This window comes from Oreochromis niloticus, linkage group LG5, assembly GCF_001858045.2.
Source record: "Oreochromis niloticus isolate F11D_XX linkage group LG5, O_niloticus_UMD_NMBU, whole genome shotgun sequence".
In the NCBI taxonomy this organism is placed as follows: Eukaryota; Metazoa; Chordata; class Actinopteri; order Cichliformes; family Cichlidae; genus Oreochromis; species Oreochromis niloticus.
This window is the reverse complement of record NC_031970.2, coordinates 28,859,366-29,002,980: the sequence shown is the minus strand read 5'-3', so window position 1 is coordinate 29,002,980 and position 143,615 is coordinate 28,859,366. Positions and strand designations below refer to the sequence as shown.

Genomic DNA, 143,615 nt, shown 5'->3' with positions numbered 1-143,615 from the left:
TAGTCTAAAATATTTTTAAAATTCTTGAATGGGTTTGCCACAGAACTATGAAGACATGCCTAGGGTCCACAGACAATGTAGCTTAAAGAATAATCATTAGCTGAACTTTGTAGGTTTTTGAAAATCTAGTTTTATGATTAAAATGTCTGCCTCAGTTGTGCTTTAGTAGTGTCAATTATCAAATGTTAGCATAGCATGCTAATACCCCTAATTGAAACTATGGTTATTCTCTGTTATTGATATGGACAGCTGGACACCCAATAGCCAACTTGGTGTTTTTGTTTTACTTCTTTGATGTCTGGTTGACGTCCAGCATGCAATGCGTAGTTGGTGCGCTGTGAAGTAAAATTTTCCACGATCAGTCTGCGTGGTCCCAGAAAACAGAGAGACACACAGACGTATGCTCTCACTGCCTGATGATGAAGTTTACATCACTTGAACTTGAGCCGACTGTAGCTGACCTGCGGCATGATATGGAAATATAATCAAGCCTTAAGATAGTGATTGTCCTAAACAGCAGACGTGCAAAACAATTTTTATGTGACTATAATGTTAGCAAATCACGACCTATCTCAAAGCATTGTGATGGACTGTTATTTTTTTTTTTGCTCTACGTTTATAACTCCACATATGCTTAGCAGGCTGCATTGCAAAATGACTTTAAATATACTGTACTTACAGATGTATCTCAGACTGCACATCAGTCTTATTTTGATAATGTTTCATCAGCATTTTTAGAAAAAATTTACAACCAGATTTCATGGGTTTCATCTATTTAGTGAGTTACTATAATTGGCACTACTTTATGTTAACACCAGATGTATCGGGGTCATTTATCTACCCATTAATCTACCAATTTATCTAATCACCATCTAGCCATACTGCCAGCTACCTCCCCTCTTTTCTTTATGACTGATGACTTCTGCTCAGCACCAACAAATCATAATGAGCCCATCTGACAACCTTTATGGTGCGTTTTAGCCTGAGAGCAAAGGCACAATGGGAAGTCTCAATGGAAAAGCGAGTTCAACACCAATTACTTCCTTTATTGTTTAGGAGAGAGAATCTTGATGGTAGAAGAAATGAAGGAGAGGAAAAGTAGAGTCAAAGATCTTGTGAATATTTAATGCATAATGCTGTGGTAACCACATCCTCACCATTGTTCAGTGCGATTGTCTGTGTGCATGCATTGTAGCATGTGAGGTCTGACATTATGCCGCCTGCTGCTTTTAAAAGGCTTTCCTGATCATTCCTTTGTTCCTTGTTTTTTTGTTTTTTTTCCCCTCTGGTCCCTCCCTTGCTTGCTGTTTTAGTGTGGCGTCCTCAGAGAGAGGTTGATATATGACATCTGTTTGATGAAAATTGGACTGCGAACATCCCATGTGGCAGATGGAAATGCATCTCCAGTATTTCTCGATGCGTTGTGCATATGGGTTGAAAAATGAGACTTTAGAGAAGGAACGAAGAGGATTTCTGAAATGACTCCCTCAACCATCGACAATCCCAGACAGAGTAAGAAAGAGAGGATGGAGAAGGTCGGGGAAATATGAAAACGGCAAATGAAGCAGAATTCATTGAGGAAAAGCAGGAAAAGTAAGGCTATAAAACAGAGGAAAACCAACACCAGGCCTCGTTAAACAGGCTGTTACCATGAAGCTTATTGTCCTGTTTCCATCTGCGTTTAAGACCGTCTTTACTTTGAATGCATTTCCTGTCTAAATGTACATCCACTCATAAAGTACAGGAATTAGGCACTTCAACAGCTTTGTGTTAAATCCATTAATGAGGAGGGATTTCCTTTGTCACTGTGAAGTTGTTGACCCTTCTTACTCAGTCTTCTTACTAAGTGTCAGAATAGAGGATGTTCACTGATGGGACAAGTAGCTTAGCTTCCTCACACAGACGCTGATATGACACATGGTTGACTGGAACTGCATCAGCCGCATAATTCAAGGAAAACGTGCTTCAGTTACTGCTTGGGGAATTTGACATTGTGCTTCTCACCTCCCCCCCCCAAAGGATTTCATTTTATTACAACACATTACATCCTGTTAGTTACAAAAACAGTGTCAGCTCTAAAACAATTTTTCTTGCACTAGAGCGAAATGATGAATTCAACAAGCAAGAAACACAAGAAGTCACATGATCATGCAAGCTGAAGTGATTAGCATCTTATTTTATTATTCATGATCTATAACTCAATACAGTAGAGATATTAAAATAGCCTGAGCAATAGCATGACTGTCTTGACGGGCTTTATTATAATCCAACCAAGAGGTTTTTTGAGATAATTCAGCATTGAAGTGTTGTTCACCTGAAAAGTATTCATTCCTAAAAGGAAAAAAATTGGAAATGTGACACACACTTGCATTTAGAAAAGCTTCAAATTAATCTTTGTTCTGACAAATGACTTGGAGGCAGACTTTAAGTGGGAATGTTGAGGTTTTTGTCTGCTTTGCTACAATTAGGGAGTGATCGGCCATTTGCTCTGCTGTCTCATTTTCCATTTCATTTCCCTGTCTTAAACCCCCACCTTGCAGCACTCATCCTTAAACTGTGACTACATTATGCATGGACCAGAAAGTGTATCCTAGTAGATATGAAATATGCATGAGCTTTTGTGCAATGATGCCCCTCCCCATCCCTTGATTTATCCCCCAAAAGGAAGGAATCATTTTGTGTTGTCTGATTCATTTAGGGGCTAGGATCATTGAATTCTTGTGGGGAGGGGGCGAGAGGTGTCTGGTTATTTGTGGTATTTTCTTCAAATGGCGATAGAAATGAAAAGGATGATGGTGGTGATAGGGACAGAGACAGGAGTACAGGATGAAAGCGCAGAAAGAAAATGGATATGGACTTAAAGGTCAGACTTGAGGCTGAAAGAAGGAACAAGGAAACGGACGAGTGAAGTAGGAAAGAGAGACAAAAGCAAGTGTGACACATCAACAGAAGATCAACAGAAGGAGTCTTCTGGGGACTGTCAATAGAAGCAATATCAACTGATTGATTGTGTCACTGTGTCACACAGAGCTGGTCCCTAGAGACTGTGTGTGTGTGTACGTCCTTGTGCGTATGTGCGTGGGGGGGCTCAGGGCCTCAGCTGTTGTCGGAGCAGAGGGCCACGCGCCTCTTTTGGAAGCACTCCAGAAGTCCCATATTGTGAAGCCACAGTCACCACAAAGGGAGCGCCTCCATCTTGTGGAAATGTTTTTGCTCCTCCACCCTGTTCTCAATTTATGATTGCATTTGTTTGGGTGCAGGAGAGAGAGAGAGCACGGCGATGGCTTTTTAATGATACTGGAGAGCAAGGCACATGTTGTGTGTATGGTGAGAGGTTTAACTTTGCAGTGTTATGCTTGGAACTGGTTATTGAGAGGTTTCCACCCAATATTTTCCCCCTCTGAGGTCTAAAGTGAGAGAGGGCTCATTTTTAGGATTTGCATGGCATGCGGCTTTCGGCCACAGTTGTGGCTGTGGTGATAAACAAAGGCATCATCTCTCCCACACAGAACCACAGCTGTGCAGATGAACACGCTGTACACAGATGACACAAGCACAACTGTCTTGTAGAGAATTTTGGAAAGATCTGTTTTAAAATTTGTGGTTCGGTTGAAAGTTTGGTGCCTACATCACTCTGACATTATCCAGTAAGTGGTGACTACTTGTGTGCGCATCACCATGACAAATGGAAACACAAACACAATGATTATACAGCATACATCCTTAATGACTTTAAAAAAAAGAATTGGGTGCACAAGCTTAAATTTATTTTGGCCTTTCTCTGATCCACACATGGTAAAAAGTATACATACAGTCTTAAGTATATACAGAGATTCACTCTTTTAATACGTTGTTCCATAAGGTTCTATAATATGAACAATGAGGCCAAGGCCTATTAACTTATTGTTAGTGATCATGATTGACTACAGCTGGTAGTTTCTTTTTGCAGCGTTAAAATGAGAGCACTCATTGTTTCGATCAGTCTGATCGTCACTGTGTTCCTCTGACTTTCCTTTTGCTCTAAAAAGACGAATTTTAGGTTCATATGCTGTAAAGTTCTATTTGATCCATTTCTAAACAATTACATATTCCAAGATCATAACTTAAAACAATGATACACGAGTACAAGTTATTTCGATGTTTCTCCCAATTTCTCAAAGACTCAAACTGTCGCCCTCAGATGAGAGAAAACTGTTTTAAGATATTCAGAAAAAAACAGTAGCCACCAGGACTCATGTCTGCCATGAAGTGCTGGAACACCAGCATGGTTGTCCACAATGAAGTGAGTTTTACATCGCTATGGATTAGGGTATCGTATAGGGTGTTGGCCAAGGCAGAAGCCCCTGCTTAAAAATGGACATCTTAAAGCTCGACTAAAATTTGCAGCTTCCCACATAGCCGAGCAAATTGCCTTTGGAGAAAAGCTTTATGGTCGGACAACAGTGACAAGAGGTATGATTGGAGGAGTGAAGGTAAGGCTTTTTAACCTAAGAATAGTGTATGGACTGTCAAGCATGGTGGTGGTAGCATCATGCTGCGGCTGTTCTGCCCCAGAGCTGTGGCTGGGGTTGTTTTGCTGCCATTGTGGATGGAATAATGATGGAGGACTACCTACAAATTCTCCAATTGGATGTTCCTACAGGAGAGTGGTCCCAAATACACAAAACTGGTTTTGGAATTGATAAAGCAGGCTTAAGCTTTTGGAATGCTTTTCTAAATTTCCAGTCTCAACCGTATAAAAAATTTATGGGCTCAGTTCAAAGGAAACTAACCAGTTTAGATGAACTCTACTAAATCTGCCAAAAAGAGTCAAATAGCCAGAATAATGCCAAAAAACTTGTTGATGACTACCAAAAGCATCCACTCACCTCTAGTTCATCTTGCTAAAGGACATTTAACAAAATTGTTCCTGAACATCCCAATATACATATACATACTAGAGATGGCACGATACCACTTTTTTATGTCCGATACCGATACCGATATTATAAATTTGGATATCTGCCGATACCGATATTAATCCGATATAATGTGTTTTTTAATCAATAAAACTGTTTTTTTAATATCTTGCTGCATTTTGTATAAGTTCATACTCAAGTTTAAATAAACAACAACACTAAAGCTATTCTGTTATACCTGTATGTAAAAAATACACTGCACCCAAAATATTTCATAGTTCAGCAATACTGATCAATCTAATAAACTTAAACCTGCTCCATCCTCCCTATTCTGGTATTTTAAAGAGTACTTAGCAGAAATATTAAGCAACCTAACTAATAGGGTTGCAAACTCCCAGCAAAAAAAAGGGAACCACCCCCCACCCTCCACCTCATGATGCTTAATTGACATAATCAACTTTAATTTGATGCAGTGTGAAAAAAAAAATACACAGAAATAAATTATTTTTCAAGAATAATTAAATAGATTCAACGTCTTTCTTCTACAGAATTGCAGACTGCACAGAGGGTATCTTCCCAAAGGAAAAAGTACTGTAGCTTACTAGGGTATATTAGACTTAACAGTTACTATATACAGTAATGGACTTCTATACATTTTACATCAGATTAAAACTTTGGGTGTAAGATTCAGATAATTATTTATTAAAAGCTAGACATTTTAAATGAGAATAAGAAAGAAAAGTATGTCTTTGTGCCCCCTTTTCCCTGTTAATGCCCTATCGGCCCCCCTGGCTAAACTTTGCTAGATCCGCCCCTGCACAGTTACCAGCCGTCAGCTGCGTAGAAAACGATCCTGGTCTAGAAAGTAATATTAAATCAATTCTAACAACAGCTTATCAAGCTTAAAGGTGCTGCTGTTGTTCAGCTGCTGTTTTCCTCCTTGTGGTGCAAAGTGGGCCAAAAACAAAGAAGAGAGACGGACTCGCGACAGAAAAGCCGATCAGCTGATCATTAAGGAGTTTCATGAAGTAGGGGCAGGAGAGAGAGGGAGAGAGAGGCAGTCGCTCCATATATCGGTTGTTAAGCTTAACGCAGGTACGCTTTACAAACATTCAGAGATGAACTTACACACTTGCTTTACTTCTCTCTGGGATAACTTCCTCGGAGATGAAATGCTGGTTTGCTAGTGAGGCTACAAATACACACAGCAGCTCTATCAGGTGATGCATACTGCTGCAACGTGCTACGGTTATTAGCCGAGTTACGCCGTGTCGCAAGTTTCGTGAGGTGCTTTTTTGATATTTAATGGATCGGATTACATTTTTTATTTCTCGCCGATATCCGATCCAGTAATTTACGTCAGTATCAGACCGATACCGATACCTAATATCGGATCGGTCCATCTCTAATACATACCCTTCCATATGTGTATATATATGATCCTTAAGTATATTTTTGTGGATTAGAACTATGTATTAATACATTAAATATGTATTCTGCTTAATCATTCCACCCAGAAAAAAGAACCAAAGACATTCTTAAAAGTCTAAAATTACTTTGACATTTATGTTCATGATGAATGAACTTTTGTATGTAAAATTTGTAGTTAGGGTAAGTTTGAAGGAAATTTTTCACAGTTAGTTTAATTTCCTCAGGACCTCCTTTGAGTTCCCCTGCTGTGCATGGCGGATGCTATCATAACCCTTACTGGAAACTGATTCACCAAACAAATCATTAAACATTTAACAGATGATACTTTCTGTAACTGGCTTCACCTCCTCAGTCCACTTCAGTATATTTAATCTGTTTGGAAATATTCTCTCAGAAGACTCATCTGCTTGGTCACGCAACTTGAAAAGATCCAAAGTTGAAAGTCCTGTTACACTTCTAAAAAACTTAATACAAAACAAGCTATTAACAATGAAATCAACCCTTTATTGAGCTGTCTTATATGTCCTTTCTTGTACATTCATGGGAAATATTTGCATAATGAGATGTATTAAATAAATATTTTTGGGAAAGGGTTGTTTTTTTTTTTTTTTTAAGTTTGGAGGCTGCATTTGATAGTTAGTATGAGACAAAATATGTTGTTTCAAGCAAACATCGGAAAAATGGCGTTTGAAACATCTGGAAGATCATTTAAATAAATCTGAAATAATGGTCAATGTATGAACCTCTGCTGCACACTGCAGTTCACTAATTATATATATATATATGTTTATTAATTAGATCGGTTGCAATAGAAGCTGAAACAGGATCAAATTCTGCTAGAAGCATAGCATGCATCCTGAGAGTTACACATCTTTAAATAAAAGTCATTTCTCTGCTCATCACTGCAGTGATGCTTTTGCTTTGGACTGTCCAAAATTTTCAGTTACAGAGCAGTTTCCTTGTGTGCTGGAAAATGTGCTGTACCAGAGGAATGACCCGCAGAAGTGGCAAAGAACTCAGATTGGTCGTATTTTAAGAGCGTAGCGCAACTGGCATTTAGCTACATCACTTCCGTCATTTCCCTTTAAATGAGGGAAATAACTGGGAAACGTTCTTTTGCATCCCCATACATTTCTTAAATTGCTACATAAAACCAATTAAAACTTGAATGTGTGTTAATAAATCTCTTTGTTTAACTTCTGAAAATTATTTCATACAGTTCAATGTAGCTAGCCTTTGGCACTGCACTGACAGCTGATTTTTGCTTTTTTGGGGTAATGTGCTGTTTCCTGTTGGTTTGACTGACAGCTCTATCAAATACTATGAACATGCTATTACCTCGTGTGTACCCGACTTCAAATTGACTGATTGACTGAATAGTTAATATTCAGTCAACTAACTGAGGAGACTACAGAAGTCCATTTTAGTGAATTTGCTGTGAATAAATATCTGTGCGTCTGCTATTCCCAAGAGATGTCTGATATCCATTGATGGAATAAGATGAACAAATTAAAAGATGAAAAGAAAGAGAAGACGACACGGAGGAAACGAGGCCCCCTGTGAACTTAATGTCTTGATCTCCTTGAGCTCATTCCCATAAGAATGTGTTTCAGAGTGCATGTGCGTCGTAAGCAGGAATTTTCATGGGCTTTACTTGTGCAAGTAAAACAGCTGGATGTCGTGAAATCCAAGCATCAGTCTAAGTAGCAGGATTGGCTCTCAAGAGCTCAGCGAGGACATTGTTAATTCCTAGAAGACTCTGGTTGCACGAGGTGATGGCTGCTGACTTATTACCGCAGAATAAGACGGAATCTCTCGCCGGTGCTTCTCTCTTTCCTTTCTTACTCCCTTCCTTCCCTTTTATTTCCTCGCTTTTCCATTCCTCTCTCCTCCTCATGTTCCCGGTCCACGTGAAGAACAAACAGATCGGAAACAGCTGTGAAAATTATTCTGTCTAATAAGGGCCAATCTTGGCTTCTCGGTTAGCCTCAGAGTTAAAGAATGGGGGGGGGAAAGCACCCTGCCTCGAAAATCCCCTCAAAGTTTGCGGTGATGCTTTGACTTTGCTCCCTGTATTTGTGTGTGTGTGTGTGTGTGTGTGTGTGTGTGTGTGTGTGTGTCTTTCTTTCTCTGCAGGGTTACCCATATGCAATGGATACCAAACATTCTGCCAAAAGGCTGACTGCCAGGCCAGAAAGAAGAAAAGAAAGGGTGCTAACTCCTCTTTCTCATCCCCCTCTCTCTCTCCCTCTCTCTCTCCCTCTCTCTCTCCATTTCACTCTCCATTTCACTCTCTTGACTGCTCTCCCAGCAGCACAGTCCATTTATTTTCTTCTCTCCTCATCACTCAAGTTTGTATTCTCCTTAAAACAAAGGCACAGCTATTTCGGTCATTATCATCTTCTCTCTCTGTACGGGCCCACTCCATCTTTTCCATCCATATTGTTTTTGCCTAATTGTCAGTTAGTGGTCTTTGGTCTCACCACTCCCCTCATCACCAGGCACACTGTGTGAGAGGGAGAAACAGCCAAGCTAAAGAGCGGAATGAGCTGACAACTAGACATCATGAGATGAGTTCATTGCTGAGCTGTGTGGACATACCAGGTCACAAGGCAAATTCCAGGGCTTTTTGTGGCTGCACGCGATAAGCGTGGCCTTGAAAAGTGTCTGGATCACAGCTCACACTCTCTAAGGCTTCACTCATTTCATTGTGCAAACTTTCTAAGTTGAAACGTGACACTTTGTATCAGGAAATCTTCTTGCACCTGAGCGTTTCACGAGATGGCTGAGATTCTGTTCTTATCGTTCACGGTCATTTTAATGCTGATCAATCTGATTTTAGCATGAAAACTACTTGACTGTTGAAATTGGTACACTGCATTAAACTAGTGGAGTTGTTGTGAACCTTTTTGGAGTTTCCAAGGATTTTGCATTATTAACTAAAAATATGTGTATGTTTGTAAACGTCTGTGCTAACAGCAGCCCCAAGAGCTACTTGGAGTCAAATGATCAAATTAAGGAGATGAGGTCAAAGAGAAACTTGTATTGGTGGTCCTCCCTATAAATAAAGTTTTACTGTCTTCTCAGATTTAAATGATTTGGGAAGGAAATGAAAGCCCTGTTCCATGAAATTCCTAAATAAGGCATGTTATTAAAATATTGATATAATAAAATGGTTCTATTCTATAGAATGATTCAAATTTATTCTAAAGGAATAATCTAAAGTGTCCACTTACTTTTCCAATCTGATTACTCTGTTTTTGCAGACACTGTTTGATCAGTCAGATTGTATGTTTTTCTATCATTGCAAGCTAGATGAAGGGGTCTTGATCAAACTGATTCAGAAAGCTGAGCGCGCCAACTGATTGTATTATACTTTCTTTTAGTTTTACTTTTTTTCTTCCTCTGCATTTTTTCTGAGCAGCATTCAAGTTTTCAGAGAAATTTGTTTCTGGAGTCTACAATTAGGGCTCAAGAAAACAGTTAGCATGTTGCGTCTACATAGGTTCTCTGTGGGTACTCCAGCTTCCTCCCATACTCCAGAGATATGGTTAGGATTTAGGTTAGTTAATGACTCTAAATTCTCTCTTTTAACCCGGCAACATATTGGTAACATGTCCAGGGTGTACCTGGCCTGCCAACCCATGGCAGCTGGGATAGGCGATGGATGGATGGAGTCTGGAATTACTTTGTTCTATTAGCAGATGTGCCTTACACATTTATCTTGTGTGCAAGGCATCTGTCTGTATCTCAGACATCAAAAATAAAAGAAGAAAACTCTCATTTACAGCACCGTAGAATTACTGTATATACTATACATCCTTACATAAGATTAAGAATCAGTTGTTTTTGGATTTTTGTTTTGTTTTATTTCCTTGTAAAACTAATATTTCTACATTTTTTTTTTTTACTTTCTGATATCCTCCTTTTTAAAAAAAATATGTTGTATAGATGAGTACTGTTTCAGATATAGATCTTTTTAAATTGATAAAACAAAAAATCTGTTATAGCAATAACTTACTGTGTATTGAGAGAACGCTGGAATATGAATAACTGCAAATCACACATGTAATTGATTTGTACATAATGGGCATTTAGTACAGCTCTCTGCTACAATGCTGCAGGCTTTCTTCTTAAAACAATCAACTTTTATTTTGCAGTGTTTTTGGCCACCTCAGCTTTGCTCTCTTCATGTCTCTGGCCCTCATTTCCCTGTCTCTGTGGGACTGTGGGGTTGATTGATAACTTCATTTGTTCCTCAAGGGAAGAGGGGGATGAGTACATGACTTATCCTCACTGTGTGTCGATGGAGGGAAGAGGAGATTTTTTTTTTTTCCCTTTCCCTCTCTACATTTTCCTGGACTCACCTCAGGCTCTCTTCACCCACAGCTTCTTTTCAACCATGACAAATGGTCTAATTTTTCAAAAGCATTAGGTTGGTCGTTAGGAAAGTGAGGTGTGAGGGCTTTCTTTTGTCTCAGCAGAGCTCTTGCAGTGTAGTCAGGGGATGCCCTTTTCCTGCTTGTTGCTGCTATTTTCTTCTGCACAAATGGGACCAATTGTGCCTGGCACAGCAGGCTGATTCTCGGAATATTTTGAGCATGATGGGAGGCTTTTGTACCAGATTTGAGTGATGTGGACTGCGGCAGATCAGTTTCCATAGTAGCCAGAAAGAAAACATAAGATGTGGTGATTTGTTGCCTATTACTGCTTTAATCTATGCGGATGTTGTCAGAAATTGTGTGTTTTTAAAGCTGGTGACCATAATCTTGTTATCATAATTGTTCCTGTATGACCGTCTTTTTTGGGGGGTTGTCATGTTTAATCCGTGTTTCTGTCTGCGTTTGATGTGTAAATGTAAGGAGAAAACCTGTGCATGTACTCAGGACATAGAACAAGTCTTTGTTGTCAGGTGCGGACAGGAGCCTCCTCTCTTGGCTGCGGTCCTGCTTGTTCTCCTGAAATCCCTCAAGATTTACAGCTGTGAATCTAGCTGTTCCACACTCCTGAGAACAGTAGGTGCACAGTGTGAGCGCCACTGAAGAAGTGATGACATCCTGCCCACATCACAGTTGCTGAGTGTGCCAGAAACCTCAAGCTCACACCGGTGCAGAGAGATCCTGCTTTCCTGTGCTCACTCTCACTGCACCGTTTCTCTTCCTGTATTTATTTGACATATGACTGGCAGGGAGGAATGGGGGTTACCTCCCTTCAGAGTCAGCCATTTTGGGCTTTGGTTGGTTTAGGAATCGGCATCCAGAGACCCATTACAAGGACGCAGTCAGCTTGGGCTGATTTAAGTTATCCGTTGCTCACTGAATGAACATTAGTGCAACTTTGACAGAAGAGGGCTTTTTTTGAAAGTGCTCTAGCAGATGTTTCCATAGACTGCTGCCCCTGTGGATATAGAGGAGGCAGAGCAGACTGATTAACTGCTGAACAGGGACTACTACATTAATACTCTACTTACTATAAACTTAAAGATCAGTCCTTGTACAGCTGCGGCCAGCTAATTGGCATTAAAATTTAATACAGTTGAACACTGCTGCTCATTCATGCTGCATCCTTAAAGTGTAATATCCACGTCTTCAGGGTCGAAATATTAAGCTGCTGTGTGGAAAAGACAGAACACACAGGCTTCATACATTCATGTGCTGCCACATAAATTAGGAACATTTTCCAGTTAGCTGGAGTCAAATTTGTCGCCTGTTAGTTCAAGAAGACCAATCTTTCATCGAATTCATACAATAATCCCATAAATAATCCCATAAACCCAATGCTGGCATAAAAAAGCGCTCTTAACTAAAGGAATGCTTTCACATTTGTCACTGCTATTGCCCAAAAAATACTCCAACATAAAAATGAGGTAAAGGGGAAATCTGACAGTTGTATACTTTAGTTTAAACTGTTTATAATTTGTTAACGCCGGTGCTTTAGAGGTACTGGGAGGTGTGGTACGATGCATTGAAACAGAGCTCAGCTAGACATTTCTACGTGTTCTAGTCTAAGCCAACTTTCTCCTGTCGTTACTAAATATTTACCTTATGGTGCAGTCATACCTTCCAGGGCCGGGCGGCGGGAGCCCGGTGATTGCAGAGAATTTTCTGTCTTTTGTCTGAGACAGATTGCAAGTAGTTGCGGTGACCCCTTTTGATCACAAGTCGATGTGTACAGGTTGTCTGGTGGGACACAATCTATCTCAGAGCAGTTGGGGTCATACTCAGACTGTCTGCAATCACGCTCAGACAGATTGGCGAAGATTTGCAAATAACTGTCGCTACTTTGCAAATGCAGACAGATTACCAGCAGGTTGCAATCAGTCTGAGTCGGTCTGCACCGATGAGTGCAACTTGTCTATGACACATCTCTTTGCAGCCGGGCACTCAAGTGTGAAAGTGACACTGTTGAGTTACTGGTCAGCCTAAGTTCCTGCCCTCACCTGTGACCACAAGCTCCGGGTGGTGACAGAGTGAGATTGCAAGCAGTGGAAATGAGTTTCCTCTGAAGGGTGAGGAGCTTGGTCATTTGGGAGAGGCTCGGAGTAGAGCAGCTACTCTTCCACATGCTAGTTTAGCCAATTGATGTTGTTGAGGCATCTGACTAGGATGCCACCTGGGAGCTTCTTAGGTGAGGTCTTCCAGTGTTCCAGGCATGAGCAGGCCCTGGGGTAAATCCAGGACATACTGGAGAGATTACACCTCTCAGCTGACTTGGGAGCACATTGGTGTGCCACTGGAGGAGATAGAGAGAGGGAGGTCTGAGCTGCTTAGACTGCTGGCCCTCATGACCCAGACCAAGATAAGTAGCAGATGATGGATGGATGGATGGATGGCCTTTTTTATTTTCAAACCATATGTGGTGAAAAGTCATAGACATTAAGGGATGAAATCAAAACAGCTGCAGAACTCCATGTCAAGCATTAAATAAAAATGGTTGATTACTTATTATTTGTATTTTTCTTCTGGAATGTGACGTGTTCTTCTATGAAAATAAGAACTACCAATAACATGTTAACTCTTACCCACACGTTATGTCACTTTGCTCATCCACCAACTCTCAACTCACTTTAATCTTCTCTTGTACTTTCTAACTCTCTGAAAAATAACAGAATGTGCATACTCCAACCAGGAATGTTGCTGTTGTTTTCACCAAAGTTTTGGTCTAAAGTTTGTTGAAATCCTGCTTGGTCTTCTAAATCCTCATGCATCAACTCTACGTCCCATTATCGCGTGATGTCTGCAAAAGAAAACTGCCAGAGCATTTATGGGTTAAGTGCAAGTGGGGAATGAGCTTAGGAAAAACGCTGACTGCTGCTGTCAGGCCGTGGGTGGGGTTAATGTTGTGGACTGTTTGCCCTCTCAGCAACCAGCTTGGTGGTCAGCCCTGATTGCATCCGTCTGTTGAAAAACTCTGTCGTTCTGTCACTTCCTCTTTTGCTTTACTCACACACATACTGCCCTCACCCTGCTGACCATCTGCAAGCTCATCTCCTCATCACCCCAGCTCAAGGCAATCGTTTCCCCTCTCTCTCTCGCTCTCTCTCGCTCTCTCTCTCTCTCTCTCTCTCTCTCTCGCTCTCTCTCTCCCTCTCTCTCCCCCACACACTCACTGATCACAGAGCAATGAAAACAGATTTTTTCAATTAAGAAGTGCCGCTGAAAGTGTTTGCTTCAGGCTGCTGCACTGCTGCGGCTCTCTTTGCCCCCTCCTGAGATTGTCTGTCGGTTAGTGTGTTTCTTCCCCCCTTCCACCTCATTCCCAGCACAGCCAGGGGGGAGGGCAGGAAGCGGTGAGTAACTTTTAAACATTGTCATCCTTTTTCCTTGAGCTGATTTGCGGAGACGAGTTGTCTTTGGCATGGTGTCAAGATTTTTCCCCTGGGTGGTGTAAATTGGGCATTTTTGACACCCCCCTTTTTTCTGAATTGCTAACTCCCTTGGTGATTGATTAGTTTTCTTAAGGCTTGTCTTAACAATATAGATTTGAAGGAATGTTTTAATTTTGGGAGTGTGTGCGCATACCATAACTATCTGGCCAGTCTGTGATGTGCTTGTTTAGTTTTACATCTGCACGTGTCTGTGCTTCCAAAAGCATGCGTAACGTTAAGTGACTCTGCCAGCAAGTTGGTGTGCATTTGCATCTCTGTGATGTACGTTCTCTCTTTTTTTAGCAGTAAATTATCACAGAGTAATGACGACTGAGTTAAAAACGTCACTTCGGTCTTGTCTTTTCCGTTCCCTCGAGTGCTGCTTTGTTGGGCTGCCAGTGAAGCTGTCAGAAGTGGGTTGCTTCATCTTTAAACAAGGGGGAAAAAACATGTGTGTCAGGGGAGAAAGAATAAAAATGGTTAAAGGTGGTGGGATGGATTGAATTAGAGGAGTAGAGGAATCAAAAGTGAACAACAGAATGGAGAAGAAGGAAAGGCAGTTGAGAATCAGCACCTTGTCATCTCAGCTGTTGTGATTTAGATTGGCTGACAGCACACAAAGCTCCCAGCATCTCACAGCTGTGCGACATGCCTCCCCTGTTTTATTTTTAACCTGGACACCTAAATTAGACTCCTAGGTCCAAGCAGCATCCACACCATTGTCTCCAAAGCCTGTATGTATGTGTGTGTGTGGCTCCTTGTCTTTAGATATGCATGTGCCAGGGTGGGTATGCAGGCTCTGTGTTTGACTGCGTCAGTAGATGCCTATATATGTCAGTGCTATGATATTCTACCACACAATGCTGAGCACTCCTCTGGGCTGTGCTCTGACTCAAATCGAGTCAGATGTGACAAGTTTAAGAACAGTTTACATGTGCAAGATCCGGGGTTGGCTCACCAGCCTTTATTGACCGTGTGAGTGTGTCCGTAAATTGCCAAAGTGCATTCCACACAGACGTGCTGCCAGCTCTGCTGATGGCACCCTCGTGTGAGAGGCTGGTAAAAGACTAACATGGAGGGGGAGTGAAGGGGGAGAGAAGAGGGGCTTGGATAAAAAGCAACTTCCTGTGCTCCAGGGAGCCGACAGTATCTTCACCTGGCCTGTGAGCAACGGTCCACAGAGACTACACCTATTTAAATAAAAGTAAATATCTCGCTGGGGGAACATTTGTATGTTTGTATGTTTTGAGCAAAATCATATCATCAGGAGAATTAAAATGGATTTATTGACAGTTCCTCTCGTGTCATCCTATTACCACTTGTTTCCGGACCTCAAGACAAAAACATCCCTCACTACAAGGTTTCTCTGCAGTGGAAGACTAGAATCTGCTTAACTCACTAAACTGGAAGGAAGAATAATGTAAGGGGTCAGGGAGGATCGGAGGAGCATGCAAAACAGGGGGATAAAGGGATTAAATTCTGAAAGCAGATCTTTAGATGCTCCTCAGGCGGTGAGTGTGGCAATTGATTTGATGAGTGAGCGGTCCCCACACCCACAACCCCCATCCTTCCTCCTGCTGCTGGTCCTGCTGCCTGCATTTGTGCACCATGAACCAATCAATATCAGGGAGTTGGCTCGCAGTGGTGTATCAACTTAGAGTTGCATTGATCTTACTTGCATTGATCTTACTCCTAATTATGTTTTATAGTCTGAATGCATAAACACATCTATACACTCTAAATGTAATAGCACTAGAGAAAACATCATTTTTACTAATCACAACATCAGATTTACAAATGATGGAATTTTGGTTGCATTATTTTGAAGGCCCACCTTTTTAACACTTCGGATTTTAGCTGTGAAATTTCACCTCCCACATCATTCCTCACATGTCGGTCTTCTCCTGGCAATGTAGCACCGTCACAGCCGTGAAACGAGATGCATGTTAATAAATAAGATTAAGAATCCGCAGCCATGTTCGCGTTGTCAAAATAACAATGATACTGTGTAGCAGGTATGTTTGCCATGTTCAGTACATGGAAAGTGTAGCTGTCATAGTTCATCCTCACAGGAAGATGACTGTGAGTTCCAACACATCACAAAATCCTGTAGGATTCATCCTCTAGGCGCTGTGAATATCTGTGCTGATCTAACTAGTAGCTGTGTGACTTCGTGGCAAGTGAAAGATCAAAATTCTGAAATGCAGATGTCAATACAGGAAGAGTGAGGCTGCCAGAACTCATATTTTTCATCTTTTTCGTCTTCTGCATGACTCTTTTTGTACAAACATTCACTATAATTCGTGCAAAAATGAAATGATAAACATTCCCATCCTGGGAACCCTGCTGCCAGCGCAGCACAAATGTGATTGTACTTGTCAGGCTCTATGCGCCTCAAACAGCTGGACGAGGAATATAATGTAATAGCAGATGAAAAGGCACGAGATACAAGTCGACTTTGTACGGACAAGAAACAGAGTTTCCTCATGTGCAGTACTTTGTCTCCACCCCCACCCACCATCATCTTCCACATCTTCTTGTCTGTTCTGTCTGAATCGTGTGACAGCACTGACGCTGTACTTTATCTCCATCCAGTACTGGACGACATCAGACACATAGGAGACATAGCCAGATGCTCGCTCTCAGTTTGGCTCAATTAGAGCTGGTATGATGGAAGTTGAATGAAACGGCAGAGAAATCGGGTAACTGGGTCATGTCACATTTACCACTCCTTGCGGGGGGATGAAGGGAAGAGAGCAAATGGGGTCATTTTAATTTAAAAATATATCTGCAGCAGCCTAATTAAACAACTGATTGCAATTAGAATTCTCTGTGTACTTAGACTTTTTATCACACTGGCCTGGTCTTGGATGTGTTTGAATATGCACACGCATATGTGTACACAAAGCTCTGGAGACAAAGAGCGCGTCCAGAACAGGCTTGCTGCCACTATGCTCTGCCAAGCTCAGCCACTGATAAGGTTGACCACAGGGAGATGTCTGCACTCAGGACCCGTCAATCAAAACACAAGAGTCTGCTTCCACCCCTACTTCACAAGAGTGCGATAGGAGAGATTAGGGGGAGGAGTGTTGTGAGTGAGAGAGATGGAGAGGCAAGGAGACAGATATAGAGTCTCATGGGCATAAATGGATTGAGGTAGTCAACTAAGGTAGGAGGGGGAAAACACGACACAATCCATGAAAAGTGAGCAGACAGTGATAGTGTGTGTGTGCCTGTATTCTCTGTGCAGTGGAATCTGACCCGCTTGTCATGTGGCAGCCAAACCACCTATCTTTAATAATGCTCCATACTTTCACCCACTGCTTTTTTTGTAAAAAAATTTACTGCCTAAAGCCTTGATTAGGTTACAGAGGATAAGTCAGTTACCATAAAAATCTCATGGAAATCAAGTCATTGTCATGCTGAGACCTGGATGGAACAATAGAGCTTTGTTGAAGGCTCGCGGCAGAAGACATTTTTGGTAAACACAGCCCAGACTAAAAAATGTGTTAAAAAAAAATAGAGGCCTTATAGCAGCAGTGTTTTGCAGCATAAGGGGTTGCTATGAGGTGCAAGATAACTTGGGTGAGGACTGGAGGCACACAGCATACTCTAGTTGAACTTTATCTCTCAGAAAATTTCTGCTGACAAGGGAGGAAATTTGTTTTTGCTTATTTTTGGAGTTCTTTGCGTCACACTTTATTAATTTCTGTCCTCGATAAGACACATAAAGGGAGAAATATGTTCACACTTGACTCTCTTTACCCTTTTTTGGCTCCTTCCTTTGCTCTCCTATGTAGACTCGTCAGTGATCAAAGATGCTCCAGATGTTTGTTTTTTACGCATCATCGTTCACCATCTCTTGGCATGGTTTGAAAGTGGCTGAGGACCTCTTCCAGTTCTGTTGAGTGTTCATTAAAAGGGAAGTGATGGATTGGGCTTTTGTGGGATGTGCATTAGCTTTAGATCTCCTGCAAGATTTAATAGGGGAAAGTGACACATACACAGCTCAGTTGCAGTAGTAAGGGCAAGATCGTTTGATTTTTTTTTTTTTAATTCTTGTTGACTCTCTGTATTCTTATCATATAAGGAATACAGTGCCCTGTAACAACACAACACGACACAACACACCACCTCTGTCTGTGGAAGAAGTTTCATGGTGGAAAATTTGGCAGTGGAAATTCTTTGTTTTTGATCCATCTGCTCCATGTGCCACACTAAACAGAGCTATTTCTGGTTTCACAGCAGGCTGAGGAAGTGCTGGCTCTCTCATAGTTCATTAAAGTTTTGATGGAAAATAATAATGAACTGAATTACAGCTCCTTATTACAGCTGTGTTCATAGCAGTTTTTCTGTTTTTCCCAATGCATTCAGTTTCACTATTTACTGTAAACAATTCCCACCTGGGAAGTTTGAGGACGGCTTCTCCGTATTGACCTCAACCAGCAGGCTCATGGTGATGTATTACGTTTCTACTGTCATATGTCTTCTGTTTGGGTCACCCTTAACTAGTCCCAAACATGGGGGTGTACTCTGAAACTTATGGCCACTGGTAGGCAAAAACAAATATGCCTATATGAAATTGAGAGTTGAATAAAAGGTATTTCTGCCCAATTCCAAATCTAATAAAGGCATTGGGTCGGCTAAAGAGCTTAGATTTTTGTCATGTCAAAGATTTTTTTTACACCATATGTCTAAGTTGTTAGAAAATCATTAGCTATGTTAGCAAGCTAACAAATAGGCCTATATGTTAGCAAGCTAACATAGCTACACTAGCTTGCTAACATAGTTCATCAGCTCATTAGCTGTAAAAATGCTTTAGCTTAACATATATGTTAGGGGTGTAACAATTCACCATTTCATTTCATTTCACATGTGATATTGTAAATGTTTCTACTGGGTTCAGTCCTAATGAAAATGTAATTTAATCTTATACAGCAGCAACTTGTCAATCACAACTTAGCCCCATGCTAAAGAATACCCTGTTTTGTCCTTATCTTTGATGCTAAAGCTGGACTACAATTTAAAAAATGAACATCATGTTGTATTCAGAGACTTCAAACCAATGACTGAGACCATAAACTCCTCAGGAAAGTGTTTATTGAGGTCACCAATCAAGAGAGCCAAGAGTCTTGTCATAGATTTTTGTACAACCAGACTTCTCTTATGCATTCTTTGGAGTTGCTCCATTTGAGCGAATGCAGGTTTAAACCATTTACACACTGCGTTTACTTTTCAGACCCAGAAGCTATGTACATCTTTTTATAGACAGGATGTTATATGGTCAGGATCCCACAGTTTTTCCATTCCTCCTGCTGATACTTCATGTCTTATTGCACTGTTATCCACTTGCCCTATAAAAGGCTGAGTTTTACACTTTATAAAATCTTACTCCTGGATTCTTTACCCTGTTGGTAATCCATCTTGCTGAACTGCCGCTTTTGGACAGTTATCAGGGTTTTTTTTAATGTTTTTTATTTATTTATTTTTTGTTGGCAGACAGAACTGACAAGGAAGCACTTTCACGCTATGCAAAGTCAGTGGAGAGTCATGAATTGTTTTCCCCTCTGGTGTGGGCAGCACTTATATGTGCTCTGTCTCTTTAGAGAGTGGAAAACACTGTTGAGGAGTCTACTGTAGGCTATATAAGTGTCAGTATGATCAGTGTGGCAAGAGTGAGTTGGGTAAGGGTACATCTGTTAATCTTTCAACTAAGCGTCATTATTTTGGCTATTTGGTTCAAAATGATTTTTTTGGTGTGATATGCCTCATTAAAATACATCTTCATGACTCAAAGTCAACTAAAAGATGACTAACAGTGAAATCAAATGTTAAAACGCAGTGGAACGATTTACAGTCATAATGTGAGCATGTAAGTTGGCATTGCTGGTTAGCTGCTGTGTTGCCTGGGAACTTTTCTCCCATCTCTATGGCAACATGCACAGAAATCAGAGTTTTCTCCACTCTCCTTTTATCCTTGTCTATTTTAATGCCAAGTTGCCATAAATACAGGACTTAGAGGAGCACTTCTGGTAATACACCCAGTTTGTGGGCCAACAAATGCTTTAATTAGGCTGAATGCCAACCATATGGGATAGCAGGTAGGCGCCCCACTCTTATAGTCTAAACACACCCACACACAAAAAATGCAATGCATACTGACATTATTGGGGTTAGGAAAAGTTGTGTGAGAGCCAATCAGTAGATTCTGTGCTGTATGTGTATTTTTATGTTTTTTTTGGCGGGGGGGGGCATGGAAAAAATTAAAAGCCTAACTACTGCCTACACTAACCAGTAGCTTAACTCTTTGGATACTATGGCTGTTTGCTTTGTTTCTACAAGCTGAAAAAGGAGATTGATACCTATGGCATTCTTGTTGGCACTGAGCTCCATAGTCTATTGGCACTCAGCACTCACTAGAAAAAATGGAACCTCTCTCTCTCTCTCTCTCTCTCTTCCAAATTTAACAATATAAAATAAAATCTGCCAACAACCACCTCTTAGCCTTCCTAGTTTGTGCATACCTTGTTTATTAAATCAGTGTATAAAGATAAATGTATGAATACTAGTGCAGGGTAGGAAAATATCTAGTAGCTGGTTGACAAATTGTAGCTAATCCATCTGTTCAGCAGTTCTGTGCAGAATCCCTGTGACTGTAATGACATGATTGGGAGGTTTCTTTACTCAATTATTTGTCCCCAGTACAATTTTAAAGCACTTAAATTTGGCGTTAGCCAAAAAAGGGTAGGAACCTAAGGCTGAATAGTTAGCAAAATGATAGACTTGCTGTCGTGCATGTGTTTTGCATGCATAAAATGGACTGGCCTGTAATCAGACACGTGTGAGGCTAACCAGCCAGTCACTGGGCTTGGCCAAAAATGCTGGAAATCGTCTGATTTCAGTCCCTGGCTGATTGATCGGTGCATCTCTAGTTTTAGGGCTGCTCATTAATCATAATTTTGCCAGTTGTCAGAACTAGATTCAGATGTTATCTACAACAATTAATATACTCGCGAACTTTTGAAACTTTTTCAGGACTGCAAACACAGTACACATGTAGATAACTGAAGCACGTCTAAATACTTTATTTTTGATGTATTGTAACCCTGTTGGCTTTCATTATACAGTGGCTGTCAGTATAAGAGTCCCTCAATTCCCACAACACTGATCTACGTCACATACAGGTTACTTACAAGTCCACATTCTTTAGCAGGAAAGGCTCAGCCGGTAACACTCACTCAACCTCAGATTTCAGCTTCTCTCAGCAGTTAACCACAAGCAGAGCACATGTTGCTCCATGGATAACTGAAGGCTTGATTTGAATAATCGGAGCCAAATTAAAAATCTGACTGTTGCTTCAGAGTGCTGACTTTTAGAGAGAAGTCTTATTGTGTTTGTTTGCGTAGGTTTCCTAATAATTGATTGATGGGTTTGTTCAGTATCGGTGAAAAAATCGTTTTGCATTTTCCGCGGTAACATAACAACAACCCGTCAACCTTATACCTTATATAGCAGTGGCACAGAAACGTCCTGTTGTCTGGATTGTAGACCACATTCATATGTGCTGCTTTTTGTTTATTTCTTATTTAATTTATTTTTTGAGAGCGACAGTTGTTTGATTCCCTGTGCTTTCAGTCCATATGGTAAGCAAGGCTAATAGGCTCCCAATGCTCTGTGCTTGAGGCACAGAGCATCGCATCAATCTTCCTCCTTCTTCTTGGAAAAAAAGAAGCAAATTGTGTTTTTTGCAAGGCGCCAGACTGTTTACTTATACACCCAGCATTATACATCAGTGGTTCTCCAGATATTTCTACTGTCAAACTGTGATCACTGAGAGAAGGTGAACATGTAGTAGCTTCTACACTTGGCTAATTCAGCAGACAACGACGCAGAGTCGTTATAGGAGGAGGAGTAAGAAGAATGAAAAATGACCTGAGCTGAGGGGGAAAAAGGAGAAAAATCCAGAAAGGCAGTTAATGAATGCGTGGGAGGATGGTTTAAGACAGAGGGACACAGAGGATTAGAGAGAGTTAATTAAAAACTTGTAAGAGGCTATTGAGTGAAGGCTAAACAAAGGTAAGTAAAGCGAGAGAGGGGAAACACTGGAGCGAAGCAACAATAAGAGAAAGTAGTGCCAGGCCAGGGGAAAGAAGACGGAGAAGCACAGAGGGAGTGTGTGCTAAGAGAGGGAGGTGAGGTGAGAGACGTATAGGAGATGCTGAATGAGGGACCTGTACAGCTGTAAGTAGAGAGGTGAGGTTAGAGGGAGGCAGGAGGAGAAGGAGGGGAACTGAGAGCATTGCCAAGCTGTCCCAGGGGTGATGAATGAGGCCATAATGAAGTATCTGTGCTCCTCTGCCTCTGCTGCTGGCTGGAGAATACCGCAGCCTTGGCACGGCCAAGGGGCCCGCTCAATCATGCCAGGAGAACACACACACACACACACACACACACACACACACACACACACACACACACACACACACACACACAGAGCTAAGTGCAAAGTACATGCACATATACACACTGAAATGTATGACAGATGATCTCTCCACCCGTAATGTCTCCATCACAGACATTTTTACCTCCGCTCCGTTTCTGTCTCTCCACCCAGATCCAGGGAGCCGGGAGTGTGGGTTTTGTAAAACAGCCCATTGTTCGGTATGACAGGAAGGTAATGCACAAGGCACTGCGGTTCTCCACAGAAACACATGCACACAGCGAGCAATTGAAGTCAAGAAGATTGGTAAATTCCTCCTCTGCAGTAAACAAGTCCTGCTGTCCTGCGGTTACCAGTGCTGTCACCAGTACACAATGATATGTCAGTCTGCTATTTAGTCATTGTCTTCTCTGCATACTGAAGATGCATTGTTTGTGCAGCATTGACAAACGGTCTATGCCACTTGTACACGTGTCTACACGCAAAAAGGTTGAGCAGACTTCTACAATGGGCATCAGCGGGGGGAAGCTGCCTCGTGACAAAGACTGATTGAAGCCACTGCACAGTTTTATTGTATGTGTGTTAAAACTGACCAGAACAGTCAAGACAGCACAATCCAACAAACAGCAGAGCTTGACTTATTCTCTGAAGTGCAGGCGTCACCTCATGTCCCTTTCTATTTATTGTTGTGTTGCCTGGCAGTGATGTGACAAATGAAAGCATAACCAGAAATTAAACAGATTGTTGATTTAAAAAAAAAAAATGATATTCAGGGTGCTTTGACTTGCAGTGTGTTTCACCTGCAAAGATCTAGATGTAGGCTAATGTCAACAAAGCTCTGGTGTCCCTTTCTACCAGCATCTGCATGTGGTTACCTGTCTTCTTGATTGTGCAACGCCCCTATTAGAGGTAGGCAGTTGAAACCACTCATTCACCCGTCAAATAGCAGAAGTCATCTGGCATTCTTTGTCATGTAAAGGAATTTTTCCCTCCCAAAAATAATTTTTTTTTTTTTTTTTTTGTGGATGTGTGCACTATTTGCATTCTTACTTGTTTATGGATTCATGCACTATGAATTTTTCCCTGCAGTGTAAAATGGATTTCTGCTCCTCCTCCACTGTCAGCGTTCCAGAGGGGAAGCTTTGAATTAGGAGGAAACAGCACTGGATGTACAGTATAGCCTGAACTTTGCTGACAAACTGCTTTTTTTTTTTTTTCTTTTTTTCACTGATCCTTCCCAGAAGACCAGAAATGGGAGAGAGAGAAGGAGAGCTGTAAGGGAAAGTAGGACAGGGACGATAGGATGGATCTCTCATACTCTCTCTTTCCTTTGTCCATGGCTGTCCACAGCATCTCTTCTCTGTGCCCATGCTCACATTTTAAAATAAACTTTCCAGTGCCTGTTTCTACAGTAACAGAAGTCATTTATTATGTCTGACAGATGTCCTACCAAATGAGAATCCCACCCCAGAGTCTTGATGTTGCACGTGTATAGTTATAGTCTTCTATCTGGTGCTGTGCAGGTAGGATAGACTTTTTTCTGCCAAGCTGCTTTTGGCTATTGCTTTATTCACAAGGGGTCACCACAGTGGGTAGCTCTGCATGCCTTCCTGATGCAGCCCCCCAAAGTGATTTGTGTCTCCTCCTGAGGTTGAACCGGGGATATTTTTTTTTTCTTATTATGCAAATGTGTAAATCATTATACTTTGGCATGCTAGCTCTAGCTAAAAACAATTTATAGTACGAGGGACATCGGGGTGAACCAAAAGAGGGAAGTTGTGGTTTGTAAAACGTTGAGGGGATTTAAGAGTCAGGTGATAATTCTAGATGCATCACTGTAAGTGACTGCATTCAGATTGCACATAGGTCTGGTATCACACTGGTATTGCAGTAAAAAAAAAAATATTTGTTATAATTTCTTTAGGGTGATCCCCTTGGTTGTGACTTTAAGTAGGGCAGTAGAGTTTACAGTAGCTCTGTCCACACACTGCAGCTCAGCTGGTTTGAACTCCACTGTGGCCAGTTTATCTACAGGAGCTTTCCTCCTGCTTATTATAACAAAAACTGTAAGTAAACCATGTGCGCTCTCTCTCTCTCTCTCTCTCACTCACACACTCACACACACACACACACACACACACACACACACACACACACACACACACACACACACACACACACACACACGAATCCTAAAACTCCATGGCTCGTTTGTGTGTGTTCCCTCACGCTTTCATTTTTTCGGTTATATAGATAAACACACACAGTTAGAACTGGAGCGTGTCCTGGCTTATCATGTTCAGGGTGGTGGAGGTCACTGGAGTGCTGTGTGTGTGTACTTTGGCTCAGTTTCATACAGACATGTAGTCTGTAGATTGGTCTTGTTCCAAACAAGTCATCCTTCCAGTGAAGCAGCCCACATACAGTGCTCCGTAACATGTTCCTCAGTCACTGAGTTGCTCTTTTCTCTGCTTCATATCTTATCTTTGGGGCATTGTGCTTTACTTCTGTTAGCCTTACCTTCTTTGTTAATATCTTGTATGAAATTTAGCCACTAATGGTTTAGACATGAATTCCTAACAATCTGTGATCCATGTCTCCACTGCTGTGTTTTGCCTAATCTTTACAGAGAGGAATGCCGCATTGAAAACAGGCATTCACCTAGCCATAGCATGGACTGCTGAGTTGTCGCAATGAACTGCTAAGGTTTTTGCCACGTCTCTTATTCAGTCAGAGTTTGTATGTAGACTTGTGTTTGATTTGTGAAGGAGAAGAATGGAGTGAGAGATAAACATCAGCTGTGATCAAATACAAAGGAATGCGGAGCGGAGGAATGGGCCGAAAAGCAGGGAATGATCTAGTTTAGCTCATGGAAGATGAGGAAACCAAAAGATGCATGCGTGGGTGCAACTATTGAAAGATGTGCATTTTTCTTCTGAAAAAACTTTTTAATTGATTTATTGCCTCTGCAACAGCATGTGTGACTCAAAATTGTTTTAACGCCATTGTAGCCCAACCCTTACTTATCGAATGCTCCATTTATGGTTATGGAGAGACGCGGGAAGAACAGCTGTGCGTTTTGGCCTGCTATAGGATTTAGGCAGCAGGTCAGTGTTGTTTAACAGTTTAGCCTAACAGGTTAATGCAACATTATCATAGACTTTCTTTCCTTTTTGGTTGCTATAACCTGACAGGAATTCCCCGTCTGGCTCCCAAATGGCAAAATCTGAGTAATCAGTTGAAACCTGCTTGATAATCAGTGAATGCTACTGAAATGGTGGTTCTAGAGGAAAGACTGTTCCCATAAGTGTAGGCGTGTATGTAACCAGGCCAGAGACGGGCCTGGCCTTATCACCAGCCCTCCACTCCTGGCCAGACCTTAATTTGCACATAACTGCTTAGCGCAGAGCCGGCTGGGCCCAGGGAAGTTACACGCACCCCCAATCACAATCAAGCAATAAACATGTGAATGCATATTCTGTACGAAAACCCAATGAGTGCGTGTGTGTGTCGGTGGTGGTTTATATATTGCGTAAATGAATCTGCGTGTGAAATCTTTGTTAGTTTTGCAAAAACTGTCTCAGTGTTCAGCTATCACAGTATAAACTGAACTAGCTCACACTTTCCAAAGTGTGAGCTAAACCCAACATCCAAACCCAACATTCTGAAGTTCATAGTCCCAAAAGTGAATTCATTTCTGGGTTTTCTAAAGGTTTCTTTGTTGGTTTAACAGAGCTGTTTTGAGCTATTCTTTCCCAGTAGAATCTCCTCCCACTTCCCCTTGCAGACTATTGATGTTTCATGCAATCATAAAGGGATTACTTTTAAAAGATAATAAGGAGTATTATGTGTTTTTAACTGCCCCATAAAGCCGAACAACGCAGTAAAATTCAGTTCTCTAGGAATTTTTCACTCAATAGATTGACCAAAAGCTTGAGCTCAATATGACACCTCAGATTCTCGTAATGTGTTTGTGTGGGGTTTTTTTGTTTTTGTTTTTTTCTCAGATCCAACAGGTACAATTTGCACTAAAAATGTTCCTGAATTAATCAGAATTAGCTCTCTATTCATTCATAAAAACCCCGCTAATGGTCACGTAGGCTGGCTTCAGCAGTATCGCTTGTCTAAACCGCTTCTAGCACCAACCATGCCAACAAAGCATGCCATGACATCAGTCGACTCTCGTGAGAGCAAAGTCGGCTCACGTTACATTCTTTAGTTGCGTAAACCATTCATCCATTTCACCGTTCATTGAAAACATGGTTAAGCTAAATGAACGCTCTCTTTTCAGCAAGTTCATGCACAGCACTGTTTATAATGGCACTTCCACAGTATACGTGAATCACCTCCCTCTGGACTGGCAGCCTGGCCTATCACTGACCTATAACTCACACAGTTAGGTTGTGAGACAATTATTACGTCTCGGATGGCAGATTTCACTCTCTGGAAAACCCAGACCACCCCTGAATGTTCCCACAGTCTCCTACAAGGCCCTGACCGCAGATAAGACACCCCCAGCCCCCCAGTACTTTGAAAGACTGTTATCTTAATGCACCCACTACTGTGTAACAAAACCAGCTGATTTTTAAAATAAAGTTCAAAGTGTTACTTCTCTTTCTGTTTCCTCTTCCTGTTTCTGTATGCAGTTTCACACACTGGCAAAGTTTTATAGCTGTTCCTCTCTTACTTAAACACAAACACCCACACGTGCAGGCGACAGTCATGGTCTGTAACCCCCATCCTCCTGCCAGAAGTCAAAAATGGCCCCACCCTTTACTTCGAATCTGTGCTAGTCGCTGGAAAGCTTTTAGTTTCGTCTCCTCTAGTGACCAGCCCTCTGCCCATCTATCCAGCCAACCAGGAGTTGCTGCTGGAAGTTTTATAGTGTCTGTCTGCCTCTCGTAAATCGGCACATGAAGTCAGGAGATTTGGGGGCTGGGTGGGTCCTTTTGATCTTGGACAATGACCTCTAACTTGGTGGTTTCTGACATCCCCCTTCCTCTACATGTCTACACACCAGACTTCAACAACATCCTACTACAGCAGAAAGAGACATTTCCTGGATGATGCGCTCTGAGCTGGCCTTTTTTCCTTTTCTTGTTTTTTTTTTGTTTTTTTTTTTCTTGTTTTTTAAAGACCGTCGATTTGTTGGGGGATGAGAACATTATGGAGGAAAAAAAAAAAGATACTTCATGGCCCAAACTGTTGTAATGAGAACAGCCCACAGCTCCCCTGCGCAGCGCTGCATGTGGCTGTCGACCCCCATCAACAAGCATGTGAAGATAATTAGGAACAGATTCACACTATTAATTAATCTGGATAGTACAGTTAGATGGATTTTGGTCCACAAAGTTCCTCCACACGTTAATGAAGACATGCACGAGGACATCCTCCTATTAGTGGTGAATTTGTCATTTATCTGTCCTAAGTTAATGAGGGAACATCGCAGATGTCCACGCAACACGAGGAAAACGTGACACACTGTAAGACTCCCCCAGAACACGCGTTTTCATGTTTGGCCTCAAGTCGTTATATTGGAAGTTCATGTGTCTGATCAGAGCTGCTGGAGTTTGCTCCATTGATCCAGCTTCACTTCCTCCTTCTCCGAAGCATGGCGTGTCTGTGTGTAAGTGAGAGCGTGTGTGCGAGTGCACGCATGTGCTCTGGTTCTTGCATGATGGAAAACGCTGAGATGGAACCACGTTGATGTGAATCTGCGCTTCCCAGTTGTATCTTATAATTTATTCGACTGCACTCGCTATCTTTGTCTCCTCCCTTCTGAATTCTTACGAATTCACTCGCAATCACGTTGAGGCCATTACTCTCATTTGTACCTGCAGGCACAAACATGCCCTTTGGCTGGCGTATATCTTCCCCCTCTAAGACTCTTATTTAACCCAAATCTGTCACATTCCACACTAAACAAAGGTGCAATTACCTGGAGCTCCTTTTGATCATGCACCCCTGCACTTCAGAATAAAAATAAATAAATACAGAACTGATACCCAGCCATGACAAAAACTCTTTCACTGCTACCAGTTGAGGATTAGCCCTTCGGTTTTTGCAAACATTTTTCATCCTTCTTTGTTGACTTCACCAAGGGACACGCAATAGCTCCTCCCATCCTCTGCTTATATCCTCTGATGCCACATTTAACATCTGCCTGTATGTGACACATTAGCCGCCACCTGCTTCCCAGCTTAATTGTTCACAGTATCTGCAGTCCAGTTCTGGTAGCTGGTAGCTATCTTGTCATTCTAAAAATACCCTCCCCTTCTTTTTAAAGCCGTAATCCTGGCCTTTAGTCTGCTGCTTTGTACAGTTTGTTTCCACAATGTCTTTTTCAGATCATCTCTGCTTAGGCGAGCCGTGGTGCGTTAGTACAGTTCAGCACAGAGATGGTATGTGCTGATTAGTGGCCAAATGAGCTGCAGCAAAGCACCATTATACTGTAAAGTGCTGACTGCTCAAACAAACGTTATACTCGCATTTGCACTTTAATCATATTCTTTCTTTGTGGTCCTGCGCTGTTTCGCAGCTGCAGTTCCCCTGACACCAGCATCCACAACTAAAGCTGTGGCCCAGCATCATAATGTAAGCTCATTCTGAGTGAATTATGCCCACATTTTCTCGTGACTGTATGACAAGCATGTGCAAGCATGCATCTGTATGTGGAAATCCAATTCAGTAAAAACCAAAACATGCATACTGTGTCAGTTGTTTTTGTTGAGTATATCCAGTAATTTATGGATGGATGGATAGATGGCTGCTTTATTTATCACACAAAATTGGGGAAAATGTTTGCAAATTTCTGGTGACAGTTCTAAACTGCAGTCGTCAGCTGATAAAGAATATATATTGAATAGCTTATTGTCTACTTCTAAAGAAGCAAGAAACTTGTATTGGATAAGTAGGTTTACTGGTCATATTATGTGTGCACTGGAAAAGAGACATAAGTAAAATACTAAAAAAGGGCACCAAAAGATTGAAGGTTGGCAAAGTGAAGCTATTGCTCGCTGGTGTCTTTCATTGCGAGAAATGTGTGATATCAGTTTGTGGTTGGGGTTGGGAAAGGCTCAAGGACGGGATCGGTAAAATCTTACCTAGATGAAACGCAAAAGGGTTTCTGTTATTTAGCGTTTGTTCTGCATCAGTGCCTGCCTGTTCCTTTTTACTCTACTTCAGCCAAGCCCACATGAATGCCAGTCCTTCCAAAAAGAAGAGCGAGATAAGTGGGTACCTTTAATCTGACATGTGAAGGAGAACCTTATATTTATTCATGGCGGAGCACAACTGCTTCAAATTTACATTTAGTTCCAATCTCTGTGTGATGCGTGGAAGGGTAAGGAACACACACACACACACACACACACACACACACACACACACACACACACACACACACACACACACACACACACGTTGTGATATGTACACACCCAATCCCTGGTTGTGTCCCTGACCTCTGAGGTTTGGCTGAATAGCAGACCATGGTAAAGCTCTGAGTGCCGGCAGACCAGATGTGGCTGTCTAACCTCACAGACCTAACAAGCGGCTGCTTGGCCAGTAGCCGTACAACCGCTCAGCTGCTTAGCATTCTGCCTAGAAAGCCACCGGTCACGGTAGCAAGCCACCAGTAGGGTGCTGGCTTTAAAGAGATGAGGTTTTCCCTAATGTCAGGGAGCTGTGCACACCATCTTAAAGCTTCACGTTAACTAGGTTTATTAAAGCCATATCCTTATGTCTTTGTTGGTTTGTGTGCTGCCTGTTAGGATTTAATGTGGCTTTGGGTCAGTGGTAGAATCAGGCAGTTTTGGATTCATGCTGTTGTTGCTCATTGCTAACAGCACCGAATTCAAATGTACTCAGTAATGTTTTGTGAAGAAATTGTGGCTTTTTCCTGCAGAGATGCATAATGAATCACCAGTGCCGATTCACTGCAAACTAGCATAACGAATTTGATCCCTCTGCAGAGTTTTTCATTTTCATTGTTTTTCTTTTTTATCTAGCGTATAACTGTAACAGTAAGCTCATGGCATTCTAGACCCCCACCCCACCCCCCACCCCGATTACTCATGCACCACCACAAATGGAAAGTTTTAAATATAAATGAATGCATAAATGCAACGTTTTTGGTTTTTCTGGGGGGGTTTGGGCTGCTGGTTGTGTCCTCCACTTCCAGCCTAACCATCGCCTGATGGCAGCTTTCAGTTTTAACAGGCTAAAAGCACAGTCCAACCATCTCTGCAAAGAATTCAATTCATTGTCCTTCTCCTGTGTCGTAGGCTTCAGTCAGCTCACTGTCAAGTTGTCCAGAAATCCTCAAGTTGATGATCAGAGCTTTCAGGGTGACACAGGAACACTAAAGTTTGCCCAGCATGCCCACAGTGAGGGTGATAAATTTCACCCCTCTGCTCTAAAATACTCATTTACAGCAGTGAAGAAAGCCCAGTGGTAAAACAGCTACGCTGACTTTGTGGCATTGTTTCTCTTTAGGGGACCGATTTAAATTATTTCAGCTTAAAGTCTGTACTTTTCTCCACACCCCTCAATCACTTTTTGTCAGCTCCCTTCAGGAAAAAAAAAACTTTTCTTACAATGCTGAAGTCGCAAAAGACAAAACCATGAACAACGGGAATAAAATCCCATCAACAGATTACAGACTTGAGCGTGGCTTGATTTCCAGAAATATGTAATACATTGCACATGGGCACCAAATGTGTCCCAGATGTGATGGGGTTCATGTGTTGTTCACGCTGTTCTGTCTGCACCCCGAGATCTGTGCTGTGTCATCAGAAAACTCTGCTCTCACTCATATCGGCTTCCCACCACGGGAGACATTTTCACGAGCTATTGTTTATGACTACACATGTGTCTATTCATTTTCCAATTAAGATCCGGGGAGGCTTGTGATTATTCTCAGTAAATCCAGCTGACTCATCCCATGTATTGATCGAATATTGTTTGAGAAAGCGACTGTCTGGCTCCCCGCTGTGTCTGTTCAAACGCTCACCTTCTTAAATTTTTATTCGTAATCAATAAAGTTCACAATAGTTAAACGGCACGCTGATCTCTCAGTAAGATCAGGGGATCAGATGGACAAGCAGCTAAATGCAAAACAGCTCATGAGCTTTTCTCAATGTTTCTGTGTCAAGAGGTTGACCCTCGAGGCTGGAAACCTACCTTCTGCCATCTCGAGCCCACACAAAGCCAAGTAAATTTATATTTACATCTGTATCTCCACATTTTGATCTCTCTTACATTTTTAAAAAAGCATCTGAATATGAAGAAGCGGCAGCTGGACAAGCTGCTAAACACTAAATCAGCTTAGAAAGACTGACAATAAATGAGTATAAACACAGCAGACAGCTTATAGTAAGCTGTTTCAGTTATAGACACTAATATTCAGTAAAGCAGACACGATATAGACGACATTCATACCACACCAAATGTATTGGAGCTTCCTGATATATTTCTTTTTCCACTCTGTGAAGATGATATATTTTATCCAGTGGGTATTAAGAGTAGATGCTGAGCAAATAAAAGGGGTGGCAATGTGAAGATTTCGTCAATGAAACCACATCTTGCAAAAGGTGAATGTTTGTTACTTTTATTGTAATGATCTCCACCCAGACTTTGTCTGGTTTATCTCCCCTTGATTCTCCTCCCAAAGGTTCTTTAAAGCTTCACATCTCTCTACACATAACATTCATTTTAAATTAGTTAAGTGAAATTAAGTATTTCAAAAATCCAAATGTAAAAAACCCCCAAAACGTTATGATCCTTTTGCGTTTGTGTGGCTGACTTGCTTTTCTGGCAAGTCTTATGCATTTTGTGCCTTACCTGCTTTTGATGGTTTAATATGGACACAGGTATTTGCTGAAGCAAGCAGAAACACCTGATATACGGACATGTTTTTTGTTTTAAAACCACGTAAAAAAAAATGTAGCCAACTTACGGTAAATGCAGACTGAAGCCAGCAGATTTTTGATAGAGCAAAAGATGCCTGCATGTTGTGGTGCTCAGATTTAATTGGGGTCTGTGAGGTAATCTTCCGTAAACACAGCAAACAGAATACATTAGTCATGCCACAAAATGATGGTAATTTAAATGTAGGTGGGAACAGATAGACATGTGCAACTAAATGGGACTGCAGGAGGTTCTGCCCAATTATTGGTGTTGCTGCAATAGCTTGTATCGTGACCAGTGGTCAACAGTTCTCCCTGACACTCTGTTCTAATGCTTGCATACAATCCGCGTTAACAAACCAAATCTATAGGTTAATTCCAGAGTATTCGTAAATGTATTGGCATGAGGTTTGGCTGCAGATGGATGGGCTTGGTGTTACCATGTGCTCCCCCTCCCCGCTGTGTGCCTTCTCCTCCTCATTGTGTTTCCCTCTCAAGCTTTGTCTCACAAGCCTCCTGCCTTTCCCTTTTATGTTTCCCCCTCTCGCTCGGTCTATCACCCATTGATGTTGGTTTTATGATCTCTTTTTATGATCTCTCTCTCTCCCTCTGTGTCTCTCACTCTGAGAGCCTCTTGGTGTGTTGCTGGGATGGAAGAGCAGACTGAATGTGATTCATTCTGACGCCAGAATCAGTCTTGTGGCTGGCACAGTCTTGGCATGCAGATACACACACATCGTGACACATGCGCTTGCACACACACACATATATATATACACAGCAGCCTTTCTTGTCCGGAGTTTATTCTACTGGCTGGTATGCTGCCCCAGATACCAGACAGAAGCCAGAACAGGCACCGAACACACTTGAGCTGCAGCGCTGTGATGTGATTAGACATGGCGGATATCGACTGTGCCTTTTTACAGATTAGTATGTCACTCTCTGTTACACTACCAGTGACTGAAGGCTTCGCTTGATTTTTGTGGAAAGCGGTAGCTTGTAAAGACTGATACAATTGTTTGCATGGTTGTGAGTATGGGAGTGTAAAGAAATGTCGCACATGTGTTTTTTGGCACACACACACACAGTGTGTGACTGTGTCTTTGTGTGTTTCTCTCCAGTCAAAGGTATTTATGTGCAACCATTGCCAGCAACACATGTTGAGCCCATCAACAGACTCAAAAACCCCCACAAAGGATAATATACAGTGATAACCTGTTCATTGTGTCATGAAGAAGATTTGATATTTTTAACTTTGAGGAAGTGATTTAAGAGCCACTCTACTGGTCATTCCTAAGCCTGTATGAAAACCAGCAGATGTAATGCTGATGAGCACTGATTTGTCATTCCTTTAACTCAAACCAGGCTTTGGCTGTTTTTCTTCCTGTCCTCTCGTGCTCTCTCACTGTTTAGAGGTTCTTCTCTCTCACACACACACACACACACACACACACACACACACACACACACACACACACACACACACACACACACACACACACACACACAGAGGGAGCTTTATTGTCATTTCGGTATGTTCATGGTTGTAGCTTAGAGCCAAACACACGAATGATACTGAAAGGCAACAGATTGCCTCATTAAGGACCCATTACACATGGCCAGCTCTCTTTGCTCTTTGTTTGTGTTCTTATTTCACACATATATAAGTTGCCTATCTTTAGTGTGTCCTTGTCTTCATGTCTGAATACTTGAAGCCTTATATAGTCCTCTTCCTCCTCTCAGTCAGTCAGCACTTTTTAAACACTGACTTCATTGACTGCTCTTCTTATCCTTTGCTGCTGCCTGGGACAGTTCTAACTAATCACACACTAACATTACTGTTTCCTAGTGTGTGTGTGTGTGTGTGTGTGTGTGTGTGTGTGTGTGCATGTGTGTCTAAAATCACCTTAGTCTGAATGGAAATCGCTATACATGCATACAATTGTTCATGTGTGAATGTCTGTGTTAGTGTGCGAGCATCTGAACATGCCCGAACCAAGCTGTGATGTCAGATGCAGGTCAGCAGAAAGACATTATTATTAATATTATTGTGTCTGGAGCTCCACAGTGGGTGTAAGAGGTCTGTTTTCGGCTTCCCTGTGGCTGACCACAGCGGCCCCAGTCGGGCTACACAGAGGCCCGTCTGTGGCCTGCAGGACCAGGAGCCCGTGGGGTGAATAAATACGCTGTGAAACGCGTGTTAAGAAAGGTGTGAAAGAAATCCGAAGGCGAGACGCTGCGTTTTGTGTGAAACCGCTCCCTCCTCTTTGCCACTGCCGTGCACATGCTCCCTCTCTCACACACTTAAACACACACAGACATACGCTTGCACTTTTCCTTTCACACACACCTTGCAGGGAGGTTCACAGTTTAAATAAACAGCGGCTCAAGCAGCGGGGCCGCGTCTGGCGTAAACGGCAGCAGACCGGGATGATTTTTCTCTTGGGGTAATGCTCTCTTTCACATATTCTTAATGGTGCTTTAAATGGGTAACGAAGGGGAGCAGCTGTAAGAGGGGAGTGAACTAGGTGACGAGAAAGCTACAAGTGGGCAGAGACTCCAACCTTTTATGAGTAAAAATAATTACTCAGACTCGGCATTCAGAAGACGCCTGCAGTACATTTTAAAATGTAGTAGAAGGTCTGCATTTACTCAGAGATGCGCTCAATTGGAAGGTTTGACCTCCGCTTGATAAAAGTTCTTTAATGGGATTTGTCTGTCTGTGTGCGTGTGTGCTGTTTGCTGTGACTCATCCCTCCTGAGCCTTCTCCTGCAGCCTTGTCTGTCCTTTCGTGTATGTGTTTGTTGCCTACAATCTCAGCGCTCAGCAGCAATCGGTCAATAACACTTCAAATTCACCGTTTTCATTGACCCCTGTGATGAAACACACAGCGAGTCTGTCACGTCCTGGAAATGGCAATTTCTCCTCCAATCCATAACGTCCACAGGCCTTTGGGACCATGTGGGGATAGGGCTGCGGCGGCTGTATTGACTGAGTGGTGTGTTGTGTATGTGATTGAAATCTACTATTCATCCATTCCCGTAAGGTAAACATGGTAACGGGATGAACTGAGGGAGATTAAATGACCCAAATATGACTTTGGTCACTCACTACAGGCTTTCAGTGTCTGATCTTCTTTTTGATTCAGATGTTTATTATTTAATATACCAAACAAGCTCATACAGACATAATCTAATCTCCTAGTCTTGTCATTTTGTCATTTTCGCCAATAGATTTTGAATAAATTTCTATGTTTCTTTGAGCTGGGCCATTATTCCACCTTCCCAGCTTAAGTATGTTTGGCAAAGACTTTGTGCCTTCACATTTCATCTCAAACAGAAGACCTCACACAGACGGAAATATAAAAGTATTTCATTTCAAATGCCCCCCCAAAAAACTTTTTTCAATAAGTTACTTATAGTTGACAAGGTCCTCTATCACTGTTCTCAGTCTGATAATAATAATAATAATGCATTGGATTTATATAGCGCTTTTCAAGGCACCCAAAGCGCTTTACAATGACATTATTCATTCACGCTCACATTCACACACTGGTGGAGGCAAGCTACGGTTGTAGCCACAGCTGCCCTGGGGCAGGCTGACAGAAGCGAGGCTGCCATATCGCGCCATCGGCCCCTCTGGCCAACACCAGTAGGCGGTGGGGTAAAGTGTCTTGCCCAAGGACACAACGACCAGGACAGAGAGGCCGGGGATCGAACCGGCGACCTTCCGGTTACAGGTGCCCTTCCCAACCCCCTGAGCCACGGTCGCCCCATGGCGAAGCTGGAAATAACAGACAAATTATAAATGGATTTGAAAAGTTTTCAGTGACTTTTTAACAACATGCACTGCTTGTAGTTCCATATTTACCCCATACCTTTTAAAGCCCCATAAATATAGTCTTCCCATCCGTTTTACTGATTCATCTAACAGCCTCTAAATGTATTGTTTGGGTATGTCTGCGTTTCATAGATCCGTGTGTGTGTGTATGTGAAACAAAGTCGTCCTTCAAGCTTCAGTTGCCAATTAAATGCTTTGCGTGGAAAGACTAAAGAGGCTTGAACAATGCCGAACAGTGCTACTCCTCCCACCACAATTATGTTGCATCTTAAAGTCGGAGACAGTATAAATGCAGCAAACCCAACCTTAAGGTGTATTCCCACATGACTATCATGACCCATGCTGAAGCATCTTTGTTGCCGTTAATTATTTTTACCCCAAACTTTACACAGAAACAGAGTCTGGTTTCCTGATGGGAACACGCAGACACAGTTTGTAATAGAGTTAGAAGAATACTCTTCTTTCCAGCCAGATGAGTTGTGAGGAAAACAAATTGCAAACTAAACTCGTGGCACAGTTTTGCATAAGCTCAGCGTCCGGTTTTGTGTACATTTTCCAAGTGTACTTCAGAATGGATTGAATACCCTCGGGCTGAGCTCCGTTTGATAGACTTATCCTGTCTGTCACTATTCTACCCACAAGTCCTCCAAAGCCAAATATTTGAGCTCTTCATAACTGAGTGTTGGATTTATTTAACAAAAAGTCTGAGCTTAAACCATGACAGGAGAAAGTGCAGTGGAAACTCCCTTTTTGGCATAGAATATGTCTGAATCACAAAGGCATTTTACAGTCTCCTCTTTCTCCACCTCCTTGTTCATGATTGTGACCTCATACTTAACATATTTCTATTAATTTTAGTTAGTTTTATTTATTTTAATCACATGTCTCTAGAGATTTGCAGCTTTGTTGTGTGGAGTGTGTGGGCTGATCAGTACTGACACCTACGCTTCTCATGAACATGATGACAAGGTGGCGAGCTGGAACATCAGTGGAGACTGAATGAGAGTGCTGAGTCAGAGAAACTGCTGCGGGGTTGTGGATGTGGGCCTACTGGAGGTGGGTGGTTCATTCATGGAGTCGCAGGTTCATCATCTGTCAGAGTTGTGGCTTTATGTGCTGCTGAGAGAGAAATGAGACCTTTATGCATTATTTTGCAACACTGTGGTATTCAACGCAGACGGGAAGACTGAGCAGACATGTCCTCTCACAAATCCTTCTATATTTCGCCTCATATCAAAATGTATTTATATTGCCTCTCCTCAGCCATTTGTCATATCCCACTGCATCCACTACAGTATTTTTTGTTTTTACTGCCTACTACTCTTTTCCTCCACTGCGTTTTTTCATACCACAGCGTGACCTAATTATGTTTTGAATCAAACTCCACATGTGGATTATGAGTGAGAAATGCTCAATGACAAACTGTCGTCACTGGGCACAGCTAACTGGAAACTGAGCCACATCGTCCTGGAGAAGGTTGCCTAGAGTGGAGATTGATGGATAGATGAGGTGGAGGGTTTGGTAGTTGTTTTCTTTTTTTTTTTTTTTCTTCTGTGCTGAAGTGCTTTTGAGTAAGTGGGGCAGGAATAGCAAAAATAGTTTCCAGTCCCCTTGAAAAGTAACTCTCTAAGGTCATCTCCTTGCCCTGGGCCTTTACGCATGAAGCTGAGTGTCCATATTCAGTCTTTTCCCTCCCTCCTGTCTTTTTTCTTTCTTTCAGTCTCTCTCCGTTTTCCTTCTGCGGCTTAATGGCTTACACAGGCCTCTGTATCAGTAAGGCTTCTGCAGCAGGAGTAGAGTTTGTGTGCTAACGAACCCTCGAGCTAATTAGAATTTCAGCCAAGCTGGCTGCTCTCCTCATTTCCTAGCCATTTCCCTCCCTTCGGACAAATACAATTTCACCCCTCAACTCGTGCAGAATTAATCCAGTTAATGTTCAACACGGGATGAATAATGGCCACTTATCTGCTGGGAACAAGGGTACAGAGGAGCTGCTGGGCCCAGTGCTGTGTGTCACTAAATCTGCTTTCTAGGCAGAGCAGTTGGGCCAAAGTACTGATAGCCCCTGGAAAAAGGGAGGTCGATGTGCTCTAACTGAATATCAGCCCACCGAACCTTTTATACTCACTGGCCTCTCTTTCCTCTTCTTTTCTAACAGAGTCCAAGTGTTCCCATGAATCATTACACCCCTAATGTAGCGTAGGGGGATGTAAGCAAACAAAAATAAAGATTGAAAGCGGTCCTCAGCTTACCAGGATTATCTGGATTGCTTGACAACAATTTCCACATCGTCTCCAAAGTGCCATGCACTCGCCAGGGATACTTCATTTGTTAATATGTATCCAAGTGCAAGAATTAAAAATTAACTCCAGTCTGCTCCTGGTTTTCTTTTAGAATGGGTTACACTTGAAAGTCACTGGTTCAAGGAGAGTGTCACCAGTCACACCACATCTAAACTGTTTATAGCTGATTCGAACAGTTACACAGGGAGGCGGAGTTAAAATCCTGCTGTTGCAAAATGTGATATTTGACAGTCTGCAGTAAAAAAGAGACTTTACAGTTGCGTAATATGAATCTTGATATAAATGTCCACTGAAGCGTCCACTCCTGTGGAGGAGAGGGAGCTACTCTGGTTTGATAAAGAAGTCTATGGCGACACAAGCTTTGGCTTCCTGGATCTGTGGCCTCAGTATATGCTTTTCTAGTCAGTTCATTGTCTCAGTCACTCATTTCAGTTCCTATTGAATAGAACATAATGTTTAGGGTGGGCCTACCTTGTGATTGGTAAGTCCAGACCATGTGACCACGTTGTGTCTCTCAGTTTTTCAGTTAGATCTACGCCTCGTTCATCAGAGGGTTCGCAGCAGAGCGTGGCTAACCAGTGGGTGACAGCTCAGTGTCTTTGTCCATCTTTTATATACAGTGTATAGATAACAGCAGTGTTCCTTAAATTAACCAGTTTGTCGTGTGACTGCCGGCCTTTTCATCATCTCATTGAAACTGTTTTTTTCAAACTACCTGACTGGAGATCTAGCAGCCTTTTGGTGTTATAAAGCTGATTCTAATATTGAGCTAACTGTAGCAGATAAGATTGTTATTGATCCCCCTCTTGGGAAATTTACTTGTCAACTCAATAGAATAAATATAGCGACAGAACAAGTAAGAAAGATAATTTAAAATATATACATTTTTTAAACTGTAGCAATACAGATTATTATAAACAGATTATTTTCAGAAAGAAATGTAATATATATACTTTATAAACTTTAAAATAACTTTAGCTTTATTCAGGTTATGACCTGGTCTTAATGAGAGGGGAAACACATTTAGTAATTCAGACTGGGTCTGCAAGCTGCATGCTTGTGTTTATGCATTTGTTATAAAGATACAGACAGTAAAGAAGTAAAGTTAAAAAAACAATACAGAGTACATGTGATTGACAGTATAATAGTGCAGTTCACTTTTGTGTTACACGTGCACTTGACATATTCTGTAGTCTAGACAGTATGGAACTGCACAATGGCGTCCACACAGGGAACCAAAGGGACCCCTGCGAATTAAGGCCGTTAACGAGAATTACTTCACGTGGACCCTTGTGACCACTCACAGACCGTGAATGGGCTTTTACATTAGTTGGTGACTTACTTAAGAAACCTTCTGCAGCGGTGGGAAGTGAGGCTATATGGGAAGTTGGTTCTCTACCTCCCTCCCAGCATGTCAGAGCTATCAGCTGTTGGGTTGAGTCCCAGCTGCCTCGTGTGTTGACTCTATGGTGATAGCCATCAGCATTTGCCACATGAAAGGAGAGGAGACTAGTGTTCCTAAAAAAGCAGAGGAGAAGTAAAGATGCAGAGGCCATGTTGGGATCTTGGCTATGTTTCAAATCTAGATAAAGACACTGATTTATCAGGAGTGCCTTTTGACCATATCAGACATTATATAAATCAGTTCCTTCCTTCTGGTAAGAGCTGACTAATGTTCTTGTAGGATAAGATCCTTTGAGCCAGTATAACTTTCTTACATATTTCAGATATGCACCCAGCCCAGGGGTTAATGTATTTACAATTTTGCTCATCCTGTGCTTTGATAAAGACAAAAAAACACAATATGCATACTTAGGAAGGAAGGGAGTAAACCCGTTTGGCTCACTGTCTAAAATTACCAAGCAAAGGCTCTCTGTGCATGCCAACAGCCTATGCAGGCAATGCTATCTGTGGTATGTCCCTTGAGCTGGCCCCTACACTTTTATTCAGTCCTCTTGTGGCATTTGAAACAGCTCACTGCAGGTCTGGGAGCAGTTTATTAGGAAAAAGGGAATGACTGATCGAGGAAAGCGTCTGGGCCCGAGCCAGCTGACCCGTAACCTGATTGTTACGAGTACAGGACACAGTCGTTTAGGGCTTATAAAATCTTGTGGCGTGCTTGTGAGTACAGCCTGAGCTGTTACTAGTATTCTTAGATTTCTAAAGGAGTTATACACGCGATGTTGCAAGACTCACCCTCCACATGTGAAAGGATCAGCAACAATGTCTGCGCAGGCTTTTATAAACCTTTTTTTCCCTCATCTCTCATTTACCAGGTTTGTGTGTGTGAGAGAGGGCGAGTGCCATCGTGGCAAATGTTCTTGTCCAGATGCCTACTGTAACAGAAAGTATAACACAGGATGTTTTGAGAACTTTTGCAAAAGTTTGTCATAGACTGTATATAAAAGATGAATGTAGGCATCATAACATCACCCACTCATTTTGACAAGACTGGTTGAGTGCTAACTGTAGATAACTTGGTCAGCAAGCTCCATTTTTTTTGTGTGTGGGTTCAAAACACAGAACGATACCTGCTTGGATTATTCATGCCTAATTAGAGAGCTGTTGGCTACAGCAGGAGACATATTAGCGGAGAACTTTAGCATATGTGTGCGTACTGACTGAGGTCACTGTCTCAGTCCACAGCACTATGAACACACAGACACAAAGAATTATCCACTGTATTTTGGTGAGTTAGATCTTCTTTTTTTAAGTAAAAGGAACAAAATGGTTCTCATGTGACATGAAACTGTTTAAGATCTCCAGATTCATTTTTCATACAGTGAATTTTCATTGCTCTCTAAGTCTTTTGTCCTTTTGTTTCAGCTAACGTCTGTTTCTCATGTTAAAGAGAGCTTATCTGCCTCTCTCTCTCTGGATGAGGGCTCATGTCCTTGCATGACCAAGTCAGCGTCCTGCTGCTGTTTCTCTCTCCTGCCTCCCTTTCTGTCTCTCTTTTTGCCCCCAGCAACTGAGTCAGGCAAGTGGTTTGATTCACATGCAAATCCTGCCAGACCACCAGTCATTCATGCTGCTAATTACACTAGTGTAGGGATGCTGACTTACTGACATCACACTGGGATATTAGCATGCAGGACAGAGGAGAAAAGTGTGTGTGTGTGCACTTGTTTGACCGACAAGAGAGGGCCCAGAATAATACAGGAAGTTAACAAATCTGCCTTCAAATAAAAAAAAAATTGACATTGTGCTGTAATTTGAAACAAAATTTGAAAATAAAATGCTAAAAGTAATGGCGTTTACAGGAAGAACAAATATATTTGCTACTCAATATCTGAACAAAATAGTAATTTTGTATACTCATTACTCATTCATCACGGTATGAATTGACAGAGGGGAAAAAACTAAAGTAGATGCCCCCATTCTCTATCGGTGGGTTTTATAATTACATGCAAACTTTTTTTTTATTTATGTTATTATAAATAAGAACTTAAAGTCCATTGAAAAGGTTTGGTGGCCTTCTTTTCACAGAATCATTTGCACTGCAACGGACTTTAATTTGGTTTCAAAAAGAGAAGAAACAGTGTTTCAGTAAATAAAACTGAATATGCGTAAATAAATGCTATAAACACAAACGAGGAAGAAAATAATAGATCAACCAGTGAACCAAACTTTTGACGCCATGCTTCTATTTTGAAAGGGTAAACCGGAATCGAGCTATTAATCTAAGCGCACTTGACAAACGGGGGAGGATTAAAGCGCTGCTGCTGTGTGGCTCTGTCAGCAGAAAGCAGAGCCCTTGGAGCGCTCTGGGCTTTTACGCACTGAAAGTCCGCGCCGATCTTCTCTGAGACTCGGCAGCAGTGTTTAACGTTACTGCCAAAGGAGAGCTCTGTTATTCTCGTTGAGCGAGAAAATCTTTTTTTTTTTTTTCCCTCTGGTGGAATTTGCGCACTTACTTGGACATACTGCAAAGAGGAATCCGCTTTTACGCACTTCAGGCTGGCTCATCGTTGGGGCTTTTCCTCGTTTGCAGAGCCCCCCCAGAGTATATTTGCGAAGAGGAGAGGGTTGACAAAAGGCTTTTAAACGGCCGGGATAAATGTAGCAGGGGGGTGCGGATCACGCAGCGGGCGAGAGTGGCGTGTTTTCGTGGCGAAGCTGTTGGAGTTGGAGTTGTGTGACAAATTCTGCAATGAGGAACGCGTATTTTAAAACCCGCAACACCAAAGCCTCCGAGGTCACGGTAATGGCTTCTCTCGGTTGCAGTTTGTAAGAAGGTAAGGGGCACATTATTGATAGTGTTTGTGTTATTTTTTTGGTAGCTCTTGTGTAAAAGCGCAAACGGAGACGGGGACTTTAAAGGCTCAATTGATTGGGGAATGCGCCACCAGTCTGTTCATGAACTTTTAGTCCTGTCTGGCTTAATTCTCTGTAAGATTTGAATTTATGCGTAAAATAATCGCAGGACTGTTAAAGCACACTGCCTTTTTTTTTTCTTTAAATGTATAAACAAGTTGAACCCGCTACAAGATTTTTCTAGGGTGTTGCACTCTTCTGTTTCACAAGTGGGTGTTTTTTCGATTGCAAATAACACTTGAACGCAGATTGCTGAACTTTCTCTCTGTGGACGTGTTCTCCCTGGTTTATATCCCCCACCCCACCTCCTGTAGCGCACTGGTCAGACCAGTAATGTGTGCTGTGGACCGTGTAGCTGTGTGACATATGGATTGTATTTTGAACTGACAAAACAGACAATAGTCTGCCCGAGCAAAGGTCTGCAAATTAGTATTTTCTTCTCGACAGTTTGCATTAGAGAAGGATCTGTATTTTTCTTTGTCTGATTATATTTATGTCGTTTTTTTCTCCTGAAGTTTGCTGCTGACTATACGTCTTTGTGGCTTTGCATTACACAACTCGATGCAGATTAATTGATCTGTTAGATAGTTTACCTATTACTTACTTTTAGCAGTGAAAAGCGCCACTGGATTAGCACATGAATGGGCGATAATGAATAATGTGGAATAATGTGTGGCAGCTGGCTGCAGGATCGCTGTGCTCCTCGGGTCCGAGAGCAGACTGACAGGAACCTAAACGCCTGTCCAACATCATTTCTGACATACGCAACTGTCTTTTGGGGGTGTGGGGATTCGGATGCTCATTGGTTCCTGCCTTTTTCTCACTGACGCTTTGAAAGAAAAGTCAGCGTGATATAAAAGCAATATTGTACTTTCTCTGAAAGTGTATCAAGGCTATTTAATGTGTGTTGGGAACTGAAAGAGAATGACTAACGACCTGTCACCAGAGTGCTTCCAAAACAACATCTGTATTGATGCAAGTTTGACCCTTCCATGACCTCCCATCCCATCGAAAGTATTGTCAATTTATGGAATAAGTCAACTCACAGTGACTGAGTAATGTGAGCCTATCTCATGTATAGTAAAAAAGTGTCCCAGTGTGATGTTATGCAAACACAGTCTCCTTTTATCCCTCCGTTTCATATTGGACCGATTTAGGTCCAATATCATGGCCTACATTTCCCATAATACAACTGTAAAAATATCCAAGATCCCTTGAGTTATGTTTTTAAACTTTGGGCCATTATAGACTTTGACAGCTGGTTTTGCAGGCGCTCTTGCTGCTTGTGATGATTAAAAGTGACCTTGCTGTGTTAACTTGTCAACTTTCTTCTAAAAAACCACCTCACACTGTCAAAATTCAGTGCCAACATAATAGTTTTTGGGGTTTTTTTGTTGAACATGCTGTAAAATAATGCTGCCCATTAGTGCAGACCAGGGCCTAGTTCAAGAGAGCAGGCTAATCTATAAGTGGCCATGACAGGTGGGTGCGGGCCTAATCTTGGCCATCAGCAGCACGTTGCAGCAGGTTCTTGCTAATTGGCCACACATGGAAAATGCCTTTATCAAGCCTGGGTTACGTCAGAGACACCTCGGTCGTGTTTGCCTGTGATTAACTTCTAATAGCTCTGAAGTCGAAAATGTAGCCCATAGGTACGACTTTGTATGCTTGTGTAGCTTGTATAGCTATAATTTGTGAAAGCAGGGCTGTTTCTCAAAGCGCCTTTAAAATTTATCTTCAAATATTACTGCCGGAAAGCTTGTATTTGCTAAACAAAAGGCTGTTAAAGAGAAAACACTCTTATCTTCTTCCGCTTCTTCTTCCAAAGAAAACAAAGGCAGAAGCAGAGGGGGGGGCACTTGGCGTGTCCTTGCGCCCAGCTGTCCCCTCCTCTCCGCTCTCCCTTCTTGTCATGCAACCTCTGCTTTTTGTGTAGAGCTTGCATTTAAAGATGAGATTTTAATCTGACCTTCTGATACCATGGAAAAGCTGCAGTGGTTTCGGGAGATGCTTGGCAAGAATGAAAATGATGACTTCTGCTCAAAAGTCGCACTTCTGTGAATTGCTCTTTATCAGATGGGGTTTTTTTAGTACCTACCTTACCTTCCTAAAACTTAATCATCCTTAAATCAGCACTAGAGCCTAACCCCACATTTCAGGCTTTCTAAAATCAATAAAATAAATAAATTCATTGAGCCCACTTTTGTTTTGTCTTCAGATATTCAACTTAATCTTACAGCCTGTTTCATTAAACTGGGAGACTGTGCTTGCTAAAGAGCTTGCTGCACTGATTGACAACAGTTAAAACAACTGTATGCAATTGTAGAGCAGCCCAGTAGACCCTAGTTACATATTAAAATTACCCGTTACCTGGGATACGGTGCTCATCTTGCAGCGGTGGATGATGATTATAATTAACTTGAAATATGAACCATTGTCCACTGACATCATTGCGAACCACAAACATACCCCACCCACCCCATGGGCTTGATAAAACCCTCACTCCGACTGACCAATGATATATCAGCTCTCCCAAGGGACAAAACAAAAGAAGCCCAGTCACATTTGAAAAAATAACAAGCCTCTTTACTTCCTTCCCTATATCTCAGTCATTTATGAGGCGTCAGTGATGCACTTGACTTGTTTTACAAGAGTTTCTAAATCTGATCTAATTGAAATCATGTAGCTTACACGGGGCAGCTCGGGGATTACGTTTCAGTTGAGGGGAAATCCCAGGCATGTCCATGGAGAATGTAAATCACGAGGAAAGAAGGGGAAACGGGCCCTCGAGGTCTACAGTCTCTCTGCTTTTTCTGATTTGAGAAAATCAGGATGTGTTTGGGGTGAATCACTGGAGGAAGGTCTCTCTGACCCACATCTGTACAGATGTGGGTCTCCTCCTTCTGAGTGGACACATGAAAGGTGTGGTGTGATGAGGCTTTCTTTCAGATTTCATCCTTCTTAGCCCAAGGACAAAATACCTGCCTTTAAGTGTTCGTATGTGCTTTATCTCCATGTGTGGTGTGTCCACCTTGCGCTTTGAATCACCATTTTCATTGTGATTGTGTATGTTCTCATAGATTCATGAGATTCTGTTCCCATCCAGCAAATCATCTTTAAATCAGTAATAACTGTGAAAGTGCTGGGCTGTAATGAGGCAAGCTGCTTTGCCGCCGGCTATGGCATCATCCTCTTGGGACTGGGATTTGCTAAGCACCCTTCTCCCAGTCTGCCTGCTTGACAGCTCATTGATGACTTCATCTACATCTGTTCTGTTTATCATGGTCATCAATATTCATGACAGGGATATTTGCCCACTTCAGGCATTTTCTTAATATTTATGTAGCGAGTGTGTGAAGTCTGTGGCTGCCCTTGCACAATGACAACAGAAGTTTAGAGGTCCTTCTTTAGCTGGAGCTCAAAGCATTAGCTTTTTAGGCTTCTGCCTGTCGCTAAATAATCTCTCATCCATCTTCAGTTATGTATATATACATATATTACAGGCATGTGGCTAGTTGTGGCATGCCAGTAAGACGTTTTGCTCAAACTAAATAAAGTGAGCTCCATGTGTTTCATTGTCTATCTCATCACTCAAATCAGTCACTGCTAAGTCAAATAGGATTTTGAGCTTTGTTAACTAAGGCTAAACCCTTGGACAAGAAGTGCTTTTTTCAGGGAGAGACAAGATGAAGCATTATAGCCGTTTGGCTCAGAGCACTTTACGTTAACAGGCAGTTGACACAAAAGCTGGGACAGCGCCAACTGTTACTGTGACTGAGTGTTAGCTTCGCAGCCCTGCACCCATCCATGAGCTCAACAGACTCGAGAGTCCACAGCTACACTACAGAGGGAAGTTAAGAAAGGCTTACGGACATATCCAATGGCAGTGTTTGAAAATAGGATTGACTCGGCACATGTACCTAGGCTGAAATTCCAATCAGACCTAATTGCTTAGTAGTCATTATAGTGGGAAGAGGTTCAACAAGTACCGTAAGGGTTAAAAATAAAGTCTGCAACAAATATCGAGCAGTTACACGCTGAATACATCGCACTGCAAGAACTAATTCACAACAAGCCAGATATTGCAGACTACTTTGCATTCATTTGTTCGGACAGACTGACACCTTGGATGGCTGAGGATGTGTTACAGTGTCCTGACTGTCCCTAAGCTCCTCCACAGGGCTGTCTCTCAGACAGGCCAGCATCCCTCTGAGAAGGTAATGGGATTGTCTCACCGGTTTGGCCGCCTGAGCGGCAGCAAGGGTTAGTGGGATGTGACCTCGTTGCCCACCCAGTTTCCATTTGCAGGGTTTAGAGCTGTCAAGGACACGGCGATCTGTATGGTTGCACTGTCTCTATGCTTTGCATCAGAATGCAGACCTGGCAGTGTTGGGCTGCATTTTCATTTTGGCCCATGCACTCAAGTATTGAATCCATATATTGCGATCTTTTTCTGAGTAGCACAGTTACAAGCTGAAGTGTCTGCAAAAATACAGCTTTACCGTGATGAACAGCAATGATGTTATGTGCTTTTAAATCAAGAAGACAGGTGAGCAGTCAAACCCAGAATCATACTTTATAAGCTTAATTTCAATCCTATAATCATAAATGAGCTGTATTTGGTGTTGAAACTAAAATCAGGCAGTGGTACTGTGATTGGTGATGCATTATTGTATGGAAATAAGTATGGATGAAGGAGTGATATTCTAACTTGGGTTAGGGAAAAGATAGGGAAGAGCCGCTCAAATGATTGTAGACCCCCAGTGCCTTAATGTGGCCTTACTCTCGCATCTAAGTTTTCTGTGTGAATTCTCACACTGATTGCTTTCCTTGTTATAGATGGGTGGATCCCTTTGGCTAATGGGAGTGGGGCACTGTCCTCGCATAGCATCTGCAAGTGGTTCTCGCTAACCTTGTACATAGCAAAGTGCCTGTGTATTGTGTTTGCGTAGTGCTGTTTTCCATCACTGTCAATGGCTGTATTCGGCCTATTTCCAAGGCATGCTTGACATTAGATCTTCACACCGCAGACGAGTGATGAGCATTGCATTTGTGGCACCCTCTTTTACTGCGAAACCCACAGTGGGAATCTTTGACATTTCAACTGAGATGAATAAGAGTGCCTGTGGGGGGAAAAAAGTTGTTTCACAGACTTCGAGTTTGTGTTTCTTGGGCTAATTTTGAAAGAAAAGAATTTTTTTTATGGTTTATTTTGGATTATTAATGATGGATGCTAGAGGCTCACACCATGTGACCTCTTGTTCTTCTTTATATATCACTCTATCAAACGCAGAACTTGTTTAATAATGATCAGGGATATCATGAGGTTTAGACGCACAGCACAGCCCAAACTATGAACCAGACTTTAAAGCCACCATTTAGAAGATTGTTTTATTTCTAGACCATTAAATCTGTCCTTAATTTGCACATGTAAGCACACATGCGACATTGAACTGACAGATGGGTTTGGTTTTTTTTTTGTTTGTCACTGGCAGGAAGATCTGTGTACACTGTAAGTGTCGTCGCGAGGAGCATGCAGTGACAGCCATGCCCGTAGAGATGGAGAAGACGGTCACCAAACTGATGTACGACTTCCAGAGGAACTCGACCTCGGATGATGACTCAGGCTGTGCCTTGGAGGAGTACGCCTGGGTTCCACCGGGTCTCAAACCTGAACAGGTATGTTTAGTCTTATTCTGCTTTGGAGCACATGGTCTTCCAGCATTTCAGTCTTGTTAGTGATGCCATCTTATCACTCCTCTTGTCATTTTTTTTGTAAAATATGTGTAATTGTGTGTACCGGTCCAATCCTTTCATCTATTTTCATCTATTTTCATCTATTTTCTATCATGTGAAGCTGAAGTTTTTGTAGAAAATTAATTGTTGAGCATTTGAATCCACAGCTTTTTCGTTTCAATGAACTGCCTTTCCTCCAGTGTAGAGAATAGAACACAGAGGCTAATTAAAGCTTGAACGTGAATGAAATGACGAAAGACGTGGGATCACATTACAGCGCCCTTTCAAAAGCTCCGATTTCACCATACGTACACTGTAGTGCCAGTTGAGCAGTGTAAGTTTATACAGTGAATTAGGATAAGGCTTGGTGTTGTAAAACATGATCATGGGTTAAAGCTTAGTGTTTCAGAGATATGCACAGGCAGGTGTTAGTTCAAATATATAACACACTTTTAGTACAATAATCAGAAATCTAATACAAATTCCAACTATTCATTTAGACCCGCATGTCGCCATGTGTCGGCATACATGTTATGCTGACTGAACCTTCTCCCAGCTAATGGATAACAAGGATTATGTGCTTCCAGCAGTTAAATTAATCTCCAATTCCTTCTCCCTGCAAACATGTTTACAGTAGGTTTCATTGCCCTCACAACCACAAAGCTAAGCCTGCGTTAATACATAAGCACATAAAGTGGACCCGTGCAGAAAATCCTCTATTACAATACTTCACTTAACTGCAGGTGCGCACAAGTGGGAGGGTTTCCAGTTTTATGGGACAATAGCAACGTTTATTGAAGCCGGTTTCATTTTGTTGATGAGCTGAGCTGGTCAGTACATTGTTGGCACACCCCCCACTGTTTCGACCTCAAAGGACTGAGATCAGCTATTATTCATCCCTCTCCAGGGTCATGCTTACAACTCCGTAGTCACTTAGGTTCTAATTTGGTGAAAATATAACCTCGGGAACATTCAGGATGTAAAGAGGACTGAGCTGATTAATATGGCAAGACCAGAATGCTAAACAGCCTAGAGAAAAGATTCAGGATTATTGTTTTTTGTTTTTTTATTACTTAATATTACTTGATTGACTTGATAATCAGAATTGAAAGAATATTAGACTGTTAAACTGAATCACTTCTAACTTTAACCTAACAGCAGGCAGCACATGAAATGTGCCAGAAGCTGTAGCAGTTTCTATCTTCCAACCCTGACATGACAAATCATTCAAGCTGTGGAGACCTGGTGTGTGACTTTTTTTCAGGAGAGTGGACATAAAGCTAAAACTTCAGGTTAAAAACTGCAGATCAAGAGTCTTCCTGCTTTGAACCGCTGAACTGTATCCGTCTCCTGTTCAGTCACAAGTGATGTACTGCTATTCTGTAATGAGACATTTCTAAGCAGGACTGTGGTCAGTCAGGTGTGTCTGAGGGATAACTCAGCACTTAGGTTTGGATTGTTTCTGTCAACAAAACAGTGCTGTCAGCTCTACTTTCCACTATCAGGGTGCTGAAATGCAGAGACGGCAAAAGAATCTTTAGCAACAAATGGAGCCATTATTCAGTGCGTTTGACATGTTATTGGGCCATTTTCCTCCCTCGCTAGTCGCTTCGCTCTCTCCTCTTCATCGTTTAAAATAGGATTATTGGATGTTGCCAAGTTACCGTTTGTCAAGGGCAAGAATGATAACTAGCAGCGGTCTGTAAGAGATAAGTGTTTTCTTCATGTGTAAGAGCTGCAGTCTAATATGGAAACTCTAAGAATCAATTCCATGTGTCTGTATAGAAATTCAATTTGAGGTTTTTCATGCAAACTTGTATCTCTGTCAGGTTCTAACATGGGCCGAGAGCCTTGAAGTAGATGAATTAAACAGAAAAGCGCCAGGTAGAAAAAGAAGCGAGGGCAGTTTGACCTTTTCCAAAATAGACCAGAGGGCAATTGGACTCATTCCGATCTGAGATCAAGAACAATAAAACCATCAGCCTCTGACTTGATTGCAGCCAGCAGCCGTGAAGGACGGGTAAATGATGGGTCAGTGGATGTAAAAGCTAGTTGGGTATTTGACAGAAAATGTGTAAAAATCCATAGTCCCTGGAGGATGAAGAGGCCTAATGACTTGAATTACCTTCTTTGCTATACCTTTTGTTGCGCCACAGCGAGATTGATATTTGCTGAATCTGACATCGATAGATGGCTGCGATTCTAAAAATGTAATTTAGTGCCACCCTGCTGTCCAAATTCTATTACTTCATGGATCATGATCAGATATCTTTAAAGCTAGCAATATTCTTATAAAAATCACTTCTGCTTTGTGTTTAGGTGTCATATGTTAGCAGTGTTTGGCACAGTTTTGCGCCATGGGCATTCACACATCTCAGCAAAGACGTGAGAACAGGAGGGAAATGAATGAAAACGGCTGTTAAATCCTCTCTCTTCACAGTAAAAACACCCTTTTTTTTCCCCCCACAATGTTTGACTATAGCTACCAGTATTTTCTCAGCTATATAATATCTGTGTCTACTAACCGCTGCAAAGTGGCTTGTTGTGAGAATGTCAGAACTGGTGCCTGGTGGTGTCTTTTTCCCCTGCCTGCCCGGCCATTAACAGCAATAGAAACCAGCTGTGTGAAGCAATCTCTCTTGTCACTCATCTGCAAAGTCCTACCATTTGCTTCAGCCTTAAAAAAACACTCCCTTCAGTACAGTTTGAAATTCTGCCCTGTCTTTACTTCCGTCTGTTTTCGATTACAGTTATTATCGCAAGCTGCTTCTTCTGGCTCGCTCTGGAATATTTGTGTGTGTCGTGCATATGCATGCGTGTACGTGTGTGTGTATCTTTCTTTAGATCTTTTCCTCAGGGCAGTGTGCCTTTCACCTCCAGATTGTAACCCTGCTGTTCTTGGAAGCATGTTTTGTAATTTATCATTAACAGTGGGTGTGTGCGTGCATCACGAGTTTGTCTTTTTTGTTTGTCAGTGCTGTGTGATATATCGGCACTTGACCACAGTCGGTCGTTTCGGGACTATCCAGAGATTCCACCCCACCCTCAATGCCCGTCCTAAATTGTGCTCCTGAGCACAGATCTCATGTCCATTGCCAACGCCAGTGGAGAGCCAACAAAAGCAGAGCAGAAGGAATTGGGTTACGTTTACAGCAAAGAGTCTCCTGCTATAAATTCATCCCAGTAACAAATACGCTTGTACAAGTGGCTACTTCAAGGAAATGAAGATCGTCTTTGATGCTGGATGTGATGCCGCACCTTTAAAGAGAGTTTTCGAAAGCCGCACAGTTTTGATTTGGGTGTTTACACACTGATGCACGTCTGCATTATTCAGGTTAATCTGTTTTTGTGTGGCAGACTGTGTTATTGCCAAGGACAAGGCTAGTCGGTAAATCCATTCAGCTGACCTGTAGGCCATCAAGAGAGGCGTGATCTTGTCAGCAAGCATCGATCACACATGCTGTCTCTCTCAAAGTCCTTGGTGCGCATTTTGCCCGTTTTTGCGTCTTTCCGTTCACAAAGATATCTTCCTCTACACTCACATCTTTTTAACTTTTTCCCTCTCACGTCTCCTCCTCCACCTCTCACCCTTTCTCTCTTTGTCATATATCCTCAAACCTCTCTTTAAAAACCCTGTGGCTTTCTTCATTTGCCCTCCTCTCCAGTCACATTCATATATAACTGCCTGACCTCAGTTATACCCCAGCCCCCCCTCATTACAGTGTAATAAAAAGAGTGTAATAAATAGCACAGAAATGACACTCATTGTCTGCTGTGGTGATGTAAAGAACGTCCAAGTAATTTGAAATGTCCAGATTAGCATTAATCTGCTGCCACACGCTTGCATTGCTGGGGGCATACGTGTTGAACACTATTTCGTTTTCGTGTATGTGTGTGTGTGTGTGTGTGTGTGTGTGTGTGTGTGTCTGTCTCTGTGCGTAAATGTGACAGGTCAGTAATGCATTCCCTTGTCAGTGTGCAGAGATGGAGAGGTGGGGTTCCATTAAGTCTCTACTGGTGGGCCATAAATCAAAGTGTGTGTGTGTGTGTGTGTGTGTGTGTGTGTGTGTGTGTGTGTGTGTGTGTGTGTGTGTGTGTGTGTGTGTGTGTGTGTGTGTGTGTGTGTGTGTGTAAGAGACAAAGAGAGAGAGAGTGAGTGTGTGAGACTCCCAGTGGCAGATCTTGATACTTTGGTCCTTGCACCGTTGTACCTTTTTAGCCCTGAAATGATAAAATCAAAAACAATATCAAATAAAGGCTGACATTTCTCAGTTTTTGTAGATGGTGCAACAACAAAAGAAAGAAGTCACTTACTGCAGAATATTTGAGCACTTACCTGGTAATGAAAACAGCCCCTCAGTCCAAATGTTCTCTGTCTCTTGCTCAGGTTCATCAGTACTACAGCTCCCTGCCTGAGGACAAGGTGCCCTACGTGAACAGCCCAGGGGAGAAATACAGGATCAAACAGCTACTCAATCAGCTCCCGCCCCACGACAATGAGGTGAGCCCAAACAGATGCCCTCCCCCACCACCATCCATCCATCCCTCCCTCCATCCCCTCCATCCATCCATCCATCACCTCCTTCAGGGCAATACAGAGATAAGAGGGGGAGCGGGGAGAAGACAGACGCTTTAAAAATGTAGTCTGTCTCCCTAATGGGTGAGATAGGGAAGTGTTTATCGCTGCCTATTAAAGTTGGTTACATTAATAAATTATTACCACAGTTCGTTTGAAGAGATTAAAAGACGGGATCCCCAAGAAGGTCGGCTCTGTTTGCCACTTTAGTTTAGGCTAACAGTCAGCCTGAGCTGTTATTTCTTTTCACTTTATTAGGTGGGACTTCACAGAACCATTTTGTGGTCAGCTAGTGGGTGGGTTCTTAATTCCACCTACTAATCTGATTGGTCAGTTGTTTCGTCAGCTGCAATCTGAGAGCCAGTTATTCATTTGGTGACGTGGTTCCTGGTTAATCCTGGTTCACAGTTTGCACCACAGCAAATGCAGAACACAATACTTCTTAGCAATGACACAAACATGATGACAATTTATTCAACTCTGCGATCAGTTATTTACCACATGAAGTCACTGATCTGGCAAACATTATACAGTTATTGAAACCTTAAAAAAAACCTATTTCTATTCACTTTAATTAGTATTCATTCATCCATCCATCCATTTTCTGTCACCGCTCCAGTTCATGTTCTCGTGGTTTCATGGTCATGTGATCTTCATCTAGGTGCGCTACTGTAACAGTCTGGATGATGAGGAGAAGCGAGAGCTGAGGCTCTTCAGTAACCAGCGGAAGCGCGAAAACCTGGGTCGGGGCAACGTCCGCCCACTCCCCGTGACGATGATGGGGGCGATCTGCGAACAGGTAGCTGAAAGAAATGCCAAAAGCATAATATATACATTGCCCTCCGTGTTATTTATTTATTGATTTTTTTTTTTTTATAAATGTCATTTCTATGTGGAGAGAGAAGTGACAGAAGTGAGTCATGTGACAGACGTATGGAACGACCTGCTGGCATGTCAGCGGGGTTTAATGTTGGGGTATATTAGGGCTGCTACAAACGATTATTTTGATAGTCGACTAGTCACCGATTATTTTTGCGATTAGTCGACTAATCAGATCATGCATCCATTGGACGTAAAACGTACAGCTTATTGCACCAGCATGCATCTGCTCTTAAATAACTATCATTAGCTTACAGCTTTAAGTGTTTAAGGTATGTGCTAACTAAAAATAAAGACAAGATGATAGTTTATTAAATTTTAATGAAATCTGCAGATTGTTTCGGTGGAGTTTAATAAACGCAGCCGTCTGCTCCTTGCTATCTAAAATATAACAGGACACCGAAGTATGTTCTCAAGCATCTCACACTTCTGATAATCAGTTGTTTGCTTGACGTTTATTCAGCTGTGTAAAACTATAACTTTAAACTCAGCCAAACCGATTTACCCAGGAACAAATAAAATACTAAAAAAAGCCAAACAATAACATTTTTCAGTTATCTAAGTGACTTATACATCATGTTTAACCTGAGTAGTGAAAGACGGCGGTGGGTTTGAAAACGATTTGCCCGGAGTCTGGTGTTCTCACCGGCTCTAGTGAGCCGTCAACCCCAGCTAGCTATCGAGCTGGTGCGTAACAGACGTCTCCGAAAACGTCTGAGCGCTTTTGAAAATATGCGGTGTCTTGATAAACTGAGCAGATATTTGAAGTTTACACAGCTACATTCTCGCCTGAAAAACTTGTTAGACGTTTATTTTGTGACCCAGAAAGAATAATAAGAGTAATATTAAAACTAACTAGCTGCTGCCATTGCTGGAAACTGAGCAGAGCCGCGCTGGGCCGCTATGAATTCTGGGACACAGCTTCTTCTTCTTTTGCCTTTAACGGCAGCTGGCATCCTTGTACATGTAGTGCTGCCATCTTCTGTTTCAGTCCGTTATTACACTCTCAAATCCTACTACTTATTCCTGCGTCTTTTGTGATCTTACAAAGCTTCAAACGACGCGTCGACTATTAAATTAGTCGTCGACGATTTTGATAGTCGACGTAATCGTGACTAGTCGACTAATCGTGGCAGCCCTAGCGTATATAAACGAGGGAGATGCGGTTAAATTACTATTGTGACCTTGTCGCACTTCAAACTCTTACAGTGATGTATGTGGGTATGGTGCCCCCGCTTTATTTTATTTTTTTTTATGCCTCACCAACAATAAAAATTCAGAAATACAGCTGAGTTCATTATACTTGAGTTAGACTGCTCTAAATTCTCTAGATGCTTAGTGTTTGACTCTTGTGGTATGGAAGTATGGAGCTGAATGGAATGCAATAAACGTACACACTTCATGCATCCACTGGCCGTTTGTCATTTTATTTACAACAAGCTCAAACAAGGTGGAGATACTCAGTGCTGTGCTGGTGCCCCGGGTGTACAGCTGCTTTATAGCTCGTGTTTCTTATCCAGTTAGCAGACACACACACACACACACACACACACACACACACACACACACACACACGAGGGAGTGGATTGTTGGGAGAGTTTGTATTGATTGAATTCTCCCCCCTCTCTTTGGTTTCTTGCAGCTCTAGGCTTTGTGCCAGTTAGATAACCTGATTGCAACTCTACCTCCGTCTCCACCTTCCCACCCCTCTAAATCTGCTTTGCCTGCCTGACCTTTCCTCCCGTCTTACTGGTGCTGCTGCTCGTTTATCTTCCCGCCTTCTCTGATTGTACACCTCCATGCCTCTCTCACACTTTTTTTTTAATCTTCCCTACATATCTCTCCGTTAATAAATCTATCGTTTGTCCCACCAGTGTCCTCCACCAGCCCCTCAACTTCCTCTTTATCGCTCTGGTTTCCCCCCTCCTGAACACACCTTTGTGCTCGCAGCCTTTTTGACTTGCATATTTGTGTTACAGACAGAGATTTACTGATCCGGTATGTTCGATTGGTATCAGCACTAACCTGACCTTATTAGAGATCCCATGGAAGGTGGACTTTAAGTTCATGGAAATCTCTTTATTTGTTGCATCTTCTGTAGCGCTGATGTGACTGTTTAATCCGTGAAACATTTTCAGTTAACAGAATGTTTTCTGGTGTCTTTTGTGAGGCTAAACTAAATCTCCTCGTCTTTTCCGGCCATTGATTAGACAGAACAACCAATTTACAGCTATTAACTTCGGCTTTAGGATATGTATTACTTGAGTGTAACTTTTTGTAGACCAATCTATCAATTGTATTATCAATTAAGTAGCGGATGATATTAAGTGATGATGACAATGGTTGGAATTGCGGCCATTATCCTCTGATGCTCCAGTAAGTTTGAGTAAAAGTCCAATAAATGGAATTCATCCCATATTTAAAACAATTTTACAGTTTCTCACTTCCTGTTGGATTAGATTGTAATTCCATCCCTCTAAATGAAGCAAATTGGATTAGACAGTCTTATGTCCGGTTTCCAATGAACCGTTTTAACAGGAATTACTTTACATTAAGCAATCAGTGATGCCATACCACAAATCAGGATGCTGGCCTGTCTGTTCATTAAAAAAAAAGCTCTGCAGGCACAGACTTTCAGCATTCCCTATGCTTTGAAAAACTAATTTGAGCCGTGTGACTTCTTGCTGGCTCTTGACACATGAGTCTCACGGGATGGTTTTTTTTTCACATGCAAAGATTTTACATTATTACATCAAAGAAGGGTTCCACTCAATTCTGTACTTTGAGGTTTAGACACTTTTTAAATAAGAAACCAAACGGTGCTCACATTGGATTCATATAAGAGAAAGCTAGTAAATTGTGACAAATAAACCCAGCGATCATTTAAAGTTGTTTCATTTCTTTTTGCGTTTAGTGTGGCGGCCAGATAAACGGTGGAGACATCGCTGTGTTCGCATCCCGGGCAGGTCACGGTGTGTGTTGGCACCCTGCGTGCTTCGTGTGCAGCATGTGCAACGAGCTGTTGGTGGACCTCATTTATTTCTACCAGGATGGAAAGATCTACTGCGGTCGGCACCACGCCGAGAGGCTGAAGCCACGCTGCACTGCCTGCGATGAGGTAAACGCACATCACACGCATATACACAAGGCTACACGTGGATGGTCATGTCTTAATAGGTACACGTCACCCACTTGGACAAGTTGTGCCTGTAACTGTGCCAGTAGGGCTATTTATAGTGTTTACACACATGCACTCTTCACTTACACATGCCTATATACACACCAAATTGCTGTCATACGATGCTTACGAGCTCACAGCGCACTCTGTCACAGTTTAATGTCTGCTGAGGTTTATCCAGTCTAAAGGGGTTGACTTTCAATATCCTGATCTCCCAGCCCATTAACGCCGACTCTTACTCTGCAAATGGGGACAAGGACTCTTTTGGTACTTAAATGCACCCCAGCGGTTTAACAGCAGCGTAATTAAAAGCAAATGCACCATGTAGATTTCAGTTCCTCACACACATTAGCCTCCTACACGAGCTGGCGACAAAGAATGATCTAAGAGCGCCAAGCTGCAGAGGAAAAAATGGTATGGAGTGGGAGTGCAAGCAGTCTTTGTCCTGTCACTCAGCACGCAGTAATAACCCAACCGAGGTTTTAACCCTATGGACTTCCAATAAACGATACTCTTTCTTATGTCTTTGTTCTTAGATCATCTTTGCAGATGAGTGCACCGAGGCAGAGGGCCGTCACTGGCATATGAAGCACTTTTGCTGTTTTGAGTGCGAGACTGTGCTGGGGGGTCAGCGTTACATCATGAAGGAGGGACGGCCCTACTGCTGTTCCTGCTTCGAGTCCCTGTATGCAGAGTACTGCGATTCCTGCGGGGAACATATTGGTATGCTGCCTCACTCCCCATCATCCATCACTTCCATCCATTGTTTCCATCACTGTTCATATGGACTGCATTAATGACTAGTAGCTCATGCAAAGAATTGGTTGTTGAAAGGTTATTAAAGTTCCAAATACATAATTTATATATAAGAGGATTCAGATGCAAGTTTGCACAGAGAAGAAAAGAGTTACAGTAGCATGGATATGGACTTTTCAGCATTTTCTCATGGAATAAAGTTCAGAATATTTGTGGCAAGGGTGCAAAACTGAGGGCCACAGATTTACCTTTACAAAGCACAGAAATGTATACAATATACATCATGCAGTGTGGAACTCAACATAGGGCAAAGGGATGACTATCAAGTGACTTTTCAAATTGTGGGCCAGTTTTTGGTTGTGTGGTTTTTTTTTTTTTGGTTTTTTTTTTAAACAAAGTTTATAAAGGCATAAAGTGTCAGACAAGTGTAGAGACAACCCCAGCGAGAGAAGAAAATGGGGGATTTTTCAGCTGGAAACATTCCTATAAGCAATTTTTCTTTCTCCGAGTTCGTGCTCATGTGCATGCATGCGTAACTGCATACGTACGTGTGTGTTTCCCAGGACAGGATGCCCAGGTGTGATTTTTGGCACATATTTCTCTACAGATTTGCGCTGTAATTATTAGTCAGACAGGATACAGAAAAGTATTTGGCCTCAAAAATAAAACTGATTATAAATGAAAACCACCAGAAAGCACTCTCAATCCAGATGGCAGTCATTAGCAAATAGCTGGTTTTCTTTTCCCCTGCAACAACTGGAAACATTCTCAAAATGCTATGTGTTTATACAATGCTGGGCGAGCGTCATAATGAGTTTACCCTGAAACACAGCAAAGTTGCCGCCTCTAGCTCCATTTTCCATTTTCTTACTGAATAAGCTACTTGCAGTATGCTGCAATTTTACACAACACAGCTTGTTTAAATTACATTTTTAAATGTTATGCCCTTTGATGACATGAATACGTGAGTATGAGTATCTGTCATTTATGTGTTTATCTTTCCTGCAGGTATTGATCAAGGCCAGATGACGTATGACGGGCAGCACTGGCATGCTACAGAAGGCTGCTTCTGCTGTGCACGCTGTAAACGCTCTCTGTTGGGTCGGCCTTTCCTGCCCAAGCAAGGCCAGATCTTCTGCTCCCGCTCCTGCAGTCTAGGGGAAGAGCCTAATGGCTCCGACTCCTCTGATTCAGCCTTTCAAAGTGCTCGCTCCACTAGAGAGTCCAGACGCAGCTCTAAAACTACAAAGAATGGAGGGGGAGGTGGGGTGCAGACTGAAAGATGTTCAGGGGAAGTGGACCCATTGTCTTTACAAATGGATCTTCTGAGTCTGTCCAGCCAAACACCCAGTTTGACTCGTGAGCCGCCTTCCTGGCAGAACCAGGAGCAAGCAGGCGATGGTTACACTTATGAATCCCAATCTGATCCAACTGCTAATCCCACACCTCTCCAGCTTCTTAGCCAGTGCAATGTCAGAAGTGTCTATAACCCCACCTGCTCTGGACAGAATAATCAACAGCAGGATTACAGGATCAAGGAGAATGGAGGTTTAAAGCGACCGCCTATTTCAGCCATGAAAGGCCACTCTCTGAATGAGACATGGTTCCAACAGCAAGCTCCAGAAGAGTACTATCCACCCAAACTGAGGACCCAAAAGAGCTTCACTGAGGTGTCCCACTGCACTCAAAAACACAATGGCTTCTCCTCAGACAAGCGTTCGATTAGTTTGCACGGTTTTCAGAGGGACAGAGATGCGGGGCCTTCAGCAACTACCCAACAAACAGCAAGGAGCAGGAACCCAATAAATGCACTTAACTTGACAGAGCAACTGACCCCGTTAGAGCAGACCCCAAGAGGATCCATGGAGTCTCTGGCTCTCTCCAATGCTACAGGTTGGTGTGGTAGTAGTACTCACTAGATCTTGGTTTGACTTAGTTTCTGTTTGGTGTGTTTGCATGTTGTTGCATATTAAGATGTTTCCTCAAGCTAAAGTGACAGTGAGTAAAAGGCAGTTATCACTCCAAATTCTACTCTGTTTCCTTACAGGCAACTCAGATGCCGGGGGAAAGCGACAGGAGCACCTTTCACGTTTCTCTATGCCAGACCTGAGCAAAGACTCTGGAATGAATGTGTCTGAGAAAAGTCATGTGGACACCCTCAACAACTCAGGGCAGTTTCGCAGCTCTGAGTCCATTCACAGTCTCACCGCTGGTCAGTCCTATATGGAAATGAACCCTCACAGGCCCACTCAATACCAGATGCAGTACTGTGACCCTTCTGGCATGGGTATGGGCATGGGTATGGGCATTACTCGTTTACCACCTGGCTTCACCTTTCAGGAGGAAGATGGGATTAGTTTGGTGAGCAACGCCAACGCTTCACGCTTGCCTCCCATTAGTGAGCGCAGGGTGGGTGGAGGTGGTGGTGGTGGAGGAAGGGGAGCCAGTATCCGGATAGATGCTCCAGAAGAGACTCCACAGAGGCGTAGGCACCACCATCACCGCTCTCGGAGATCCCGTCGTTCTCGTTCAGAAAACGCTCTCCACTTGGTGGCAGAGCAAAGACAAAGACCTCAAGAAAGACCACAGCTACATGTCCGAGAGGATTATGACTGTTTCCCGCCACCAAGGAATGCAAGGGACCAGTTTGGTGGAAGAGGAGGAGGGGGAAGATACCAGCCCCAACTCTTCAGGCAGTGCCCCAGGACCACTTCAGACCTGAGTCTACAAAACCCTGGGGCCAACAGACGCACTGGCTTGAATCAGTACTCCTGGGATGATTATGATGACGATGACTGGTGCTCCACTTGCTCATCATCCTCAGAATCAGAGGATGAAGGTTACTTCTTGGGTGAACCGATACCCAGGCCCATCCAGCTGCGCTACCTCAGCAACCAGGAGCTGGTCCACAAGTATAACAACGCAGGAATGGGAGGACCCAACCGCAGTGGGCAGTTACACACCCGCAAACGCAGAAAAAGCAAGAACTGCATTATCTCTTAATATCTTGACATTTGCTCATTATATAACTTTTTAGCCCTTTTCAGACATGCATTCCTTACCTTTAATCTAGCAACATCTGAACATGTTACTTCAGCAGTGCCAGTCTTACAAGGCACTGGATAAGTTTGAAAGTATGCCGTAACATTAATGGATTGGCTTGGACAATAGTAGGATTATGCGTGTCTGCTCTGACTTGTTAAGCTCACTAACGGACATGATTATTTTGGAAGTTAAAAAGCCAGTAACTGGCAAATGAGACACCAGTTCTCAGTAGGTGTCTCATGGTCTCACTCTGCTCAAGGAAGCCACAAACCCTGTCCTTTTTGAAAAAACGTAAACACAATAAACTGACCTTTTCCCCCCCACACACCGGACGAAGTTTTAATGTCCTGCATTTTCCACATTTAAACACCAGTGCTGGTCAGTGCAGACCTCATGGACCAGTGACTTCATGTATATATAATCTTAACATACCGTACTGAAGATAGACTGTGAAGGATGACTTTAACCTGTTCAGAAAACATTAATAAAAAGCAATGTAAACAAGTTAGTTTGCTTCCAGCTGTTTATAGAAGTCTTTCTTCTGAGCATATTACATACCTGCAGTAAGTTAGCAGCAAGATTTTTGTGGCACTTAGTTTATTGTAATTTAAAAACCATCTTTAACGTGGAGACAGGGATGATGACACTGTAGACTTTAGACAAATGACCTGTCGTAGTTTTTAGGCTACAGTTTATAAAGTGTCTAATCTGTTTACAAAAATGTGTGGATGTGGATGTATTCCCATGACTACAAATAGACCTGGCAGAAATATATATATTTATGAAATGAGAGCTGAATACAGCCAGAACGTTTTAAAGATTTTAGTACGTATATATGACATGAGGACAGTCTCCTTCCTTCAGTGCTTTCTGAGTGAAGCCATGAGAACATTTATGTAAAATGGACCTACATCTGAATGACAGAACCCTCTGACTTAAACAAATTCGTGAAGCTAGCAATGCTACATATATCCCGTGTCTGAAAAGGGCTGTTGTTCACCTTGTGTACACTAAAATTCTCCATCTGGAACAAAAACAAAATCACCTACTCCAACTATTCAGTGTTATTTATCATTGATTATGATGTAATTGAAAGTCAGTGATGAGTTACAGTCAGTTAACTGTAAAAAAACAAGTGTTTGCATGTTTTTTTTCCCCTTTTTTTAATGTTTCACAATAACTCCTGAGTATAAAGGCGAACAGTTACATGTGCAGTTTTGTCAAGTCCCAATGTTTATCAAAAGCTGAGGTGCAATTTTTTTTTTTAACTTAATTTCCACGCAGCCAACGAGTGTACATTATCAGATTGGTTTAGTTTTGCTTTTTCATGCAATGTGATTTAGATATAGGATATAATGTACTATTGAATTCAGTTTAATAGTATGTAAATAAGTGAAATTATTAATTCTTTTAAGTTAATGAAGTCAGTGTACATATGGTTGTAAATGAAGCCTCACATATTTTTATATTTGTATAGATGGAGTCATTTATGTATTAAATATCTATAATGTAGAGCTAGAAAAATGACCAAAACAACGTTATGCATGTGTTATTTGGCTGACCTGGTCCTGCATTTGGAATAAAAGAGTACTTCACTGAGTTTCACTGAGTGACCTGTATTTCTCTCCAGAGATCGGGCAAGGGTGCAAAAGAGTTACTTTGTCCATCTGTTTAATAAATAAATGAATGACAGTGGGCTGTAGAAGCCGGTTAGAGTCATCCTTAAATGAATTGTTCGACGGTGTATGCACTCATATTCAAACACACAGAGGTCCATTGTCCTGGAAACAGATGCCACTGCATTTCTGGCTTATTGCATCAGCTTGCACAAGTTGGAAACTGCTGACAAAGGTCTAGGGATTTAGTTATTGAAACCTGGTGATGCTACAAATATTCTTTGTTACCCATGCTAATGGGGTGGCTGAGATTTTGTTGTTCCTGAAATTGGCCAAATTAAAAGCTGGTTTTCATGATGCCTAAGATTTTGGCCAATTACGTGACACTGACATTTAATTACATTTCTGTGAGGGTGAGCTGCATATTCAGTCTAAACCAGACACACTTGTGTCTTATTTGGAATACTTACGACATCTGCGTCTCATTCAGGGGCAAATATGGCCCAAATGTCACAATGCACCTGACATCTGGCCCATATTATGTGAACCTGTGGCCACGTTGAGGCAGCCAGACTCGCCCCGAGTCGGAGCCCAAAAGAAAGCTGGACATGTGGGCCATCTCTAGGACCAATCATTCCCTGGTGTCTTGTTAACATCAGAACATACTGAAATAGTTTAACATGGTAAACTTTGAATAATGTTTTATTAGCTACAAGGACATGAAGGACAGCAGTGCATGTGCACAAGTTGAAAGCAAACACAACTTTAGAAGCCAAGGTACGGCACTACAAGATAGCCAACAGGAGCTGGTGTACCAATGTAGCAAGTCTGCTAGCACCATCAAAGGCACTTGTTGAAATGGGCTAATTTAGCTCAAGATCAAAAACTTGGCTAGTGAGCGATCACTAACGCAGCCGAATATCAAACAACTGTAACAACGCGAGACATGGTTCACTGGCTAATATTTTACCAATCCAAAGGCAAGGCCAACTCGACATCCATCGTACATCCTGTGTAAAGCTCTCTTACCAACTGAAAGCCAGTCCACAATATACTCTTTACACCTCCATGCTTTGTATCATTCCCTTTGCCTTCTTCTTTCTGTGTCTCCTCATTTTTGCCATGATGTCTATAGTAAGAATACTAAGTTAAATTCTTCTTATAGCTAGCTGAAGACCCAGAGATTGTGGGCTTAGTTAGGTGGTGATTCTGACTTTGCTGTAGGTGTGAATGGTTTTCTGTCTCCATGTGTCTCTAACCAATCGGCCTAGGATCACCCTGCCTCTTGGCCTATGGCAACTGGAATAAGCCCCCTTCGACTCTGAATTGGATAAATGGAAGAAGATGGATGGACTTTACTTTGCTTTGCTTTTGTTTTTGTACTTTGTTAAGGTAACTAGTGCCATACCTCATGAATTACCAAGCAGCGGAACACAATGTGCTACATGAAATAAGCAATTTGGAGTACATATCAGATGATGTATATTTGCCTGCTATTGACCACTGCGGGGGGGGCGCTTCCAATTACACACACACACACACACACACACACACACACACCCATACCCAAACTGTGGCCACCTCCAGAGAAATGGTACTAAGGAGGAAAACTTGCTGACTCAAGCCAAGTAAGATTCTTCAGCCATGCTTGAAAACCCTGTTCGTTAGATTTCCTGGCAACATCTTTATGGATGCTCTGACAGTTTTTATGTCATCTCAAGCCCACTTAAATGCAAAACAAATCTGCAATGTCAAAAGTATTTTATTTTTTGAATACTCTGACTAAAGTTTTAAAATAGTGATAGAAACAGAGACATGCACAGGAGGGTTATTTGTAAAGTAGAACAGGTGGTATTGGAAAGTGTTAAGCAAAGTCATACTGTAAATTGGATTGATAATGTCCATGTGGTCTGGGGATTACTGTCGCTAGCCCCATAATCCCCCCCCCCCACACACACACACACACTTGGAACAAGGTGTGCAAATGCCAGTCTCCTGACTTGGAGCCATTGAAGCTCTAATGTTGTTGGCATAATGGTCACATTAGTATGTTTGCCTCACCTGAACTCAGCCACTAAGGTGTGTAGCCCAGCTTTCATGTTTACTTGGGGATGTGCAGATAACTCATAGACGGGAAGGAATGGACCTGATTTACTCTGTCATTATACCGCAAAGCCAGCTGCAAAAACATGAGTCACATTATGTCTGACTGCTGCTGATGGCCTGGCCAGTAAATGTGGACTTTGCTGCTTTAAGCTTTCATGTTGCAGACTGTATATCACTGGGGTGTCTGTCACTCAAATCCTTTTACTTAAAAGGTACTGAGACATACAGTGAGACTCACAGTCTTTGGTCTGCCTTCAATAACGTGAATATTATTGCTCTTGAAACACGAGCTTCCCTTACATCATCGCTGCTTGCCCATATTAGTTTGTTTCTTTATTAGTCCCTCACCCGTGTGTGTGTGTGTGTGTGTGTGTGTATGTGGGGAGTCTCCAAGTGTTTAATTAAAAGCAAATGGAAGCCGTACACTGAAGGGTGCCACAGATTGCAGCCATATGCTTCCCGCGCTGTGCCGTATTCAAGATAGCGGATGGTGGGGAGATAATCCTCGAGTGGTTTGGATGCTTCCAGTTGTGACACTCATATTGTCAGCCAAGCGTGTAATTTAGAGCCATGAGCGGTTAGGTGTCTTCGCTGCACAAAGAAGTTACAGTCTGGTGATAGTCGAACTAGATGTCAGGAAGAAGAGGTTTAATCGTTTCGTGATCATGACTGACATTATCAGTCTTGGACAATAATGTTCTCCAGATCATGTGGATGAAAAGCGTTTTTATTTACCCTCTTATTTTGTTTGAGCAGGCATATATTTCAGTTATCACATACAAACTTAGATTAATAACATCTGGGGCTACAAATGCCCTGTTTGAAAAGGAGTACAAATCTCTGTCTAATCCCAGCTCTACTCTTCTTTTTTGTCTGCTACACAGTAAATTTACAAAATGCTCGATAAAGGTTTGACCAGAAAAAAAAAGTGCTCTTGTAATACATACATTCTAGTAGTCCTCATGTTGTATTTGTGCCTTAAAAGCCACTTCATTTAGAAAATGCAACAGTTTCATTAACAGCCAGACATGTGCATAAGTGTGTGTGTGTGAAGGCTCAGATGCATGGCTGTCATGGGTTGAAACAGTTGGAGTTGTTTTAGGAGACTCTAAAAGCTGTAATTACCGGTCCTTAAGAGCAGAATGGCTGCAAATTACAGCTGCACTCTGAGCAAACTAAAATAGCCTGATTCAGTTATTTACAAATGAAGAATGCCAACCGTGTGCTATCACACATGCACACGCAACCAGCTCTCGATCAACAAACTCCAATGCACATACAAATACGCGCACATGTTCACTGGCCTTGCTGAATAGGAGACGCGTGACAAGTCTGACTGAGGCCTTACCAGCCAGCTACTCTCCTACAGCTCTATCATGTGTGTTCAATTAGTGTGGAAAGAATGCATAAATACAGTTATCACTGTGCCAAAAATCACTTTCTCAAGTGACTGAAAATCACCCGTGGCAAATCTTCAAGTTTAGAAGATTTGTTATGTTGTTCGGGAAGTTTTTTTTCTTGTCCAGTGGATTGTGAAGCCCCGTATTCTGAGACAGTAGTAGCTTTTACACAGATCAGCCACATCAAAACCACCTGCCTGTCCCCTTCATGCCACAGCTCTGGATTAGTTAGGACTTTTTGGGTTGGCCTGTGGTGTGTTGTAATACTCAGAATTAGGATTTGGTGAGTCTGGATGCCACATCAGTGCTCTGTGGACTCCTGTTCCCCTGGGCATTTATGAGTGGTTTTAGCCATATAGTGAGAGAGGCCGTCGTGATGGTGGGGGAGGCCACTGCTGATGCATACTGTCTTTTCTATGCTTATTCCACAGCACATTTCTACCCTGATCTATGACTCTTGCAGTCGTTTCTGTTTAGCCTCACTCTCCTGTGTGACAGGGTCACTTCTCTCACAAAGTGGATGTGCTAATATCATGTGACAGTAACCCTGCTGTCCATCTGTCTTTTCTCTGCTCTACTCACCAAGAAAACATGGCTACCACACCCAAATTGAATTATCTCCAACAAGTTCCTTGCTCTTCTAATTTAAGGAGCTCCAAAGTGTCACAGGCCAGCATTAGACTTGTAGACCTTGACTAAACCCGCTAATCTCAGAATTCATTCTCACCCACTTAAGTCTGCATGACCTTTGTCCTTTCCACTGGCTTCAAGTGTGGCTGGTCAAGACTTTATATCCGGATTGCCTTCACTTCTCAAACTAATTCCTTGTGCTAATAGACTTGGCGGCAAGTTTTTAAAGAGCGCTGTAAATAGGACTCTTGACACGCACTGTACTATTAATTAGAGCCCATAAAAGGCCTCTGTGGGGGCCGTCATTAGGCCTTATTGTTGTCATTCAGCCACAGTGAGACAAAATAATCTTTCATTTTCAGTGTTTGCTTAGTATGACACGTGGCGCAGTGAAATGCTGCCAGGTTTGGATTAATCTGCAGATCCAACAGCTCCAAGGGGAACCCCGCCATAATGGAGAACAGCATGCTGGGTATTTTAGTGCCACACTGCCAATGAGTTCATGGTATCGGCTCACTCTACCCCTTCTCACCACTGTGACTCATTAAGAAGCATAATTCCCAGGAGGGATCCCATCTGCATGCCACCTGTAGGAAATTCCCTCTGAAAGCAACCCTTAATGCATCCTGCATCAACACAATTTAAGCTCAGTGCTTGCGTTCATCTCTTCACTGCCCTTTCTCTCTTCGTTTTCCTATTACCCACATCTTTTTCTGTCTCTGTTTAGCCCAGATGATGGATAGACTGATCAGGTCTTCAGCTGTATCTGAAGCATAGGTGGTCTTGGAGCTAGAGTAGGAAAGCCCCTTTTCAGACAAACACTGCTGCTTTCTACGCACTGCATGTAAATGGCAGTTAGCGAAATAAATACTAGCTGATGAGCTCGCTCCACCAGTGGGACGAGACCATGAAGGGGAAGGCAGTCCAGAGTGGTTCACCACAAAATGTGCTTTTTAAACTATCCTCTAAATGTGTAGTCTGGTGGCAAGTCTCTGCCGACATTTCAGATTTTATGGCAGAAATGGCCGATCTGGACAACCTCAGGTGTAAACTGGATACAAGATTCAGGGTTCTTTATCGTCACTGTAAAAGAAAAATACAATGACATTAGATTAGCAAATATAAAAATAAGTTGAATAAAAGTTAAATATTTCATTTAATTAATGCAGACACAACATCCATCAAAATCTTTTCCACTATGCAATAAATTCACTGCCACTGTATGCATTAAAAAAAGTCGATTACTGCACATTAAAAGTCCATCAAAGTGCTTGACTATGAACAACACACTATGTGGGGGTTTTTTTTATTGTTAATGACCTTATTGCAAGGACAGAGCAAGAGAGTGTTACGACTGCAGTCTGACACTATCTGTAAAGTGAAAAGCTTCTTGTACACAGTTGTTGAGCAGCTTTTGTTAACACGAACTGAAGCTGTCCTTCGGTAAAGCCAGAGACTGGTATCAGTATGACCTGCTAATTCCCCTGACATCCGCTCCTCATTCTCTTCCACTTAGAAAAAGTAGATAATCTTCACACACGATGGTCAGTTTAATCAGGTGGAATGTTTTTTGTTCAGGCCGTGCACTAAAAAGCATTGTGTCATTTAATAAATCTACCCACATGGCTCAGACAGAACAAACCTGGAGAAACCAGCATGTCCCAAAATCTTGAGACTTATAAAACAATGATTCATTTAATCTGTAACACATGCAGCTGTGTTCACTCTACTCTGATTTCCAAAAGTTGAATCTGTTCATCTGGACGTAGCGTTTTGTGGGAGAAACGTTTCGCTACTCATCCAAGTGACTTCTTCAGTCTCAGTCTCAGCTGACTGCAGGTTTCCCAAACCTTATAAACCCCAAAATACGCTGCGCCAAAAACTGGTCCACCCCAAGGATCGGGTCCCCCGACACAAACAGAGTAACATAGTGTACGCTGTTAAGTGCCAGGAGGATTGCCAGGATTTATACATCGGGGAAACCAAACAACCTCTAGCGAAGCGGATGGCACAACACAGAAGAGCAACCTCATCAGGCCAGGACTCTGCAGTCTATTTACACCTACAGGCCAGTGGACACTCTTTCAACGATGAGGATGTACACATCCTGGACAGGGAGGAACGCTGGTTTGAGCGCGGAGTCAAGGAGGCCATTTACGTGAAAAGGGAAAGACCATCTCTGAATCGAGGAGGGGGCCTAAGGGTACATCTTTCGCCATCTTACAATGCTGTGATTGCAGCCATTCCCCAACTCTCTGTGAATGGTACTCATGGCCATTGATCAGTGTTCTTTGATCAGTGGGTTTTGGTCAGTGATTGTTGATCAATGGTCATGGGAATTTGCATAATTATGATTAAGGAACTGACCTCACAGCCCATTGTTCCTTCAGTGGGCTGGTTTCAGTCATTATGCAAATGTACTGTTTATAAGGTTTGGGGAAACCTGCAGCCAGCTGAGACTGAAGAAGTCACTTGGATGAGTGACGAAACGTTTCTCCCACAAAACGCTACGTCCAGATGAACAGATTCAACTTTTGGAGATTTACTTTCCTGGATGATTGAGAATGCATCAAGACGTCTACTCTGATTTGCAGCACTGTCTGTGAGCTCAGTGTTGCCAGGCGGAGTGATGGCTGAACGATGGCCTTCATTTCACCCCTTCTTCAATTTGCATCGTTGCTCCGTTGGAGGAGGATTTACTTAATACTTAAGCGTAAACCATGAAAAGCTTTGTTCTCTTCTTTTTTTCCCATTAAATACATAATATGAATAAGACAGAAGTATGTCAATTCACCTTTTTGAATTTTAATGAAATTATAGGCAAAAACACCAGGCTCAAAACATCAAAAGAGGCACACTGCATCACTAAGCGGCCAAGGTACGTTTTGAACTCCACACATCTCAGAAACAATCAGACACAGAGGAAACAGCTGGAAGTGGAGACTTGGACATGTCTGAAAAAAATGTCTGAAATATTTATTTACTAATTAACTATAATGACAATAAATGATAATAGATATTTAGACTTAGTAAAGCCTTTATTTACCTCAATTTAAGCAGCTATGAAAACAAGATTTAGTTCATTTGTCCTGTTTGCTCTGGGCAACAGTAACTGCACTGGGTTGGTGTGCATGCTCTGTCGAGTTACTGCCTCCAGCAGAAAGCTAATATCGCCACCTGCTGACGTAAATATGTCAAAATAGGTCTGCAAGTAAGAAATGTTCACAAAGATTGCTCCAATTACTTGTTTAATTACTCCTCCCTCGTTGTTATCAAAGCACAGCATGATATCGTTTCAGAATGATCAGCCCAGACAGAATACTGCCAATCACAACGTGGACCCCCAGAGTGCTGAACTGTGGGCAGAGAGTTATTAACAGCTAATGAAGACCCCGTGGCTGCTAGCAGCTGTTGGTTTGTGATAAGGAAGAAGAGACTTGTTATGTACATCATCATAACCAGCCACTCAAAGAGCCCAACGGAGGTGAGGAGAACTCACAGACCAGGAATTCAATTTGATTTGCTCTGCCTGCAATAATAAGAACAAGGACAGTGATGAAAATATATGAATAAAAAATGAAGTCAAATCTTGCCCAAAAAATGTGTAGAAGGTTATTCTGATTTTTTATGTTCATAACGGGTTAGAAATACTAATAATAATAAAATCAACATACCATGTTAAAAGAGTGGTTGATCGCTCCGATAGGCAAATATGGTTTTGGTTGTTGCTGTGTTAGCTAGTTCATATGTAATTTTTTTTAATGACAATGTCAAGGGATCAGTGCCCGCCAAATTCAATATCAGCCACATAAAATATTTACTGAAATTAGCTCCTGTTGGGCAGATTCACCACTGATTCAGTTCTGATGAAGAGTCACAAAATATTGTGACATGTTAGACTTTTAACTATTATGGAGGTCACATCATATAAACTGACATCACAACCTGTGATGGCCTTAAAATTTCTCACTAAAGCTAAAAGGAACCGAAGGAAGAAGGATGCATCCAAATCCATAAAAGTCCTTATGACTGTAAACTAATAGCTGTGGAGAGCCACGAGTGCCAAAATGAATTAAATAAATATGTAATTAAACAATCCATCTAATGTGTTATTAATTAATAAAAATTGGAAATAATTATTTTATTAAATATATAATTAATTAATTAAATGGCAATTCATTTCATTTATAGCACTGAATAAATTACATTTTTTCATATCCAGTTTTAATTAATTATTTTTAATGAATTAGTGTAATAAATGTGCCTGTGATGTGGTAGATCAGTAATACAGAAAGAGCTATTTGTTTAACCTGGGCTGATTCAGGGACTAAAAGAATGTCTAATTTGAAAAGAAAGAAAGAAAGTAATTAATTAATTAATATAAATCCTCAATCATGAAGCCTCATTTCTTGAAACGGGATCTCAGGAGAAATCACAGACATACAGTATGAGTAGCAACATGTCGATCACAACCCCTGGAGCATACCCTGCTTTATCATGTATTTTACTCAACATGGAGCCATAATTGACATTTTAACGATTTACACATTTGACCAACAGACAAAAGATCCTCAATCCAACCCCAGAAAGAGACACAAATCCACCTGGGAAGAGCATCCAGCATTCAAATCTGCCAAGTTAAATATGGGGAGCAGCCAAAAATGAGGTTGGTGGTTTTATAATAGACTTCTATACAGTTGCGACCAGAGGGTTTTTTTCAGACCAGGAGGTCATGTCCATCTTGGTTATACAGCATGTGGTCAAAAGTATCATGCATAAAAATGCCTCAATTCTTGATCTGTTGGTGGCAGCAGAGCCAGAGACACAGACGTGAAAACAATCAGATGACTGTCCTCAATCAGAAACAGAAAAAAAGGATAAAACGTATAAGAAAAGGACAAAATAGCTCCTGATGATCGTAGATTACCTCGACTTAGTCTGTAAACTAACTGCCTCCTTCTTTTTAGCAAAATAGTCCCTTTGAGGTTATATTATATATACTCTGGGGTGTACAAACCCAGCCAAGCCTGATAGCAAATTTGACACAAATTGACGTCTCTAAAGAACCCCGTGGAAACAAAATCACAGCATCTGACCAACAGAGCAAAAAATGTTTGAACATTATGTAAGACTTTGTGGTGCATCTTTCAATCATTAATGCCTCAGTGGACTGAGAAGAGTATTGGATGACTTATTGCTGGAGCTATTGATACTATATTGCGTAATAGCTGGATTGCACTGATGGCTTTTGTTTTTGGGTTGGGTTTTTTTTTCACGTTTAAGTAAGAATTAATTACTAATATGATATGTAAATGTTGTTAAAAACTGTACTTTTACATTACAGGATATAACATAAAATCTTTTGCTAAATAACTAAAGAATCTATACCTCTAATGAGCTGCAGCGTCTTGTTTCAATAGTCCATGATGGAGTATTTCATTAAAATCCAAATGGTAGTGGTAAATGGACTTGCCTCATTCACAAAAGCACTTTTTTCTATGCTCTTGCTATTTAACATCTGATAGAAGCATTGGAGACCAGCTTGGGGTTGGTATCATCCCCAAGGATATTTGGCATGCAGACTGGAGGGATCGCACCACCAAGCTTCCGATTAGCAGGCGACCACTCTACCACCTGAGCTACAGCCCCCCCATGCAACTATTGTGACAGGTAAGGTCATTGGGAAGCTTCAGATTTCGTGGAAGTTAACTGTGAAGTATTCTTTTGCCAGCTGTAGACTGTATATAAAGGATGGACATCATGAAGTTGCCATATTGGTGCTTTGAAACCAGGCACAATAGATTGAGTGGCTGAATCTGACTATGAAACTGTGAGACGCTGCAAACTCATAGAAAACCAATATGTCAGTCACAATGTCAGCGTGCCTTAAAGAATATTTTGCACATTTTGCCCACCTGGATTTTTTTTTAATGTAAATGCAGATGACAAATCTGCTTGTTAGGTGACACAGAACTGTAGATTTAAAATGAAAAATACAAACTGCTTAAGTATAAGCTGGCGAGTCAACATTTGCTCCATAGTGTAGTGATGTACACATGTAACTAACAAGTGAAAGCTCCCAGCATTGATGGAGGAGGATATACGATCTCTTTGGGATTGTGTCAACGCTACCTGCCTGTTATTATTACACGAAGAACCAAAAGTAGTTTCTTCTTCTATAAGTTGGAGATTCAACAGTATTTCCAGTGCTAATCATAGCTAGCAGTGTTTGCTTTTGTTTATTGAGTGTATTCCTTGTTCAAATGTTCATAGACAGCCACAGTTCTCGGTCTAAGTCTAAACTCTGCTGGTCTGATAATAATAGAGTTTATCCTTCCACGTGATTTAAATAAGAAGAACAAGAAGAAACAGGAACAGAGAGAAAAACATAAATCAAGCTACTGGCAATAGGAAGAATCACTTATCAAAACATATGCAGCTGTGTTGTGCACGAAATGTACTGATAATGTCCTTATTTGACATTATGGTTAAATCTATACATTAGCTCGCATGTGACTGTGAATTCATTCAGTTTAGATTGTTTTCAGTGTGAAATAGCTGCAAGTTAGAAATGATCCAGTGATTGTCAGGGTGGTGTGATGACACCAAGTTACTTTATTTCTGAAAAGTTAATAATAAGCAGGGTGAAACACTGAACCGAGTCCCCACTGTTAGGACATATGTGCTGTAAAGGTCCGTGTATCAAGAGAATGGAAACTTTGCTTCAGCAGCTGGTAAGCTTTTTCCTTTATTTACAGCATAAAAGTTAATACATGTATCGTAAATATGTACATGTGGATTTTAAATATATTATATATATATAAATATATATATATATTTTATGTTTCTGTTGAAATGTTTCGTGACAAATCTGTCACATGGCACATGTCTAATTTCATGTGTAATGCTGATAATTTTCTTTTTACATTTTATTTATTTATTTTTTACAAAATCAGAGTGGTTTATTTTTAGTTCCTGAACTCAGAGGGGTTATCTAAACCACAGTTTCAGCTGAGTCACACCACTCTCTCAGTTATTAAACTATTTCGCTGGTGCAACTAACATGACACTGAGCACAGTCACTGCTGAGCTGAAATGTTACAAAAAATTTGAGATTTGAGAGTGTGAAGATTCTTTCTTACAATCAAAGCCGATCTCAGACTGTAGAACAGGAACAACTTTAATTGGAGTAGTTCAAGAACTTTTGACTCCGAATTTACACGATTACAATCCATGACTGAGGTATGATCACGAAAAGATTCAAAATAAGTTGATTATTATTGTTTTTCAGTGAATTTGCAGACACAGCTACATCTAGAAATCAAACAGTTACAATTTAGGAATCAGACAGGGTAAACTTAAGTCTAAAAAATCAGTAAATCCGTTTTTAAAGTCTAGATTTTCTCACTCATTTAAGCATGTTTGAAATCTATCTTAATACTCGTTCTCCAAAAGTTTGACAGCGACTTTAAAAATATAAACAGCGCCTTTATAGGTGACAGTAAACACCTTTATAAAACTGATTCGTCTGATTTCTGTCCTTTACTTCAGACCCATGGCAACGCTCTATTCCTCATCCTTGTTTTGGGATTAGGAGGAAGCTTTCAGGCCGGCTTCCATATCACTGGACTGAGTTCTCCTTCGCCGGTGAGACACGTCGCCTTCATCATTTCTTATCCATTCTGTCTCGATTATCTGGATCACGTTTATTAACAGTTCAAATCTGTCTCCACAGTACATACAGCGCTTCATCAACAGCAGCTGGCATGACAGATACGAAGAGCCTCCACAGCCGCAGACGGTCACAATGATCTGGTCTCTTATTGTCTCCATGTTTGCTGTCGGTGGACTCTTAGGTGCCGTCAGTGTCAAATTTATCTCAGGCTTGCTGGGAAGGTGAGTATGAAGACAGATGTTGTACCAAGCCGTATAGCCTAATGAGACCTGAAGTGATGAGTTTTCCTTCTTTAGAAAAAAGGCAGTGATCTGCAACAGCTTTATCACTGTTCTTGCAGCAGGATTCATGCTGGCAAGTAAAAATGTCAACTCTTTCGAAATGATCATTGTGGCGAGATTTCTGTTTGGTTACTCAGCAGGTAAGTTGCCATATTCTACAGACTCCTCATTTATCTGTTTTCACCACCTCTACTCATCATGCTTGCCTTTTGTGACCTGCAGGCTTGGGAATGAACACTCACCTAATATATCTTGGGGAGATTTCACCCAGAAAGACAAGAGGGATAGTGACTCTGACCTCAGCCACTTTTACATCACTCGGGAAAGTGTCTGGACAGATGTTTGGGTTAACGTAAGCACCTGAAGTTGATATGAAAAAGTAAAATGGGCTTTAACCCATTGTCAAAAGGTACAGCAGCATATTATGACAATAGATTACAAATTAAACACAACATTTCATTTTGATTTTTCAGCGAGATCCTTGGCCGCGAGGACACGTGGAACATTCTCCTTTGTGTCCCTGCACTTTTCTCCTTTGTTCAGATTGTGGTGTTGCCTTTTTTTCCTGAGACGCCAAGATATTTACTCATAGAGAAAGGTGATGATAAGGCATGCAAAAAAGGTTAGTAGCTTTGCTCAGTTTATGTATCAAACATGACTCCAGATGTTTATGAAAATGTGTTCTACATACACATACTAGTTAAAGATGAATGATAGTCTTGCGAAATTAGAAGTGAATCAGTCCCTCTGTGTTTTGTATTGGAGCAAAGTTGCACATTTTTCAGTTCTTATCCACGCCGTGATTTGGGATTTTCTGGTTTCAGCTCTCCAGAGTCTGTGGGGCCAAGGTGACTACCAACAAGAAATGGATGAGATGTTGACTGAGCAGGCAGCCATTGAAGCAGCCCCACCAGTGAGCCTTCTGCAGCTGCTGAGAGACAGGACTGTCCGATGGCAGCTTATCACCATCTCCACCATCTACTGTTGCAACCAGCTGTCGGGCATGTCTACAGTATGGACAATACCATATAGTATTAGTATAATACTATATGATACAATATGACATAACATATATATAATATATGATTGAGGACTGCTAAATTGCAATATGATACAACATTACAACAATTTAGTGACTTTTGGAGGTTCACACACATAAAACATACATACATGATATATCTGTATATCTACAGATCAATATATCTATTGATATCTTTATATATGAGACTTCATTGTTCCTTCCATATCAAGTTTCTATCGACAGAATAGACTAATATATAAATCAGATTTCATGCTGATTAAGTTTATAGCCTTATAGTGCCTCTCTTCTTCCCAGGTTAGTACCTTTTCTTATGACATCTTCCTGGAGGCAGGCATACCAAAGAAGAAGATCCGCTATATCACTCTCGGTCTTGGAGTGGCTGAAATTCTCACCTCTCTCACCTGTGTAAGATAACCCTCAGTCTGTGCCTGAGCTCATCTGTGTAAATGAGCATTTTAAGTGTATACACCTTTCATTTCCACTATTAGAGACAATCTCCTTATGACAAGTCTGTCATTATTTTCTCCCTTTCTCAATTTCAGGGTCTTCTCATTGAGCTCACAGGGAGAAGACCATTGCTTTTCGGCGGTTATGGTGTCATGTCTGCTTGCTGGATTTTTGTCACTGTCACACTCAACCTGAAGGTAAACCATTACCAGTGGTGGGCAACATAATATTAATAAAAGTAATAGCAATGTAAATGAAACAAAACAAAAACAGTTGATTTGTTAAAGACAACAAATATCAGGTATGTGAAGGCAGACGGCATGGTGTGAGGAGTTTGAGGACCCAAGTGCAGGCAAACGAGCAGTTATTGACAGCTGAACAAAAACTACAAACAGGTGGAACAGAGAAAACTGACCAAAACCTAAACTGGGGAAAACTATACATAAACATATAACCTGAGGGCGGAGACCAGAAGCCAGAAAAGAGAGACCAGAAAACACGGGGAAAGCTGACGGAAGAAACGCAGTGGCAACATGGAAGAAAACAAGCAGACGGACCAACAAGGGACAGAGGGAAGCACACACAATAAATACACACAAGGTAACGACGGAAATGCAAACAGGATGTTCCTTGAGTTGACTGTTGTTGTAATTTGGCGCAATATAAATAAAATTGAATTGAATTAAATTGAATAGGAGGGAGACACAGCTGAACCTAATTAGAAGTGATGAGACAGGGAGGAAGCAAAACAGAATACACTGACATAGGACACTGACTTTCAAAGTAAAAGAGGAAATACATGAACACAGAAGCAAGGATAACAAAGAAGACAGAGAACACAGTGACCTGAAACGTTGGCACAGGAAGGCACAGAGTGGACATAACAGGGAACACAGGGGAGGCACATAAACAAAACCTAAAGACTGGAAATCAAAGAGGTGCTAAATAATAACTAAGGAACAAGAAATACAAAAGACAAAATCATGAAAACCCCACAAAATCCCAGAATATTGAATAAACAAACCTAAACATGGAGTGACCCGACTCCGGACCATGACAACAAGAGTCTTAAAAGGATGGATGGATGCATTATGAGTGGCCTTTACAAGAAGTAAAACTCCACTAACCAGTGTTTTCTATTTTAGTGGTATATCATGGAAATGTTAAAGTAAAATAACCCAGAATAACACCGTTTCTACTCGTCAAGATCAAGGATCAAGGAAGCTTTTATTTTCATTTGCAACACGTTTACATGAGGTGGAATGAAATTACGTACACACGGTCCTGGTTATCCATAGAAGCGAAAAGAAAAAACAGAATAACGAAGAAACTAAAAAAAACACAAATAACAAATAGCAAGTAATAAATACATTATAAGTAGAGTGCAACAACCTGAGTACCCGTATGGAGTATAAATATAGAAATATAGGTATAAATATTTTAGCAGCAAGAGGGCATGATGACCAGCATAAATAAAGTGACGGTGTCAGTAAAGTATCAGTAGTATTACAGTTCTTGTCCATTTATGCATTGAGAAGTCTCACAGCTGCTGGAATGAAGCTGTTTCTCTGTCTAGTAGTTTTGCATTTAACCTCCTAAGACCCGAACTCTTTCATGGCATGCATTTTTAATTTTTCTTTGCTATTTGGGTTGATTGGTATGGGGCGCCATTTGTAAAGTGAAACATGCTGAAATTAATGGCAACATTTTTTCACATTTAGCTCAAAACCTTACAAAAAATGTTTTTTCAGTGATTTTTTTTACAACATTTAGTAAAATATTTGTAACTTTTCATTTTTAAAACAAAATTTAAATCTAAATGTTAAATATTAAATCTAAATATTAAATTTAAATCTAAATGTTAAATGTTAAATCTATATATTATATTTAAATTTAAATGTTAAATGTTAAATCTAAATGTTAAATCTAAATCTAAATGTTAAATGTTAAATCAATATGTTATATTTAAATTTAAATGTTAAATGTTAAATCTAAATGTTACAGGAAACTAAGTATTTAGCTAACATGCAAATTTATTGTACGGATCAACGGAAACACCAAAATAAAAGCTTTACGAAAACCTCCGGTGCAAAAGTGTGCCGGTAGTGGTAGGATTGTGTCTGCTGATGCCTGATGGTCACTTCTCAATGCCACAAGCGGCTTGACTTCTTGCCTACCAGCACGTCCAGCGATTTAGCTGAAAACATCGGAAGATCCATTTTGTCAGCCATCCAAAGGTTCAGCAGTAGTGGACTCTCAGCAGCTGCAGTCTCCACTTCACAATCGCTGCCGCTCATGTCCATAGCTGGACATGCTTGTAAGCAAAGAGTGAAGCATCTCCGGAGGTTTTCATAAAGTTTCGTAAAGTTTGTAAAGGTATTTCCGTTGATCCGTACAATAAATTTGCATGTTAGCTAAATATTTAGTTTCCTGTAACATTTAGATTTAACATTTAACATTTAGATTTAAATATAATATTTAGATTTAACATTTAGATTTAGATTTAAATATAATATTTAGATTTAACATTTAACATTTAGATTTAAATATAATATTTAGATTTAACATTTAACATTTAGATTTAGATTTAAATTTAATATTTAGAATTAATATTTGACATTTAGATTTAAATATAATATTTAGATTTAATATTTAACATTTAGATTTAACATTTAAAATTGTGTTTTAAAAATGAAAAGTTACAAATATTTTAATAAATGTTGTAAAAAATGACTCGAAAAAACATGTTTTTGTAAGGTTTTGAGCTAAATGTGGAAAAATGTTGCCGTTAATTTCAGCATTTTTCACTTTACAAATGGCACCCCATAGATTGGGACCTGATGAATGTAAAAACAAAGAATTACCAGATTTTTTTTAACCTAATTTTTGTTTCTGAGAAAAATGAGATCAACATATGAGGACATTCGTTTTAAATTTTGATACAACAGTGGCAGTATAATGTCCTTGTAAGTGGATATCAGACCCTTGTAGAGAAAAATTAGGTATTTTGGTCTAGATATCCCAAAATGTGATGTCCACACATGTGGACGCCAGGTCCTAGGAGGTTAATGCTCCTCAGCCTCCTGCCTGAGGGGAGCGGGACTAAGAGTGTGTGTGCTTGATGAGTGGGGTCCTTCATGATACAGGTAGCCCTCTTCCTGCATCTGGAGGTGTATATGTCTGTGATGTTTGGGACAACAACTGTCTGTGCAGCCTTCACTGGAAAGTACACTGGAAACAATATTGCCAATATGACTGAAGATGACCTGTTTCATAAAGGGCAAAATTTGTATAAGCTATCAAGGCTGTGATGATAAAAGACAGAAATATAGAAATAAATCTGATACAAAATCAAATATATGCATTTAAAACTGTCTTTCACACAGGATTCCAGCTACTGGGTTCCATACATTACTGTGAGTTTGATGGTCGTCTTCATCATGTTCTTTTGTGGAGGACCTGGTAAGGGTAAAGCACTTATATATATGTAGCTTAACATTTTTAGTATCCAGTACATCACACCTGTAGCGGTTATGGAAAACGTGTATATATGCAAAGATAACAAGGTCAATTCCCTGTTCTTTCTCTGATTCTCACAGGAGGAGCCACACCAACGCTCAACAGTGAGCTCTTCATTCAGTCTAATCGAATGGCATCGCTCGTCCTCACAGGGCTGCAGCGGTGGTTTATGTTTGCAGTGATGGGCCTGGTCTTTCCATTCCTCATTGTACGTACGACCAAACTGAAAATAAGCAGCGCATTACACTATAACACCCACAGGGATCTGCATGTTATGTTGAAATCATGAATGTCGTTTCTTTCCCAGGATGCTCTCAGCTCGTACTTATTTTTGCTGTTTGCCTGTGTCTGCATGCTGGGTAGTCTTTATACCTTCTTCCTTTTGCCTGAGACTAAAGGCAAGACCCTGCTGGAGATCTCAGAGGAGTTTAAAGCCATCACTGTCTGTGGGAAATCCTTTGCAGAGGAAACGAGAACAGAGACCAGGTTGTGATGAGGACCACGTATAGCTACAGCAAAAATGAGGAAAGAGGAAAAAAACTATTTTTCTTTCAGGACAAGATTGAATGACTGTGAAAAAACATGCTTTGCAAATAAATGACTCACAATGACATTAAACAATGTTACAATTCCCACAATTTGGAATCTTTATCACTTCAGTTTTTGCTTTTTAGTTGCTTCTGCTATTTTCTGTTTGTCCATAAATGGTGACTGTTGTGCAATCAGATCCTGTACGAAGTTTTTTCTTGGCCCACGTTTCTTTACAACTAACAACAACTAACCTGCATAATGGGCTTCCATTACAATTCTAAGATGCAGTATTAAGTAATCATCGGGTAATGGCATAATATCATTATGCAATTTTCCATATGCCCAAACACCAACATAAATACATATCCTAGTAATAAAAACATGCATTTTATGCTCTTAAATGCCACTAGTTTAGCCAGCAGCAAAGTTGGAGAAAAGGAGCGCTTCAGAGAAAATGTCGTAGTGAAAGGAAGGCTCACTTTATGATGTTTCACTAAACCCCAAAGGTGCTCTGTTGGCCTGATCTGGTTACTGTGTCACGTTCAGTTTGAGATGATTCTGGAAACAGCCATCAGAAGATGGGTACACTGTGGTCATAAAGGGATGGACATGGTCAGTACCATTTTGTAGGTAGGTTGTGGCATTTAAACAATGCTCTTTTGTTACTAAGGGGTCCTGCCCATGTCCAAATGCACATTTTTATGATGTTTACACCAGATTTTGACCCTACTATCTGATTGTTGAAGCAGAAATCAAGACCAGGTGATTTCCTGTTCTAAGTTGACGGGAGTGGCACCCTCGTCTTTAAACTTCAGTATGTGTAGTGTGCATGCTGTTAAGCTCTTCCACATACCTAGGTTGAAATGAGTAGTTATTTGAGATGCGGTTGCTTGTTTATCAGCTTGAACAAGTCTGGCCATTCTCCTCTGATATCTGGCATGAACAAGACCAAAGTCACTTAAATCACCTTTCTTCCATCTTGAGCTGTTGCTGATTAGATATTTGCATTAACAAGTAATATAACTTGACAACACACCCCTTCATGTTTACACTGTATCCCTTCCTGTTAGTGGAAACTACACATGCTGATAAAAAGAGTAGTGAGAGCAGCGGAGAGGATCGTGGGTGTTTCTTTTCCCTCCCTCCAGGACATCTATTGCACCCGCTTTAGACTTTTATTTTATTTTTAGCTTTTTATCTTTATGTTGTTTTAGTGTACACTGAGGGCCGTGGGAGCATTGCAATTTAAAATTCCTGTGTATGATCTGTACACATGTTTTTTTTAAATAAAGCTGACTTTGACTTTAACTTGACTTGGATTTTATTTACAGTAAGAGCAAAACAGTGAATACGGTGATGAAAATTGTCAGTACTTTCAAGAATGGTGTATATAGCTTTAATATTTAGATATATTATTACCGAATGGCACAATAACAGTGGCGTTGTTCACACTAATCTCCACCAGAGGGCAGCACTTCTCTAAGTCTCTTGTTAGCTTTCAGTCTGTCACCGCTCTTTTCTCCCCTTGCTGACAGCCGCTGCGGCGGAAACAGCAGAGTCCAGTGTTTTCCGTAGTCATCGTTCACTAGCGGAAAGGCGAGTAGTAGGCTTTGTCTACTCAAAGAAAGGCTTGAGTTTGTTCATTTGTTTATATAATTTAGCCTGAAAATGCCGTTAGAGAATCTAGAGGAAGAGGGTCTTCCCAAGAACCCCGACCTGAGGATAGCACAGCTGAAGTTCCTGCTCACAATGGACGGTCACCGACAGGATGCTAAAGTGAAGACGGAGCTCATGGACGCTATCAAAGCTAACAGTGAGTTAGCATTTCATCCAGTAAAAGCTGTTTCATTGGAAACACAAGTCACACAGTGCACGATTTTGTTTCTTCATCAACACACTGGGCGCATAAATGCTCCATAGATGCGACTAATGTATAAAATAATAACTTATAAATGACGGGCAGCGCAGGAAAGTTAGCATGCTAGCTAACGATAACAGAAGACGTCAACTGGGGAACTCTCACTGTGTAGTGTATTTTGCATAACATCACCAAGTTAGAGAGTTTACATTCACTCTGCAGTATTTTGAGACTTTACATCTCCCTTAAGCTAAGGTGACAACCTTTGCGATATCATGTTAAAATCATGTGCTGGTTCGTTAATATGAGACGTAAAAGGTGTACGCTACGTGTTAAGACTCAAGAAGTTCATTGTCATTTCGTATGGTGTTACCCAGCCTGAAACGAAATACTGTTTCTGACCTTCCGCTACAGTGCAATAATCAATACAGTTTAAAAAGAATAAATACAGTTTTAAAAGAATACGTTTTAAAAAGTGCAGCAAAAAAAGCCATAAATACCTTAAAATCTAAGTTCTAAAACAAAGTCCAGTCACATAAGTTAGCGATGTTTAACGTTTTACACCAACGTGCTTTCTCTGTGTTTCAGATATGGCGCCGTATTACGAGAGTCTGTGCAAGGAGCTGAAGTGGCAACTGGATAGTGACCTGCTGAGTAAAATGAAAAAGGCCAACGAGGAGGAGCTGAAGCGCCTGGATGATGTGCTGGAGGATGCAGAGAAGAACCTGGGAGAGAGTGAGATCCGAGACGTGATGATGGCCAAGGCAGAGTATCTCATCAGAATTGGTGACAAGGTATGTTTTCAGAGCAGTCAGTTTCCAGGTAGGAAAATTAACACTGTTAATGCCTGTGCATGTTGGAATATCTTTTTAGTTTTGACATTCTACAACACATATCTGCTTCTAAGTGTTTTGTGTGAAACATATTGAATAAAGGTTAGTTTTCAGAATTTCTCCAACAATAGCTGCTCCTTGGAGTTCCCAAATATCACGGCAAAGGAGTTGACATTTCCCTTTGATGTCAACACTAAGTTTACAGCAGTTAAATTGCTGGAAATGACAGTTTTTAATTTTGTTTTCCCTTTATTCTCTTAGAACTGTTTGCATGAATGTTATCACAGTTGCCCACTTCAAAGTTATATGCACAAAAAGTAACAGATTGGCTATTGCCTGATCTTGTCTGATGTCACCACAGGAGGGCGCCCTAACTGCATTCAGGAAGACCTATGACAAAACTGTGGCTCTAGGTCACAGACTAGACATTGTCTTCTACCTCCTGAGGATTGGGCTCTTTTATATGGATAGTGATCTCATCACACGCAACTCGGAGAAAGCCAAGAGGTAAAGGCTCTTAAAGCTTTGTTCTGAAACAAATCTGTCAGCGCTTTTTTCCTATTTAATTCTCATCTGTCTGTGCGTCTCTGTTCACCACAGCCTTATCGAGGAGGGGGGAGACTGGGACAGGAGAAATCGTCTGAAGGTTTACCAGGGCCTGTACTGTGTGGCCATCAGGGATTTCAAGCAAGCTGCTGAGCTCTTCCTCGACACGGTCTCCACCTTCACTTCCTACGAACTCATGGACTACAAGACCTTTGTTACCTACACCGTTTATGTTTGCATGATTGCTCTCAAGAGGCCTGACCTCCGTGAAAAGGTAGGAGAGAGACTCGTGCCTGCTCACAAGATGTGTAACTTGGCAACATGTCTGCTGGTAAATGTACTAAATATGTTTCTCTGTAGGTTATAAAGGGAGCAGAGATCTTGGAGGTGCTCCACAGTCTGCCCTCTGTTCGCCAGTACCTTTTCTCACTCTATGAGTGCCGTTACTCAGTCTTCTTCCAGTCCCTGGGTGAGGTTATTTTTGTTGTTGTTGTGTGTGTGTGTTCTCAAGAAAAACTTCTGAATGCAAAGGGACTGTACTTACAGCCATTATCTATGCTTGTGTTGGTGCTTTGCCATATTCTGAAACGTAAATATTAAATGTGAAACTTTGTGCCACAGCCACGGTGGAGCAGGAGATGAAGAAGGACTGGCTCTTTGCCCCACACTACCGCTACTACGTGAGGGAGATGAGGATTCAGGCCTACAGCCAGCTGCTAGAGTCCTACCGATCTCTTACCTTGGGATACATGGCTGAGGCATTTGGTGTCAGCACAGAGTTCATTGACCAGTGAGTTTGTTTGTTTGTTTTTAAACACCTGTGCATACACTATGTAACTCTGCAAGATTTGGAAAATATTGAGTGCCAGTGCAGCCAAGAAGGCAACACTGAAAAACCTAGCTGTGGGTCTTTGAGTGTGCAAGCTTATTTTTCTTGGTATGTCTTGATTGTTTTATTTTGAACATGTAAATATAAATTAAGCACAAATTACACTGTAAACAGAAAACAAAGTACATATCACATAATATACATGCTTGAAAAGATGTATGAGGTTTAGTGTCTTGGAATAACTTGTGCTATAAATTGTTACATTCAAACTGGACCATCTCTCTAGAACAGTTATCAGGATGGTACATTGAGTGACAACCTATACAGACAAAGCTGGAAACTTACTAAATCAGAATGACTTCTGCTCAGAAATATAATTAGGAGTCTATAGGCCCATGGTCATCATGTAAAACTGGGTGTTATCAGCACAACTGTGGGAGTTAATGCTATGTTTCCTGATGAGATTTCGTAGGGATAGTATTTGAAGATTTTAAAAAAAGAAGGGATCTAAAATTAAACCTTGAGGGACACCCCAGTTAATTCTATAGCTGTTGCATGATTGATCCTCCATATGAAGAATTCTTAATTAACAACATGAATGAAACCATTTTAAATCTAAACTGAAACGGCCAATAAAACTGAAGTCTGTTTAAAAGGGTGGGAGTAGTTCACTGACTCAAAAGTTGCCCTTAAATCAGGCAGCACTAAAATTGAAGACCTATAACTGAGAACAATTGTCTGAAATTTTACTGGTGGCTTGTTCTAAATCGTTCAAAGTTATCTTTTCAGAAGGGGTTTTACCAAAGCAGTCTGAGAATTGCATCACAGTGAACCAGTAAAATTAGCCAAGCATTCATTTCAGTTTTGGAGAACTATTTAGTTGGGGGGGCGATTCTTGCTCCTAATGCCTGTTACATATGATGAAGCTACAGGACAGCAGTTGGTTCTTGTAGTATTTCTTGGACATTTGTGTCACCATTAAGTTCCTAAATAATTCACAGAAAAAATTTGGCAAAATAAAATAGTCCAAATTCCCTGTTCAGATTTTAGGGACTGCTGGTGTTGGGTTTTTTTGGTCCTGGCTAACGCTACATATGCCTCTCTCCTTCCCACAGGGAACTGTCCCGATTCATAGCTGCTGGCCGCCTCCACTGTAAAATTGACAAAGTTAATGAAATTGTGGAAACTAACAGGTAATGAAACTATCCTTGAAACCACAATACTTCCCAAGTAATTCCCAGAGCACTAAAATTTTGTCCTGTTCTTGCGTGCAGACCGGATAGCAAAAACTGGCAGTACCAGGAGACCATCAAGAAGGGCGACTTGCTTCTCAACCGAGTCCAGAAGCTGTCAAGAGTTATTAACATGTAACCATGGAGGCCGCCATCTTCATTAAAGCAAGGGGCTTGTATTATTCTTTTTTGGCATACTGAGACCTTTTGTTTGTCAAAGTGACTCTTCTGTTGTGTACATAATAAAACTTGTTTAACTGTTGACATTGCATCACCTGTTTGTTTTTTTTTAAAAAAGAGGCAGACACATAGTTTCTTATAAATAGCAGTATAAATTATTTTATTTACAGAAACTTGTTACAAAACAAATATACTATACAATCTTTACTTTAAATATTAATTCTAACCTATGTTTTGTTCATGAATTACATAGCAGCCAATACATAAGTCCAGCTGAAAATGATTCTGATAATGTATACCCCAAAAACAAAACCAAAAAAAAAAAAAAAAAAAAATCTATACACGCTTTTACATAGTATGAATGGTGGTTTTATTTTTTTCTTCCCAGACAAGCTGTATTTTCTCTCGCTTTCACATTCCAAGTCTACGATGCTAAGAAAGAAAACATCCTCGTAATGTTTCCTTGTACTGGAAACAAAGTCAAGATGTCAGTAGAGATTGAGGGTAAACAAAACACTTGAGTGAAGTTTTTAAATACTAACCCTAATAACCCGGAGGGGGCTCAGGCCACACACCGATGCTAAGAAAATCTCAATGTCTTGTCTGGAAAACAAAAACAGAACAAGTGTTTCGCAATGGGCAGCTGACAAGCTCAAGTTCCACTACATTTAGGGTTCAGAGGCAGACTTAAAGCCAAATCCCCTAAATACTTTGAACATTCAAGTAAGGGAAAAACAACCCAACGAATACTGTCCTCAAACAGTTGGGATGAAACAAATTCAGGCACTTTCTTAATTTGATATTTCTTTTAAGAGCTGCTCAACGCGTTCTTTAAAAGCTGTGATTCAAATTACTCGTTTGGCAACAACGATGCAAGCAGTTGGACCGTAAAAATGTTCCTATTCCTTGCAATAATTTCTCAAGTCCCTTCAGCCTATTTTCTTTTTTTTTTTGGAACAAAAGAACAAGTGTTTCAATCATGAAATGTGTTTAAGGTTTACAAAGTGTTACGACTGAAGAGTCCACGAAAGATGGTTAGACAGCGGGGGCACAGCTTCGAGCCTGCACGACATCGCAGAATCACAGGCTAATTGGGTCGCAGAGTAACTTATTTTGTTAATTCGTAGGCAACATAAAATGTCTTGTAAAAGCACATGTGATTGAGACCTTGAAAAGTGAATAAAGGTTTCCTGTCATACAGACACATGCTACAGTGGCAACACTTCTTTCCTTAAAGGATCCCAGTACACGATTCATGAGATGCTTCAGCTTCCACATATAGGCATATTGCATTATATAGACTTGGCAGTGAACCACTTCAAATAGTCATGTTCTCTGACTTTATCATTTTTTTAATGTTTTTTTTTTTTACTAAATAAATAATGATTTTTCAAAATTGTACCAAAAATTCTGCGTGTACAAAAAAATGCCTGTGCAAAAATACGTATTTTAACTATGTACAATTTGTTAACAAAATATGTTTTCTCAAATAGGGATACTTCAATACTTGTTTGATACATAGGCTACAAGAAAAAAAAAAAAGCTAACTAAAGATTAAAAAAAAAAGTCTACTAGGTTTTCCACACTAATTGACATCAGTGGAGGTTCCATAAAACAGGTGTTGCCAAAAGATCTAAGATCTAGTGAAGCCATCTCCATGAATCTCACACTGTAACGCTCGTCCCCGAGACCTCTCGACCTAAGCTATTTCCCAACGAGTTGGGCAAGTATTGCCTGATTTAAGACTATTTTGACAGCGGAACAAGAGTACAATGCCTCGTCTACTGTGACAAATCTCTTCTGAACATAGTGTTACTGCGAGGCATTCAAACTGTAACGTCCAGAGCTTGGGTAGTGGTTACACACACGAGGGACAATCATACCCACAGAAGACAGGTGACGTGCAAGTTTGCTCCAGTTAAGACGTACCATACCTGATTCCCTATGTTTAGAAAAAAAAAAAAAAATTACAATTCACATCTGCCCACATACAGCTGTGGAATTCACTCAGCGGTATAGGTAAAAAGTAGGTAACTTGTGGCTATAGTTATACAGCTTGCACAGATTTTCTTCAATCCACAAATGCGCCATCACCACTTCATAAGCAAGACTGCCCACCTTTTACTTAAAAAAAACAAAAAAAACAAAAGTAGTTGGCAAAGCTGATAGCAGCTTTTTGGCTTGCTTTGTGGACAACTAAAGCAGTGCCTGTGGAGAAAGTAGTTATTTAGTGCTGTTCACAGTTGGGGGTAGGTCTACTGTGGCTATCATTTTGCACGCTGAAAAGATTCCGAAAATTAACAGGCTTCCTCGAGACCGAGCTCTCCCTCTCTGACAAAAGATCCAATCGAATGGGCACATCAGGTGTCCTTTTCACATTTAAAAGCACAACCGTCTTCACCAAGTCTACAAAGCCCCTTTGTAGTTCAGTGTAAAAAGATCATAAGAAATCATAGAAAGGTAACACTTGCATAATTATTCCGGGTAATAAAAGAAGTGACCAGATCATCCCTACGGGCTCGTCTCAGGCTACTGCATGTTACCCGAGGTAACTTAACATGTCGCCAGGGAGAATCACAATAACAAGAAGTGAAACAAGGTGATTGTGTGTATTTTTTTTTAAGGTTTTTGCAAGTAACAGTTTTCTTCTCCTACTGCTTTGCTTGCAAGGCTTCTGAGATCAGGCGCTGGGGGTGTAATTAAGTTGGAAATTCCAGTAGTCCAGCAGAATTTGACATGAGAAAAATTACTCGTACACACACATAAGCACACACACACACTCTCACACAGTCTTTTTTTTTTTTTTTTTTTTTTTTTTTTAAACAAACACGGAAGAGATCTGCTCGTTGTCTCCCCAGTTGCTCAGTGTCATGACGGCTTGTTGCAGCAGCCCTTAACCTGAACCCAATGACCTTTGAACTACAGGACAAGAGACCGATGGCTGTTGCAATTGTTCCTCCTTCCTCCGACCAAACAGGAAGACCTCTCAGAATACTGGGACAACAGTGGCGTGGGGGGATCCTTTGCTTGTGCATTAGATCCCTGGCGCTCCACGCTATCCCCCATTCAGTTCCCCCCGCCCGCACCTCACACACACACATGGCTTTGGGAGAAACGGTAAGGACCACATATACATCATTGGGCAGTCCAAATTATCTCCACCCTGAGGATTGTGGGAAGCTGAGAGTAATGTGGATTTGATTTCAGAAGGCCTCATGCATTCCAGAGCAGTATGCGGACCACTCTGGATTATTTCCCGCCCGCCTGCCAGTTTCATACACTGAAGCCGGACACCGCTGTCAGGGACGAGCCTTTGGCTGGAAAAGGAGAGGAAAAAAACAATCTTAAAATGGTTGTAAAGTCATCAGTCTATAAACTAGCTTTGTAGTTCAAGATTTTAGTTGAGGCTTCAATTTCTAACAAGAATTACTTCTTTCTTTGATTTTGTTCTTTATTTTATTTTATTTTTTAAATCGGGAGATTCAAATGTCGGGCAAGACCATTTAATGTAATCAGAAATGTCTTATCACCTGATACTTTTGGCATCATATATAAAATACTATAAATACCTAATTTCCTCATCTTTACTCAGTTTATATCAGCCATTCGGTTCTTTAATATTTTAATATTTCATTTCATTGATTTTGATAATTCACATGAAAAACAAATGACCAAAAGAAAAAAGTTCTTTAAAAAGGATTATGGCTGAATACCACTTGGGCACTTTGCTTGGAGGATGCAGTTTATGTGCATGATAGCTCAGAACTGCAAGGTGTTCATAGCCATTTATTTTGCAGTAATACACTACACTTTTATTAGTCTGTGTTCAGAATAAGAAAATTGCCGTGACCTAATATATATCTGAAAAATGTGGAACTATAATCATGGTTTAATGTAGTATCCTTCAAATCTTAACAATATCCATCCTTAGCCTAAGATGACATTTGACCCACATCCCCAAATTTGAAGTGCAGTGAACTGAGAAAGGAACAAAATCTTTCACAAGATGCAATCAGTGAAAATAAAAACATCCTGAATGTGTCTCAAAAACCAACCTGATGTAAATGAGAGTTGTTGGGTAGACCCGGTGTCCCTGGTATACTCCGCCCATGCTTCCCATGGATGTTGTTAATGGCAGGTGACTTGGCCACTTTGGGTCTACCTGGTCCTGGCCCCCCACCTCCTACTCCGAGCCCACCTTCCCCACCTCCGCTATTTACGCCACTGGAGGCAGAAGAGCTTTTGCGCTTCTTGGCCTCCAGGCGCCCGTCTGAGGAGTGGTGACTAAAGCTGGTGTGGTGGTCAGATGAGGATTGGTGGTGGACAAAAGGTCCCAAGGAAAGGGTTGAGTCACTGCTGTTCATTACCACGCTCATACGCTTGATGGACTCTGCAGGGCTCCCCGAGGGAGGACCTCGTGCTGGTGGCCCTGAGGAGCCACCGGCGGAACTGCCAGAAAGCTCGGCCTTGAGGCTAAGGGAGTTTGTTCGCACAGTAGGCCCACAGTTAAGCCCCACACTGTGGACTCCACTGTGGGAGGAGGATAATGACGATGAGGACGAAGGACCTAATGAGCTGTGGTGGTAGGTGCTCCCTGAGCTGCCGACATTTGCACAGTTCTTCTTAAAAGAGGAGGAAGAGAAGTTGGCATTGGAAGAGGAAGATTCAGTGGAGCCATGGGATGAAGAGAGGATAGAACTGTTCTTCCTCTTCTTCCCCGAGCTGAAGCTAGCGCCGCTACTGGTATTGTTGGCTCCAGTGCTTCCTCCAATGGTGGCGTTGGGGATGATGGTTACGGAGGAGCCAGACGAGCTCTCCTTGGGCCTAAAAGATGACGAAGATTTGGTAGTGCTGCTGCCGGAGGAACGGGACTTAGGCACCCGGCCTGAGGTTAGGGAAGGAGCTGAAGAAGAAGAGGATGAGGACAAGTGGGCTGAAGGCATCTGCGGCGACGAAGACACTTGTCGGGCTTGTGTGGTGCCATAGGCCGGGTGCTCAGCCCCACCCTGCGGCGAGCTGCGGGCATTTAAGGTGGTCCCATAGGAGAGCACTGACTTGCCCTCATAGGATTGGCTGTAAGGAGTCTGGGGCAAGGTGGCAGGAGGGCCCAGGAAGCCTGAAGAGGGAGTGCTACAGTGGGAATTTGTGCTTGTCCTATGGGTGGGTGCAACAGAGGAGGAGTTCTCCAAGGCTAAGGGGATTTTCCTTAAGCAAAGATTATCAGAAATTAAGCAATTATTAATTTGACTCATAAATTTAAAAAAAAAAAGAAAAAAGGATGAGTCCAAGACTGACTTACTTCCACATTTGGGAGTTGACATGCTTTTCCATCATTGTGGTGAGGGCAGATCGCACTTTGTCCCATCGCCGGTCAAAGGAATAATAGCCTCTCCCAAACAGTCGACTCCCAAAAGTACAGTACTGGGAATAGAAGGGAAGAACAGATGAGAACTGTAATCTTTAATGGCTTGACCAGTGTAATAAAAAAAAGGAAAGTTCCTTGGGGGTAACTGCAGATGAAGTGCACTTACAGCTGCCGGTCGTGGATGATAACCTGAATAGTGACAGTCCAGTTTCTCAGCATTGTCCTCACGCTCCTCGTTCTCTCCCTCATCACTGGATGGTCTAGAAAAGCCATCGGGGGTCGTTTGGGGATGGTGTAGCGACTCGTGGACTGCTGCAGAGTCTCCAGAAATACCACCTCCGTGACTGCTGTTTAGTTTAATGGAGAGAAATTGTGGCTGGTCATTTTCACCTTATTCATCAAAGCTGAATCAAACTGAAACTGTTTGTTTCGTGCCTGTGTGAGCAAAGCTACACACAGACACAATACAAGCACAGCAAAAAATCAAAGTGTGGCACAGCAATTACCGTGGAAGACCAGGGCTGTGAAATTTGGGCTTTCCAATTGGCAAAGGCTTAGTGGCATCAAGGGCTGGGCCGTTTCCATGAGCCACCTGGTGGGCATCATGGCCAGGGGTGAGGTGGGAAGAGGGGTGTGGGTCCCTGAGAGGGGGGTTTTGCTGGGAATGATTTTGGTGGAGTTCTCGCTCCCTCTCCCGCTCCCTTGTTCTGTTCTTGTGCTCTGCCAGCAATGTGTCAAAGCGCTTCCTCCGCCCTGGCACCGCCCTCCGCTGGCTTAAGGAATGTGTCTGTTGAGACATTATAAAGTTAATAGAATTTTCATTATGGTAAGAGCCAGAGAGTTCTCCTTAGAACGGCTCTTAATTTCCTTTTTTTATTGCCGTTTATACTTGGCAGCTCTGGCTCTAACAAATTTTTACAACATGCATGACACGTGCACGGCTCGACTGCAGTCAATCACAACCATCCTCGGAAATGCAAAGAATAACTTTGGTAATATTCTACACATTATATAGAATAATACAACATAATTGAACTCTATGCCAAAGCGCTCCACTTCTATTAAAACACAATGAGTGACAGCGTTGTGCTTTTTCATTAAACACAGACATTGTAGTTTCCTATATTTCAAAGTAGAGTTCATCATTACAGGCTCCTCAGAGTTACGCTGTGCTCCTCTTTGTGGCAAACCATCTGAGCTGACAGCATGTGTCCTAGAAACACCGGCCCTCAATTGTCAGCCTGTGGCTGCCGTGGGAAACGCTCACCCAGAGGTTTGAAGCTTGCTGCCTCCACAAGTATGTCAAGAACACGTTAGATCATCTTGTGAATCTAGCAAGTGTGCTTTGATCCTCATTGCTGACAACAAGAAAAACTGCTGAGCATTACCAGCCCAATTCTCTTTAAAAAAAAAAATGCTTTTATACAGCCCAGGTGCAGCGTGCAAAGCAGGGACTTTGTTACCTTGCATGTTAGGGATCTTGTGCAGGGTTTTCGAGATGTCACATCTATAACGCCACAGTGGATATCTGGATTAAACTCACGTTCTGATGGCAGAGCAAAGGGGGAGGAAAAAAAACATTTGTTACCTTCATAATTTGGGACAAGTTGTGTTATGCAAAACATTAATATTACGTAATCCTTTCCCCTTTAAGCTAATGTATGGGACATTTTGTTTAAGCTGCCGACAACATTCTGAAATGATGTTTGCTAATTACACTCTTTCATAGGCAATAAAACAGGAAACTAGTGGGAGGTTGGTCTAATAGATTAAAAAGCAAGGTTATAAAAAAAAACTTTTAGGCTAAAGCATGTAATGCTGTATGAGACTTTTAAATACTCTGAAAAAATGACAAAATGTAACTAGTCCCCCCTCATTCCACATTTCAGCTGACCTGTGACTTTCTTGTTAACGTGACGTCTGCTACTCGCACTGCTGCTGTCCTGCTTCTTCTCCGAGAGGACAGTGAGGTGGCCCTTGCCATTGGGAATCTGACCTGGGGCCAGTAATGGAGGCTTTGGTATGGAGGGACAGTTAAGGCCTGCTTTTAGGGCTGATGAGGAGGTTGTGATGGCGGTAGTGTTGGAGCTCACAGTGGTGCTAGAGGAGGATGTAGAGGAGGATGAGGTGGTGGCGGGGGCAGATGGAGCTTGCACCGGCTTAGCTGGCGTGTCCGGCTTCGGATGCATCTTGTCCATCTTGACAGCTGGAAGGCTGGAAGAGAAGATGACAGCGATGAAAAGGGTGGCGAGGAGGAAGCTGAGGGTTAGAAACAGTGAGCCAGTGACAAGCGTATGGCAAGAGACAGATGTGGACATATGGATGGTCCTGCGAAGACAATCACTACTAATATGTTCCGCTATATATCAAATACCTTCAAAAGAAGAAAAAGGTCAAAATCAATACTAGTGTATAAATGTCTGAATCAGATTTCTACAGAGAAACAAGCAGTAAAGGCAAATAGCTCTGACTGCCACATAAACCAGCAATAAGCAGTAGTACCTTATTTTTTAACCACTAGTATTGCTACAAAAACTATTACAAGTAGTCTCCATTTCAAAGTTGTTGTTTTTTTTAAATCAGACTTTAGTATGTCTGCCAGAAATGTGGTTGTAACAACCCTGCACTTGTGCAGAGTGAAACTTACATCTTTTCTGGCTGGTTCATCCTGAAGGGGGCAAAGGGGGGTCTTCGCTGAACGCCCGGCAGCTTCTCTTTGGCTGGTTTGACAAGTTTGGGATTGGAGGACGACGATGAAGAGGAGGATAAGCTTGAGCTAGCAGCTGAAGGTCGACCAAGGACGCCTCCGGTAGCCACTGCAGCTACGGACACCGAGCCCATCCCGGGCCCAATTCCACTGCCGCTGCTCCGGTTCCTGACAGACGCAGGAAACGGCGAGGTGGACGCTGGCTTGCTGGCCGAACTGTGTCTTCTCTCTAAAATGATAACACAAACCAAACAGGCATTAAAACATAATAGTTAACACACTAATTATAATCCAACAGTACTATAGAACTAAACATAGTTGTGACTCATAAAAAAAAGAAAAAAAAAAAAAGAGAAATGGAAACATTAAAAATCTCCCTCTAACAGCTGTGAGCATGTTAGCTGAACAGCTAATAAGCAGTATTGGTGATTCATGCGCTGCATCTTGAAATAGAACTGGCCAACAGGTCAAGAGCTTTCTTTCTTGCTTGAGCTTCTTATAACAGCTGCTGTGCAAACTGATGAAAGGCAGTAAGACAGCAGAAAAGGTTAGAGTGATGCTTAGTTGTGGATGGAAAGACAAAAATAGAACTGGGGGGGGGGATGCTCATGTGCTTAAATCCAAATCTAGCTGTCTTTAAGCACACTGCTTTCCAAAATGAACAAACCCTGTGTGAACACGAATCCCACCAATTACACATTTACACTTGACAATTACAGATCTACTTTCAAAGAAGGCTCTCATCACATCCTATTTTTAGTAACAGCGTACAACAAAAGCTGCTGTCCCAATGTCACCACTACACAAGCACTTCATAGTTTAAGGTTGATTAGCTGTCACTGCATAAACAATTACAAAGAAAAAGCTAGACAAAAACATCATGAAGGATTTTTGTTTTAATTCAGAAATGACTGGAAGCATGAAGCAGAGAGATTTGAATCTCGGCAAAAGCAGCAGCTCTCTAACAGAAATAGTGGGCGTTCTGGGTGACACAGACCGACATACACTCCTGCTGCTCTGATTACACGTAGAGAAAGAGAGACTGACAGACGTGAGCGTGGGTGTCATACGCCCTGCCTCGATCACGCTCAATCCAGGGAGCTCCCTCACCTAAACCAAACTGAGAATTTTCAGCAGTGAGGAAACATCTGACATGGAGAGAATCTCCTGCTGGAAGCTGCATGTGAGCAAAAGCAACTGCAGGCAGCTGAAGGACATACAGAGAAACAAGACAGACAAAGGTGACTAACGAGAATTTCAGAAGAGAGACGGCAAATAAACATTTGACTCAACACTCACAGTTAACTCTGAGCAGCAGCAATGAAAGACAGGACAGAAAATAACTGCATGCTTAAAAAAAAAAAAGAGAAAAAGGTGCACAACATCAGCAGCAGAAGCATTAGTAATTTTCTACCAAGGACCTGTGTCAGCTGGCTACTGTCACCAGTGTTTTTCCTGCATGATTAATAAATAAATAAATAAATAAATAAAAACAGGCACCTCCACAAAAGAGGTTTTGGCGAAATGAAAACCACCAGGATTATAGAAAAAAATATTTAAATGGTCAAAAAAATTAAAAAAATAAAAAAATAAAATAACAGTAACATGAAAGGTCTTCTGCTAAGTAAGGTCACCTAGACCCTCTGCCCCAAACTAATCATGCTTATGTGTGCAGTCACCTCTCAATTGTCTTTTGATTTAGTCCCATTTTGTGTGATTCTAACTAACTACATGATAAAGCTGGGGAGTGGGTTGTGGGACAAAACTCACTGTCATCAGGTAACAACAAACAGGCTAAGTGCTCCAAAAAAGTGGAGTGGCTACAAAGGATACGAATACTCAAGAAAGGTACCACTCCCATTTGCCTTCAGCTATATTCCTCAAGAACACACACACATGCATCTAACTCTTAATCTTCTAACTTCTGCTTTCTGAGAAAAAAAGGAAAAAAATTGCTTTTAAGAGTGCCCTCTCCACACCTAGGGGGCTCTCCTACATACCCATTCAACCTACACTCCAGATATTTTCCCCTCCCACTTCTAAGAAGCTAAACAACCCAAAAGCTTTTCTTTCACTGCCTCCCTTCCACTTCCTCTCACTGTCTTGTCCTGTCCCAGTCAACAGCGAACCTCTGCACACAAACTCACACCAAGAAATCCAAGTGAGACAGTTGTGCTCCGTCTACAAAACAACAAGTCAACAGCAGCACCAATGGTAGTCAAAACTGATGTAGGGGAGGAAAAAAGGTAAGGGAAAAACAAGGACAGACAGACAGAAGACATAGGAGGAGCCTTAATATCATGTTTCATATTATCAAACAGCTGGCTCAGTGGCATGGGGGAATCCCAGCCTGCAGAAGTGAAAGAAAGAAAGAAAATCAAGAAGTGTGATGGCCTTACTACAAACTCCACAGGCATCATGTTTAAGTAAAGACAAAGTGTAACCTATTAAAAAAAACAAAGGTAAAACTAAAACCTTGAGTTAACAAGAAAGTCAAATCCACCGTGGTTCCCTTCTTTTACCATTTGAGCTCAAGACACTGAGTGCAAAATTCTGTATGTCTCGATCTCTGAGAAGTCTTTCTTAGACAAGTTCATAAACGAATGCATAAAATGCCAGGCAAAGCAGCAGCTTCCTGTTCTGTGGTGAGTGTCACCCCTGCTGGGCTCAGCCTCAGCCGAGAAGCACAGACACCTAAAGGGAGACAGATGGGCTCAAAGAAGCACGCTAATATCATATTGAGACCATCTCAATGGTGCCGAGATCAGTGCCTTTTCCCCGCGTTAACGCCGCACGGGGTCCTCCCATAATGACATCACAGAGAGGACATGGGGTAAAACACAGCAAGAGCACTGCTGCTCTGTATGGCCACACATACTACCATGGCTACAGAGTTTCACTTAGATTTAGACTGTGTGGTTATAGCTGATGCAATAAGTTCATTAAGTGAAACTTTTTAGAAAAAAAAATTATTTTGATATTGCATGGTTTAAAAGCTTCTTTAAAAAAAAAAAAAAAAGTAATTCTTTGCATCCAGCGGCTCAAATCGGAAGATTTACTGTGACGGGGAATCTTTGGGTTTAGCTTCACCTCCTGATTTTAAGAACAGAACTTAAAGATGTTGCAAAAGATGAAAAAGAGACTGGTGCATTCATTATGATAAACACACTACAGACAATCTGTTCACAGGAAGAATCAGCAGCAGCAAACAGCTGAAGAAACAAATATCAAGAAACATGATGAAATCACTGTAAACCTCTGGGTGCTTCTACACCATGGATCAAGCCGAGCACAGTCTGCATTAACAATGCGACCCTGTATATGGAGTAAAGCCACACGTTCTGATAATGATTGTTTTACTTTACACTTGGCACTGCCATCCAGTGTTTATCTACAGTTCCTTCAAAACCCCCTGACACCTCAAAATAGAGACTGTATTTCAGACACACCTGTATATCTATACTGTTTAACAATGATGGAGAAGTCTCTTGAGTGACGTTCACACAGTTCCAAGGACAGTTTTACCCTAGAAGCCACATGCTGCTATACCTCCCTCTTGTGGTTGACCTTGATAAGTGTAATTGCTGCTGCACTTCAGAGAACACCAGACACTTCCAGGTATTTAGTGGCCATTAAAAATAATAAAATTCTCCTACATTAAAGGAGCATTCCTACACAACAAGACAAAAGAGGTGCTATTCTACTTCTTATTGTTTCAGGAAGTGAGTTAAAGTGAAAACAGACAGCCTACTTCTGTGGGAATTTTAAGACACAGCTTAAATACTAAGCAGGTGAAATCTGTGCACTGAAACATCCCCAGCTTATTGTCTTAACAGTACTAGAAATCTTATCTGAGCTGTAATCTGTTAAAACAGCCCACTACTGGAAAGACTTGAGAAAGACCTGTCAAATATTAACACAGGAAATTTGAACACACAAACACTAAATAAATAGGCTACTGAGTGGAGTTGAAAACTGGATGGGGGGTACACAGAGAGAAGAAGCACTACTAGGAGTGTGTTAATCAAAGAAACATCACATTACTCTGGGTATGGGGGGTATGGATATAGAGTTCCCCCCCCAATTCTTTATTCCCCAACCTTGCTGATCATCTGCAGTAACAGCCACCTCCTTGTTGTAGTGGATTACTGCTACTACTTGAATCTAGGAAATCTAGCTCTGCACCCCAGCTGCATGAAAAATAACTGAATATATAGATACATCAAGGCGTGTGTGTGTGCGTGTGTATCACTTACCAAAGTGTGCTTGAAAGGCTTGTGGCTTGACTACCTGACCACAGTGGCTGCACATCACCAGGTAGAAGTCGTCCTGTGCGGGACACTGGCCAAATATGGACATGTCTGTAAACGGGAAGATACAAGCAGATGGGGCTCAACTCAAGGAGAATAAATAAAAGCGTGACCGATGCCACAGTTGGCAGCAGATTCTGCAAAATACACACTGTTCAATGTGCAACCAAACATCAACCGCTTAGTTTGTTTTATATTTAATGTGCATTTGTTGGGGAGTGGGCCGAGGAGTAAATAGACAAACGCAGCAGACCACAAGAAAATACGTTCTTGGCTGAGCCTTAACAGCAATTCTGAATTATTGCCTAGCACATACAGTAAGATCCATAAATGTGTGAACAAGGCCATCATTTTCAGAGTTGTCCTTTTCTACTCCATCGCAGCGGAAAAGGAAATTTAGTACTCACAGTGTCATAAATGTAGACTCAAGTTAAATTCAAGTGGTACAAAATACTGCCCCACCCATTTAGCAATGGTAGATATTCTTTTACATAGCTCCTACATTTCACTGTCTCAAAGTTAAGTGGACAAACTAACATAATTATAACATTTTCAGATTATAAATAATACATTAAAGTCAATATCTGCTTTTCAGCCAGTCAGTGAGAGAACCTATAAAGTAGCCAGAGTTGAGGTGCTTCTGGAGCTACATACTTTCCATGCTGAGGGTGTGTGCAGTGGCTTGTGTTCTACTAATCTGCATTGAGGGCAGTGACCTGAAGAAACTGCTCTGTTTGGCCTTTAAGAGTCAGGGGGTCCTTTGTTGCCTCAATGTCCTCCAGTACAGACAGTAGGAGGCAGTATTGGTTTAGTGACTGAGATAATAAAAACCTGTGTAAACCTGCTTTTTCTGCACACACAAAACTGAAACCGATAAAGACTGAAGCAGGTGTGAACAAAATCTTATCAACATTCATTCCTAAATGACGCCTTGCTGGTCAGAATACTCGTGAACAACTACTAAATGCTAATTTAACACTTGAAAACAACTCCTAGCCTTTTATATTCTTAATTTAAAATGAAACAACAGGGAAACAGACCACACCTGGCCATGAAACTGCATATCAGTTAACTGTCCTATTTCTTTTGAACCTTTGAAATAGATAAACTATGTAAAGCACTGCTGTAGCAAGAGCCTACACATATATCACACAGTGCTGCTTTATTAGAAATCCACTGTGGTGGTTTACAGAGGCAAAGTTCGGAAACTGCGCTCTTGTTCAACAGCTTAGACAAAATCAATTTTTAACACAATCCATAATAGGAATTTTTACAAATTAACAAGCTCAGGAAAGCAGTTTGGCCAAGTAAAGTCTACACATGCAACCCAGGAGTGATTTGTAAATATAGATCACTTATGAGCCCTTATTCACCATGAGAACAAGTACTGGTGATAAGCACCAATCCAAAGGTTGCCTTTCCAAGATATAAACAAACTCAGTACTGGCTTAGAGCGTGCAACATTTTCTGACTCAATAATTAGGAGATATCACAAAGCAATCAGGTTTAATAAGGTGGGTGCTATCCCCTTAGTGCTTTCTATGTTGTTATTAAGAAACAAAGAAAGTCTGCCTTTTGGAATGCCACACTCTGAGCTACCGAGGGAAACTACCAGATATTCTGAGAATGGGCAGTTTTGCAAAAGGTCCAAATGTCATTCTCAATCTTGCCCAGGTCGCAACTCTTGTTTGAAGTTTCCTCTGTCAAACATGGCTTGATTATTTAATTACCTTTTCCACCAGTCCAACAAAATACTTAACACAAAATGAAAAAAAAGAAAATGGAAAAATCTTTTTTGCCATATTCGTTTCATAGAAGACTAAACAAGTTTTGGACCCCTGGTTGAAATGTCAAAAAAACATTTTAAGGCTATGAATTTTTCTTTTAATGACTATGTTTTTTAAAGCTCAATTGACCAATTAATTAATTGGTAAAAGTAATTACGAAATTAACCTATAAAGAATGAATTATTTTTGCAGTCAGGCAGACTAAATGGAGTTATTTATGGTGTTTTTCAAGATGTAAAAGTTGGCTGTCCCAGGTGTACAGAAATGCTTAAAACCCAGCTTAACTAAACTAGTCATGTAGGTTACCACCTTGTGAAATCTGATCCCTAAGGTCAGGTCATATTTCCATGAAGATGACAGTATAGGGTTAAAATTAAAATGCTGATGCACATAACATCATAGATCATGATGCATTTCTTCCTGGATAAAACCTGGATAAAACTCTAAAAACGGGAAATACAAATACAAAGAAAACCATAAAAAGGAAAAATGCAAAGGTGTCTTCAGCTCGAGAACCTCTGCCCAATGACAAACCTCACGCTTTAAAGCCACTCCAAGGCAAATCAGAGGGAAGTGCTGCTTCTCAGCAGAATGTGATCAAAATTTACCCTGGCGGAGAGAACCAGAAACCACCTAATTAAGGAGGCTAATTAAGAGATTGCCTGGGGCGTTATGATGAGATGAGCAGAGGAGAGAATACAAGAGCAGAGAAGTGGAGCCCCTCTCCAATATGCTCCGCCAGGACTGTCAAGGGTTCTCCAAACATCACTGGCCAAGTCTTGAAGGGATGAGGGCCATTAAGCAAAGACCGTATAAAAGATGTACCTGGCAGATTCTCTCTCAAGGAGGTCAGAGGCAATTGTGTGTGGATGAATTGACAAGTCCAATGCTACTTAATGTGTGTCAATTGTCTGAAGCTATTTTGCCAAGTGTCTCCTTCAACAGCAATGGACCAAAAAGACTTGCTTTCAAAGTATCTGCTTGCTACAAAGAGGAAGGAAAATATCCTCACTTAATGGACAAAGGCATGTGAATTACAAGTGGTAAAATGTGACATGGAGTATTCACTCGTTGCCAATTGCAAAAGGACAAACCATCAAAGCAATAGCTAAATGCTAGCGTAGGCAAATTCTATGTTCAACACATCTATTTTAATTCTATTCTGTATATACCCAATTTGCTTATCCAAGTAGCAAATTGCAGATATAATGAGAGAGCAAACATATTTGCCAAATCAATAACTTCCTGTGTATTTTTCATTAAAACTGCCTTTCTCTCAAATCTACTGAAACAGGACAGGAACTGCAGCATCCAACCACATTTCCTCACTGGATCAATAGCAAGGTCAAGCAAGACTCGTTTCCAAACTGCTGCTGCAGATCACGTGCAGTATTTTTCATTAGTATTTTTCTAATGGGATGCTCAACTATGAAAGCAGACATGCTATACAGCTTTGCTACTCCACGTTCAGTGCTGTAGCACTAAATGGCCTTTACTGCTAAAACTGTCCGACTTCAAAAGTGCTCCAACGCTACTGTGTCTGCCCTCCTCTCAACCTCCATTTTCTTCTTTTTCAAACATGAGGTGTTAAGGACAGAGAGAAAGAAAGTCACTCTAGACAAGAAATAAGACAGAACAGTGAATTTAAGCCAAAAGGAAAAAAAAGGGCGCAAAACGGGAACAAAGTTGCAGTAAACGAACAGAGAAGCCGTCTGAGGCCTCTGCGAGACAAAGAGGCAGTGAGCAAAGGACCTACGCTTGAAGGAGGAGGAAGAGAGAGCCTGAGAGCACAAGGCAGGGGAAGAGAATGAGAGTCCAGTTAATTTCAGCATCCTCATCCGTGGCAGTGATGAACGATCTAGGTGCAATCGTAGCAGCTCTGGCTGCCGCTGAGTAGCGCACATGCTGGCTGCATCTGACCTGTGGCTGACAGTGGCACTACATTTCCCAGCTTCCCTGACTGTGACAGCGGCACTGTAAAATTTATCAACAGCGTGACAGAATGATGAATTCATCAGTCATCCGGTACCATACATTCTTACAATCTGTGTGTGTGCGTGTTATTCATCTGCGTGCGGTAGAATGGCAGTAACGCCACAGGAGGAATCTGGTGGTGAGTCATGGCAGAGCGATGTAGTCATCCACTTGTAATACCCCTACCAGACGCACGCGCACACACACAGGCTTTCTATGAAGACAAACTTCTGCCACGAGCAGCATGTGTTGATGAGCCCCATGACACAAACAACAGTCACTGACAGACGCCGCAACATGATAAAGACATGTTTCATGACAGCCAAATGTCAACTGACCCCGCAACCTTGAATTTCAGATGAGCATTCTGTCTCTGTCCTTTATGCGGAAAAATGTTCTAAATGGTTGACAAATGAAAAGATACAGTGACTTAGTGGTGTCCTACGTCTCGTACCATCAAAACCACTCCATTGCACTTTGGCGCTGATTCTCCAAGTTTCATGAACTCTACACAGGACAGAAATTTTCCGAGACATAATCTATCATTTTGTGTTTTGTTGACAGCGATAGAGAGCAGCATCTAACTATCTCCCGTAAGCATTCAACTCGGTTTAAGCTGGTGGCTAACCCAGCATACGACTTACTTCATTTTCCTACTCAAACTATTCCCTTATCTGCCCAACGCATGTGAGCATCATAGCATCAAGCACATAGGACACTCTGCTGACCACACACACACACAAAAAAAGGCAATATTAGAGAAGTCCTCTGTGAAGCAGTCTGCAATAAACCCCCTCCTTTATTCAACACATAAGGAGGAAAACCAAATAAAGTTGGATATGCAATGATGACAAAAGTGTGGGACAAACTAATGTGCCAAAAAAGAAGAGAGGCTGAACCGCCGATCTCCACACTCATTCAAAGTGTGACTTCAAAGTGCATTACTACTAAGACAGTGAGGCCTTAGGGCTGTCCCACTGTTAAACTCTCAAACACACAAGGGCTCTCTCAGGTTTTTTGAGCCCTTTATGCTCACAGTGCATTTCTACAAACACTCCCTGAGGGAAATACCCACAGTTCATTGTGTTGTGACGTTAAACTCTGGGTTAAGGGGGAAAGCCTGAAAACATTTAAAAAAAGTAAATAAACAAAGGAAGGAAAGAGAAAAAAAAAACAAAAAACACTAATGTGAACCAAATGCTATATAATGTGTTCATCTATTCATCACCTGTTCATACTGTGTTCGTTTTTGTTGCTGCTTGTCAAAAGCAAGTGACTTAGTACTTCTTAAAGCCACTGCCGAGAAGATGTTCAATTCACATGAATGGCTCAGCCTTGACCATGCAGAAAGTAAACAGTGCAACATAAAATGCCCCAAACAACAAATATGTTTTTGAGCCATCAAGGTAATATCACATGGTATGCCCAAACCTGCCGTCCTATTCCTGTATATACCATTTTGAGTGGCCAACCTCTGGCACACAATCACTAAACAGGTAACATCATCAGTCTGTGAGGGCTCAAACCCTGGGCCTTAAGATGAATTTATACTTCTGTCTTAAATCTTCAATGTTATGATGTAACCTACACAGTTTCCTGACGATCACTTCCTGAGAAATGTAACTACATGTCAAACTGATGCAGCCAACAACTATAGTGATTGGCCTGTTTACTACTGTCAAATCTTCCAATGTGTTTCTGCGCACTTTTTCACTCCAGTTTTTGAATTTATAAGTGACAGAATAATCATCATCGCCTCAATATAAGAAATTGCAGATTTTAGCAAATTCCTGGATGGAGACTTCCGAAACTATTAGTATAGATGTGAGGAAATGTTCAAATAAGTGGAAAAACTTGACAGACAAATATGTTTGACCCAGGGAGGGAAAAACGTCCGAGCTGTCTTATCGGTCACCATCATGGCTGGCACCACATATAAAACAAGAGGGCACGACCGCAAGGCAAATAACAACCCATCACATGCAAGCTCGAATGCTGGCTACAGCAATTGCCACTTATATAGGTTACATTGTAGGTGTATGTGACATGACTTAAAAATACTGTCCATCCAATATGTAGATCAACGCTTTAACAACGATGAGAATGAGAACTACTAAAATTTAACATTTGTGCCTTCACAATGTGAATCACCTAGGTCAGAAACCTGTTAAATTCTTTGATGATTAAGCACACCACAGCGAATGATTCAAAGCTGGCCAGAGAATTATTGATGGTGTCGACGTCTAAAGGAGCTTCTTGCGGTTTTTGCTTGATTAGCACCGTTTTCTCTTGACCAAAATGATACATGTAAAAACAATTTCAAAACAGAGATTATTATTTTTAGCCCACATTTAGTTCTGAAAAGAAGCTTAAACTAAAGAATGCATTTTAATCTTGGTGGCCTACCTACTGCAGTAACTGCCCCTTAACAGCAAGGTCATACATGACATGCCCTGCTTGTTTCTCCGTCAGCAGGAGATAAAATTCCTTTTTAGAAAGTAACTACATCGTGTTGAAATGTTTAGAACACAAGAACAAACATGTCATCTCCATAGGTATACACTTTTAAGTAGACTGCCTAACTAATAACTCAAGACAGTGCACATCATTAGCTCGGCATAACGTCTTTCATAGAACAAGCTAAGCTTACAATCACCGTATCACCACAGTGACAAAGTTGATTCATCACTTGATTTACTTGTGCCTCAAATGAACAGGTTAGTCCTCAGCTCTTTTCGCCAGCAGACTCATCCTTATTTCAACCTTGAGGTCTGGTGTCTAATATGTCAGCTTGGAAACTTAAGCATCACAGTAGTCTTAAGTAAACAAAATGCAATTTTACTTTTATAACGATTTACCTTTGTGATGAAATTCATTCTAAATCAAGGCCTGCCAGCAGGCCCAATCAGCTAAAGCTAATCGAGGTGTTTCCAAAAATAAAACAGCAGTACAAACTGCTTTGAAACACCTCTCTCTAGCTCAGAAGCCAGGCAATGTGTGTGTTGTACATTTTGAGCTTTAGCTCCTGTTTAAGATGATGCCCTCTGCCATGATTTTACAATTGTCCTTCAAGAGTTTATTAGCTAAACCTACCTACTATGTTTTAACCCTGGAATAACCACACATACTAGCAGAACAACAGTCATATCAAGATTTTAATCAGTGTAGCCTGGTTGATTGTTTTTATCCTATTCAGGGTTTTATATTTTTCATACATGAATAGCTCATGCATATTGGTTGGTGGTTTAAAAGGCCAATAAATTATATCTTTAAATTCCACATTTTGTAAAATATTTTTTAAGTATTTTTCTTAATAAACAGTTAAATTATTAACATCATATGTTGGTTGTTAAACTGAAGTAAGCAAAAACGTAACTTAACATTTTAACTTAAATATATTGTACAAAAAGCCCAACTTGCTGTTTTAACAGCAGTAGTTGAACAGTATTATGCTGGCTTTTGCTTCGAAAAATCAGAGCTATGCTTACGAAGTAACTTTTTAACTTCTTTATACTTTGCATTTCTCTTAGCAACAAACATCAATGTTGTCTTAAGGTAAGGGGAGAGATGTGAAACATGGTGGAAGTTTTGCAAAATGGGAGAAATATGGATGCGAAAAAAAGTCCTTTTAACACACCATCCAATGAAATACACATTATCACTTTAGTCAGCAAGTCCAAGTTGCTAATCGTTAAGTTATTTTAGGTTCATGTGCAAATGTCACCACATGAATTACCGACACGTCTGACTGATTATATCCGGGTGCGCTTGTTTTACTATATGTTTTGCAGAACGACGCGAGTAAAGTGTTTGAATCCGTGAGTGAATGTATGTATGCGTATTAACCCCCATAACCAAAATACACCTTTGGCCCTAGAGGGAAAAAAAAAAACACTCACCTTCTCTGCACAAACGCATGGCTTCTCGATTTTTCCCGAAGTCTTTAAAACTTTCCTCCGATTCAGCACCTAAAAAAATGAGGCGATCCGAAACACACAAATGAATAGTTGCACTTGCTTCCCTGCCCGTGCTGTTGCTACCAGTAGCGTTTCTTCATATTCAACCGAAAACTGCATGCACTCGGCCAAAAAAAAAAAAAAAAAAAAAAAAAAAAAAAGACAGGACTGGCAACTGTCGCGCTCTACCTCGCTTCCTCGCAAACATACGGCACGCTGGGGAACTCACCGTCGTTGCCGTGGAGTTTGGCGGCGTCGACCCAGCTGCTCCAAGGCTGTCCCAGCATTATATCTGGACTAGGCAACGATCTCCGCTCCGCAACAGTCGCCATTGCTGTGGAGCCTTCTCCCCGCTGGATCTGCTGCTGCTTCAGCTGCTGCCTGGCCGCTCGGCGCTGCTCCCCCCTGACGTCATCCTCGGCCCTTTCCGACATTCTTTCCGCTACAATGTAACAACACGAGAGTCAGCGCTGGTAGAGCTCGGGATAGGAGGACTTTTACACTGATTGACACGGGCATACGCGTGTTGTTTTCAGCAAACCCGCCTCTCAGGGAAAAAAAAAAATCGCCCTGTGTGGTAACTTGACGTTACAAGTACAAAGCTTACACAACATACTGTTTAACGTCGAATAAATAGGCCGGCTGGCGATTCAGCTGAAGGCTGCTGGTTCCCTTGGCTGTGGCTCACTCACTAGCTAACGTTAAGAAATTTAAATTACATTTAATAATTGTACACTCTACTTGCGAATAACGATGCTATCAAATACAGTGCTTTGAGGCAAATTTGTGATTGGTTATAAATGAACAACAACAGTAATAATACCAATTTAATGCACAAGTTATTAGTTAATAAGGATCGGTTTTGAGATTTGACTCAATATAAACAGTTGTAAGATATACTAAATACTTTTTTTGTAATTGTGGGTGTGACAATAGAAGATGCCTGCACCATGACATATTTATAATTAATGATCGATTCTTTGTTTTCTTCCCGTACTAAGAAAATGTGAGCTTTAACATCTTAAATATATCAGCCATAAAGCTGTGCTGATCAATATATCGAATTTCTACTGGTGACTTACGAGTGAAATACTATATTATAATGACTTTATGTTTAGAATGTATGCATTAGCTTCCCAATATACTGAAGAATATGAGAAAAATACATTTAGAGATATTGACTTTGTGTAAAAGTATTATGGTCAGTTACATTATATTCCATTTAAACACATGTCTAAGATGTATTAATGCAAGACTTCAGAGATTTTTGAATGACATGCACAAACCCTTTAATTTCTAAGCATTTCAGATTTGCAAAGTCTATTATAATCTACCAAGTTTACTTTCACTTTCAAAATGAAACATTTCTCATTCACCCAGACAGCATGTGCTCGCCTAAGTAAAGCCGAACAAGGAGAGAGAAAAAAAAAGAAACAAAACAAGAACTGGGATCCTTTTACATTCTTGCCAGAAACAAAACCTAGAAAAGTACAGACGTCTTGTAAAGACGGTGTAACACACTGACTGAAATTACTTACAAATGGCACATCTCATCTGTTGTGGCATTTCCTCTTTAATATTAATCATGCAGTGTTGGACTGTGTACCCATTTTACCCCTCTACCTAAAATTCTTACTCCAATTTAGCAAGAATTCAAAAAAGCCTTAGACAAAAATGGCCTTCGCCTTCTCAAGTACAGAGTTTAGTGTAGGAATGCACTGATATTATCAGATGAACATCAGTATCAACTGGTGTCAGTCTTCCTGACTGCTATCGCCTAGCAAATGCTGATCGGTTTCTGCGTCGTCAAATCAATCAGGTGCTCACACGTTGTGATGAGGAGCTCAAATAGTTCAAGTAAATTTAAAACTTCTCTGTGCTTTTAGCACAAAATGGTAATAAATAAAAGCAAAGACAAAATGAGCAAACAAAGGAAGGAAAAAAACAGTATTAGTACATTGTGACCTCAAAAGTCTGTTTGAAAGTAGAATTTTACCATCATTCATTTAAAGGCAAATTAAAAACCTCGTCCTGAGTATGCTGGCTGTGTGTGTGTGCTCAAACACTATGATGAAGAGCATTTTTAAAGACTGAAACTACAATAATGTCAATTTAACAACCTTGATGCCAGTTGGTTTAATGTTTTAACTGGATATAGTTATTTGACGTGCCCCCAGATTTCTCATTTCTTCAAAACATCTGTTGCCTTTGTTGCCATAGCATCACATCTGTAAGGTCAAAGCAAAATGATCGCAATAGTGTAGGTTCAGGAACTCTGCCCAGCATAACTGTGACATTCTTGTGGGAAGAACCAGTTAACAATCAGTGCACTGATCATAACAAGAGCATTTCAAGAGGAAGAGGTCTGTGTGATTACCGTCATCCTTTCACGTACCCTCACTCATTAATTTTAGAGAACTACTGCTTCACTGGAGAGGAAATAATTTGCATATGTAACTTATTAGCACCATATATTAGTAGCCGAGTGTGCTGACATTTTCTGAAACTACCCTGAAACAATTATGAGTAAAAGCAATAACATCACAAAGGTAGTGACAACATGCCTCTGATACACAACAAGAACGTCAAGTTTACTGTACCTGAAAGAGGTCACAACTGCTGCATCTTGTCTGTGGCTTAGAGGAAGAGATCCCCCTTTCTATACACTCCAGTATAAGGTGATTGATATTTTGGTATAGAGCCAACTCTTCAACTGGAGCAAAGTCCAGCCCAGCTGGTCTTCCCTAGTTTTATGTTCTTTAGGATTTTTGGGGGGGACTCAGATCCTGTCCCTTTCAGTTTTACATCGTGATTCACAGCAGACATTTCTACTCTACTTGGCTACATTACCTTATGGTTTATTTTGCTCTGTAAGCGCATTAAAAAAAAACCAAAAAACAATTTCAGTTTACGTGACCCCCTCCTCATGTTCTTGCTGTTTTTATGAAATCACCTTTAAGTAAATACTCTTAGTTAATTCCAGATTGCCCTCTCACAGAAGAGAGGGCTAGTAAGGTGAAAAATTGAACACTCCCACTGGTCCTCAAGTCATATCAAGCTTTTGTTGAGTTTATCTTTGTTTCCAGAATCAATACCTATGTCCAGACTGTAAGACTGTATATAAAGATGGAACAAGCAATCATGATGTCATTATTGTTTTTAGAGACAGAAACTCCCATATGCTAGCTGGCCTCATTATTATTTCAGAATACTTCCAGGATATCTGAGATAATATTTATGACATTATTAAAAAATACTGAATACTTTTTTCTTTTTAATTACTGCAGTTTGCAGGCAGTACCATTAATTATTTTTATTTTTTTTAAACGAAACAAAGCGCACTTTCCACCCTTTTCTAACGAGTTACTGTCACTGATGACAGACTGCCTAATTGAAGTGCTAATATGTTGAAACAAGGTGCCAGCAACAGTAGCACTCCAGTGCAAATGTAAACCAAAACTAGCCAAAAGAAAATTTAAATCATAAAATAACTGCTTAATACCTTAATTTAGCAATAACTCAATTAACTTAACCTTGTAAAGCATCAAGAGCCTGCACAATATTGTCACCAAGAGACCTTGTACCAGCTATAACATAGCTACATCAGTAATCTTCATCCACTGTTTGCTTTTCCTGACATATAGATTGTAATTACCTTGACTAAAATCACCATCAGAGACTGATATACAGTTCTCACTCTCAGATAGGCCTGGCCTTTCTTTGTTATTGTGCACACTGAAGGATGCAAATGCATGGTGTTGCTATATTGCTGATGTTTTGACACATTTTTTTTTTTGACATGTAAAGATTTTTACTGGTATTACGAGGAACAGCCCTGCTGTACAGATGGAACGCACAGACAGAGATATCTGCTTATTACTACTAAGTAACAGACTAATAAAACACTAGAATTTCACTCACCAAAACTGAAGCACAAATGTCTAGATTAGGCTGTACCACACACCTGCCAATCAAAGTGACCATGCATTATGAAAGAGGCTTACCTGTCTATGAGGCATAAACTGTTTATTTGTACCAGGCTATAAAGATGTCTTACCGTCATTTACTTGCACATTTTAACATAACAGCCTGTAAAGATTGACTTGCTTTTGGGGCCAGTCTCAAATGGCCAGTTATTTATCTAGCACTTCCATGTTGGATTCATTTTCTAGCCCAAAATTTGCCACTTGGTCAAACACAGCAGGAGCGTGTAATCATCTCAGATGATTTAATCCAGTGATTCTAATCAAAATCTATTGTGAGTTCAAAGAACAGAACAAAGCAGATTAGCGGACGCTGGATCAGCCTGCTGATGTTGAATCTTTTAAGCAACATACAGAGAACAGATGCTGTAAAAATGAAGACCTCTGTAACACTAAGCAGTCCAACATAGAAGTCTTGAAATTACACAATTTGTGTAATTTCCTTGATACTTACCGAGGGGCAGCTGCACTGCTCGTCTTTTTTTAAATTCAAACAATTCATACACATATAGTAGTAAAAAAAAAAAAAAATCTTAAAACCCAATACAACAAGTAGTATAAAGCATATCCTCAGATGCAACTCAGTGATGCTGTAGTCTCATTAAGCAACACTTCCTTGATACTGAATACTTTACAATAGAAACTGTATTCAGTGTTGGGCCGTTGTGATGGAAGTACTACATGGCTAGGTATGATTATTCTGCAGCTGAGGAAACGTAAAAAAACCACCACATGTCAATAGAGTTTTGAAATGAACAGCAGCAAGATCTTACCTTGGCAAAACAAGAAACAAGGAATTTATCTTTAAACTCAATCAGATGATCCACATCAGTTTGGGTGATTCCTGGCTGGCACACACACACTGGATAGGAAATCTGGAGACATACACAGACATGCATTGAGGGAAGATGTAACTATACCACACCTTTTCCTTTCTAAAGTTAGTAGGTGGAATTTTTGAATTATGTGTAAAAAACACTTTCATTCCTGCCCCCTTAGTGATCAACTTAGTCAACATAAAGCAACACATACATCTACAGGAATCCATTTTAAAGACATGTAGACATTTTTATTGTTTTTGTTGTCTTCATACATTTAAGGCATATTGCTGTTTATTCAGTAGTGTACTGTACCATATGGATTCCACCAACTTTACATTTGTTAATCGAATGTTGTTTTGCTTGTTTTGATGCAGCCCTTTAAAACTTACAACCTAAATACTGTCAGAACTAAACCACACTTCTTAAGTTTAAGTTATCTAATGTCAAAGATTTGTTATAATGAGGACAGAATCAAAATAAATTCACTGCAGGGAGACCTGAATTCCAGGATTTACTGGTGCTACAGGTTTAAAAAAAATTGTGTACTGCTAATATACACAACAACTTTTAGCAAAAGCAGAAAGAAAAATAAGAATCTTACTGCTGCAAAAGTGGCAGTCCAAAACTATTTTCACACATCAAGTCTGGAAAATGTTCAGAGAGTCAGGTCGGGAGACTGTCCAGTGTTTTCTCTTCTCACATCTAGCTCACAGCAGAAGATTATTAATTGTTAATAGTTAGTGTGGTTTAGGTGAACAAGCTGCCTGGCTGGAAGGTTGAGGACACAGGACACAGTCACTCAGTGTAAATTCACCACAGTACTATCTGCGCTATTCTCACATTCGACAACACGTAATACATATAGACTATCTATCTACATGTATAGACATCTAAAAGTCAATACTTTCCTGTTAACTTTCAATAAGTTAGAGTGGGAAACAATTACAGAGTATTATGTAAACGCTGGCATATGGGTGGACTGTGGAACATGCTATTTAACCTTTCGACAGCAACAAAAATTCTGACTTGTGACAATGCAGAAGGGAAAAGTTTCAGCAGAACTAAAATATTAGTATTACATTTGATTCTGTATCCATGTGCTGTCAAACAATACTAACAGACAATTCTCACATCTCTTTTTTATAAATGCCAACACTGATAAAGTGGCAAAGAGCTAGTGCCACCATTATATCCGCTGGCCTCTACAGTGTCACAGTATTAATACGGGCTTATAACATGTTTATCATTATATCCGAAAAATTGCCTAGAATACACTAATATATCATCTGAACATCAGTAATACTGACTTCTGACCAGCATGTAAGATTATGTTTACGATGGCAGCAGCCGATGTCATCTGTTGTGTTATCTGCTTAATTTATTTATTTTATTTTTTTGTTTTTATCTTTCTCAACTGGGTGGCTAAATAACAAAAGCTACATAAAAACATGAAAAATAAAATGACATTCAGACAGAAAAGATATGATCCAATTATCACAATGATTGGAATGGGGAACTGGTTATGCTGGATTTCCACCTTTATATAGATTCACTGAAAAGGCCTATACCGGTTAGGAACAATGTTAATAACATTCTTACGGAATATAAACATACCAGTACCCGTAGCTTAGCCTTAGTTCGGTTGTGGTTTTGACTTTACGAAATGAGTACGTTAAAGGCCATGAGTGGAAGAACATACCATTATGTCATTTCTTTAGAAAAACAGTTGTTGTCATTGGCAGACAGGTGCAACTCTGACACATAGATAAGAGAGAACACAGGAACCAGAATTTGTATTGGCTAGAATTGCTGCCACTTCTACTCGACACTAATTACACTATCGTAGTTATTTTTTTGAATAAAAAAAGACAACATTAACCTTCACCGGAAATACGGTATTTGAAAACAGACCAAATGTCTATTAGCCGTTGTGTCATGACAGTAAGCTTAATCCAGTGTGGGTCTGTGACTGGTACAAACGTTACTAAACAGCACTGATGGCTAACGTTAGCCTGCTAGCTGGCTAACGTTAGCCAGCCATGACTAGCGCCAGCGAGGAAGCTGACAGCAGCCTGACAGCCCAGCAGAAGTCATTAGCCGCGGTCACATATCGACAACAGCTTCACACTTACCAAGGCTCTGGATCCTGTAGACGTAAGTCTGACACCTGGCTGATATATATCAACTGGATGCACAGAGTGAAGGAGACAGAAGACGGTGGAAAAGAGCGAGTTTAGTGCTCAGCCTCTGTGGAGGTCTTCACTTGGTGCTTCCATGTCTGTTTACCAGACTGCATTCTGGGACAGAGAAAAACGTCACCGCGCCACGACGCAAGCGCGAACTGACCAATGACTGCATGGCACCGCCGAACTTCTCCACCAGGAGATTTTATTTATTTATTTATTTAAATTTATTTATTTATTATTTTATTTTATTCCCCTGTTAAATACAGTATTTACAACTGCATGAAGCCTGGGAGATATGTGATAAGGGAAAACATGATAATTAACATCTGCAATTTTAAAAAATTAATAAATAAAAAAATACTACAACATGTTCACCAAACATGTGTTTAATTCGATTTAGACGATTTAAATCGATTACCTAATAATTACGGGCAAAAACAGAGATAACTATTATATGGGAATGAAAGAATCCTGAACTAAAATCTATGAGAGAAGCAATGGTGGTGGAAGTGTAACTGCTTGTGGGGGGAAAAAAAAGTTTTAAAACCTAGTTTTGATGCAAAGTCAGCACACTCTTAAAGGAGTTTTTTATTACAAGGTTTGATTGATGATTCTATTTGCAGTTTTCATATCAGCGAATGCTTCAAACTGCCTGCCCAAATAAGAGTCCCTAAGAATTTGAACATGGTTGCAGGGTGTCAAAACGTGCAGTGTCCTTAAAAAAAGTAGAGAGAACTGGACAAGAGACATGTTCTGCAGAAACAGGAAAAAATGCAAAGACCTGACACAAGACGAGATATGCCAAATTACACAAGAACTGAATTGAAAAAAGCAGTGGCATGGATATCCTGGAGTCATGAACCCAAAGTTGACATTTTTGGTTCAAATCATCACTATGTAAGGAGGAGGCCAGGAGAGAGTTAAAACAGCGAGTGCCTACAGCCATCAGTAAAACACATTGGAGAATGTTATGGTTTGGGGCTGCATTTCAGCCTGTGGTGTTAAGAATCTTGTTAAAACTGAGGGAAATATGAATACATAAAAGTACCGTCAAATTTTGATTCACCATGCACCACCATATGGAAAGGGTCTGATTGGCAAACAACTTTTTTTTTCGGTATGACATTGACCCCAAACACACTTTCAGTGCAGTAAAAGTATACCTGGATAGAAAAACACAAAATGGAACACCATCATGTCATAGACTGGCCTCCCCAGAGTCCATACCTCAACATTATTGATGCAGTGTGATATCATTTGGACAGAGAACAGAAAGAAAGGAAGCCAACATCCAAAGAAGAGCTCTGAAGAAGCCTGGAGAACTATTCCTGAGGACTGCTTAAAGAAATTCAGAGGAAACCTTACCTTAGAGAGTTCAGGCTATCTTGAAGAATAAAGGCAATCATACACTGACAGACAAGTCAACTGCAATTGTAAAATTGGAATTGAAGTTATATAAATTCAGTGTTTGCCTTATATACTATATTTCCATGGATGTTTGCACACATTTCAATAAACCACTGAAGCTATTTCCCATTTCTCTAACACAATATAAAGAAATGAGGGGTGGTTTAGTAGTTTCGCACAGTATTGTATGCAAGCCAGTTAAGAAAAATAGCTCACACTTATATCACTTTGCAGAATTTATTACAAAACGGATAAGAAAGCTATACGTCTGTGTGAAAAAAAAATCAGTTTAGTGCGATGGTTCATGACACAAATTCAGACACTCTATAAATGTCATCAGTCATCATGTCATCACCAAAACATGGTTTTAACAATATACTTCCGTGTTTTTCTGCTCTTCCCAAAGTAAAAACACTCATCATATAAAGTTTTATCAAAAAGAAACGCTCTGCATTTTTTTTTTCCAACTAAAGGTTTCACTTGTCTCATAAAATATCCAATGGCAATCTATTTTTGTCCACTCCAGTCCGATTGGTGGCGGTAATTCTTCAAACTAGCTTGCCAACCCAGGACTAAACCACAGAAGAAGAGCAGGAGACTGTCCACTTCCTGCTGTTCAATAAAGTTTTGCAAAGCCGAACCATAAACATGGGGGCTGTTACAGATGGTAAGTAACCGTTCTCTTCATTTATATTAGCTATTCATACCACCTATGAGTAGTAACAATTATCAGAACCTTTAGAAATACCACTATACCCAGTCACATACCCATACCCGTAAAAAACGAACCAGTTTTACATGGAGACGTGGGTTATTTTGGATACAGCTAACATCAAGTAGCCTTGTTAGCCGATGTATTCTCTTTACCTGCTGTACCTGAATGGCTGTTATTTCGCCCGTATTCCAGATGAAGTTATACGGAAACGCCTTCTCATTGACGGTGATGGAGCCGGAGATGACCGCCGAATCAATTTGCTCCTGAAGAGTTTCACGAAATGGTGCAACTCTCCCGGGACCCCGGAGGAAGGGTAAGCGAGCTCTACATACCCTATCAGTGGACTCGGTTGCCACGCATTTCTTTAAAATCGCCAAGAAGAATTTGGTCTGAGTCATAAAAAGTGCTGTAATTCTGTTCAGATTCACACAGTATCAGAGGATGCTGGGCATTCTGGCGCAGTGTGAATTTTCCATGGGGAAGACGTTGATGGTTTACGACATGAATCTTCGGGAAATGGAGAATTATGAGAAAATCTACTCCAACATCGGTAGGACTGGGTTTTGTGAGACTGTCCATTTATCTTCGCAACTGTTTACGAGTCACATTTTGTATTACCTGCTTTTCCAACTCGTTAATTTTTCCCCATACTACAGAACAAAACATTGCATCTGCACATGAGAAGATAGCAGAATGCAAAAAAGAAATTCAGAGGGCAAAGAGGATACGAAAGAATCGCCAAGGTAAGAAAGCTATTCAGTTAGCTGTCCTATTGACAAAAGACTCACGTTTTGTTATGTACTCTTTCTACATGATATATCTCCAGCTGTTGTCAATTCTCACCTGTAAATTCTAAAGATCTTGACATCAGTTAAAGCCTTACACCTATTTACTTGACCCTAACCCCACCAAAATATTCAAATGTGTATTTCACTGTTTCCCTTAAATGTGCTGTAATCACACTGCTACTCAAGAGAAAAAAACCTGGCTCCATTGATCATTAATAATTCTAGCCTTAATTGTAATCTTTCATTCTTCAGCAAAGTATTTGGAAAAAAAAGTTTACAAACAACTGAATGAATACCTTTCAAATCATAGTTTTTATAAGTACCAATCAAGGTTGAGAACCAGGCAACGGCACAGAAACAGCTCTTACTAAAGTCATCAGTGACTCGAGGATCAATAATGATTCCCTGAAAGTTTTTAAGTTTGAGTTTTTCTTGATCTCACTGCTGCTTTCAACACTGTTGAGCATGACATTCTAATTCATAGGCTTCAGGACAAAGTTGGTTTAACAGGTCAGGCTCTTGATTGGCTCTCATCATGGCAAAAGGGTAGAAGTTTTATGTTTCAGTTAGTAGTTTTAGATCTGCACAAATACAAATTCAATCAGAGGTTCCTCAAGAGTCTATCCTTGGTCCATTACTATTTAACTTTTACATGCTCCCACTTGGTGCTGACTTAAAGAACCATAAAGCTTTTTAGAACTGAACAGAGCCTAAACCAAAACACTTTTTGTTGGTCCCAAAAGTCCGGGACAAAAAAATTGTTTTCTATTTACCATCCATTTCTCTGAAACACCGTGAGCAAATCAGGGACCTTGGCATCATCTTGTATGGCGGTTTCAGTTTTGATAACCACATGAGTGAGGTTACCAGAACTTCTTTCTATCACTTAAAAATATATCAAAGGTTAGAAAATTCTTATCTCAAAATGACTCATGTGTTTGATCCATGTGTTCATGTCAAGTTTGTCAGATTATTGCAATCATCAGGATGTCTTTAGATGATTCAAAATGCTGCAGCTACTGTCCTTATTGGTACGTGGAAATTTGACCACTTTACCCCAGTAATGAAGGAACTTCATCGGCTCCCATTACAATATAAAATTACCTTAAAATTCTTCTGTTACTTCACAAAACTCTGTTTTGCCCACCAGTACATTATGCATATTAGATGTAACTTGTCCAACTTCACTCTTTCCTTACTTTTTCCAGAGTATGATGCTCTAGCTAAGGTTATCCAGCAGCACCCAGACCGACATGAAACACTAAAGTAAGTCAGTCCTTGCCTTCTGTTTAGTCAGATTTTTACATTAAATTAAATGCATCCAATTTGTGTGCTTTCAGCTTTTGTGATGATCTGGCTATGAGCTCAGTTTTACTTTGTTCTTTGCAGGCAGCTTGAGGCGCTTGATAAAGAACTCCAACAGCTGTCTCACATTAAGGAGAATGTGGATGCCAAGGTAAAACCAAAATATCTCTTAAACGCTTTAGTTTTAACTTTGAATATTTTTTAGTCAGCAGTAAAAATTCCTGCTTGTTAAAATCTTGCTTTTGTTCCACTCAGTTGGAGTTGCGGAAGAAGCAGTTCCATGTGCTGCTCAGTACCATACAGGAGCTTCAGCAGACCCTTGAGAGTGAGTGCTTTTTAGTCTCAGTAGCTGTTAAAGTGTGCATCTTAGCACATTTGGTGTCACCTCGCCTCGCTGATCAATTTTCTGTTTTCTAGACGATGAGAAATCAGACAATGACGACAACAGTCAGGAGAGCCCTGCAGAGAACGGAGAGTGAATATGTGGAGATCCTGAATTTAAAACAAAACTTGATTTTAATTGATTTTGTTGTCTCTGATACTTTTTTAAAATGTATTTTGAATAAAGCTGACTTGTCCACACCTGCTTTGTTTAATTTATTCACCAAATTTTAGATTCATATTTACATTGTTGATTTATATTTATGTAAAACAGAACTGTTTACTTCAACTTAAATAATAATTTAAAATTTTTGGATTATAACTATTTGTTTTGCTGTTTTTAATTTACTGTGGGAAACCACAAGAGGGAGCTAAAGTTATTTAAGTAGTTACAAAGTGTAACGGTAATGTACTGGTTCTTATCTCTGGTTTTTCTACTGAACAATCAAAGGGCTTTTATACAACTTACCTGCTCTGCCTCCTGAGTCACAGCCACCCCAGTTATTTACTCAGTTTTAGAATTGAAACTGATGAATTCAACATCTCAGCCAAACGGAAGCAGAGCAGTTCAGTTTGATTTGATCAGGGGCTTTTTGTGTGGGTTTTTTTTTTTTTTTTTTAAATTAATGAATAGAATTCCCATAAATTAGACCGTGTCATTAAGTATCTGACACTTAAAATATAATCAGAAAGGTCAAGTTAGGAAAAACTATATTTAAGCAAATTTTTGTGATGTGATGTCAAAATAATCTAAAAAAATACGAACAAGAAGCACTTTAGTATAATTTACCCACACTAGTAAACCAGAGAGTTATACAGAGCCCTTAAGCCCTAAAAGACATTTATAATTTAGGATGGAGTGCCTCATATGTTTTGGATGAAAAGACTACATGTGTACATATAAAAGGTCTCCCATCGCCTGGCACCACTGACTGCAGAGCATTCACATCTAGAACTCGACCAAGTATGCACGGGCCTTCATGAGGCGTGTGAAGCGATTCTGCAGAGCAGCCCTCTTGGTGCCAATGTCAGAATCCTCCTTCAGCAAGAACTCCAACTTTTCCTTGTCTTGAAGCATCTGCAGCATCTCCCTCTGCAGCTGGATGGCAGCCTCTTGCAGCATGTGGTAGCGGATCACCAGTGGGACTTGATCAGCCAGACGCTGCCCAGCAATCTGAAAGAGGAAGTAGAAAAGACGGTTATGAATAATTTCAAAAATAGCCTCTGTGTAAACACTCACTGATTTTGTCCATATATTTTTCCGCTAAACATAAGTAAACTTACTTTGTAATATGATTTAAGGTGTAGCATCAGTTCCTGAAGTGTAGCATGGTTATCCTTGATGTACACAGGTTTCCGCAGCTTGCCTCTGTGATTGTTTTCCTCCTCCTCATCTTCTTCCTTGCTTTCACTCAAGCTGTTGCTGTAGGTTCTGTCCTGGGAGTAAACCAGCAGCTCCATCCTGATCTGAGTTCTTAGCATTGATTCAGCAGTGGCCTCTTTATTCTGCTTAATGGCTTCGATCTTTGCCTGGAAAAAGACTTTCAGTCAGTCTGAACATTTCTTAAAATTATAAAAATGATATTTGACATAGTGCTGATAATGATTAAACAGTAAAACAGAGGCAAACTCAGACGATTGCTACCTTTGCTGTTTTTATTAGGTTAGGAAATCCAGTGAAGCTTCTCTGGGCCAGCTGTAGGAACACCCTTTTTATAGCATCTAGAGAAAACAGATATAAACAATAAAATCACTGAACTTGAAGTGATCACTTCATGGGTGCAGCATATTTCTGGGTAAATCTATTGTGTAATCCAGGCTACTTCAATAGTTTCAGTTTCAGCCAAATCTCAGTTTTAGAGAGAGGATCATTAAAAAGAAAAAGAGGTCCAACAAGCAAAAGTGCAAGATATCAAAGTCAGTTGCTTTGCCAAAACCAAGAACATGGAGTAAGTGTAAGTGTTAAACATAGATAGCACTAAAAACATTGAACAGTGAAGAAAAACGTTTTTATAACCGTGGAGATCACTTTTCAGATCGAAGGCATACAGACCGCTTATACCAAATCTGGCAAACATCTACATTTTGTAAACACGTGTGGAAAGAAGCCTTTAGATCTATGGAGCAAAGTTTTATTAAGCTATGAAACAAAAGTCATTCTATATAGAAATGTTGGACGACAAAGACAGCATCTCAAGTTCACCACCTAATCCGTTAAAACACAGCAGTGCCTCTACTTTTGCCTGAACCTGTATACTGTGAATTTGACACGCTGCTCTTTAATGGCCGTCTCATATCTGTCTGAAGCAGCAGGCTAAATTCAGAGGTATGTAAAAGCATTCTGTGTGCTCACATTTAGCCAAATGCATCAAAACTCATTGGATGGTTATTCAATGTAGCATCTACTCAGAAAATCACAAAACTAGGACAAAAAGTGAGTAATTATCCAATATGTGCTGCCTAGACTGTAACATCACCTGCTACGTCCTTGAGTTTCTTGACAGCTGGTTCTTCCAGCTGTTTGATCTGCTCCTTCACCATGACCTCAAAAGTCTTGTAGTTGATAAATCCTGGTAGTTCTCTTCCACGGTACTTGTCTTCATATACCTCCACCTCTTTTTCAATTTTCCTGTTAACTGCAACACGAATGGTATACATCAGAGATGTGAAAATGGACTGCTATACACCAGCTCAGTAAAAATAAAAAGACTCACAGTTTTGTCCTGAACGGTCCAGGTGGGCATTCCACTTCCCAAACTCTCGCCTGAGAGTAGAAAAAACATTCAGGCTCTCTCCACAGTTGAGCTCCTCTCCTGAAGTCAGGTTGATGGCATCCTGAGTGAATGCGGTCACTTTCTGCAGCACACACGTGTTAGAGGTATTTGATGTTTGTTAAGCAGATATGTAAGAAAACGAATGTAGTCACATAAATGTTATGGGTGGTAAGGAAGCTCACATCGATGAGGAAGATGAGTCTCTCAGCCATATCAGAAGGAGGTCCGTTACCATATCTGTCCAGCTCTGTCTGAGTCTGAGCCAATTTATCCTCTATCTGCTCTTCCAGTCTTGGCAGAGATCTCTGTAAATCAAATGGCAGGGTCACACCACCTTAACGCTAATCACTCGGTTGTACAGGACGTTTGTTATAAGAACGCAAAATCAGAAAAAAATCACCTCAATGTGATTCACCAGCTCAAGGGTGAGTTTTTCAGCCAGTTTAGGAACAGTGGCGTGACCTTCACTGTAAAGAGTGCTGGAGCAAGAATAAAACAGGTTCTCAGTACTTCACTAGATGATTCCCACCCAAACAAACCTACAACAAAAAAAGAAGAAAACAAAACAAAACAAAAAAACTTACTGGAAATAGGGATGATCTTTGAAGAACATCTCCTCTTTTTCTAGGGCTTCAGTAAGAGACACTTTGTCTGTGATCTCCTTCTGACCCCTGCACTTGACAATCATGTAGCCCTTATTCAGGTAGATGACTTCATTATGGACGATTTCAAGCACGTTCTCTTCTGTGCCTTTGTCCACCAGGTCAGGCTTAGTCAAGATACCTGAGCGAGGGAGGGAGAGAGAGAGAGAGAGAAGACAACTTTAAAGTGAACTTACACCTGTCACGTCTAAAAGACTGGGTTGCAGTTTGCAAATATGTTCAAAAAAGAAGCCAGTATGATTGTGGAATGAAGTTTTATAGCTTTATGAAGCATTATAACTGGGATCCTTTTACCCAAAGTCCTAAATGACCTAAGAGAGACACTTGCTTACCCAAAGTCCTCTCTCCTTCAGGATCCACCTGCTGCGCCATTTTCAAAGCCTCTGTGGTTGCAATGTCCACATTACACGGAACAACCACCAAGCTGATGGTTTCTTGTTTTGTGATAAACATCTGGATCAGTCTTTTTATCTGAAAGCATAAATTCACACCATGCATTTAGTTCTTTCTACTTCCTATTCTTAAAGTGAAAACACCCATCTAAACCTGAAATCACACAAACCTTTAGAATTCAGGCAGCCGTTGACTACAAAAGATTTTCACCTTTGCATCAAAAATAATCCTTATATTTAAAATGATGTTAGTTTGTCCAGTTATTTTTGAACTGTTGAAAATGAGGGATTGTAATTATTAAACAATACTTTTGTTACTCCTTGAATTAAAACTGAAAGTCTGCACTTGAATGCTTGACTTAATATGCATTGTAGTTAGTGTACAGAGACAAAACTACAAAAATGTCACGGTCCAGAGACTTATGGAGCAAACCACATCTGCCTTATTTACCTGTTATTTGCCTAAGGTGTATTGAAAACGAAAGAACTCCCGATGAAATTTTTCAGGGGGACCTTCAACTATGATACCTGATCGCCGATGTTCTCTGGCTGTCCTTTTACAGCCACCCTGGCAATGCCGGGCAGGTCGATGAGGGTCAGGTCCGGGACATCAGGGGAAGCGATCTCCAGACTGATGAGCTCATCGCTGATCCCCACTCCGACCCCAGCCATTTGATTTTGAGCTGAAGGTACAAACAAACAAACAAACATAACATGATATAACTAATGATTGTAGGACTGATCAGTGAAACCTTAAAGATCCGGTAGCTCAGTCAACCAGATTTAGTAATTATGTGTTTGTATATTGTACCTTCTTCAATCTTTTTACCCACAGTTGTAGGATCTTCTATTTCCTCCTCGTGGCCCTGGTAACTTATCCTTCCAGTCCATTCTTCTCCTTCTTTCTTTCTCTTCATCTTGAGTTCAAGAGGGCATCTTGTTACAATGCCTAGATTAATGAAATGTCATTGAGAAAAGGGGGAAAAAATTAAAGATAATCTGATGAAATAATGAAAAGCAGTAGTCTGTGTCAGACAGCACAAGAGTTATTTGATAATCTGTCAATAACACATCTTAATATTTGTTAAAAGTATGAATGGGGAAGAGAAGTAAATATAAATGTTTCCAAATGTAAATGAGGCCATTGCTGTAGTGTGATTCTTTATTTCCACCTCTAACACATTACATGATGACATTGCAAAACCTAGTTTGTTTCAAGCATACTGGAAACTTAAGTGAAGACACAACAGTGAAGACACAACAGAGTGAACGTTTTAAAAGCCAGGATTATTCATTTCCCTGATTATTCCCAGTCTACACTAGAACTCCTGGAGTATGATGTATCAGTTCGGTGTGTCTTTTGGCATGGTTAAAAAACATCTGTGAATGCTGCTTCAGAATCCCTTATTATCCTTTATTTCTACATTTGAACCTTTATAATTATTCCTTAATTGCTTCTTTCTTACTCACCGCTGCCTCTCGGCAGTGCCACCCCGGACAGCGCCTCCAACACAGAGCTCTTCCCCGAGCTTTGGTCTCCAATCACGGCGATAGCAGGCAGCGCCAGGTCCTTCTCTACACCGAGAGAGCGGAGAGAGTCAATAAGGTCGATGCAGGGACGGACTTTCTCCTCATACTGCTGGTTCAGAGTGCTCATGATGGTGATTGCTTGTCTCCCCGAAAGAACAAATGAATGCAGCTAAAATTAAAGTGACAAAGTCGCTGTGGGTTGTAAGCTGCTGTGTCGGAAGAAGACGGACTGAACCGGAGAAGTCTTGAAATCGCCAGCCTGGCTGTAAGTTTCGTTTCCCCTCAGTTTCGTGTACGTTACAGGTGTCTGTGTAAAAATGATGACAGACTGGCCCATCCCGTTATTTCAGTGACGGAGCATGCATTTAATAAGGTGCGTCAAACTGAGTGATGATGAACGTTAGCCAACAGTTTACACTGCAGAAAACAAAAAGGCAGAAGACTTTCTGGAGACATAGCGGTCACATACCGGGTGTACAGGTTTAAGAAAAAACAGGCACTGATGGAGATGGGCTAAATCGAAAGTACAATACAGGTTTTGTTTCCTTGTCTTTCGTTTCTCCTGCCTTCAGTAGGACCAGATTGTATATTATTTTTGTACTATTTCATTATTCTCAGATTTTTTACTTCAGTATAAGTTTTACTATTTTAAAGGGTTTAGTACGTTTAGCCTCACACATCTGGACAGCAGTAACACTTATGTGAGAATGCTGTTTGTGGACTTCAGCTCTGCTTTCATTACAGTTCAACCCCACAAACTGGTTAAAAAAGGAAGGAACTGAGGACTCCGCTCTTTGTGCACCTGGATTTTGGACTTCCTGAGCGATAGACCCTAGAACGTCAGGATGGGAGAGCACACCGCCTCCACCCTCATTCTGAATGTAGGCGTCACACAGGGGTGTGTCCTCAATCCCTTTTAATCACTTTTTACCCATGACTGTTCTCCAATTCATACCAGTAACACCATTATAAAATTTGCTGACAACACCACCATCATAGGACTGATCGAGTACAAAGATTCAGTCTACAGAGAGCATCTGAAGTGATGGTGTGACAACAACAACCTACATCTGAACACAGCCAAGACCAAGGAGATAGTAATCGACTTAAGGAGAACAAGGCGATCTGAGCTCTCCTCCCTCTACATTGATAGGGAGGAGGTAGAAAGGGTAGAAAGCTTTATGTTCCTCAGTGTCCATGTCTCAGCCGACCCTAGCTGGTCCATAAACATTTCCCACCAGGTAGGAAAAGCACAACAAAGGCTTTACTTTCTCAGGAAGTTGCATCAGGCCCAATTACCCCCAAAACTGCTAATCAACTTCTACAGCTCCACCATCAAGAGCCTTCTGATCTACTGCTGTACACCCTGGTTCAACTGCTGTAGTGTGGAGCTCAAGAGAAAACTCCAGTGGGTAGTGAGGGTGGCAGAGTGGGCAACTGGCGCTTAACTCCCCTCAGAGACATTTATGCTGGCAGACTTCAGCGGAATGCCAGTATCATCATCAAGGACTCCTCGCACCCTGGGCACTCACTTTTTACCCCCCTTCCCTCTGGTAAACGCTACTGGTCGATCAGGTCAAAGGCAGACTCAATAAAAGTTTCTACCCACAGGCTGTCAAACATGCCCTACCTCCACCCTGATTGAAGGTTAACTGTGCTGTTAACATTTATGGACATTTACACTGTATTTATAAACTATATTTATTATAGTGTAATGCAACCAACAATTCTACCTCTAATTATATGACTGTATTTAATATAGTAGCAACCAGCATTCTTACCCATTACTCAATACCACCGATCACATTGCACCTAACTATTTGGATATGGTTTTGCTCGCCATGAAGCACCAACAATGTTTTTTAGATTTTTAGCTGGAAGGAATTAAACAAAGCATATCTCATAAACATGGTATGTAACCTATAACAGATCTTATTGTAGTTATACTGGATATTAGGTGTTTTGTTTCGGGGTTTTTTTTTTAAATGAAAAGACCACATGTTGCAGTACATGTGATAGGTCTCCACATCAACTGATACCACAGACTGCAGCACTTCAATGTCTAGACCTCCACCAGGAATGCACAGGCTTTCACGAGGTGTGAGGTGAGATTGCAAAGGAGCAAAGTTAGACAGTTATGAAAAGCTTTAAAAAAAAGAAGCAAACTAAAATACACATTGTGTGTGATGTACATTCTCTAAATTCATTATTCTGATTGGCTTCCTCTTCATCCTCCTCTTTCTTGCTTTCACTCTTTCTTGCTGCTGTAGGTCCTGTTCTAAGAATAAACAAGAAGCTTCATCTTGAACTGAGTTCTCAGCATTGATTCAGCAGTGGCCTTGTTTTCCTGCTTAATGGCTTCAATCTTTGCCTGATAACAGGTAGCCAGATGCATAAATGTCTATATGTAGTAGTTTTTATATTTTTGGGCATACAGAAGACAAAAATGTAAGAAAGAGAGAACAGGAGATTATTTTCAAATACTAGACTGGAAATTTAAAGCTTAAATGTACAATGCCCCAATACGTTTTAGAGTTCTTAAATCAGGTATTGATGTGTTGCTGAATTATGTTTTTGTGAAAGATCTTGCAAAGCAAACTGAAGTACACTAATTTTATGTCATTTAGTGATTCCATGGAAATACACAAAAAAGGAGAAAAAAGATTCTTGGCTCTCATAAAAACAAACCAATTATTTTGAGTCAAATGCAACTGAAATAGATAAAATCATAGTTTTATTTATTAAACTAATAACTGATCTCATCCTGAAATAACATAAATACAGCATAAATTAAAGTTGGGATCTGAGTTTATGATCTGTAAACATCTACTGAAATAGACTGTCACCAAACCAGAAAAACCTGCAGGGTTTTGGAATCACATGTTTGTTGTGCAGATATTGTGTCAGCTCCAGTTAGTCACACAAATGCACAAAATCCTGAAACCATGAACATAAACATGCATTAGGAAATGTTGGTCTCTTGTTTTATGTATGGCAACTGCATTGAAGCACAAGATTTAGTTTTCAAGGTATTGAAAGTAACAAAGACTGCAGACTGATTACAGCTGTAAACACAATTTGAGTAGACGTAAAGGATAATGTCCGACACATGCTTGGTTTTCAGTTCACCTTTGCAAAGTAAAGGATTAAGAGAACTGTAGGCAGTGGAATAACCACTCTGAGGCATATGAGGGTCAGTCCACTTGTCAGGATCTAAGGTATTGTTTTCTATCTAGCTTTCGCTGCATATTTTATTAACTAACATTATGTAGTTCATGGTGATGTTTTAATGAGTAGAAAAATATTTTTTAAAAAAGGGGGCTCAGAACAACTTTATCCTCCCCATTATTTCTGGCAACAGTTTCATTCATATGACCAAAAAACTTTATGGCACAAAGGTTAGAAGGTGGAGGGCAAATAATACCAAGCCTGTCATTTGTGAATTGGTGTCCGTTTCCATTTTTTGTACAGTGGTATAACTAATCTCATTTATTTTGGGGCTGTACCAGTTTGAAGATGAATCCTTTGTTGAGAAATGTTCTTTTAATACATTCTGATCATATTTCTGCAGAAAAAAATGTCACTTTCAAAAAATTCAGCCTTTCAGTATATGTCTCACTTTATTTTAGTTATTCATTTCCCCTGTTAATGTATACGCAAACTGTAATACACACAATACAACAAAATAACACATGGAGTGCATACTATTAGCAGTGATTTTTATTTCTACCACTCAAAACATTTTTAATAAACAAAAAATATCCTTCTGCAACAGCAACATACATGCATATGACCCTGTAAGATGTTATATAATATATATATATATTTATATATATATATATACACACTAAAACAATTACAATCTATAATAAAGGCACTCAAAATGTATTGCAAAGCGAATGCTGGGGAAATATTTCTATGATTCTATGAAGTGACGTCCATCATTTTGTTTGTCAAGTTAGAAATCTGGTTCGAAGCTTTGCCCTTGTGCTGAGCTGAAGTTGAATGTGTTCATACTAAACTCAGTCAACAAAAGGTGGCCGTTTGAGAGGCGTTTAAGGCCCTTCTGAAGTTGTTCCCTTTGAGTTTTTGTGCCAATGTCCTCTTGAAGCAGGGACTCTTTTCTCTCCTTATCCTGAAGCATCTGCAGCATCTCCCTCTGCAGCTGGTTGGCAAACTGCTGCAGCATCTGATAGCGGATCACCAGGGGGATCTGGTCGGCAAGACGCTGACCAGCAATCTGTGAGTGGAGAAGACAAAAATAAGGATGTAAAAAGCTTTTGTTTGTTACTGTCTGTAATACGTCAGAATTTGGATATGGTTGTTGGTTTGTATTAAATTATTAGCTGTGAAACAAATAATAGACCATTTCAATATTTTGTAACCAACTTAGTTGGTTACATTGTGTTTATATCTAAAGAAAAACAGAAAAAAAGTCATACCAGACTAAGACTTAATAAAGTTGAGTAATATTCTTAAAACAAAATAAAACAAAGTACACCCTTCAGAGACTAAAACCATCCTCCCAGCAGATAATAGGGATCTGCTAAAAAGCTAAATCCTGCATGTGCGGGCATCACAAAAATATTGTTGGTGTCTCTAATACTGTAAGACCTGAATTTGGACCTGGCTTTGAGAAGACATTAAAACATTTATTCTGTATTAATAAATTATTAGGCGGAACAAAATAACATTGTTATTGTTACTGAGGCCAAACATCTCTAAGTAAAAGATTTGCTTCTGTACTGATGTCCATGGGCAGATAAACTGGATTTGTTTCTACTTTGTGGCCCATTTTTGTCCCATCAAGCTGAATTTGTTGGGGCAGTGAACAAATTCAGGTTCTAACCCAAATTTCCCGTTTGTTGCTTTATGTGACTGTGTCATAAATATAACAGGTGTTCATTTCATTTAACAGTATATATTCTAAATTTCAGCTTTAGTTTTGTTCTTTTCTTTTCTTTTTCTTCTTTTTGTTGCTTATCTGTAGTCACTGTTTCAAAGAGTCTACCTTTTCTCTTATACTGAAAAATTCAGTGGGATGTGTCTTTTGACATGGCAAGAGTTTATGTACTATATTATGTTTTTAAATGCAAACATAAAAAACAGAGTTTCAGTAACATTTACTTGGTAATAGGATTTAAGGTGTTTCAGCATCTCTTTCAGGGTGGCCCCACTGCTATTATTGTTCACAGTTTTGCTTTGGCTTTTTGCCGATGAGCCAAAGGAATTTACAGCCTCCTCTTCATCTTCCCTCTTCCTCTTTGCTAACTTCTTGCTGTATCTTGTGTCCTGAGTGTAAACGATCAGCTCCATCTGAAACTGCATCCTCAGTATGGCCTCTGCTTCAGCTTCCCGTTTAGTTCTGATGTCTTCAATCTTCAGCTAAATCACACAGAAGATGTCAGTACATATTTATCAGTGTTTAGTAATAAATATACAACAAGCGGCAAAGGAGATGTTACCATTGCTGTTCTGATGAGGTTAGGAAAGCCAACCAGGCTGCTCTGTGCCAACTCAAAGAGCTCCTTCTTCACAAGCTCTAAAAAAGAGAAAATTATCAATATATAAAATTAGAAAATGAAAGAATACCTGCAAGGTAACATGTTCTGTGATGACTTTCAATGATTACGGCATCATAAAAAACATGCCTGACACATCTTTGAGTTTCTGGACAGCAGGCTCCTCCAGCTGTTTGATCTGCTCCTGGATCATGGCCTCAAACGTCTTGTAGTTGATAAACCCTGGGAGCTCTCTTCCACGGTACTTTCGTTCATATTGAGAAACCTCTCTCTGAATATTCCAGTTGACTATAATATGGTTGTAGTTGTGGTGGGAAATATAATAGTATTAATAAATTCATCTTTTAACAGTAGGTATATTAGAGGTAACTAATTAACAAGTTTTAAATTAACTTACAATTTGTTCCAGAGGTCTCTATGGCTTTCCTCCATACTGCAAACTGAGCTCTCAGTATGGAAAAGATGCTGGACTTGTATCCACATTTTAATTCTTCACCTTTGGTGAGACTGATAGCATCCTGTGTGAATGCTGACACTCTCTAAGAAGGAACGGTTTCAAAGAACAGCACATGTTGTTTCCAGAAGCTCATATTCATTTTTCTTACACTTTTGTTTAGGAGGTGCAAAACCTGCAGCTGGCATTTTTGTGCCTCCTAAAAAAACTGGTGAACTTACATCAATGAGGAAACCAAGTCTCTCAATTGCATCAGATGGGGGTCCATTGCTTAATTTGTCCAGGTTTGCCCGAGTTTGTTTAAGTTTCTGTTGTAGCTGGTGATCAAGCCGTGGCAGAGATTTCTACAAATCACATGGACAAATCACATCAAAGCTGGAGTGGGTTAAAGCTCTCCCCAGTGACCTACAAAGGTAAAACAGTAATAAGTATTCACCTGAATATGATGCACCAGTTCAAGAGTGAGTTTTTCTGCCAGTTTAGGAACAGTGGCCTGACCCTCATCAAAGAGAGTCCTACAGCACAAACAAAAGGTTAGAGTATAAGCAACACAGCCTAACACACCACAAACGCGTGCTTGCATAATTGCCAAAAAGAGCAAACTTACTGGAAATGGGCGTGCTCTTTGAAGAAGGCTTCCTCATTTTTTATTGCTTCAGAAAGTGACACCTTCTCTGTGATCTCCTTCTGACCCCTGCATTTGACCACCATGTAGCCCTTCTTCAAGGGGATGACTTCATTATGGACAATTTTAACCACGTTCTCTTCTGTGCCTTTGTCCACCAGGTCAGGTTTAGTCAAGATACCTGAGCGAGGGAGAGAGAGATAGTGTTGGATTTCCCGCCTTATAGGAAAACCAGCTGGATAATGATGATGACAGTAATCATTAATTAGCTCCAGTCAGAGCTTGGTGCCAGCCATTAAATATTGCTCACATTGTGACAAACTATGAGATTCAACAGTTTCCTCACCTCTGAAAAGAGAACCAACATGATAAATGTATGCAGTAAGCATACATAGTAACTATATTTATTCAGTGGATAGAGAATAAATGACCTAAGAGAGACATTTGCTTATAAGCCAGGTGGCACTTTTTAAAATCAGTTCTAGTTACCCAAAGTCCTCTCTCCTTCAGGATCCACCTGCTGTGCCATCCTCAAAGCCTCTGTGGTTGCAATGTCCACGTTGCATGGAACAACCACCAAGCTGATGGTTTCTTGTTTTCTGATGTTATTCTGGATCAGTTGTTTTATCTGAAAGCATTAGCTTGTAACGTAACAAATATCAAGCTACAAAATGGAGAAATATAGTTGCAAAAGTTACATAAACTAATCGTGCCCAAATTTGGATTATTCAAATCAAGTTGTGAATGAATGTAATACCCATAAAAGATCACAGCCATACTTTTCATTTTTTCACAAGAGAAATATATCGGCTCAATAATATATGATTATATTATTGAGCCGTGGTAGTAACCAAACTTTGGATAGTGTTCTGTGGGCTGTACTGATAGCAGTCATGCATATATTTATGATGGGGTCTTTCTCGCTTTTCTAAAAATCAAAAGTAAAACAGGAAACATGTGACAGGGATGAATTGAGCTGTATTTTAATCTGACTTGATGCATTCTACCACCAGAGCTCCAAATGCTACCTGTTCACCAATGTCCTCTGATTGTCCACTGACAGCCACCCTGGTGATGCCAGGCAGGTCGATGAGTGTCAGATCTGGGACATCAGGGGAAGCAATCTCCAGACTGATGAGGTCACTGCTGATCCCAGTCTCATTCCCCACCAGTTTATCTTGTGCTGAAAAGAGGATTGGGTTTGAGTCATACCTAAACAATAAGTTTAACTAGCCTATCATCTGCCTCCATCAATAACAGTGACATTTAAGAATGCTTCACGCTGTACCTTCTCGAATCTTTTTCTCCACAAGTGAAGGCTTTTTTAGCTCTTCGTTATAGTCACGGTAGCTTATCTTTCCATACCACCCCTCTCCTTTTTTCTTTTCTCGTCATCTTCAGTTCTAGTGGACATCATGTGTCAGCTCCCAAAAAGACAAAAAACAAACCAAAAACCAGCAATAAACAACTTAAACATAAAAAATCACAAAGAAAGAACAATACAGTATCCACATCTGAACCAAAGAGTAAAACAGTGAAATGTGGATTATTAAATATTAGGTCTCTCTCCTCCAAGTCTCTGTTAGTACATGACTTAATAATTGATCAACAAATCGATTTACTCTGCCTTACAGAAACCTGGTTGCAGCCGGATGAGTATGTTAGTTTAAATGAATCAACACCCCCGAGTCATTCTAACTACCAGAAATCTCGAAGCACAGGCCGAGGGGCGGTGTGGCAGCAATTTTTCACACCAGCCTATTAATTAACGAAAGACCAAGACAGACTTTAATTCATTTGAAAGCCTGATGCTTAACCTTGTCCACCCCAGCTGTAAAACTCAGAAACCAGTCTTACTTGTTATCATCTATCGTCCACCTGGGCCTTACACAGAGTTTCTCTCTGATTTCTCAGACTTTTTATCTGATTTAGTGCTCAGCTCAGATAAAATAATTATTGTGGGTGATTTTAACATCCATGTAGATGCTAAAAATGACAGCCTCAACATGGCATTTAATCTGTTATTAGACTCAATTGGCTTCTCTCAAAATGTAAAAGAACCCACCCACCACTTTAACCACACTCTAGATCTTGTTTTAACGTATGGCATAGAAACTGAACATTTAACAGTGTTTCCTGAAAACCCTCTGCTGTCTGATCATTTCCTGATAACATTTACATTTACAATAATTGATTACACAGCAGTGGAGAGTAGACTTTATCAAAGTAGATGTCTTTCTGAAAGTGCTGTAACTAAGTTTAAGAATATAATCCACCCACTGTTATCATCTTCAATGCCCTGTACCAACATAGAGCAGAGCAGCTATCTGAACGCTACTCCAACAGAGGTCGATTATCTTGTTAATAATTTTACCTCCTCACTACGTACGACTCTGGATACTGTAGCTCCTGTGAAAACTAAGGCCTCAAATCCAAAGTCCCTGACTCCGTGGTATAATTCTCAAACACGTAGCCTAAAGCAGATAACTCGTAAGCTGGAGAGGAAATGGCGTGTCACAAATTTAGAGGATCATCATTTAGCCTGGAGAAATAGTTTGCTGCTTTATAAGAAAGCCCTCCGCAAAGCCAGAACATCTTACTATTCGTCACTGATTGAAGAAAATAAGAACAACCCCAGGTTTCTCTTCAGCACTGTAGCCAGGCTGACAAAAAGTCAGAGCTCTACTGAGCCAACCATCCCTTTAACGTTAACTAGTAATGACTTCATGAACTTCTTCACAAATAAAATTTTTATCATTAGAGAAAAAATTACCAATAATCATCCCACAGATGTAATATCATCTACAGCTACTCTTAGTACCCTCAATGTTAAGTTAGACTCTTTTTCTCCAATTGATCTTTCTGAGTTAACTTCAATAATTAATTCCTCCAAACCATCAACGTGTCTTTTAGACCCCATTCCTACAAAACTGCTCAAAGAAGTCCTGCCATTAATTAATGCTTCAATCTTAAATATGATCAACCTATCTCTAATAATCGGCTATGTACCACAGGCCTTCAAGGTGGCTGTAGTTAAACCTTTACTCAAAAAGCCATCTCTAGACCCAGCTGTCTTAGCTAATTATAGGCCAATCTCCAACCTTCCTTTCATATCAAAAATCCTTGAAAGAGTAGTTGTCAAATAGCTAACTGATCATCTGCAGAGGAATGGCTTATTTGAAGCGTTTCAGTCAGGTTTCAGAGCTCAGCACAGCACAGAAACAGCTTTAGTGAAGGTTACAAATGATCTTCTTATGGCCTCTGACAGTGGACTCATCTCTGTGCTTGTCCTGCTAGACCTCAGTGCTGCGTTCGATACTGTTGACCATAATATCCTATTAGAGCGATTAGAACATGCTGTAGGTATTACAGGTACTGCACTGCAGTGGTTTGTATCATATCTATCTAATAGACTCCAATTTGTACATGTAAATGGAGAGTCCTCTTCAGACACTAAGGTCAATTATGGTGTTCCACAGGGTTCAGTGCTAGGACCAATTCTATTTACATTATACATGCTTCCCCTAGGCAACATCATTAGAAGACATAGCATAAATTTTCACTGCTATGCAGATGACACGCAGCTCTATCTATCCATGAAGCCAGGTAACACACACCAATTAGTTAAACTGCAGGAATGTCTTAAAGACATAAAGACCTGGATGGCCGCTAACTTTCTGCTTCTTAATTCAGATAAAACTGAGGTTATTGTACTCGGCCCTGAAAATCTTAGAAATATGGTATCTAAGCAGATTCTTACTCTGGATGGCATTACCTTGGCCTCCAGTAACACTGTGAGAAACCTTGGAGTCATTTTTGACCAGGACATGTCCTTCAACGCACATATTAAACAAATATGTAAGACTGCTTTCTTCCATTTGCGCAACATCTCTAAAATTAGAAATATCCTGTCTCAGAGTGATGCTGAAAAACTAGTTCATGCATTTATTACTTCCAGGCTGGACTACTGTAATTCACTATTATCAGGATGTCCTAAAAACTCGCTGAAAAGCCTTCAGCTAATCCAAAATGCTGCAGCAAGAGTACTGACAGGGACTAGAAAGAGAGAGCATATTTCTCCTGTTTTGGCTTCCCTTCATTGGCTTCCTGTTAAATCCAGAATTGAATTCAAAATCCTGCTCCTCACATACAAGGTCTTAAATAATCAGGCCCCATCTTATCTTAATGACCTTGTAGTACCATATCACCCTATTAGAGCACTTCGCTCTCGCTCTGCAGGCCTACTTGTTGTTCCTAGAGTATTTAAAAGTAGAATGGGAGGCAGAGCCTTCAGTTTTCAGGCCCCTCTTCTGTGGAACCAACTTCCAGTTTGGATTCGGGAGACAGACACTATCTCTACTTTCAAGATTAGGCTTAAAACTTTCCTTTTTGCTAAAGCATATAGTTAGGGCTGGACCAGGTGACCCTGAATCCTCCCTTAGTTATGCTGCAATAGACGTAGGCTGCCGGGGATTCCCATGATGCATTGAGTTTTTCCCTTCCAGTCACCTTTCTCACTCACTATGTGCTAATAGACCTCTCTGCATCGAATCATATCTGTTATTAATCTCTGTCTCTCTTCCACAGCATGTCTTTCATCCTGTTTTCCTTCTTTCACCCCAACCGGTCGCAGCAGATGGCCGCCCCTCCCTGAGCCTGGTTCTGCCGGAGGTTTCTTCCTGTTAAAAGGGAGTTTTTCCTTCCCACTGTCGCCAAAGTGCTTGCTCATAGGGGGTCATATGATTGTTGGGTTTTTCTCTGTATTTATTATTGTGCTATCTACTGTACAATATAAAGCGCCTTGAGGCGACTTTTGTTGTGATTTGGCGCTATATAAATAAAATTGAATTGAATTGAATTGAATTGAATTGAATCTTGTCACAATACCTGTGTTTTTTATGAGTGAATGGTGAGACAGAGAGGAAAACATTTGAGTGAATACCCAGAGTATTTGATAAGATCATAAAAAAGCAGTCATTATACTATATTGCCAAACACATACATAATGAGGTATACTTCATTAATCCCGTAGGAAATTGTTTAGTTAACACATTCACTCAGTGATCAAATGTACCTCAGGGTAGCCATTCAGTGGATTTGAACCCCTGACCTTCCAAACATGGGGTTAACACTCTACCTACTGAGCTATCTCAGCCTCAACAGACCTTGCTTTGCACACTGATGTGCAATATTGTTGGAACAGGAAGGGGCCATCCCCAAACTGTTTCCACAAAGTTGGGAGCATGAAATTGTCCAAGATGTCTTGGTATGCTGAAGTATTAAGAGTTCCTTTCACTGGAACTAAAGGGCCAAGCCAAGCTCTGGTAAAACAACCCCATGCATTATCCCCCTCTATCAAACTATACACTTCCTACAATGCTGGCAAGTACCTTTTTCCTGGCAACCGCCAAACCAGGACTCATCTATCGGATTGCCTGATGGAGAAGCGCAGTTCATCACTCCAGAGAACACGTCTCCACTACTCTAGAGTCCAGTGGTTTATACCACTGCATCTGACTCTTTACATTATGCTTGATGATATGAGGCTTGCATGTAGCTGCTCAGCCAGCTAAACCCATTCCATGAAACTTTCCACTTTCTGTTCTTGAGCTAATCTGAAGGCCATGTTTGGAGGTCTGTAGAGATTGAATCTCAAGCAAACTTTTCTTTCTTTGTTATTATGGGGTATTGTGTGCAGACTAAGGTGAATAAGAGTGAAACATGACAAAAATGTGGAACAAGTGAAGTGCTGTGAATACTTTGCAGATACACTGTAACTGAAAAATAAACAGAGGAAATTATTCAATGAACAAGATGAGAAAGAAAAGGAAGCAAGGGAGGGCAAAGGAACCAAAATGAAACAAGACAGAGAGGGAAACAGTGAAGGTCCCCGAAACAGAAACTCAAACAGACCAAGACTCAAAACAACAAGAACTAAAAATACAGCAAAGCTAAACACCCAAACTTTAAGCAACAGAAATAAAAATAAACCCAAACAGAAACTGAAATTTATCCAGCCAGCCCGACATTTGTCTCGGCATATCCAGATATATTCAAACGCACTTCTATGGAACCACGTCAGAGCCCATGCCAGGATAAGACCAGTGGTCAGGTAGTATTGTAAGGATTTGATTTGAACAAAGTTGAATTTGAACAAAGAAATAACGCCAATTAAACAAAGGTAAGGGATTTCAAATGTATATACACCACCGATCAAAAGTTTTAGAACACCCCAATTTTTCCAGTTTTTATCGAAAATTATGCAGTTTAATGTCTCATTGCACCCTGAAATGAAAGCATCGTACAAATAAGCAACTGCAGTTTAAAAAAAAGAAATAATGGAATCAATTTATAGACTAAAATGTATTCTAAACTTTTGACTCATCAAAGTAGCCACCTTTGGCAGATATAACAGCTAAACTAAAATCCCCAGATTCAGTTGTGGTGAGCCACACCTCTTCCTTTCAGAGTTTGCCCCAGTTTCTGAGTGCCTTTTGATAGTGAAGGAAACTGTAGTCACTGACACCTTGACTTTCTTTGCAATTTCTCTGTAGGAAATACCTACATTTTTAACTGTTATGATGGCCTGTCTCTCTTCCATTATTAATTGCCTTTTTTTGTAACAGTAAACTACTCTCTGCAGTACAATACTGTTCAACTGATGCTCACGTGGGTATGTGTTACGACTGCTGTCATAATGTTGTTTCTCATATGCAAATTTAAGTGTGCAGGTGCCTTCTCGTCATTGGTGGATCCAGGGGACAGTTCCTGCGGATTGGCTAACTACCGAGAGACAACGTATTTGATGACACCGCCATGGACGGCCAGCCATTCATCCTCGGCCCATCCTAACGGGCAGACTTTATGTTACCTGTCTAGTGATGTTTGTTTTACACAGGAGCATGTAGGGGTGGACTGCCCTTTTCTTTGTTTACAGTTTTCTCATGTTTTTGTTAGTTGGGGAGGTAAGTTCCTGTCGTTTGGTTTAATTCTTTTGAGTAGGCAAGTTTGATATATCCTTGAGATAGGCTCCTTTTGTTTGTTGTTCTTTCGTTAGGTCCACCCCAAAGTTATAGTCCGCTCCTTTCCTTTGTTTTAAATCCACTCATTGTAAATAAATCACCATCAAACTACTAATTGTGTGATGTGCTGCTTGGGGTCGGACGGGGATGGATCACCCTTATGTTATGGTCTGGCCACTCCGAGACGGGCTATAACAGTATGGTACCACAGTGTGTTCCAACACTGCTTTTATGCAGACAGAGGGGATTGTAAGTAATCCAGAAAAGATGGAACACCTACAGGAATTAGTAGCACCAGCTTTCAAGGCTTGATCGACTTCCATTGCTACAGAACAGCTTTAAATTGTTAACCCATTTCGTGTTCCCTGAAAAAGGCCTTTTTGTATATGTGGCACTATGATAAAGATAAAGACATGAAAATAGTCGCCCCCCATTTTATTTTATACTCAAAGACACTTTCTTTTGGTAAGGCCACTGTTAATGTCAATTGTACTGTTATATAAATTCCGCCAACAGAGGGCGCTCAGTCTCGTACGCTTCACTAGAAGAAATGCAGCGTACGGCCCGCGCGCTGAAAAGAACTGATTAACCTGTCCTTTTTCTGTTTTTCTACAGTTTTCTGTGAAAAATAAATATGTTGCACAGGAGATGAGTTGGCCCACCATTTCGGCAGTGTAACATATAATTCTGAAATGTACTTTTTTCAGTTTTGGGTAACCTGAACTTTTTTAACCTCTGGCCTTTCTAACCTTCGTGCCATTTCAAATTATTCATCGGACTTGAACGACTTGAACTGCAAAAAATAACTGGAAAAATTGGGGTGTTCTAAAACTTTTGACCGGTAGTGTATATTATTTAAGTAAGGTATGAAAGGATTACTTACAGTTAAGCCCATAATTATTCATACCCCTGCCAAATATTGACTTAAAGTTACTTTTGTTGAACAAGCAAGTTCTTTTTTGAGCAGAAATGACACAGGTGTCTCCCCAAAGATAATAAGACGATGTACAAGAGGCATCATTGTGGAAAAAAATATTTCTCAGGTTTTATTTATATTTTAGCAAAAAGTATCATGTCCAGAATTATTCATACCCTTCTCAATAATCAATAGAAAAAAGCCTTTATTGGCTATTACAGCAATCAAACGCTTCCTATAATTGCAGACCAGCTTTCTGCATGTCTCCACAGGCATTTTTGCCCATTCATCTTTAGCAATGAGCTCCAAATCTTTCAGGTTGGAGGGTCTTCTTGCCATCACCCTGATCTTTAGCTCCCTCCACAGATTCTCAATTGGATTCAAGTCAGGACTCTGGCTAGGCCACTGCAAAACGTTACTGGTGTTGTCTGCTAACCATTTCTTCACCACGTTTGCTGTATGTTTTGGGTTATTGTCGTGCTAAAATGTCCACTGGTTCCCAAGGCCAAGTTTTTCTGCAGACTGCCTGATGTTGTTGTTGAGAATCTTCATGTATTGCTCTTTTTTCATGGTGCTGTTTACTGTGATTAGGTTCCATGGTCCATTGGCTAAAAAACACCCCCAAAGCATTAGGTTCCCACCACCATGTTTGACAGTGGGGATGGTGTTCTTTGGGTTGAAGGCTTCTCCATTTTTATGCCAAATGATCACAATGATGCCAACATCATTGTGACCAAATAATTCAATTTTTGTTTCATCTGACCATAACACTGAAGACCAGAAACCTTCTTCTTTGTCCAGATGAGCATTTGCAAAGGCCAAATGAGCTTTTGCATGCCTTAGAAGTGCCTGGAGAAGTGACGTTTTCCTTGGTCTGCATCCGTGGAACCCAACATTGTCCGTTGGACTGTCTGGCTTGAGACATTGCCACCAGCAGAGCCCAGATTCACCAGAATGGCCTTGGTGGTGATCCTTGGATTCTTTTTCACCTCTCTCACTATTCTCCTGGCCAGCACAGGTTTCACTTTTGGCTTCCGACAACGTCCTCTGAGATTTTCCACAGTGCGGAACATCTTGTATTTTTTAATAATACTTTGCACTGTAGCCACTGGAACTTGAAAACATTTGGATATGGCCTTGTAGCCCATTCCTCACTTGTGAGCAACCACAATGCGCAGCTGCAGGTCCTCACTCAGTTCCTTTGTCTTAGCCATGAATGTCCACAGACCACCTGCAGAGAGCTGCTGTTTTTCACCTGTTGAGTTGATCAAAACAGCTATTTCCAATTAATCAGGGTAATTAGGATTCTTTAGAACAGCTTTGACTATTTGGAATGGATGGAACTTTGGATTTTCCCAGAGACTGTGACAGTTTGTAAAGGGTATGAATAATTCTGGACATGATACTTTTTGCTCAAATGTAAATAAAAGCTGAGAAATATTTTTTTTCCACAATGATGCGTCTTGTACATCATCTTATTATCTTTTGTGATACGCCTGTGTCATTTCCAGTCAAAAAATAACTTGCTAGTTGAATAAAAGTAACTTTAAGTCAAAATTTGCCAGGGGTATGAATAATTTTGGGCTTAACTGTATATACTGGACTGTCACGATTCTAATGAACAGTGAGTTTGCTCAGCTGGAAATAAGTGTCTTCTTACCAACTCCTCTCGGCAGTGCCACCCCGGACAGCGCCTCCAACACAGAGCTCTTCCCCGAGCTTTGGTCCCCTATCACGGCGATAGCAGGCAGCGCCAGGTCCTTCTCTACACCAAGAGAGCGGAGTTTATCAATGAGGTCGATGCAGGGACGGACCTTTTCCTCATACTGCTGGTTCAGAGAGTTCATGGTAGCTAATGTTTGTCTCCTGAAAAATGATTTTGTAGAAAAGGTAAAAATGACAGTGTGAACTGTAACCTGCTCTATCAAAATTGTTGGCTTAACCCGGAAAAGCCCGGAAAAGAGTTTGCTATAAGTTTCGTTTCTTCGCACCTGTTCTCGCATTGTTTATTCAAACATACAGAGAGGAGGCAGCCTCTTCTTAAAGTGATGCTTTCTTTAACTCGCGGTTATTTGACTGTGCAGTGTGCACTATAGAGTCCATCCATCCATCCATCCTCTTCCGCTTATCCTTTTCAGGTTTTTTGCATAAGGGGGTTTGGAGCCTATCCTAGCTGCATTACAGTTCTTCACTTTAATTATTTTTTTCCTAAATCAGCAATTAAGTGAGTTCGGTTAGGTTTCATTTCTTTCATTTCTCCTGTTACTTCACCCTACTTCTTGCAAGATCACGGGAGATAGCCTTACGCTGAGCAAAACGCAAAGTTCCTGTTGCTAAACCACAGTGATTTGGGTCATTCAGCATCCTGTCCATGGAAGAGGAAAAATACTTATATCTTAAGTCTTATCCTGAGCATGTTTTTCTCTCGATGTATGTATGTGTGTGTGTGTGTACATCTATGAGAGAAGTACCGTGAAGCTCACTTGATTTCTAACTTTAGTAAATGCTTTGCTGATGAGTTTGATACCTCAATCAGTTTCAGAGGTATTTACTTTGGCACAATGTTCCTTTTGTAAATTATAGTCCTCTGTAGAGGGAAACAAGTAAGCCCATGCCCATGGTGTTGAAACTATGTAACTGATGTCAGCAGACTGGTTGACCAGCCTGACGCAGGGCAAACACCACTTCAGATTTGACAAAGACAAAAAATTTCAGTGCAGAGATGTGCTTCTTAGTAGAGTAAAAAATACAGATAATTTCTTGCCCCTACTGTCATCACTTAAAAATGGCAAATAAACAAACTTAAAAAAACACATTTTTTTTAGGATCAGTATCTGGTACTACGTGAATACACACTCTCAGGAGTTTAGCTCAAACTAACATATAATAATAGCTGCTAAATTTCTCCGAACCACAGTTTTGCAGGTATACGGGACAGGAGCTTCTCATATAGTAGGCACATAATAAACAGTCTAATCAATGCAAAGTGATGGTTTCACAGAATCCAAAATCCAAGTTAACCTTTTATGAAAGACCAAGGTCCTGATAATATTATATTTTTAAATTTGTCCTGGTTTCCCAATATGGCCTTTTGAAATATTTGATATCTATTCAGAAGCAGATCAAGATGCTTTAATTGAGTTCATGCACCTTCACACCCAAGGAAGTCGTTTTTTTTCTAGCCAAGAAGAAAGGATGTGCACTGGATGTCATGACCAAGTATTTTTTATGGTTTGATGTTCAAGCTGTTTTTTGTTTCCTTTGTAAAACCACAAGGGGGAGCTAAAGTGCACAAGTGTTTGAATAGTTAAAGTTTCCAGTATCTAACAAGATGTGAGTGAAGTTGGCCCCCCCACCTTCTTCAACGTAGCACAAACGTTTGATACCACTTTTGTTGGATTTGAAGAAGGTGGGGGGGGGCAACTTCACTCACATTCTAACAAGTGCATGAGCGATGAAAGCAGATACAATAATATAAATAGAATCTCAGTGATTTACTTAGTTTTGTTTGGAGTTGGAACAGATAAATATTATATCTCAGCCAAAAGAAAGTAGAGCAGTTTAGTATGAGCTGATCAGTTTATTTATTCATTTTAAAAATTCTTCAAAAAAATAAATAAAGAAGTCAGATTGTTCAATTAAGTAATATTACAGATGCAATTAAGATGGACTGGTAAAATAAGAAAAAAAGACTCTTTATTTAAACTCATTTAGATAATGTGTAGTTTAAACAGTTTCAACAAAATGTGATTAAGAAATGGCCTTCAGTTTAAGTTCCTGCAAGGAAATAATGTAAGTATAAACCTATATATTATAACCTATATATAGCACCTATGAGCTCTTATAGGTCTATTATTAGGTTTATTTCCTGTTTAAGCAAAGAACAGATATGTAACATTTTGCATTGATGGCCTCAGATTTATTATCTTAATGAATGTGAATGAAAAGACTCCATGTTATAGTACATGTAATACATCTTCCCATCACCACTAACTGCAAAGCCTCCACATCTAAACCTTGAAGCGACTCTGCAGAGCAGCCCTCTTGGTGCAAGTGTCAGAATCCTCCATCAGCAACAACTCCAACTTTTCCTTGTCCTGAAGCATCTGCAGCATCTCGCTCTGCAGTAGGATTGCTGGATGACTCTTGCAGCATAAATCACTAGTGGGGATCCATCAGCCATCAACCTGGCCACCAGTAATCTGAAGGAGGAAGCAGAAAAAAACAGTTGTTAATCATTTCAAAAAAATACACTCTTTGTAAATGTACACTCACTGATTTTATTCATATTATTTTTTTCACAAAATTTAAACATAGCAGTCATAACAGAGACATCAAGACCTCTCTCTCCCCAGCGACAGCAAGACACTCCCAAGCCAGCCCAAAGACATAATCTCTCCAGTGTGTACTTGTGTGTCCCCTCATGCCCAAAGCACCTCATCTATGTGGTGTCCAGAACGGACCCTAATATGCTTGAACCACTTCAACAGGCTATTTTGATGTGTAGGAGTTGCAACTCTGCTCTGAGTCCCTTCCAAATGACGAGGCTCCTCACCCTATTACTATAAGACATAAATCAATGACAGATATTGATCGATAGCCTTGTTCAGCTTTCTTTTCACCACAGCAGACTGGTCAGAGGTGGCAAAAGAACACCTCTGACCAGGTGTTCAGTACATATACAAGTGTTAAAAATACTTGAGCAAAAGTTGAAGTACTGGTTCAAGTGAAAAAGTGCAGATTCAAAAATGTACTCAAAGTAAGTATAAAGCAGCTCTTTGGTTCTACTAGCGATTTTTGTGCAAAGTTACCTTGAAGATGGAATACAAACAAAATTTTAGTCTAAATTTTCATTCTAATATATGTATTCAGCTTGAATTAGGTAAGTAGAACATGAGCAAAGAAAAAGAAGGATAAAAAAAGCTCTGTTTTCTGTTGTCTACATTGTAGAAGGTGACTTTTCCTCTAAACAGGAAAATGAGTCCAGAAAGGGTTAAAATTTGATTGAGCATGTGTGGGAACCCTAAAATTGTCTGTAATGGCTGAGTGTAGGGAAAAGAATCACAACTCACAAAAACTTTCCATTGAGAACTCCAGTAGATTTTTGACAGGCTGTGATCGGCTGATCTGGGCTACTGCTGCTCTCTGTAGATGTACACAGCTGAATTAAAAAAGATGTAAGCAGATGTTTCATGAGCTGCCCTAGCCCATTTCCATCCTCTACACACTGACTGCTTATGCTGTAGTTAAACTAACAGTATGAAGTTGGTATGAAGGTGGGATTCAGTGAATGAATGTAAGGATCATCAGTTTAACTTCAAATTCCTCTCTTCTACACTTAATGTAACCAAACACTGACTATGAAACCACAACCACTGTGCACCAGGCCAAAAGACTGTAAATCTATCACAGTACAGGAAACTTGTTTGTCATGCACCAAACTGCTGATTATTTTCAAGCAGTCTTTAAATACCACAGCTAGTCTGCCATAGTTTGTTTTTCAACATGCTTCACAATATTTAAAAAAAATAAATAAAAAAAATACATCATGTAACATGTACAGACCTAATATACGATCTAAAACATGAGGAATCACAGTCGTTTGAAAAAGTGTTTGTCCCCTTCATGAGTTTCTATTTTTGTGTATGTTTGTCACACTTACAGTGGGGCAAAAAAGTATTTAGTCAGCCACAAATTGTGCAAGTTCTCCCACTTAAAAAGATGAGAGAGGCCTGAAATTTTCATCATAGGCATACCTCTATGAGAGACAAAATGAGAAAAGAAAAACAATCCAGAGAATCACATTGTCTGATTTTTAAAGAATTTATTTGCAAATTATGGTGGAAATAAGTATTCGGTCAGTAACAAAAGTTCATCTCAATAGTTTTGTTGGCAATGACAGAGGTCAAACGTTTTCTCTAAGTCTTCACACACTGCTGCTCGTATTTTGGCCCATTCCTCCATGCAGATCTCCTCTAGAGCAGTGATGTTTTGGGACTGTTGCTGGGCAGGTTTTCTATGGGAAAAATTGAGTTTTTAACCAAAAAGTTCCATTTTGGTTGACCATATTCTCCCAATCCTCTTCTGAATCATCCAAATGCTCTCTAGCAAACTTCAGACCGGCCTGGACTAG

At 40.7% G+C, this 143,615-nt stretch overlaps 7 protein-coding genes and 1 long non-coding RNA gene across 15 annotated transcripts in view; 5 read left to right on the top strand and 3 right to left on the bottom strand.

Annotated features, from left to right (window-relative positions):
* The window catches only part of prickle2b (prickle homolog 2b), an 86,511-nt gene extending 23,736 nt beyond the window's left edge, over window positions 1–62,775 (top strand). For 2 of the 4 annotated variants that reach the window (XM_003442761.5, XM_005450296.4), the window contains exons 3-9: window positions 48,501–48,684; window positions 53,129–53,242; window positions 53,979–54,116; window positions 57,111–57,314; window positions 57,911–58,097; window positions 59,139–60,023; window positions 60,178–62,775. In XM_003442761.5, the coding sequence (XP_003442809.1) occupies window positions 48,501–48,684; window positions 53,129–53,242; window positions 53,979–54,116; window positions 57,111–57,314; window positions 57,911–58,097; window positions 59,139–60,023; window positions 60,178–61,133 (2,668 nt within the window). In that variant the 3' untranslated portion in view covers window positions 61,134–62,775. Of the gene's footprint in view, window positions 1–13,926; window positions 14,119–42,399; window positions 42,927–48,500; window positions 48,685–53,128; window positions 53,243–53,978; window positions 54,117–57,110; window positions 57,315–57,910; window positions 58,098–59,138; window positions 60,024–60,177 lie in introns of those variants that run through there. The other 2 variants (XM_005450298.4, XM_005450297.3) reach the window with 2 other exon arrangements.
* A 10,773-nt stretch (window positions 62,776–73,548) lies between these two features.
* Window positions 73,549–81,278, top strand: slc2a9l1 (solute carrier family 2 member 9, like 1). 2 transcript variants are annotated; one of them, XM_003442762.4, is made up of 12 exons: window positions 73,549–73,661; window positions 74,479–74,574; window positions 74,663–74,823; window positions 74,899–75,023; window positions 75,106–75,235; window positions 75,357–75,505; window positions 75,708–75,895; window positions 76,220–76,330; window positions 76,468–76,569; window positions 79,759–79,834; window positions 79,972–80,099; window positions 80,199–81,278. In XM_003442762.4, exons 1-12 carry the CDS (start codon window positions 73,608–73,610, stop codon window positions 80,382–80,384), a joined length of 1,506 nt encoding a protein of 501 aa, XP_003442810.2. In that variant the 5' UTR covers window positions 73,549–73,607; the 3' UTR covers window positions 80,385–81,278. The 2 variants fall into 2 exon arrangements, with proteins under 2 accessions (XP_003442810.2, XP_025763393.1); XM_025907608.1 differs by lacking the exon at window positions 73,549–73,661 and adding an exon at window positions 74,018–74,169.
* Window positions 81,279–81,956: 678 nt separating this feature from the next.
* Window positions 81,957–85,984, top strand: psmd6 (proteasome 26S subunit, non-ATPase 6). Its single transcript, XM_003442684.5, has 8 exons — window positions 81,957–82,235; window positions 82,869–83,074; window positions 83,475–83,620; window positions 83,714–83,933; window positions 84,020–84,128; window positions 84,281–84,449; window positions 85,604–85,681; window positions 85,763–85,984. The coding sequence occupies exons 1-8, from the start codon at window positions 82,091–82,093 to the stop codon at window positions 85,857–85,859; spliced, it is 1,170 nt and encodes a 389-aa protein (XP_003442732.1). The 5' UTR covers window positions 81,957–82,090; the 3' UTR covers window positions 85,860–85,984.
* A 454-nt stretch (window positions 85,985–86,438) lies between these two features.
* Window positions 86,439–113,116, bottom strand: atxn7 (ataxin 7). Of its 3 annotated transcripts, XM_025907421.1 has the most exons (14): window positions 112,936–113,116; window positions 111,405–111,505; window positions 110,756–110,857; window positions 106,229–106,441; window positions 105,943–106,011; window positions 98,229–98,333; window positions 93,913–94,201; window positions 93,160–93,479; window positions 92,729–92,811; window positions 91,772–92,052; window positions 91,432–91,612; window positions 91,200–91,321; window positions 89,956–91,105; window positions 86,439–89,217 (listed from the first exon to the last, which is right to left on the bottom strand). In XM_025907421.1, the coding sequence occupies exons 4-14, from the start codon at window positions 106,431–106,433 to the stop codon at window positions 89,200–89,202; spliced, it is 2,823 nt and encodes a 940-aa protein (XP_025763206.1). In that variant the 5' UTR covers window positions 106,434–106,441; window positions 110,756–110,857; window positions 111,405–111,505; window positions 112,936–113,116; the 3' UTR covers window positions 86,439–89,199. The 3 variants fall into 3 exon arrangements, with proteins under 3 accessions (XP_025763206.1, XP_005450357.1, XP_005450359.1); XM_005450300.4 differs by lacking the exon at window positions 111,405–111,505; XM_005450302.4 differs by lacking the exon at window positions 111,405–111,505 and having other exon boundaries at window positions 91,432–91,609.
* Window positions 113,117–114,915: 1,799 nt separating this feature from the next.
* On the top strand, window positions 114,916–117,786 carry thoc7 (THO complex 7). Its single transcript, XM_003442687.5, has 8 exons — window positions 114,916–115,063; window positions 115,304–115,424; window positions 115,534–115,661; window positions 115,768–115,854; window positions 117,108–117,165; window positions 117,289–117,355; window positions 117,460–117,529; window positions 117,622–117,786. The coding sequence occupies exons 1-8, from the start codon at window positions 115,045–115,047 to the stop codon at window positions 117,681–117,683; spliced, it is 612 nt and encodes a 203-aa protein (XP_003442735.1). The 5' UTR covers window positions 114,916–115,044; the 3' UTR covers window positions 117,684–117,786.
* Window positions 117,787–117,826: 40 nt separating this feature from the next.
* On the bottom strand, window positions 117,827–123,070 carry LOC100709769 (interferon-induced GTP-binding protein Mx). The gene is made up of 12 exons (XM_003442686.5): window positions 122,884–123,070; window positions 122,225–122,362; window positions 121,942–122,096; window positions 121,354–121,492; window positions 120,944–121,142; window positions 120,760–120,838; window positions 120,542–120,664; window positions 120,300–120,441; window positions 120,063–120,221; window positions 119,231–119,307; window positions 118,870–119,115; window positions 117,827–118,759 (listed from the first exon to the last, which is right to left on the bottom strand). The coding sequence occupies exons 1-12, from the start codon at window positions 123,068–123,070 to the stop codon at window positions 118,535–118,537; spliced, it is 1,869 nt and encodes a 622-aa protein (XP_003442734.1). The 3' UTR covers window positions 117,827–118,534.
* Window positions 123,071–123,077: 7 nt separating this feature from the next.
* On the top strand, window positions 123,078–127,002 carry LOC112846958 (uncharacterized). Of its 2 annotated transcripts, XR_003220190.1 has the most exons (3): window positions 123,078–123,208; window positions 123,688–125,048; window positions 125,214–127,002. It is a non-coding gene; the product is annotated as an uncharacterized LOC112846958 (long non-coding RNA). The 2 variants fall into 2 exon arrangements; XR_003220189.1 differs by having other exon boundaries at window positions 123,688–127,002.
* LOC100708066 (interferon-induced GTP-binding protein Mx-like) lies at window positions 126,777–139,455 on the bottom strand. The gene is given in 14 exon segments (XM_025907420.1): window positions 126,777–127,183; window positions 128,071–128,328; window positions 128,409–128,485; window positions 128,595–128,753; window positions 128,863–129,004; window positions 129,141–129,263; window positions 129,356–129,434; window positions 129,527–129,725; window positions 130,034–130,172; window positions 130,573–130,727; window positions 130,833–130,929; window positions 130,931–130,959; window positions 134,420–134,431; window positions 139,143–139,455. Coding segments are annotated over 14 exon segments (1,938 nt in total). The 5' UTR covers window positions 139,330–139,455; the 3' UTR covers window positions 126,777–126,901.
* Window positions 139,456–143,615: the final 4,160 nt, after the last annotated feature.

What these genes read in the sequence shown, in the direction of transcription:
- slc2a9l1 (XM_003442762.4), top strand. Translation starts at nt 73,608, where the DNA reads ATGTGCTGTAAAGGTCCGTGTATCAAGAGAATGGAAACTTTGCTTCAG. An exon ending in GACTGAGTTCTCCTTCGCCG is followed by an intron (nt 74,575 to 74,662) that starts GTGAGACACGTC and finishes CTGTCTCCACAG; the next exon opens with TACATACAGCGCTTCATCAA. An exon ending in TGGTCTTTCCATTCCTCATT is followed by an intron (nt 80,100 to 80,198) that starts GTACGTACGACC and finishes TTTCTTTCCCAG; the next exon opens with GATGCTCTCAGCTCGTACTT.
- psmd6 (XM_003442684.5), top strand. Translation starts at nt 82,091, where the DNA reads ATGCCGTTAGAGAATCTAGAGGAAGAGGGTCTTCCCAAGAACCCCGAC. An exon ending in TCATCAGAATTGGTGACAAG is followed by an intron (nt 83,075 to 83,474) that starts GTATGTTTTCAG and finishes ATGTCACCACAG; the next exon opens with GAGGGCGCCCTAACTGCATT. An exon ending in GGCCTGACCTCCGTGAAAAG is followed by an intron (nt 83,934 to 84,019) that starts GTAGGAGAGAGA and finishes GTTTCTCTGTAG; the next exon opens with GTTATAAAGGGAGCAGAGAT.
- atxn7 (XM_025907421.1), bottom strand. Translation starts at nt 106,433, where the DNA reads ATGTCGGAAAGGGCCGAGGATGACGTCAGGGGGGAGCAGCGCCGAGCG. An exon ending in CGTTAACAAGAAAGTCACAG is followed by an intron (nt 92,812 to 93,159) that starts GTCAGCTGAAAT and finishes CTCTGCCATCAG; the next exon opens with AACGTGAGTTTAATCCAGAT. An exon ending in ATCATCCACGACCGGCAGCT is followed by an intron (nt 91,322 to 91,431) that starts GTAAGTGCACTT and finishes TTCTATTCCCAG; the next exon opens with TACTGTACTTTTGGGAGTCG.
- thoc7 (XM_003442687.5), top strand. An exon ending in AGGAGAATGTGGATGCCAAG is followed by an intron (nt 117,356 to 117,459) that starts GTAAAACCAAAA and finishes TGTTCCACTCAG; the next exon opens with TTGGAGTTGCGGAAGAAGCA. An exon ending in GCTTCAGCAGACCCTTGAGA is followed by an intron (nt 117,530 to 117,621) that starts GTGAGTGCTTTT and finishes TCTGTTTTCTAG; the next exon opens with ACGATGAGAAATCAGACAAT.
- LOC100709769 (XM_003442686.5), bottom strand. Translation starts at nt 123,070, where the DNA reads ATGAGCACTCTGAACCAGCAGTATGAGGAGAAAGTCCGTCCCTGCATC. An exon ending in CAGAGAACATCGGCGATCAG is followed by an intron (nt 121,493 to 121,941) that starts GTATCATAGTTG and finishes TTATGCTTTCAG; the next exon opens with ATAAAAAGACTGATCCAGAT. An exon ending in ACCTTAAATCATATTACAAA is followed by an intron (nt 118,760 to 118,869) that starts GTAAGTTTACTT and finishes TTCCTCTTTCAG; the next exon opens with ATTGCTGGGCAGCGTCTGGC.